We start from the raw sequence: 128,176 nt of genomic DNA, 5'->3' as shown, positions 1-128,176 counted from the left end.
CCTGCGGCTCCCGCCCGTCACCGCGGGCCGTGCAGGATCCCGTGGGCAGGGACTCGTACCAGACACTGAGCGCTGCCGCGCCCAGCTCGCTCCTGATGCTGCTCAGCCACAGCACCTCCTGGTGCAAGAGGAACCACGCTCTCTGTGCAGGAGAACACTGGTGGGGGAGCAGGAGCGACAGAAGTGCTCACGCTTCCGAAAAGTCCCTCAGAGGTGCAAGTGGCCGTAGCGTAAGGTAAATGTGATAACTGAAGGTGTATTTGTAACATTAGTAATGTTTATTATAGCTTTTAAGGAAGTAGCAGTAGGTATGACAATACAGTAGGGCAGATGGCAGTGCAAGCCAGCTGCTCAAAAAAGTACCCCGTGTCCCCAGATGTCCCTGAGGTTAGTGTTGGTGACAGACACTACCTGCGATTCCAGGTTTGACACCTTTTGCATCTTCTGATTTAATTAATGATTTAGAATCATAGGCTGGATTGGACTGGAAGGCATCTTTCAAGCTCATCTGGTCAAACCACCCTGCAGGGAGCAGGGACATCTGCAACTAGAGCAGGTTGCTCAGGGCCCCATCCAACCTCACCTGGAATGTTTCCAGGGATGGAGCATCTACCATCTCTCTGGGCACCCTGGGCCAGTGTCTCACCACCCTCAGCATAAACAGTTTCTTCTTTCTATCCAGTCTGTATCTCCCCTCTCTTAGTTTAAACCCATCACCCCTTGACCTGTGGCAACAAACCCTGCTGAAAAGACTGTACTCATCTTCTTGTAGGCCCCCTTTAAGTACTGGAAGGCTGTATCGTTGGAGCCTTCTCTTCTCCAGGCTGAACAACCCCAACTTTCTCAGCCTGGCCTCACACCAGAGTTGTTACAGCCCTTGGATCATTTTTGTGGCCTCCTCTGGACTTACATGCAAGTTGAATTGGATCACAATGATTATTGTGATGTCTGCACTTAAGGAAGCATGTGCGAGTACCTAAAGGTTCTTGAAGATCAGGTGGGTATAGTGCAGGTACATGAGCATGGCAGCACTGAGCACTGGACTTAGGTTTGTTTTATGTTGGCTCCTTTGCTTTGCCTTGTGCCAAAGACTCACTCTTAACTTGCACTTCCCCCCACCCCCTCACCTTTTAAATATGTTAATTTGCCTTCAGTCAAAAGATGTTGTTGCTGAATCCTTTAGAAGTGAAAGCCAATCTAAACATTCAAGTGTGGTATATATTCAAGCACTTTGTCTGGGATGATCTTCAAAAGTGTGAAACAGCTGCAGCAGCGAATCTTGAGCATCTCCTGTGGTCTAGAGCTTTAGAAACCCATCATGGTTGTGTTTTCGGTGTCAGCAGTTGCCCTGCTCTTGGTGGCTTTCCTTTCTCCTTTGTCAGCTTTGTGAGGGAGCAAACTTGAAGCAGAAGGAGAAGATAAGTGGAGGCTGAAATGAATATTTAAGCACTTGTAGATTTATTTCGCTGACAAATAAAATCACCGCCGATTTCTGCAGGAGGAGCATTTGCCAGATTCTTGCCAAATACTCCAAAAAAGGAGCTGGAGAATGTTAAACACAAACACCACAACGTTTCATGGGAGTTTATTCTGTTTCAGTTCTGACTCATCCCTAGAATGATCCATCTGCTTCACTGTGTGTATGTAGGGGGAAGAAAAACTCTGACAAAGGTCTCAGAGCTACCTACAAAATACAATGTCCTGTTCAATTACTAGTTAAAGCATCTGAGTATCTTAAGCCCTTAGGCAATTTTGAGAGTTGTGCTGGAAAAAGATGTTTGCAGTCAAATCTTGTTCACTTTTTGTTAAACATACTGTATTTTTAAAAGAGTGTGGGATGAGAAAGAAACAGTAGGTATGGACAGAAGAAGAAGTAGGAATGATTTTCTTTTTCTAGATGGACAGGATTGTTGGTTTTGAATCCTCAGGATTTGTTAGGATATCACTTTTTCCTTTCTGTATGTCACATCTTTGACTAACGGACCTGAAAATTAAAGATGAGCACTTCAGCACATTTGTTGAATGCTCTGCTTCCTGAGGCGACTGTTCAGAGAGCTGAGGGCTCCCATCTCGATTTTCTTCCTGCCCCTACTCCTCGTCCTCCAAAGGCAGCAGTGAGTACAAAAACAGGAAGGGGGAATGATAAACTGTGGGACTAGAGTGAGCACCAGGTTAGCAATGCCAGAAGGGAACACCTTTCTGAGGGCAGCCTTGCTTCTGCTGAAACAAACAGGAGGTGAACTGCCTTTAAATGCTTCTGAAAATGGAGTTCTCTCTCTTGTCAAATTTTTCTGTGAGCTCTTTCTAAATTTTTTTTGATGTGATACAGTAGAAAGATTGTCCATTGTATTGACTGAGCACTGGTACTAGTGATTTAGCAAATGCCTACATAGTATATATGGACTGAATTATCTAAAGGGCATCTTAGCATATCCTTTGTATGCAAAAGAAAGGCATGATGGTGGTGGGGGCTTCTTGGAAACTGAGCAAAGGATGGGCTACTGTGTGTTTTGCTTCTGTATGTGAAAGCTGCTGCTTTTGCCTTCAAACCTATTTTTTTTTTTTTGTCCCTTATATCATTCCCCAGATATTGTGCAAATTGATGGAGTGATGTATTTTTTTTTCATCCCCCCATGGAACTGCTAGAGTAATAGAACTCTATTATATGGCAAGGTTTAAGAGAGGATATGAAAGCCTGCTACCACTTTACTGCCTTTCCAGAGCCGCAGAGCCTGTCCCGAGGGTTTGAGGGGGACTCTCCTGGTTCATCAGGTGGTGCACGTGCTCCATTCGCGGCGGTGCCGGGTGGTCGATGCGGAGGCGCTTTGGATTCTTCCCTGTGGCACTGATGTTTCTGTCTTCAACAGCAGCATAATGCCAAGAACCAGCCGTGTCCTTTGGCTCTCACATTCAAATGAGTAAACCCATAAATCAAGAGCGGAGTGGTTAAAGAGTCCACTGTGGAAGTTGGAGGGTGTCTTGTGAATGCTGAGTACAGTGTCAGCCTTGGTCAGGGATCTGAGGAGACTGAGATGGGACTAACACAGTTTTATTTTTTTTTTTCCTGTTTTCTAGCTTCACATTTCAGCTGAAAAAAAAAACAAACTCTTGAGTACAAAACTTTAAAACTTTTGGAAAAGGTTGTTTGGGTGAGAAGAAACTGTACTATGGCAATTCTTTCATAAAGGTTTATGTCATCCAAGAGTCCTGTTCCAGGCTTGTTTGCTGTGAGTGTGGTAGTTTTATGTTCCCCTCTCCAAGCAAAGAGGAGCCACATGATGGGATATGGGCACTTGTGTCTCTAAGCCTTCAGAGCTGATGATGGAGTAATGAGCAGTGAGATCCCAAGGGTAGAACATGAGAAAGGAGGGTATTTGACCAAAAGATGTGGAAATAAAACCACTCAACATATGTCCCCATTGTCCTTTGATGTTGTTGTGGTCCTGTGCAAAGTATTTCCCTGAGATCTCCACAGTGATACAGGCAGAGGTTATTTTAGAAGCATCATGGTACAAATTAGGGTGAAGTATCATGCTTGACTGTGGTTTCACGTGTATTAAAATACTGTCCTAAATAAGAAACATTTTATAACAAAATTAAATGGAAAAAGTGGGAATTACGGTAGATGTATGGGTGCTTATGGATTAGGAGCGGTATATCCTCTGGGTTTGTAAAAAGTAGTTCTGTTTCTAGCAAAAGAAAGATATATTTACATGAAGATCAATGATCTAACAGTTACCAACTGCTTACAAGGGAATTTAATAAAATAGCTGCCACTAAAAACAGAGATTTGGGTTGCTTCACTGAGAATTCACACCACTTGAACGTAAATAACTGTATCGTACTTCGTGCAGAAATGTGAGTAATGATTTGTGCCGTGTCCTTATCAGCTGTGGAGAAGACCGAGTAGGTTGCAGGTAAATCCAACATTTTCCTGTCCAGCCCCAGATGGCTGTCTCCTGGCCAGGAAACTGAGACAGGCTGCCTTTTCTTCTCAAGTTGTGGAGATGAAAAAAAATCCCCAAAGCCAGTCCTCATCCCACAGCGGCCAGTGGAAGATGTGCTGTGGAAAAGGATTACATCATTGTTACTTTTTGCTTTCTTTTTTCTTTTCATTGTTTTCTCCACAGAAAATATCCATTGTTTCTGAGCAGAGCTTTTTCTCTTGGTCATCATTTTGTTGCTGTTGTTTTAAAGGACTTAAGATAAAATATGGGAAAAAGTTATCTTAGGAAAAGCTAGTCAGGTGTTCAGCCAGTGCTTTTGGGAAGTTTATCATAGAGCACGTGGAATCGTGGTAGAGCAAAACCGTCCACCAGTGAAAATACTGGCTCTACAGAACAAGTTCTTTCTGAGAAAAGTTGAGTAATGCTCAATGTAATTTTTGTTTTGCTTTGGTTTCTTGGCTTCCAAATCAGTGTTGAAAAATACCTGCCAGCCGTAGCTATTTTACTGGAAGCTTAATTCCAGATCTAATTTTACTGGAAGCCCGAAGGAGGGGAGGAGACCAGAGCTGGCAAATGGCATCTGCTGTTGAATGATGGCGATGTCAGGCATATTTAAGATAAACTAACTTGCTGTTAATTAAATAAACACACAATGCTGCTTTTGGCCCAACGTGTGAATGCACTCCACACAAGTACTAGTAGTAGCAAGCTGGCTGGTTTGCTGCTGGTCCAAAAGCCTTTGCTGGTGGTTTTGGGTGTCTTTCACCAGCACCTCTTGGCACGTCTGTAACCTTGAGCCCTCAAGCTGGTTGTGGTTGAAGTGTGTGCGTTTTTAAGTTCTTTGGCTGAAAAGTAAGTCAGTACTACTATGATAAGTAGATTTAAAGCATTAAGTTTCTTTAAATAGTGACTTTCCTTATTGGGATTCAGGTTTATTGTTTCCTGTTGTTAAAAATCACTGTTGTACCAGTATTTCTCTATCAGGGGACCTCCTGAATGTTCCTCTGCATTCCAGCACTTCCAGATGGGTCTGCTAACACTTCCAGTGTCCAAGTTTTCTCTTAAGGAGGAGAGGAAGGAAAAGGACAGGGAGGAAGGCAATTTTTTTTGGTGAATCAACCCAAAGTACAGGCTGTGTGGGGAAGTATTTAATTTCTCCAACATTCTTGGCTTCCTTCTGTGGCGGGAGCATCACAGATGTTCAGGCACAAAGAGGCAGCTGCTTGTGAGACAGGTGAATTACAGCCGATGGCTTTGTATCAACTGAAAATCCCCATTGATTTGTCCTTGTGTCCAAGAGGATTGATTTGAGAGAAATCATCTCTGCTTCTGATATTTGAGGGAACCCCTCTGATGTGAGGACAGGCTGAGAGCTCAGGTTCTTCAGCCTGGAGAAGAGAAGGCTCTGGGTAGACCTTATTGCTGCCTTTCAGTACTTAAAGAGGGTCTAGAAGAAAGACAGGGACAATCTTTTTAGCAGAGCCTGTTGAGACAGGAGAAGGGGTGACGGTTTTAAATTGAAAGAGGGGGCATTTAGACCGGATAGAAGGAAGAAATTTTTTATACTGAGGGTGGCGAGACAATGGCCCAGGTTGCCCAGAGATGTGGCAGATGCTATGTCCCTGGAACTATTCAAGGTGAAGTTGGACAGGGCTCTGAGCAACCTGCTCTAGTTGCAGATGTCCCTGCTCACTGCAGAAGGCTTGGTCTAGATGACCTTGAAAGGTCCCTTTGAACTCAAACCATTCTGTGATTCTTGTCTTCTCTCTGCAATTAACTCTCCTCACTGCATTCATGTTGTGGGTAGAACACTGGGTGGAAGATCAACCCCCCATTTCAGACCCCAAATCTTTCAGATAACTTTCATCCCCAGTTTCTGTAGCGTGTGTGCCTTCTCGTTCTGTTACCCATCACAAAAGCACGTGGGCAGTTTTAACTGCAGTACTGATACTTGCAAAATACTTCTGAAATTAGGTGATAAAGGATTGATGTTTCAGATGTGCTTTGTGTGAAGTGTTCACAGGGCAGAAGGGTTGTGGCAGGAGCAGTTAACTTTGTGTTTTAATAGTTTAGGCAAATATGTTTGGGAACGATGCAGTGGGAAACTATTTTCATGTTGTTCTCAGGGGAAAAAACAAGTCATCCAGTGTGCGGTGGGCAGGACAGTGACGGTGCTGGGCACAACTCAGTTTTGTAGCTTGCTATAAGAATGAAGAAGGGTTAATAGGTTACACAGGGAAAGGGGCTCTCTCCTCTCTCACCTGCTTTTCCTTTAGGGTGGGGGGAAAATCCCAAACTCATGTTTTTTCTCAATTTCCCTGAGAATAAACCTGAAAGTTATTTATAAACCGCAGGGTTTATCTGATTTCTCTGGCTAGGCAAATCAGCAGAATCTGCTTGGGGAAGGAGCCAGGGAGAGTATCGCTGTCTTTCTTTTAAACTTCAGGTAGAATCTTAAAATTAGAGGTTGCTGCAAGTCCCCTCCAGCATGTTTCATATAATTTGATATTTATACACTGAAAGCTTGTCTAGACTCTTACCAGTTGTTTATTATATACAGTGTCAATCACTGCCTGTCTCTCCTTGTCAGCTTCTATATGCAATATTCATCCTGATCTAGCTGCATCTCCCTTTTCCCCATAAAACTCCTCCCAAAAGGCTTTTACCCCCTTTTTCCATAAAACTGCTTGTGCCAGGAGTCTGGCAATGTCCTGGGCAGCACCCATCTTGTCGGTGAGCACGGTATGTTCTGCCAGTGCTACAGGCTTGCTGCATAGACCTCAGCTGACTGGATCTGCTTCTGTAAAACCATCTTTCAAGCTGAGGGTGATTCATTGCGTTGAGGGGCTGAAGGATGATCTGTTTTAATCTGGAATCTGCTGCGATTATGTTTCGTTGTGTGTTTCCTGGTGTATAAAATGGGAATTGTGGTACCCTCCATCTTCTGTAAGCCAGTCCTGGTGCCTGAAATGAGCAGCATTTTATACGGACTGGATGACAGTAGTGATTGTGTTTATCATGAAGCCTTTTTTGGGTTTTCTGCTGGATTCAACAGAAGTGAAATGAGTTTTAATAAGGAATACAAATTGCCTTTGGTTTGACCTTGTGCTAGTATTTGTTTATCTTCTATTTTTTATTTCATTGATAGGCTTTTTGGAGGAGACTCGTCTTGTTCCGTGTTTACACAGTGTCCAGCACAGTGGGATTCTTTCCCATGCTACTCCTACATACTACAGATATTTAAGTAAGAATGAAATTATGTGTAGCTCGCTCTCCTCTCCTACACAAACTGCTTTAAGCTCTGCCTTTCTCTTGTCTCATCTGAACCTCTTTGAATTACTCTGTGAATTGTGCCTAGAATTTTTCTGAACCTGCTGTCTGTTTGGTAACAAGAAGCATCAATTGCTTAGGTACTGGTAAATTCTGTATATTAAACAGAGACAGAAGCTGTTGTCAGTGTTCGGAGGACTTCAAGGAAATTTCAACAACAAATACTTTTCCCCTTTTCTAAACACTGAAATATTTACTCGTCTTAATCTTGCAGAGACATCCTTCACAGAATTTGTGTTTAAAAAAGAGGCGGATCTGAAATCTGTAAACAAGGGATTAGAAAGTCAAATTCCAAGTTGGAATGTTTGATAATAAATTATATTTATTTATTCTCTGTGTTCACACTTGTTTACAATAGTCACAGCATTTGGGTTTTTCTTTATCTGTTTCTACTTCTGGAAGTCCTTCATACATTTAAGTTTCACATTTGAGTTATTCCCCAACAAATTTTTGCTTCCTGTTTTCAGTCTCTTTTCCTCTGCTGTAATCTGAAACACTTTCTTTTGAGTACAAGACTTAAGCAGACACTGGAGTTCTCATTTCTGCTGGTGTTTGTGAGTGCAGCCTTCACAGCATTGAAGGGCTGAACGCCTGCACACCGGTCTCAGTCGCCCTCCTGGGAACTGTGTGAACGTTGGTCCCTCTGGGTCAGAGTGCTGCAAAGTGTGACGTGCTGTCCTTCACATCTGCATGGAGGCTTCTGAAGGAGCTGGTGTCATGTCAGGTACCACTGACCTCCCTAGCAGCACTTTTTGCTTTGCCATCTGCTGTACTGAAATGAAATTTCTTATTACCACTGCTTTTGAATTGTACGAGATGCTGGTTTTCATGAGTGGCTCAAAGTAAAACCTGATAGTGAGAAGTATATATGTGTTTATTTTTTAAAGGAAGCATCTTCCTTCCCTTACTTATAAACTGAACACATGCACACAGAAGAGGAAGATTTTATTTGTTTTTTTGGGGGACTGGAAGCCTACCAAAGCAGTTATAATTGGCTTTATTGACTTTTTTTTTCCCCTCTGATTGGAAACAACACTTTTTTTGTGAAAATTACACTGCCTTTCTCTTCCTGACCCATGGAGGAGCAGATTTCTCTGTCACTGGATGTGTTTTCCCTGTCCTTTGCTGCCTCGCTCTGTCAACAGTTTTCCTGATCCATTACTCCTTGGTGCTGCTATGCTGTGTGTTTGATGGCCCTGGTTCCAACTGTGTGGTACTGGTAGTTCATGGTAACCATTCTTGTTTATATGAGGGACAGGATGCTTGGAGCATAAATCCATGATTTTGACTGGCCTGATATTATGTTTTTCCAGTGCAGGCTGATAAATGTGTCATTGTGACCTGGACAAACATCTATGTGCATCTTCATCTGGAGTCACAGCTCATGAAACTGAACTCATAGGCTTAAAAGAAAAAAAAAAAGGATATATATATATAAAGGAATGAGGAGATGGTAATGGATCTAACAAGAGGGCTTTTCAGGGAAGGCATCCTCCCAGTCTTGTAAAAGGTCTTGGCCAGAACTGCCTTGTGTTTCTAGAGTAAAAGGGAGAAGAGCCAGGATGCCCTTGTGACTCCTGCCAAGGATGCACAAACCTCCCTCTGTTCCAGACCATCCTTTTTAAGAGGAGTACACTGCAAGAAAATGCTTTTAAGTTGGTAAGAGGCAGACTGTAGAGTTAAGATTGGTGGTTTTTTTCTCCTCGCTTGGATTTTTATGTTACTGAATTATAATAACATTCATTTTTAAAAATGCTTTTGCAGCCTGTGGTCATTTTTCTTCACTGAATTCCATGCTTGTGGACTAGATATAAATGCAATATTGCCATTAATGATATGGGTGGTGTATACGCTGTATACGCTGGTTTTGCACATCAAAAATAATTAACCATCATTTCAGAGGTCTGATACTTCTTTAGCAATTGACCAGCACAGGAACTTGCTCCCTCTAGGTACTGAAGGATGCCCTGTTGTAAAAGAAGCTCAAGCGCATGTTAAACAACTGCAGAAGGACATTTATTTATTTTAAATTTGATAACTCATATGAATGTTTTCCCAAGGGGAGTGCCACTTCAGGGAGCGTGCTGATTGTCTAGTAAGAGTTAAACCAGAAATCCTCTGAAAAGGATATGGAGCATATAGGATGTGATGTTGAGTGGGGATGTTGAAAAGTGAGTGTGAGTCTTCAAAGTTTTGGGATATGAATTTGTTGTAAAGTTTTGGATGAAGCAGAAAGCTGAAGTAATCCTTGATCGGGTGAATAAAAGTACAGAAATGGCTGTTTATGTAGTCTAGGCCATACTTCTTTAATTTAGAAGTTTGAGAAATTGAAGGTGATTCTCTGTATTTCTTACTCTTTCCTTTGCTGAACAAACACTTAAGAAGCTATTAAATAGATGAATATGCTGTATTACTCTGTTCTCTGAATTTTATAACCTCTGGTACTTCGAGACATACATTCTCAGTGAATCGAGGCTTGTGCTTCTCTGAGCATTTGGGATACAGGAAATATTGAACTGCCCAGTTTCTGTGGTGTGGCTTTTTTGTTGCAAAGTTAGTAGTATTTTCCTCCCTTTCCTTTTGTTCACCAAACCCCATTACTGCTGGCAGCAAACACTTCTTGATTGTGCCTGGAATCCAAATGCTACCACTGCAGTTCCTGAATGGGCTCATACCCCAGCTTTTGAGGTAGCTTCAGGAATTTGAGAAGACGTTTAACTTGCAATTTCAATTTATCATTGTCTGTGCAGAGCTTTTATTCTCTCCTCTGCCTTCCTGTTACATGTTTACTTTTCACAACTTGAGCACCTCTGGCTCTGCAGTTGTTTGTTAAGGAAGGGGAGGAGTTGGTTTTGGTTTGGCTTTTTTTTCTGAAACACAAATTATTTTTAAAAGTGTAAAATGTGCTGAAAAATACTTTTATGCCTTACATGCAATTGTACCTGTACACAGGGCGAACTAGTGCTCTTTGCAGATTCACAGCTTACTATATCAGCTCTGAAATAATTGCTTTTTCCAATAAAAGTCCTTTCTTCTTGCATGAAAAGGTTTTGCCCCTGACATGTCAGCAATGATAACCAATTTGGTCATTATACTAATAGTAATTGTTAACTATATAATATCATTCTTTTTGGTGATTATTTATAAAGCACATTGGATAAACTTTGCTATCATGATACCACCTACCTCATAGGTATAATTTTTTAAGATGCAATGTTAAAGTGCATTTTACTTAGTTTGCTAAAATTGACTTTTTTAGAATCACAAGATGGTTTGGGTTGGAAGGGACCTTCAAGATCATCTAGTTCCAAGCCCCCTGCCATGGGCAGGAGCACCTCCCACTAGCCCAGCTTGCTTGAAGCCCCATCCAGCTTGGTCTTGAACACCTCCAGTGATGGAGCATCCACAGCTTCCCTGGGCAACCTGTTACAGTGTCTCACCCCTCTCATAGTGAAGGACTTCTTCCTAATTTCTTGTCTAAATCTACCCTTTTCCACTTGGAAGCCGTTACCCCTCATCCTATCACTACAAAGCCTTTGTGAGCATGGTTTCCTGCTTGCATTGTAATTCAACTGCTTTTAACTGAGGCTCCCCAACTTGTTGCTCACTTTCACAAAGACTTGGAATTTTACAAAATGAACAGGACTTGATACTTTTCCCCCCAAAGAATTTCTACTACAAGCTTTTTTCCTTGGTGGTAATCCATCTTTTTCTTAAAAAATATATCTGGGCTTAGACAATGAAAAAAGCAGCAAATTCTTCTTGATCTTTTTGTCCAAGCACTAATTATATAATCCAATTACTAATTATATAATTATATATAAAAACATCAGACTTCAACTGCAGTATATTGCCATTTTAAAGGATAAACCTAGTGTGCTGTTTTGTTTGTGTTTTGTTTTTTGTTTTTTTTTTAAATTCCATTTTAAAGAAGTTGTAAGCGAAGGGATCTGACAAGAATACAATTCTGTGAGAACATCACTCCTAGGATAGCCAAATCTCTAAAGCTTTAAGCTTTCCTTTGATCCAAGGGATTAGTGGAGATTTCCATTTTTGCATGGCAGATTTTGGGGCTATAGAGAATGCACAGAGGAACCATATTTTCAGGGGAGAAGAGTCACATAGGAGCTGTATTGTTCTGAACGCTGCTCCATGTGTGTGCTCCCCTCTGCACTGCTTTGCACAAACTGTTTCACCTAGGTTTGAATGCTCATCTCGAACTCAGAGAGAGAGGTGGCTCAAGAAGATAAAAGATCTGATGACCCAGGCTGTCATCTGCAAACCGAGCAAAGTGGTGAAGCAGCTTTATTAATGCCAAGGATGTGGCAGTTTATAGAGGTCAGCGCTAGTCAAACATCCAGGTGGCATTAGAAGGGAACGTGTCTTGTGTCACAAGGTTGGATCAGAAGCTCTCTCATGAAGTCAATGATTTTCTTCACCTTTAGTGGAACATTTAAAGTATTTTAGGCTAATATAATACAATTCTCTGCAAGAAGAATCATTAAGTCCTAGTGGAATTACTCTCTTACCCACTTTATATATTCTGCAAAAATCATTCTCTTGTAACACAGACTTTTATAGAAAAAGTCCACCATGTAACACCCTATCCTTTAGTAAATGTGGTTGGTCTCTGATCACGTACCTGTGAGGATGCTTCTAGGAGAACAGTTTGATTGTGATGAAAGGTATGGTGAGAAAGGCTGCAGAGACAAGAAGGGTTTTTTTTGGTGTAAGAAGTAAACTCAGATATAAAATAAGAGATAAGACATTAGTGGCATTTAGAGGAAGACACATGTTTTGTAAACCAACAGCATCTGTATGTAAGAAAAAGACTGATCTGTATCAGCCATTCACACTACTGAAGTTGGTATTTATGGTATAAATACTGTAATGTGCTTGTAGCATCTCTTCTGATGATGATCATGAGCGATGCAGGAGTCACACCAGAGTCAGGTTTCAGCTGTCCAGTGAGCTGTGGCTTTGGGGAAGCTTTGTCTCAGGCCAGAGATATTTTAAATTTAAAACCAAATTATAAAATGGCATCGGACAAAAGAAATGCTCAAATAAGGAGTAGCAACTGTCTCAAGGGATTATCAAAATCATCATCTGCTGATTCCATGTATCCTTCAAGAGCCTCAGAATTGGCGTGGGTGTGATCAGCTGGCTCTAAGCTGTGATCCTGGTCTGACCTCTCTTCTCCATAGGGGACTGTGTGGGAGATAAGCTGGGGTTTGGTTGGCACAGGAGGTTGGCATTTGAATTTGATTTTATTCAGTGGTACAGTTGTTCTTAATCTTTCTTGTATGTCTCAAAACCAGCATCCTTTATTATGTGTTCATGGGTGCTGTCTCAGTGAAATGAGACAATTTACTTAGACTATTTTCAGTTTTGGAGCCCTCACTCCAAGGATGTTGAGATGTTGCAGTGTGCACAGAGAAGGGCAACAAAACTGGGGGAGGGTCTAGAGCACAAGTCTTGTGAGGAGCAGCTGAGGGAACTGGGGTTGTTCAGGGGAGACCTTGCTCTCTACGACTCCATGAAAGGAGGTTGGATCAAGGTGGTGGTCAGTCCCTTCTCCCAGGGAACAAGCGATAGGACAAGAGGATACCACCTCAGGTTGTGCCAAGAGAGTTTTAAGCTGCCCAGGGCAGTGGTGGAGTCCCCGTACCTGAAGGGATTGAAAAGCCATGTAGGTGTGGTGCTGAGGGACATGGTTAGTGAGGACCTGGCAGTACCAAGTTAACAGTTGGACTTGATCTTAAAGGAATCTTCCAACCAAAACAATTTTATGATCTGTGGTTAAAACACAATTTTAAATTTTTTTTTTTTTTAAATAGTCCTCCAGGTTGAGCAGCTGCAGGTGAGAATCAAGGAGGTCCTTGATTCTTTCTCAAATTATTTCTTAATCTTTTGGAGCAGCAAAGAAGTTCAAGACTGTAACTATGTGCACTCAGAGACAAATATTTTTAGGTGCAGAGGGAAGTTGTGTGAGAACTTCCCATCAAACTCCACATTTTCTTTTGTTTTCCACAGCAAGAAAAAAAGATTGTGCTCAGCAGATAAGAGCAAAATTTAAAGCATGAGTAAAAACGAGCAAGCAAAAAATAATTTAATACCATTTTTTATGATTTCAAGTTGAACTATTCTCCTGCTGCTTTGCTAGCAGTAACTGTTTGTTCGTTTATTTTCTGCAAGGGATAAGGCTGATAATATTTATGAATGGTGTGAGCAAATATTTTTTAATTTTTTATGTAAGTTTTTTCCATACACTATATGTGAAGCTCTATAATGTGAAGCTCTATAATGTGAAGCTCTAACAGTAGAAGCCTACAATTAAGTGAAGATAATAGTGTCTGAAACATTCTGTAAAATAGTTCTTTACTGTAGGTTTCTCAGCATATTTACTTTCTGCTTGTCTCCTGCTTTGAAATCTTTAGTAGTGTAGTGAGAAGTTTTGTTTGGCATAATGAAGTCAGTCAGTGGGTAACAAGTGCTTTGTTTTTAATGGAAAAAACCTTCCAAGCAACACAGTGCTAAAAGTATCCCTCTTTGCAGGAGAGAGGAAACTGATGCTTCTGGACAACTGTGCTTTAATTAATACTTACAATATTATTAGTTGCAACCAAAGATAGTTTCTCTGTTGCAATACACGTCTTGATGTTGATTCAAAGTAGCACATTGAGTGAGGTTTAGAGAGGACTTCAGGGAGTTACTTGTTATTCTCCTTTGCCATAATCACAGATTCACAAAATGGAAGGGACCTCTGGAGAGTCTCTTGTCCAAGCTCCCTGCTGAAGCAGGGTCACCCAGAGCAGGTTGCCCAGGATCACATCCAGGCAGGTTTGGAATCTCTCCAGAGAAGGAGACTCCACAACCTCTCTGGGCAGCCTGTCCTAGGGCTCTGGCACCCTCACAGGAAAGAAGTTTTTCCTCCTGTTCATATGGAACCTCCTGGGTTCCAGTTTGCACCTATTGTCCTTTGTCCCGTCATTGGGCACCACTGAAAAGCATCTGGCCCCGTCATCTTCACCCCCACCCTGTAGATCTTGAGAAGCATTGAGAAGATCCCCTCTCAGTCTCTTCCAGGCTAAGCAGTCCCAGGTCTCTCAGCCTTTCCTCGACAGAGAGATGCTGCATTCCCTTCATCAACTGTGTCTGATGCTCACCCAGCCTATTAAATATACTAACAATACTTTAATGTCATGTTTGAAAATAGCATGGCAAGCATAACTTTAATAGGGTACAGCTATTTCTTTGCTTGGTGTGACACATCTGGAATTTTACTGTGATTTTGTGGCTTTTTCTTAACCTGAACCATCAGAACACAGTGCAGCAGAGGCTGCTGGCTGTTGATTGGAATCAAGAAGAAATTAGTAATTCTGAAGGCTTGGGTTGTTTCTGTTAAAAAATGAAGTTTCCCAGGTTTACTGAAAATTCATCTCGAGCCACGGTGAGACCCCCGGCCCAGGGGGTTTGATGTGCGCATATTGCAAGGGCTATGGGCTCTTCCTCCCCCACCCCTTCTTTCTTAATCTGCAAGCATTTCTTCATGTCTGCTTGGAAGGAAGCTTAAGAATAACAGAAAATCCTACTTGCTCTAATTTAGAAGTGCTGTACAATATTATTATTTGAGAGGGGGAAGTCTCATTTGGGTTAATGTTAGTCAAGGTCACTGGAGGTTTAAGTTAAAGGCAATATATAAGTAGAGCTTTTATAATCATGGAAGCATTTGCAACCATTATGAAAATGATTTTAAAAATCAGTGTTTGGGTAATTAACAGAAGAGTGGTTTTAAAGCTTGTCTTATAACAACTCTGTAAAGCAGTTTTGATGTTAAGAGGATGAGAGATGTTTTCTCACCTAGAAACCAGCTGGCAGAAGCTCTAGCACAGAGCGTTGTCAAACCTCTCTGAGGTGGGAGAGCCTGGCAGCAGGGGAGGAGGAGATAAGAATGGGCCTCTTCAGCAATCTTGTGTCTGAAATACAAAGGCGTGTATTTGTGCCTTCTAAATATCTTGTCTGGCTTTATAGGAGATACATATACACACACACGTACACCTTAGTAACATTTTGCTGTCCTAGGGAGGGTGTAGAGGAGGACACAGATGTGTCTGCCAAGATGGCTGAGATACACTGCAGGAGCAGAGGTGTTGCAGCCCATGATGTGCAGCGTGGTTGTCTCTAGTGTAGTCTGTTGCTCAGTTGCTCATTCATAGCTTGTACTAGATTTGACAGATTTGCCTTGGGGAGGTGGAATATACAATTTTTTTTCTCTGAGTCAAGTGTAGAGCTGAAGATGGCTAGGCTTTTACCTCTAGCAAGCAGAACTTCTTATGAAACATCTAATGAACTTCGGTAAAATGTCTAAGGAGAAAGAAAAGCTTATCTAGAGTTTTACATCAGGGTTTTTCTAGGCTAAAAAGCCAGCTCAAAATACTCCTTGAAACCAGGAAATTAAATTAACTTTTACTTACTGAGAGATAAGTGAAAGGTGCGTGGACTAGGTGTGTGGGACCAACAGAAGATGATCCAAGGAGGAAGAATATATTGCTGTCAGTCTAGGGAAATGGGAGGAAACATTTAAGAGTCAGGATTGTTTTTCAGTCCTCCTTGTTCTGTTATTTTGATTTAGCCTCCTTGTACAAAATATGATGCCTATTTACAGGGAAGTCATCTATTGACAGGGCAACTCATGGAATGGAAAGCTTAGCATTGAGTTGAAGACTTAATGAAGGGATGTTAGCAAGGAGCTGTCTGGTAGCATAAGCTGACTGCATTATAGTTGAGGAATACAAATTCTTTCCCCTTATGAAATGCATCTGAATGTGCATATGGAGTCTCACACACTGAGAATGAAAAATTAATCTGGGTAAATGAGATACCCTGGTCTGTAGAAAGTGGGGAACAGAAACTGCAGCTCATGGGTCTACTAATAGCGCGCAGCGAGAAGGCGCTCACAGTTTTTTCATCAGAGGTTACATAAGAGACACATAATATGCAAGAACTGTCTTGCATATGATTATGCCACATCATGACAGCTCTTACAAGTGTTTTCTAAGGGCTAAAACTTGCTGTGAAATGGTGCTATGCCTTCAAGAGTGTTTTTTAGAAATTGTGAGAGAGCTGCTGAGTTATGGTGTATCAGGAGAAGCCTTCTGATAGTAAGACCAGTTGACTGTCCATGTGTATAAACAAATTATGTGTGTGAGGATGGTTGTGAGATATGATCCTGATAACCAAATAAAAATTTTTAGTGTCTGTTGGATGTTGTCTTGCTATACAAACCAGTATCAATGAATCTTTTTGTTTTGATTTAGTGTTGGGGTTTGGTTTTGGTTTGCTGTTTCTGTTGGGTTTTTTTGGTCTTTTTTTTTTTTTTTTTCAATTCAGCATGCAGAACTTCCTATGGTAAGTAATGAAATGAAGGCAAGAAATAAAACATTACGGTGCTGACATACATTTACATGTTATTTTCTGTCTTGTTTTCACAGTGTTTTCTGAATCCCAGCGATACGTTTTCATTGAGCTGTCTACAGTACAACCCTGGTCACAGTGACACATTATTCCCTCTAATCTCTGTTACCTTGTGCTTGTCAAGATAAGTTTATTCTACTTTCAGGCAGCTTAATTGTCGGGCTTTTCTCTGGCCCTTTGGGATTTTTGCAGTTTTCTCTTGTCTTGATTAATTTGCACAGTTTAGTTTCACCCATCATGTGTCATTCTTCCCTGGCCACTCTTTTATGGAGCTGTGGTTTAGCCCATTGCTGTGCTGGATGAAGGATGCTGGTGTGAGGGTTTGTTTTTTTTCCAGTACTGAAGTTGATTATTACGTGACTGGAGGGGAATTAATGAGGACGTAACGAAGGCAGGCAGGTTGTAGGACCACTCAGCTCTCCTGAATTAGGCTCTTGCTCTGGAGTGTTTATGAAGGAGTTGTTTCCTTGTGTTGACATTCAGTGAAGCCTTCTCAGGGCAAACTTGCCCTTGTGAAGATCACCTCTTCTTCTTTTCCCTCTTCTTCTTTTCCCTCTTCTTCTTTTCCCTCTTCTTCTTTTCCCTGTGGCAGAGCAGGTGATTTTCTAAGGTTCCTTCCAAGCTACTTTCCAGCGTTCTGGTACAAAGTCCCTCCAAGATGCTGTCATTGGCATCTTGGATTCAAATAACAGTGAATTTTTCTTTATGCAAAGAAACTGAGCACAATTACTTCTGTAACTGAAGCCAGGTTAAATTTTTTTTTGATTTAACATGTTTAGTTGTTTTCAAACACCACCTTTAATTCTGATTCCAAACAACTTGTAAGGCTGATCGATCTGTAATTTCCATGGTCAATCCAGAGCGTTGTCCCATTCCTCCCCCTAGCTGGCTCGGATGGAAAACAGAACATTTTTCCCTGGTAAATGCTGGGTAAATGAAAACTGGGGAGCAGGGAAATGTCACAGGCGTGCTCCGCACCTTAAGCACCGCCTGTAATATGCCCATTAGGCACCAGATGCGCAGTGGGTGAGGAGCCATCGGGGAAATATATTTATTTTATGTCTTCAGTCTGATTTGCTAAAATAAACAGAATATCATCCTGCTGGAAGTGAGGTTGCTGCCTGCAGTCTGCTGGCTTGCTTTGGAGTGCCTTGTTTGGATTCCCAGATGGGCCATCCCACGTCATTGGTATTCTGCGATGCTGCGTGGCTGCAGGCAGGGAGTGAAGTCCTTGGGGTGCGGGGGGACGGCCAGCCTGGGCTGCCTTTCACTCACAAACCACCAAGGAAAGCTGAGTGCCACAGTGAAAATACAAACCCCATGGGCTTCGTCAGGTAAAAATTGGATTACCTGCTCCCCTCCTTCCCAAAAAGTCGTCTGGGCTCTGAAATACCAAGCCTGGTTGTTAACAGATCTCGTATTTGTGTGTCACGTCCTTCTCTGAACCTGTACTTTTATATAAAATCAGATTCTTTTTTTTTTCCCCCTTAATGAGGCACTTAAGCAGCATTAAATGAAGATTAATGTTCCATTACACTTTTATCAGTTACATTATAGGCTGGAATGTGCTGATCATGTACAGAATGATTTTCTGTGTCAAATAGCAAAAATCAAACTTTTTTTTTAACCAGTATATCTACAGAAACGCTTGTTTGCGTCAGGGAACTCCCTTGTTTCATTGAGTCTCTCATTGGGGATCTGTGCACACCAGGGAAGCGGGTTGCCCAGAATGAAGATGTGAAGCCATAGGTAAGCCCAGCTTTAAACTGTGGGGCTGCGTGAGCATCCACATCAATCCTTCTGTCACATTTTAGCTTACCATTATTATTATCATTTGTCCTTTGAATTCAGAGGCCTGTATAAGATCTTTCTGTTGCTGAAAAAGAGAGGAGAAACCAGTCTGACAGGGTTACAGCTTCCGTTCCAGCTGGTACCGTCTGTGCTGCCGGCTGGCAAACGCCTGAGGAATCACTGTTCTGTTCCTGATTTTGCATCTTGGCTGTATTTAAAGTTTGATGTCTGGTGCTTGCTCAGAAACTCTCTTTTTGGGATGCTTGGAGGGAGTTGTTGGCGTTTGTAAGAGCATCTCTGTGACAAGGAAAGGCTGGGAACCCTGGGGCTGTTTAGCCTGGAGGAGCCTGAGAGGGGATCTTCTCAATTCTTCTCAGGATCTAAGGGGTGGGGGTCAAGAGGATGGGGTCAGACTCTTTTCAGTGATGCCCAGTGGCAATACAAGGGGCAATGAGCACAAACTGGAACACAGGAGGTTCCATATGAATGTGAGGAAAAACTTCTTTCCAGTGAGGGTGCCAGAGCCCTGGGACAGTCTGCCCAGAGAGGCTGTGGAGTCTCTTTCTCTGGAGAGATTCCAGACCCGCTTGGACACAATCCTGGGCAACCTGCTCTGGGTGACCCTGCCTTAGTAGAGGGCTTGAACGTTATGATCTCCACAGGTCCCTTCCAACCCCTACCATACTGGGATTCTGTGATTTTTGTAATGAGATCCAAGTGGCTGCTTTTCATGCCTTCAGTATAGAGCCCGAAGGTGATGAAGTCTTCTCTAGCCATTTTTTTTTTTTTCTGCTTTGTTTCTTCATCGGGTAGCTGTTGATGGCTGTACCATGCCTGGCATGGACTGACTTAGCCCTGCAAATGTCAGCAATGTGATTTACATTAGCTGATGACCTTGGAGAAAACCAACTTTCTATGTTTAATTCCTTCATCCTTTTACTTTCTTTCACCAAACTGGGCTATCAGGATAAGAGAGTTGCTAAGTAACTTCTTCCTTTTCTCCTTTATTGCCATGGGAATTTCTCTCCGTCCCTGGTGTTTCTGGGGACTTGAGACACTCTTTTACATCCTGGCAAGTGGTTGATAATTCCCATAATCTCCCTGTGAGAAGGCAGGATGGCAGTGGTAACACGAAGATGATTCTGCCTAATTCCATCTCAAAACTGCTTCTCCCTCTGCTGGGTTTCCTCGTGAGCTTGTACGGCAGGTTTTGAGCCGAGCTCTCCTCGCTCCAGCTGCAGTTCAAGCCCTTTGGTCTCTGCACCGCAGCGCTGGGGGGTCTCGCTCTATTGGAGACCCTTATGTGGCAGTGCCGTATATGGAGCAGCCTCAGGTTTTACCACACAGCAAAATAACACCATGAGGGAGCCTTACATTAGGGCAAGATGTTTATCAGAAAGGAAAGTGAAATGACTGCCAGGCTGAATGTCCTGGTTTTATTATATTTGGGTTTAGGCTTTGCAGCACATTTGGTAAACCTGAGCACTTAGACTCTGCTTCTCTTTTAGCAATGAAAAGGAGGGTGGAGGGAGGAAGACATGGCAAGTTTTAATTTCAGTATATTTTAAAACTTGTCCCTGTTCCAAATGAGTGATGGTCACTAAGAGGATTCTCCATGTTGGTGCTGGTACTTTATCAGAGTGCTGTGAAGGCCTTTGCACACCAAACGGTTCTTCTCTCCCCATCCTTCTGCACAAAGCCTTGACAAACCATAAATACCATCTCTGTCCTTGCTTTTTTTAGCTTCAAGCTCTTGCATTGATGTTCTGGATTTAGTCTTTGGAGTTTCAAAGATCTGAGCTTCACCTTGATGAAGTACAGTTTATTTATGAGTGCTGACATATGTATTAAATGATTCACTGTAGATGACAAAACAGTAGCTGTTCCTCGTGTAATTTTTTAATTATAACAAATGAGATGGAAGAGAAGGAAGGTTAAGAGAGAAGGATCCTCTTACTAGCTCCTGGGGTTAATGCTTTTCCACTGTCTCTATCCCAATGACATTTTTTGCAGTGGGATGTAGTCACCTTTAAATAGTCTGTTTGAAATATAATTGGTAAGTGCTTAGCTACTGTGTCATAATTCAGTTGCACAGGATTTGCATGTAACACGGGGATGGAAAAATCCAGTAATACTGACTGAAGGATTGATGGTGTTTGTGTGCATGTCTCTGGAAGCTGATTTTCGTGAGACTGTTTATCAGTTGTCTGGCAACATATGATTTACAGGTGCTGTAAGTGACACCAGCACTTACAGTTATGTTGTATTAAGTTAAATGCTGTCTTGTGGAACTGGACTCAGTTACAGGATTTTTTGTATGAATTGTATTGAACCAGCTTCCAGTTACAGGCTCTTTTCTCAGCCCTGACCATCCACATTCGTGGGCTCAGGAGAGGTGCACAGTCTGTGCAGGACCTTGTACAGCACTGGTTTGTACTGGTGGCTATGTAGCTGCACTATTAAAAAGCTGGTTTTGTGTGATGCAATCACATTGTTTAGAGTAAAAAGAAAGAGGGTTTTTTTTATTGTGTATTCTTTTAGCACTGCAAAAGCCAAGATTAAAGAGCTGGATGGGACTTGTGTGTGTTATTTAAAAATTTTCTTGGTACTGTCTTACTATTGAGGGAAGAAAAAAGGAAAGAAAAAACCTTATGACAGACAACATTAAAAAAATGTGCAACAGTTTTTTGCCTGAGGGAGGATTGTGGCAGACCGAGCCAGGTGGGCTGTATGTCTGTGACCACGTCTCCTGCAAAGGGCTGAGCAGTTGTGGTCTGCTTGAGCTTTCGTGGGATTTGTGGAAACTGTGGTAAGCTGTCTGTCTCTCCTGCCAGCTCAAGGAGTTTTTCCATAGTTGTCTAAAGCCAATTTTTGCATTTCAAGTCAGTGGCTGGTTTAGTGTCAGCTCCGCCACCCAGCAGGAGAACTTACTGAGGTGTTTCACTCTGCCCTGCTTTGCTCTGGTGGGAATGGGTTTGTGTCTTTTAAGCTTCTGGCAAACTCTTACATTTTATTTTTTTTTAGTGTTAGCTTTTGGAGAAGAACTGCAGTTTGCAATAGCTTGACTCTCCCATTTTTATTTTTACTACTTTTTAATTAATATCAAGTTCAATGTTTTTCTGAATTTAGTCTCAGTATTGCTTTCCTAACATAAGAAAAGCATATCAAGGAGAGCCTTCCTGCTGTTGAAATTATGAAACTTACTTTTTTTTTTTTTTCTTTCTAATTTTAATAAGAAATCCTTCTCACCCTTGAAGCTCAAAGGAGGAAGGCTATAAGGATATTGTAGAATTTACTCTTAGGAGAGCAGCTGCTATTTTCATGTGCAAAAAGCTAAATGTGGGAGTAAAGAGGCCAGTGAGGAGCTTAGCATTGTACAGCTGTTGGTTGGCTGCTTTTTAGCTTCAGATGCAGCTGCGTTGAAATTTCACTGTCGCAGAGAATTGTGGACACTGGCTGGTGAAATGTTCCTGCTGGACCTGACCTGGCTGGGGATGGTGAACATTCAGAGCATCTTCAGGTGGACATGATTCAAGCCAACAAGTTATTGTAGTTAGTCCTTGCGGGATGTGAGGACGGAAATAACAAAATAAAGAAGGATAAAGGATACAAATTAAGTTTAGCCAATACTGCTTCTCAAAATCATAAATATGATAGAGCTAAATGCTTTGAGACGTTTCCCTGAGGAAGATGATACAACCATAGGACAGCCTTGTAGAGAGGTTATCAAACCCCCTCAAATAATACTATGCTGTTGAGTATAAATGCTGTTGAGTATAAACACTGTTGAAATGCAACAGTTTTGATGTAGTTTCTGTATAAATATCCACAGTAAATACAAATATTTTAAGTTTGAAGGCTGCTGAGATGGCTTTAGCAATTCTTTGTGGCTATGTGTGTAGTGTAGAGAGGTACCTGTTGTTCCTTGGCCCCTTATGCTAGTGACAGTATATAATAACTAAGGCTTTGAAGGTCTTAGTGCAGTGGACATTGAATTGGAAAAGGAGCAATATGTGAGCATTTGAATAATACAGTAATTGTAAGGAGAATTCATTCTGGGCAGAAGGAGAAGGAGTTAAAATAGCTCCTGTAGATGCTCCTGGAGGGCCAGCTTATTTAATCCTCATGAGAAAGGAAACCTGCTCAAAGTGTAGCAGAAGAAATCAGAAAATACTTTTGAATCAGGATTGTCCTTCTGATCTCCAGATGACGTGAACAATGCAGTGAGTGAATTTTTTCCACGTCTGTGGATGTTGTCCCCTGCCCTTTGCTATGAATGGGGTGCCCAGCGTGGACCAGTGGAGAGCTAGCCTAGGTGATGCCTTCACATCCTCGGAGCCATTACCTGCTCAGGCCCTCCCCAAAACCAGCCAAACAGTGCATGTACTCACCACCCTTCTTGCTTTTCTAAGTCTTCTCAATCTTTTGTAATCCATATTTCTTTTTTCTTCAGGGGACCTATATTATTTTGTTCCAATCTTGCAAAACGAACAGTGTTGTATTAACTTTTCTTCCCATCAGTTTTCTCTTCCTGGGTGAGCATCTGCAGAGCTTCAGTGGTTTTGGATGTCTGCCTTGGCATATTTTGTCATGGGTTTTCCAGAAGAGTGATAATCCTGTAGCCATTTGTATTGTTCTGGCAGCACAATTCTTAAAAAAATTCCTATTACGCTTCAATTCCTACTGATTGTATTCAATGGTATTTGGAACCTTTTTCAATTATTTATGACACATTTCTTCTCTGCTTCTACAGTTGAGCAGAATGTACTTTTTATCCCTTGCTTTGTACGAGTTTCTCTCCTTGCTGTGGCTCCTGTGAGGCTGTAATGTTTTCAGCTGCTTTTTCCCCTTCTCCTTCTATTCATGCGTCATTTTGGCAAAAAAATCACAGTGAGAGCTCAACTGTGTGGCCAGGTGGCTGTGAGGGGGTGTGGGAGAACTCTTCATTTCCCATTTTTGTTCAGGATTATTTCTTCCAGCTTGTTTGTGCTCAGTTATACACCTTTCACAACTGGAGGACTCCAAGCCAGCTGTTCATCTCCCTGACCTTTAGGCACTTTGTGATCCCACAGCTAGACTGATGTGTGACCCCCTGGTCCTCCCTAGCTGAGTTGGGTTCCATATGCTGTGTGGAGAGAGTTGGAAGAGGATTGAAAATATTTTTGAATGGCTAGAATCAAAGAATCGTTTTGACTGGAAAGGTCTTTAAGATCATTGAGTCCAACTGTTAACCCAGCACTGCCAGGGCACCACTAAACCATGACCCTCAGCACCACACCTACATGGCTTTTAAATCTCCCCCAGACAGGGACTCTACCACTGCCCTGGGCAGCCTGGTCCAAGCCTTGACAAACCTTTCAGGGAGGAGATGTTTCCTAGTGTCCAACCTAAACTTGCCTTGGCACAACTTGGGCCTGTTTCCTCTTGTCCTATCACTTCTTCTTTGGGAGAAGAGACCAACCGAGCATTGCTCCAACCTCCTTTCAAGGAGTTGTTGAGAGTGAGAAGGTCTCCCTTAAGCCTCCTTTTCTCCAGGCTAAACAAACTCAGTTCCCTCAGCTCCTCACAAGACTTGTGCTCTAGACCCTTGAGACTTGTTCTCTAGACTCCCAGGCCTTGAGTCAGTTCCAGTTTCAGTTTTTGACAGTGAACAGCACTGATGAATTTATAATTTTCACTGTTCCTCCAGAGATGTGAAGACACGTGCACTCTTTGGAAAGACAAAATGCTACTCAGTGCCTTCTGGAATCACAGAGTCCATGCTGTGTGTGCGTTTTTGTATGCACTGGTGCTGCAGTAAAGATCTGCTAACCTGCAGAGTCACAACACTTGATCTGCAAAAAGGGGTTTCAGACTAGCCTTGAACTGGGTGAATCCAAATGTTCCCATCCTGCCTGGGGGCATTTTGGGACAGCAGCTGGGTAAGTCACTCCTGAGGCTTGACTGAATCTACTACAAATAGTTTTGGATTGAGCCACTTGCAAAGAGAAGTCAGGCCACAGACTGACACGACCTTCATGTCCCAGGTGGGATGGCAGAAGTTCTGTTAGCTCCACTGGGGACAAGCATCCCTTAAAGAGGGGACAGGACAGGCAGCTGGGAGCAGTAACCTCTGCAGACATGGACCATGAGTGGGAGCTCTCTCTCAGCTGGGTGACTTTGTTGCTGAAGCAGATAACAAATGCTCTGATGGTGGTTCTGTGCTGCTCAGGCCTAGAGATGATGATACCCAGCTGATGTTCAGCAGTGAGCAGCTGGTGGGTAACAGCACCCAAACTGGAACAGACCTTTCCCAAAGGATACTGTGTCCTTGACCTAACTGCCCTTTGCTTCAGGTCTGCAGGAGTTTTGCTGAGCTGGGATTCCTGGTTGAGGTGTAAATGTTCTCAGAGTGGCTCGTGAACCTCTTTTGGTAGCAGAAATTGCTTTGTAATTATTATGTTGCATGGTGCTCGGTTCAAATAAATTCCAGTGGTATCCAGAAGTTTACATCATGAAGTAGAAAGTTGTTTGATGTGTTTTCCTGTAAAATTTCTAAAGGGTGGATCAGAGCACAAGAGTACAGGTATGTCAGATGCCAAGTCAGAGCCAGCTGCCTATACACAGAAAATTAACATAGTCACTTTGGAGGGAATGTGACATTAGACCCAAGTATGATGCCTGAATAAGATGTAAATAGTTTAAAGAAGATTGAAGGTGGTTTCTATGTGTTTAATCCTGATAAGGTCTGTTGCTGCCTCAACAGCTTCTTGCTGTAATGTGGGGAAGTCAGCAGGAGAGATCTGCAGCATTCTCTGCTCCTGTGCTGCTGCTGAAGCTCTGGGCTTGCTGGTTGTATTTGAATTACAACTGTATTAATATGAACTGAAAATATTTCAGTTGATTTTTGGCTAGTCTGCTGATCATTTATTTATGTTGTAGGCTGGAATATGGTGAACTTACTTTTTGAGTATCCAGGCTTGGTTATGGACATATCCATTCATCATCTCACCACTGAAAGGAAAACTCTCCTTTACTTGCTTTGTTATCATTAATGGAGAATATGGCGATAAAACTTATGATGTTCTAAGACTTTTTAAAGTAAAAGCAAAAAAGGAAAAGCCCATACCCAAAGCTGTGACTTGGGTAAGTTCCTAAATCTGTGTTGAGGGAACAGAGTAAAGAAATGTTTGTTACATGGGGATGTCCAGAGGCGATGGTGCCTGGTGGGTGCTGGGTTGGGGAGATGTGGTCCAAGAAGGGGACACTGGTCATAGCCCAGCTCTTCTCTCTCATTTTTTTTTTTTCCCCCAGCCTGTGGTGTTTTTTCAGCTGTCTGTTCCTGGCTGGGGGTTTCTGGAGTTCTTCTGCTCCTGAGCACAGTCTGCTTTCTCAGCTGCCCTCCAGCTGGGGTTTCTAGGAGATAACCTGTGTGTGAGGGTCTGATATCAGACAGGATATCCCATAGGGCTCTCAGATCAAAGCACATCAACACAGACATTTGGGTACTGTGGCCTTTAGCACCAAAAAAAATGCTATTTTCTCCTCCGTGACTTGGGAATATCCCTGCTAAGCAGGAGGGAGGAGTCAGTACCATGATTTTGGGAATGTGGGTTGCAGGGTGCATCTATTTCGTGCCTACTTGTGCCATTTACATAGGACTATGGTTAGGAAATGGCTTGAATGCGTGAAAAAAAATCCACAGTAGAAATGGTGAACCCTATACAGTTGTTCACAACAGCCAAGAGTGAAAGTGCTGCTTTGTTAGCTTTTATCATTAATTTTAACTGATGATTTTTATCTAGATTGTAGCTGTGGTTTCAGCTGTAGAGGAGGCAGCTGTGCTGGGAGTGGGTGCCTCTACTGGGATCCCTCCTCACCAGCCTGGACAAGCCACCTCCCCTGGCTTTGAGAAGCATCTCTCTACTTACTCTGTCATTTAAGTGCTTGTCCCTGACCCCAAACCATGACACTGTTATCGGATTGGTGAAGAAAAATGTCTTCTTTCTCTAGCTCATCTCCAAAAAAAGGCCCCTTTAAAACGTTTCATGCTTTAATTGCACAGAAGCAGCAGAGGTGCATATGGCAAATGTTTTCTTGCTGACACATTAGCAGCAGGTTCCCGGCATCTCACCCCTTTGGCTTCTGCATAGCTGAGTTGTTTTGTTTTAATTTTAACCTAAGTGGTACACAAAGTAGCTCCTGCCACAGCAATTTGGATGAAAAACACCTCGGAAGCAACCCAGGCTCTGTATTGCAGCAGAGACATCCAGCAGCCCCCCTCCAGCTTGCAGCTGCTTCCCTTTTCCTCTGCAGTGATGGATTTGGCCAAACTTGCTGCTTTGCCAAACTTATTGGGGAGCAAGGAAAGGTGTCCAGGGGAAAGCTGGAAGGACACAGTGTCGCTGGAGAGCATATGTTCAAGGAAGGCTAGAGGAACTGAAAGTAGTTCCCCAAGGTGAGGTGGGATGGTCCCGTGCTGTATGTTTGGAGGTGATAATTTCAGGATATAGATTTAATTGTTGCTGTGTTTGCAGTTGTCATTCATTGTTGCAGCAGGAGATGGAGGAGCTGGTGGGCTCTGTCATCTCATTTGTGTACATTTGTAAGGATTTTCTAGGGAACTCTCCATCACCTGATTGGGGAGCTTTTTTTATTGTGGAGTGTTCAGATAGATCGGTGGGTGTAAAGGGGGAAGAGACCCTGGAAATGCACAATTGCAGATAATTGCATTAGGAATCCCTCCGCTTAAAAAAAAAAAAAAAAAAAACAAACCACAAGTCCACAGGAACTATTTTTTTCACTTTGATATTTCTGTGCAGCATGGTTGCAAAGTTGCTGTTGTCCATTAATACCAAGATTTGTTTGATTTACTTGAAAAGGTGCTCCAGCACTGATAGATGTTTGCCCAGCTTCTGGAAAGACTTCACATGAACTGTGTGTTGCTGTGTACCTCAGGTTTTAAATAGTCAATGCTTCCATCCAACATCTGTTGTCTTCTTGACTGGTTAACATACTGAGACATTTGCAACTGTCTAGGAGACCCTGCATTTTCCATGGCACTCAGGATAACCCCTGGAGGTCAGCTGGTTGGTTTGGAAGTTGGACTAGCAGTTTTTTATCCAGCTTTGTGTGGTTTTGGCCATAGGTGCACTGGTTATTTGTAGGTGTGGGCTGCAGTTGAAGTACATGTGGGGATTAAATGGACTTGGTCACAGGAGACTAAATCATCAGCTCTTTTCCCTCAATGCCATCATTTCATCTTGGATAGACCAGTCTTGTTCCAGTGCATCCTGCTCCCCAGTCCTTCTCCCCATGATGGGGCAGTTCGCTACCTTCTCACTGCAGCTGTGAGTGGTAGGTCAGCCACGCTCCTCTTCACAGACAGCTGGCACAGCACTGATGCTTTGGGTGTGCTTTCAGTCTTAGGTCTCAAAGGAGTTTTGCTGTAACAGGAGATCACAGAATCATAGAATAATTTGGGTTGGAAGGGACCTTAAGATTATCTAGATCCAACTCCCCTGCCATGGGCAGGGGAACCTTGCACTAGACCAGGTTGCTGCACCCCAGTGTCAGAGAGGAAGAATTCATCTCTGCTCTTTCAGCATCACTTTGCACTGCTGACACCACCTTGGGTGCATGGTACTGAGGTTGAATGGGCTGAAGAGCAGGGACAGATTCCCCTGTGTGTACCCCAGCTCTCAGGGAGGCTGCCAGTCCCTTTCCTGGGGAACATAGCTGTGCTGGATTTGTGATACAATGATGCAAGAGATGCTGTTACTGAGTTTTGAAAGATGTTAACCATTGCCACAGCAAGTGAAGTGCTTGCATCTCTTACAGCTGGAGACATCTAGCAGACCCATCTCTGTGTGATTATTTCCACCATCATGTTGCCACAGGAGAGACTGAGAAGTAGTCTGGGAAGGAAGTAAAAGTGTGGAAGAACGAAGAATAAAGTTTAGCCATCCAAGTCTAAAAGTCCAAGTCTAATACTACTGATCTGTGATATTAGATACTTGATGCTTTTACTGTTGAAATAAAGAAGCATGTGCTTCACATTTTTAGGAGAGGCTTGTTGAGCCACTGCTTTTCTGGGAAAGGAGCAGTCCTGAAGAGTGCAGCTCCATGCCACGGTTGCTGTTTACATCTGTAGATGTGTCCCCCATCACTGGTTGGAAGAGGGCAGGGAGAATTCAGGAGGACAAAGCTGCTTTTTCAGTGTGGTGATAACCTCTCAAGGTTTTTCTCCGAAGCAAATGGTTTTGTTGATGGTGCAGTTACAGCTACTACATGGTTTTATTTTAGACTAATTCTAAATAATGAGATTGATTAAGAGTAATAGTTGCATCTTTAAATTCTTTTTGGTAAGGCAAAGCAAGGGGAGTGAGTTCTCAAAGGGGAGATGATGCTCAAACTTGTACTTAGACACGTACAAAACATAGTATAAATGACTGTTCCTCTACCTCGGGGCCTTTTAATGTACCTTGCTCAGTAAACCAGATCTTGCTCTTAAATTATGAAATAAAATTAAACATGGGAGCTTATTGCTCAATTTCTTTATACTTTACGGGTGCTTGGGCACCCCACCCATTACAGTAGGTGCTGGAGATTATGCTTAGGTATACAGGAAAGTCATGGGTGAAGGAGAATTGAACCTGGCTTTTCTGTTGTCCTGCCTAGTATCTCCCATCACAGCACCGTGCCTGGTTGGGCTGTGATCACCAGCACTTCATTTCCAAAATCCCTTTGAAAATAAATCACAAAACAACCTTTCTTCCATGAAATTTGGGGTTTAGGAAGTGAACTCAAACCACCTAAAGCCAGTGGAAAGGGTCTTGTTGCTTTTAATCAGATCCCTTGTTCTGATTTGTGTTTGTCTTTCATTCTTCTAATGCTGACTGTGACCCAAAAGAGAAGTACTGGGCAACAGACTGAGATACTGTAGTGGCCAACCAGCCCTGAAGCTGTTTCTGAAAAATGTTTGATAGCAAACCCACATGTGAACATTTTGTGTGTATCTTGCGGAAATCTCTCTCTGAGTAATTCCTCATAGAGAAGCAGGAAATATTTAAGGTGTTCTCAGCTTTTTGTCATGTTATCGTATTTTTAATGAAAAGTCCTGTTTTTTTTTTCTGCAGAAAAGTATGTAGAATAAATGTCCTGAATCTTTGGAAATTCTGGTTAAGTAGCACTACCTACAGTGGTAGGGAGAAGCTGTGGCACAGCTGCTGGTCTCACTACCCTCAGAGTGAAGAACTTTTTCCTAATTTCTCATCTAAATCTACCCTCTTACAGTTGGAAGCCTTTACTCCTTGTCCTATTGCTACAAGCCCTTGTCAAAAGTCCCTCCTCATCTTTTTTTATAGGCCCCCTTTGGATACTGGAAAGCCACAAGAAGGTCTTCTGGAAGCCTTCTTTTCCCCAGGCTGAACAACCCCAACTCTGTCAGCCTGTCCTCATAGGTAAGGTTTTCCCGCCCTTGGATCATCTTTGTGGCCTCCTCTGGACCTGCTCCAACAGGTCCTCGTCCTTCTTGTGTTGGGGGCTCCAGAGCTGGACCCAGCACTGCAGGTGGGGTCTCACCAGAGTGGAGTAGAGGGGCAGAATCTATTCTATTTGGAAATCACTTGGTGGTTTAATACATCCAAACCCATCTACTAAATCAGCAGAAATGCTGGTTGCAAACAAAAGAAAATAAAAGGCTAATTTTGCTGATTTTTTTTTTTTTTTTTTTTTAAAAAGAGGAAAAAAAAATTAAAAAAAGGTGAGATAAGCTTCAGTGGGACAGAGTCTGTCCTGTAGTAGAACAAATAACCTGATGATATGAATTAGTAGTGTTAATTTCAACCAGACCCTCCCTGCTGGGAAGAGCTAGGTAGGCAAGCTTCTGTGGTTTCTGTTGGCTCTCTTTAGCTGTCAGATTGTAACATTCTTGTTTACTCTTCCAAAAGTGAATGCTTCACATGCAATTTCTGCTGAGTGCAGCTTCCCAGGGGAGGATACATGCAAATGGCAGTTCCATCACCTGGCTGGGTACCTGGGCTGGTTAGTTTGTTGGTGGTGTTTTTGGGGCAGGCTCAGTAGAATGCTGTCAGGCCGTGGCGTGCTTTCCCAGCGCTGCCTTGTGCAGTATGGATTTTGCAGGACCTCGCTCGTTCCTCTCCCTTCGCCCAGCCCGCCGAGCAGCGTGTTGCCAGGGGGGTGCTGAAAGGTGGGAGTGAACACAGAAATTTTGCATCCCAGAGAGAAACATTTCATAGAAAGGGAGAAAATGCTTAATCTCATGGCTATTAACAGCAACAGGCAGAGAGGAGTGTGTTCTACCTGTGGGTTCAAAGGAACAGAGCATCGCCACCCGCTTTGACTTTCCCCCCTTCTGCCACTGCAAGGTGTTACTCAATACACCACTGCAGTGGTCCATTCAGACTATGTAGAAGGAAGAAACTTTTTACACTGAGGGTGGTGAGACCCTTGTCTCAGGTTGCCCAGAGAGTTGGTAGATGTCCCATCCCTGGAACCATTCCAGGTGAGGTTGGATAGGGCTCTGCGCAACCTGCTCTAGTTGATGTCCCTGTTCACTGTGGAGGGGAGGGGTTGGACTAGATGACCTTGAAAGGTCCCTCCCAACCCAAACCATTCTGTGATTCTATGATTCTCCACCAGAATGTTTGCACTCTTTCTGCTGTGATCTTGACCTGTTAAATTAACAGGTCAGTGGGCTAATTTTAGGCCATTGGTGCACTTCAAAGGCAAAAGCTTCATCCTTTTGGCTCAAAAATGGCTTTTGAGTTAGAAAAAAAACCACAACAACAACAACAAAAAGCCCTCAACAACTCAAGCCCCATTTTTTTTGGCAGAGGTGGTGGACGGTAGCTGAGGGAGAGAGGTATCCCATGTGCTAACTTCCAGCAACCCTCAGGGAGGGCACATTCAGGAGACATTGCTGCTGTCTTCTTTTGGGGGAAAAAAAACCAAATCAAATGTAAATCAAACAGGCCTATTTCCTATATGAAATATAATTAATAGCACTAAATTAAATCCTTGGGTTCTACCTGGACTAGGTTGTATTACAGGCAAGCCAGTGTGGTGGTTTTCCTTTGTAGCTTAGGATTTTTTGATGGATGCACTGAAGCTCGTTGTGTCTATCTCATGTCCTTTTTGCAACTTTAACCTGATTCCCTGTGTGGTCAACACAAAGGAAACTTTTAGATGTATCTGCAGCCTGAACAAGATGAAAGATTGGTTGTCTCTGTGCAATAAAGGTGGAACCAAATACACTTGTGGTAGTAGAAGAATGAACATATGTTTGTTGTAAAACATTGGAAATCCTCCATTCGCTCTCAGGTGTTTGGTTTTCAGCTGTGGAAGCAAAATGTGTTTTGTCAGTGATGTAGCCTTGGATGTGAACAGCAGAAAGAAGAGGTGAGGGGATGATGAGTGGATTAATGGAGTGTTGAAAGAGCTTGGAAGAGAAAAAGCACAACATAAACATGCCTCAGAAAACAAAACAAAAACTAAAACCAAAGGCGGGGGGATGGGGGGAAATTGCTTAAGGTTTCCAAAGGCAATTTCTACTCTTAAGAATCGAGCCCCCATCTTTTTACCTGGGAAGAGATGTGGAGTACCATCTGAGAATGTCTGTAGTCTGCTCTTGACCTGCACGTAAGAAGTTAATCTTAAACCTGCCGCATTTAATTTGGGGGAGGTGTAGACACTTTTGATCTGCCTGAGAGATTTTTCTCACTAGCATTTTACAAATTGGAGCTTGTAAATTGCTTCTGAAATCTTGATAATTAATGATGGTAGGTGGTGAACACGAGCTGCAAATGGTTTGAGGTTTTCTGATCCTTCTTATTTTTGGCTTCTAAAAATCTGTATGCCCCCAAAATGCTCAGGAAGACAAAAGGGATAATTATATTTGTGCAAAAGTGGTGGAGGAGGTGGAACAGATGCATTATTCTGCTGCCATTCGAAGCACTGCATTTCACAGCCTCAAACCCCTCTGCAGGCATCCAGCTGAATTCAGGACCAGCACCTCATTTCTGAGTGGTACCCAAAACTCATCACCATGGGCTTTGATACTTGTACAAGAGAGGTTTCCCCAAAGCTGGAGAACATCACTGTGTTGTGTATCTCATTTTTTTTCTCTTGGAAAATTAATGCTGCTTTTCTCTCACTCTATTTTGTGGTTGTTGTTTTCTTTTTTAAATCCTCTGCTAATTCTGGGTGGTGTTAGTTACCCCTGTCTCAGTGTCAACTGTCTCGCTGTACTATGTTTATGGTAGTCAAAAAAATGTGCCTGGAAATGCGTGGATTTATCTTGGAGGTCATTTTGGAGTAGCTTTTTCAGCCCACTTTGTTGCCACCAGGAGAAATTGTCTTCATAATCCAAGTACTGGTTGCGTAGTTTCTCAGGTACTGCTGTGATTGCTGTTCTTTAATGTAAAAAGGTAAAACTTTCAGTTCTGGTATTGCTGTTTGTTTCCTTGAATCACAGCATGACTTTGAACGTGACCGTGTTTTTAGTGAGGTGGGCGTGTGTTGCCGAGATGCTGCAGGAGGGATTTGACTGTGGATATTTTTTTCCTTCCCTCCTCCAGAGAGCTTTATCCTGCATTCATGTTCTGCATCTCTCTGCTCCTGATGGCTTCTCCAGCTCACTGGTCCTGGGTGATGGGACCATCACACTCTTGGGTACTAATCAGCAATTAAGTATTTTGCAATTTGTTTTGCTGCATGTTGACTGTGTGTAAGGCTTTACAAAAAAAAGTACTCTCCCAAAAACCAACCCACTGCTTTGTTTATTGCTAAGCAGCTGTTTCCTTTTTCTAAGTGGTCCCTGCTGAGAGACAGGAAAAGAGGAAAAATAGTTGACTAAGGTAAAGGTGTAGTTCATTCAAGAGGTACCTCTGCGAGCAGAGTTCAGTTGTTCTGTGACAGAGGTGCTGGGTCTGCAGCGTGCAGTGGTGTCCCCAGGGAAAACAGCCTGTTAGTGGTCCCACCTACACATCTCTGTCTTTTCTGGAGTTGTGTTGGGTCTCTCCTGCCTCTTTGCCCCATAGCTGGCCACATTCTTTTCAATGGGATAATATAATATTATATTTTCAGTCAGAAATCCAAGCTACTGTTTCCAGGCTCTGCTTACCTTAAGGCTCCTGTTTTTATCTAAGATTTGAAATGGTTGAAAAGCTTGATCATTTTTACCCCCTCATTTGTTTCAGTTGATATATTAAAAGCTATTGCCTTTAAGCAAATTTGCATCCTGTAAGATGCAAGAAAATTAGTGTTCTGCATTTAATTTCTAGTCAAGCTAGCAGGTCCATATCTCACTCTGCTATTTCTTCTCCATCTTCTGCACCACTGTGTGTCTTGACCCACCTTCTGAACAAGCACAGTGGGGCTGTTGCTTGAAATCCTTACAGATCCTTGTTACCCGTCCCAACAGGGAGACCAAGACCTGTTACCTTGACACAGGCTGTCATGATCTTTGGATACATGGGAAGATACAGTATAGATGTGATGCTGGGGGATATGATTTAGTGGTGCCCTGCCAGTTCTGTGTGAACAGTTGGACTTAATGATTTTAAAGGTCTCTTCCAATCAAAGCAGTTCTATGATTCTGTGATTTTAAGATGAATTGTCAGCTGCGACCCTCACTGAGCTGGGAAAACACAAGGATGACTAATACAACTTACATATAATGAGCATGTAGGTATTTATGATGGGTGGCAGTACAATTAGGATGCCCTGCTCTGGATGTTGACTGCTTGGATGTGTGCAGAGAGATCTTGAGAGCAATTTGGTTCTTAGCAGGACTATCGCTTTATCTATACATCTGACAAGCAGATGGATTGGAATGATTTGAAGTGTAGCCTTGGTGATGGCTTGAGGAGGCAGAAAGCTTCCCTAGCTTAGTACTGACTTTTGCGGCAAAACATGGGGTTTCTTTTTTTTTTTTTTTTTTTTAAAAAAAAAGGGTATGTAAGCATATGGGGTTAATACAATAGCTCCAGGGGGATCTGCTCGCTCCCACTAACAGCTTGAATGTCTGGTTTAAAATCCTGCGTTTCTGAGTGAGTAGCTGTGACTAAGGGAGGAGAAAGGAATGATTAGAAATTTATGTTCAAGTGTGTGTATAAAGGAGGATGGAAAAAAGCGTTTGAAGATGAAGAAAAAAAATATATGCTGAAATATATACTGAAGATAAAGAAAAGGAAATGCTCCTACAGGTGTGACTGGGAGGGCTGGCTGCGTAGAACAGGGACTGAGCACGTACCGTGGAATGCTTTGAGTGGAACGCCCTCCTTCTGTGGAGAAAAGCTCTTTCTGTGCAGAGCGAGATGGAAGGTGCAAGCTGATCTGCAAGCAGATGTGAGAGGTGGTTCTGCCTGCAGAGACCTTCCCTTTGCACGGTAAAAGCTGCCTGTCAGGGAACCTGCAGCTGCAGTAGCAGAAGCAGAATTGCTCTTGACCCAGCTGGCCACATCCTCGTTTCTGTGACTTTGGGCATGGGCAGGGAACTCCCTCTGAGAGCGGCTGCAGAGGCCCCATGACCATGTCCTGATGTGTGACAGTGCTGCCTTGGCAGGGGCAGGCATGCTGAGCACACAGGGAAATAAAACTCCAAAGATTTTAATTTTTTTTTTTGGGTGTTACACATTTCTAGTGGGATAGATACTGCTTATCCTAGGTAAGAGTGCTCATCTGCTGCTGGAGATAAAAATCTTGCTGTTAGTATGGAGTAAAATGAGCTACATCCTTTTGAAGTAAATACCTAAAAGTAATGCATTTAGAAATTTTATGTGTCATCTTCTGCTATAGCTAAACTAAACAACTTGGGAAAAAAGGGGTGGTTTGCATTTTCCTTTAGCTCTTCTCTTCCAAATGGTTTGGTTGGTGGAAAGGCAAACCAAGTCATTCACCCAGCTTTGAAATTGGTTTTGTTTGAGTGTGGCGCCGTTTAGTCATTAAACAGTTAATGTTTTAAATTTTTTTTTTCATAAGATATTGCAGCTATAAATTAGCTTTTTTCTTCCCTCTTTTGTTTTATGTGACATCTGGATTGTTCAGGGAGCGTTATTCCGTCTGAAGATGGGGATAGTTGCCTTTTTGAGCAGTGGAGGTTTAATGGATCTAGTAGAATAATGAATATAGAAAAAAGATAATACAGCTGGCTATCCTCTTTCACATCTATTAACAGAAGGTCTTTAATTGATTGGGGGGGGTTATTTTATCTGAAGGCTTGCAATTAGCAGCTTTTAATCACTAAAACACTTTGTAAGAAATCTGGATTGATAGGTAGATGGGCAAAAGGAACAGGAGGAGCAGACATTGCTAGTTTCTTATCTCCCTTCAAAAAACACATGTTCTGTGGGAATAGCTGGGTGGGTGGGAAACATCTGTGAGTGTATTGCTTTCTTCAAGCCACAGATTAAAGAATGAGGCTGGAAGAGACTTTAAGTTCAACTGCAGGATTGACTTACCTATATCATATTCTACCTATATCTCATCATTCTCTACCTATATCAGATATTTATTGAGTATGGTTTTAAATACCTAAGATGATGGAGACAGTCTGTGCTTTTGTACTCCACAAATCACATTATTTGTTTTCTTGAATGTCCACATGTAGAGGTTACATTTTGTCAATATATGTAGTGAAATTCTTTACTCTCTTTTGTCGTCTTTAGGTAGAACTGACTTGACAACCACGTGGGAAGGTGGATTATTTTTTTAAAAAATGAGCATGCGTCTCTAGACATGATTTGTGGTTCAGTCCAGCTGGAGCTGTCTGAATGAAGCTATGGGCTGTGCCTCTGCCAAGCATGTTTCTACTGTTCAAAACGAAGAGGAAACTCAGAAGGGGAAAAATTATCAGAACGGAGATGTGTTTGGTGGTAAGTGTCACAGGAAATTTAACCTTTCTCCCAATATCCTGAATGTTCTGGAAGGTATAAATAGGAGCCTTAACCTTTCATGAACTGTAAAGGAAAATGGATGTTAAAATAAATGACATAGTGCAGTTGGCTCCTCCAAGGGACAGTACCCTGACAGCTGAAACAGAGGTTAGGGTGACATCCTTACTGGAAAACTAACTCTTTAAGTGATGTACAGTACTGCACTGTCTCTAACGCTGCACATACTGGAATAATTTAAAGGCAATGAATTACAAAGCCCCCTCGTTTATATATGTTTGTTAGATGTCATGAACTACCAAAATAGTTGAGTCATTTCTTAAATGTAAAGTCCCTTCAGAAAGAAAAATAATTCCTCAGTACTGTTGTCTTGTAAAGCAGTAAAATGTTATTTCTGAAATCCTGTAGCAGACAGGGTTTGAAGGTACAATGAAATCAGAAATAAACCTCCTGTGAGGGATTCAGTGGTATTGGAAAGCTCTGAAAGGGAATGAAAATGATTCACTGTGTGGGAAGATTGGTCTGTGGTCCAGGTCTTGTCACAGCCACTAGTGCATCAGGAAAGGTAAAGTGATCTGAGATAAAATGCATAGTCCGCTTCATGATTTTTTTTTTTCCCCTCAGATATTGTTATTATGCACTAAGTGTGTTTTAGATAATGTTCTGAATGATAATTCAGTTTTTTAAATGTTAGGAATTATCTGGAAGACTGTTCAGGAATGAAATTTCTAGCTCTGCCCAGATATCTATCTGAAACTTGAGGCAGCCATGAATCAGCTAACTCAGTACTGTTATTCTTAAAATAGGTGCATTGCTACTGAGTACACCAAGCTTCTCTTCTCTGATGGTTTTTATAGCAATTGTTAGTGTAGCAGTGGCAATGACGCATCTAGCAGCAAAAAAACCTCTCCTTTTAATTTCAAAAGCAGTGATAGTTCACTTTTTCAACCTTTCTGGGGTCTAGCTTGCTCCCAACAGTGGATTCCAAATTAAGAATACTTAGACAAATAACCTGAAGAGAAAGTTGCTCAACAGACTTCAGGCTGAAATAATGGGCTATTTTTCTGTGTGCTCCTTTGCTAACCTGAGAGGTGCTGATTTTGGAATTGTGAGTTCAGTATGTTGCTTTTATTTAAAACAGGCTTCAAGTGCTGTCATGAAAAGAAAGCTCCCTTAGTTTCTCAAAGGAATTTGAGCTTGCATTTTAGCTGATACTTAGGGAGCAATTCTTGGCAATGTGTCACAGCTTTTGTTGTTTGTTTAATTGCATCCTATGGGCCCAAGATCGTAACTGTAATGTCAAGAAACTTAAGGTAACATCTGGAGACAGAGGATCAAGAAGACCAAAGGGATTTTAAAGGGCTCCCATCTTACTGAGCTGGACTGGTGTCAGCAGTGTTATTCAGCTATTCTGGGATCTGTTTGAGGGCTGTTAGTCATTCAGTGTTTTACAGAAGCCTATCAATACTGCCTGCTGTAACCATTTTCTGGCATGTATTTTAGTGTAGGTGTGCGCAGTTTCTAATTGCTAAGGATCCAGTTCAATGACTGGTCTTATTTTAGCGAAGAGTTGGAGTCTGTGATTTAAACAGTTTCTTGAATGGTAACCAAAATGAGCACAGGAATCATGTTTTTCCTTTTCTGACCTTTGCTGCTGTAGGACAGCCTCCAGGTCAAGAATTGGACATGTGAGAGAGGTGAGCTGGAGTGTTCCTGGCTCTATTGCTGCCTTTTTGGGACCTATAGGATGCTTAGATACCCATAAGCAGGAAGTTGAATGCTTCACATGCCCGGTGCCATGCATAGTTCCTGAACACAATTTTTCAATATAAAATAGAGAGGCAAGAAAAATACAACTTAACATCACATTTATTGTCCTACTTAGCAGCCTTCTGGACTTGTCAAATACCTAGAGCTCTTTGTAGGACCCTGAAAGACTCCTATGAAGGGGGACTACTGCCCCCTTCTTCCATACTGGAAATAGTAGTGGAAATTCCATTGGTTGTTAGGAGTTACATCCGAAAGATCAGAGTATTCTGTCCACTTAGTTTTCTATTATCAATTTTCGTGTTGTTGGTCCCAAATTAATTCCGTGTAACATTCTGCAGTTATTCCTTACGTTGTCGAGGAGGAAGCTGGTGCTGTATCAGAGGGCTGTCATCACCATCTGCCTGCAAGGAGAGTGTAGTTGTGCTAGATCTGAACAGAGGATCTCTGCTGGGATGACAGATCTTGGCAGAATAAGTTCTCAGATACAGGAGGATCCACAGAGTCAGCAAAGGTTAAGCACTGTCAGTACTTAGATCATGTAGATTGCCTGCTCAGTTCCAGGTGCCGAGAACTGTTGAATCATAGAATCACAGGACGGTTTGGGTTGGAAGGGACCTTCAAGATCATCTAGTTCCCACCTCCCTGCCATAAGCAGGCACACATCTCACTAGACCTGGTTGCTGAAAGCCCCTTCCAGCCTGACCTTGAACACTCCCAGTGATGGAACACCCACAACTTCCCTGGGTATTCTGTTCCAATGTTTCCTTCCTCCTTTCTGGAAAGGGACAGAAGTGTCTCATTCAGCCAGTGGCCAAGAGCAGAATGACTCTGTAGCCTGTAGAGATTGAAAATTATCTGCAGAATGACTACACAGAGTGGCAGGGAAATTGCATGGTACACGAGGAACAGGAAGGTAACAGAAAGGGAATTACAGACAGTTTGTAAGAGAAGTGGTTTTGGGGAAGGAGGCAGCAAAGTAAGAAACGGAGACCAGAAGTGGGGTTGGAAGGTCGCTGATGTAGCAATAGCATCAATAACATCATGAGAATATTAGCATGCATATATTGTGATGTTCATAGATGATGAAGACTTGTAATGTTTGCATCTGGGGACTAACCTGACACAAAGTGCTTGTACAGAAGTAGCAGGTATGAGCTTCATAGTTGTAGTAGTGCAGATTGCCTCAGATGTCTCACGAGTGGAGGAAACCCTGAAGGAATTGGAACAGCAATGACAGAATTAAAGGAAAATACCTCAGTGCTGGTGCTGCCTTCCCTGGGCAGTTGGCATGATCCAAAAGACGTGGCTTACAGTTCATTGCCCCTCACTGTTTGCTGAGCACCTGAGATGAACAAGATACTCTTCTTTCTTCCTTGAACATCGTCCCCAGACAAGTTGCAGGCAGAAAGAGTCAGTAGTAAGTATTGTACTTTCCATTTGCTTTGGCATTAAGTAGATCATTTTGAATGAGGAATGAAAATACTTTCATATGGTTCTAGCCAGTTTTGCTCTTACCTGTGCCTTAGGCTGCTGGTGATTTTTGCCACTTAGGGGTTTTTGTGATGTGTGGTTGTGACCGTCAGCCACGTAGCTGAAACCCTTCGCTTCCCCACATACCATTTGTTTCCAGGAATAAGTGCACTGGTAACAAGACAGTTCTTCACTCAGTTTTTGTGTGAGCTGTGTCTTTAGGAGCTTTCCCACTGCTATAATCGCAGCTCCACTAGTAGCAAGTGAAACTCCCGAGGTGTGAGCTAGATGGTGTTTGATACCATTGCACTTGTTTTCCAGCTAGGCAGTAAGAACTCTCTGTGGTGATACAGAATCATCGAATCATTTGGATTGGAAAAGACCTTTAAAATCATCAAGTCTAACCCAGCACTGGCAGGTCACCACTAAACCATGTCCCTCAGCACCACATCTTTTTAAATTCTTCCAGGGATGTGGACTCCCTGGGAAAAAAAATAGACCCTGTGGCTACTCAATACCATCTCTGCTGTCCAGGTTGAATAATGGTGGAAGTTTCAAAGGACAGATAAGAAGGGGGTTAGTCATAGCCTGGGGTTATAAGATTGCCTCTTGGAACTGATGGAAAAGACCTGTAACTATAATGATAGTGTTTGCTGGGAGGAGGAGAGCAGACCAGTATTATAGTTAAACATGGACTTTTGCTGTGAAAGGGGTCTGCTACACATGTAGTGGAGGCAGGGAAAGATCCTTAGTTGTCTGAACTCAGGAAAACACTGAGGTGGTCTCAGAGCTATGGAAATGGTGGTGTCTCCAAGCTTCTCATTTGGGGTAAGCTCATGATACAGGACTTCATGAGTAGAGGAAGGATGGAAAGGACAATAATTCCTGGACAGCTCTTTGCCCTTTGTGTCTTGGATAACAAATCTCTGTTCACATTACAGAAGTTGTCAGAACAGCATCATTATTGCATAGCTGTCCTTGGTTTCCTTTGCTAAGAAGCCATTCAGGAGTTAGGAGCATTGCTGTGGTGGCATCTTTGGCTTTTTGTTGTCACTCCACTTGCATGCCACAAGCCTTACACTTGTTTTGCAGCCTTCCCTCCAAGTCCTCAGAAGGTGGCCTGTCTAGAAGACCACTATTGTTTTCCAGAGCTTTCTTTTGGGGTTGTAATGTTTGTCTTGGGATTTCTTCATCCTTCTTTAGAAGAAAAGGATACAATTTCCAGGTATACAGTGTTTGGGTTGGTTTTGTTTTGGGTTTTTTTTTTTTTTTGGTTTTTTGTTTTTCTAATCAGTAGGTTTTGGTTGGCTGTAGATGTCACTTTGAACCCAGAGACTATTTTCTGAACTGCTCAGAGTGGTGCAGTTCTGCTTCTGCTCTTCCTCAGAGCCTCTAGATGCTTTTTTCCTTCTTGCCCTGGTGGGGTTGGTTGAAGTCAAGTCTATTGACTGTTGGAGAGATCATCACTTCTGTGAAGTTTTTGGTTTAGGTGGGTGTTTTTAATTTTTATACTTTTACAAGTCACTGCAGGTTAAGATTGTGGATTGTGCTCCAGCACCTTGTTTCCTCCCCAGATTTAAATTTTTTTTTTTTTTTTCCAATGGAGCAGACACATTGAGCCACGTGTTTACTGTAAATTTGAAATTCCAGTGTTTAAAACTGAGAAACCCACCAATGAAACCTATGAGTTCTATAAGAAAAAATTCCAATTAACTGAAAACAAAACATAAAGATTTCCATCTTATCCCAAACTGTAGCAGGCATACTGCATTTTGCTGTAATATATATTTAAAAAATTGAGTTAGCAGGCCTGTTAAAGGAGATGTTCTAGAGAAGATTGAATATAATATGATTATTATGTCTTGTTGGTCTCTAATAACTTTAGAATCCCTCTAATAAGGATAGGAATAATAAATCTTCATTTATTCATCATTCGTCTTCAAAGCTGATTTCCAGGGCAATACATAAGAACTATAATAATGTAAATACCAATGAAAAACAAGATGCTATGATAGAGCCATAAGCATTGTTGATTCCAGCATAAGTTTTAATAATGTAACATCTCTTGTAGATTCATTTTATTTGTGCCTTTTTAAAAAAATCTTGGGGTGTTCATCTGGGGAGGACATCATTGTCATAATTCCTTGTGTAAGAAAATAACTGGTAATTTCTTGTGGGGAAGAAAGGTTTTAAAATGTGTTTATTAATCTGAGAAGCTAATCCAGATCTTCATATAAAGCCCTGTGTGCTTTGCAAAAGTGAGAGTAAACATGGAAGGTGAGAATCTTCTGGCAAATTGAGAATATCTGTGCTGCAATTTCCAGGTAGGATTTCTGTTACAAGCAGCAGCTCCAATTGGTAAACCAATCTAAATAAAGCTGAACACAAAGCACAGTAGTTTATAAACAGACTTATCTGAGGACAGCTGGGAGAGTGCAAGAAAATGAAATCTTGAGCATTGAGGTATCGTAATGAGATTGAAAAAATGATGAATGCACATAGTATTTGACTACATTACAGCTTCTGAAGCATCTTTACAACTTTCCTGGTTTGCAGGAGAGACCCTTGTTTCAGAGAGGGACAGCATGGAGAAGAGGTGTGAGGGACCTAATGTCAGATCACTTGCAGCTGTTCACGCCCTTCTCTCTGCTCTGCTCTTCCTCTCTTGTGTTTCTCAACAGTTCTCTCCTGTGTTAATATTTCTTCCCAAATCTTTTGAAAATGCCGTGGTTCAAAAGCCAAGCAGGGAAGTTAGAGTCAAGTATTGACCCATCCTGTATGGTGGCAGTCAGTCTGCAGTGTCAGGAGAGCAACAGCCCATCTCACAGGGAGGACTCCCCCCTTCTGTCACCATCGAGGAGCTCAGCTTAGCCACCCGAAACCAGCACGCTGCTCTGCAGGGCCCGTAACTGATCTGGAAGGAGGTAGCTTGATCTGGCTTCTTGTTTCACCAATGCTACAATTCAAAACCCAAATCTTTATAATGAGTTTTCTCATGTTAGTTTTTTCTTCCTAGATGTTTTATGGGTTTGTCTCACTTCTGCTAACCCCTGCCTTGTGACGGTCAGCTATTTCCTTCCTCATCCCCGTGGGTATCTCAGTCCTCTGCCCAGGACAGCAGAGCTCTGACTTGTGTGCATTTGGATTAAGTGCCAAGAGATACTAAAGTAACTGAAACTTTAACAACATGCCAGCTGTATACAGGAAGAGAGTAGCAAAGGGGGTTGGGGACTTACCTTTCCTGAATATACATTATCTTCTCTAAAAATATTGCACCCAGACCTTTTTAGGGATTACTCAGTTTTGAAGGCTTTTTCCTTGGTTGGCAGGCCTAGAAGTATCATCTTAGTCAAAGCTTCAGGGTCAGATTGTTGCCTAGAACACTTTAAATGTCTCTGAGCCTGACAAACTGTTCATACATTCATAATTAATATCAGATCAACTTCCTAAAACTGCCTTGTTCTTGTGCACAAAATTCTGCAGATCTTCTAGCCTTCTGAAGATATGAAGTTGGGGAGTTTTTAGATAAATTATAAAGGGAGGATAATATATTAGAAGTGTTTTCAGTGCATAACTGTTACCTTGTGTTACCTCTACCTTTCTTCAACCATCATAAACAAATGCTGAAGCTGCGAATGAGTTGCTTTTTCTGGCCACACTATCTTTCAGCGTGGCCATCCTCACTGAACTGGAACTGTCTGGAAAGAGGAAAGAGCTTAAGGAATGTGATCTGTCAGGTTGGCATCAATAGATGCCATGGTCAGAAGGTCTTGCAGCACTAGGCTTCACACAAACTCACGGCTCACTCTGCCTGGCAGTGTTCATTTTATTGACCCTGTTGGTCAGCTGCTCAGATACTAATTGCTCCAGCTCACTTGGCTGCCCTGATATGCTTCTGCAATGTCAGACCTTGCTCGTTTTAAGGCCAATGGTGGTTATGCATAAGGGGGCCAGCACCATGCAGTGTCCTAATACCTTACTGGATATTTTGAGACAATAAGCTTTTTAAAAGACATTTTCAAACACAAACATCTCTGGTACGACCAAAGGCACTTGTTCCATGTGCTGCTTTATCTGAGCTCCATGGAAGTGAGTGACACGTGGGTACTGTGAAATCCTGTTCTCAGGCTGCAAAACTTTGAATATGGCAGTGAGTTTCAAAAGAGGGGTTTTTCATTGCTGAAATTCTAATTCTTCTGAAAGGGTAATTTTCACATTCATGATTTCAGCAGCTCATGTTATAAAGTAGATTTTGCTTCAGTACTTGAAAACTTAAACACAGAGGAGTGCATTCCAGCATAGGGTTGAAGTGTATGAGCATCTTTCAGAATTATACTGGACTCTCTTTTTCCTCACTTCTTTTATTCCGTTGTAATGATATTTCTTTATTTTAACATCATCTTTGTTTTGATCCGCTCTGTTCCAACCCAATTTGGTGATAGCCTGCTTCTTCTCTAAGTACATACAGGTCAGTCCTAGATACATGCTTCAGGAAGTGAGAGAGAAAAATAGAACCAGAAAACACTTTGGTTTTATTTTCATGTGGAAAATGTAATAAAATAGCATTTGCTATCTAGGTTAAAGAAGTATTTGCGTAACTCTGAGAACACCTGTGGAAAGTCAATAATTTACTATTCTATTCCTATAAGGAAGCAACAGGTTTTAACTAATAAAAAAAAAATCCAAACAAAACCAAACCCCACCCTCAGGTTTTGTCTAGTCATGTATTCATGATCAATGTGTGCAAAGAAGGTGTTTTCCACATGAATTAAAATTCTGTATTTTCACCTTTTGTGAATAAATGTATCTTCTCTTCGTAGCACTTTTGGAACAGTTGCTGCTTTTGCAGTACAAGGAAGAAGCTGTTCTGGGTAAAACAAGCTCTTCATCCTACTCCAGCAAGTAAAAATACAGGGAGATAAATAAAGAATATAAAAAGAGCCTTTTGTAGAAGCTGTAACAGGCCAGCATCTCTTCAAGAGCAGGAACAGGTTTGCCTCATGAGGGGAATGAGCTGGGAGCTGAGGGTGACCCCAACACCTGCAGTGCCCCCACTGTTGGGGTGCAGCCCCACGGGCCTGAACACGGGCCATGGGTGCGTGCTGGTGGCAGGGTCTGTCAGCAGTCCCAGGCATGGCAGTGAACCAGGGCCAGAGTCCATCCAGGGAGTGCAGTGAGGAGCAGCCGGAGGCCAGGCTGGAGACAGGGACGGGGTCAGGCTAAGGCTTGCCTGGCACCTTTGTTCTGGAGAGAAGATAGCTGCACCATGGGCTGAGGTCCCACCGGGAGAGTGGAGCAGAGGCAGGCTTAGAGACAGGCAGACCTGCTCTGCCAAGGACTGAAGGTTCAGGCCTCAGCTGAAACAGAGTTCCTGGACCCATGGGCAGAGGGTACAAGTAAGGGTTTTGTGAGGCTGGTCACGGCCTCTTAGGGCCCTCGGGGCTCTGACAGCATCTCTTTATTAATTGTGAGCTTTACGTAATGATTGTGATTGAACTAGCTCTCCCTTCTCCTACTTCTGTTTTAACTTGCAAGTGGAGAAATGCTGGTCTGGTGGTCTTTAGGGATTAGAACCGAGTCGGTGGAAAGGTTCCTGTAGGCTCCAGGAAGATAGCTTGACACTTCTAACAAAATTAATTTTCAGCATCTAGTTTCAGTGATCCAGCAGTGGAGAAAACTAGTTCAAAAATCATGGTAGAGTAGCTTCTTAAATACCTGGTTGTTGGAAAATTGCCTAGTTGTGAATGATTTCAGGTCAGTAGAGCAACAGTGGCTGAAGATGTTCCTCGGTAAGGCACAGTGATCCCTGTGGAACCCATCACTAGTAATAGTGGTGGGGTTCTCATTCAGGGAGAGTTAAAGAGCTTGTCCCCACCCTGCAATGCTATATCTTTCATGATGAATAAATTCTATTTTGATAGCACTCCAGAGTCTATTTGGACTGGGCCAGTGATTGCCTGAGTGTTGGTAAAGACATATCATACTTCCCCCTCACTTTCTCCATATCTCATGCGGCAGTTGCAGCCTCTTTCATGCCATTGACCTCATGGCTGAAGAAGCTTTTTGCTCATTTTAAGTCAAAATACAAAGAAAGGAGAAGAAAATACTGGTCTCAGAAGCTGATCACATCCACCACTGGTGAGCAAGCCTCTGCAAGGGAGCAGATTCACCGAGCAGAAGCACAGAAACAAACAGCTTCTCTTTACATGCTGGAGGAGTGTTCTCACCCAGGTTTTGCATTGCTACGCCCTCAGCTCCATCACAGTCCAATCTAGTGGCTGACTTGCCAGATCAAGCCTTCCTGTGCTTAGTCATGACCACTCCTGGCAGGAAGCAAAAAACAAGCAATAAGGAAAAACGGTGTGTATTTGGAGTTCAGTCTTCTGTTATTTCAGCTCTTTCCTTTGAAAACAATCAGACTCTGAATGAGATTACTTGCCCAAATGGATAGCACATCTTTGGCATATAAATGTTGCTGAGGTTTTCCTACCTGTAAGCAGGGAAAAAGTGACTAAATTTAACAAAATAATTTTTTTTCCTGCTTTTTGAGATTGTGTCAGATAACTGAGCTGATGTAGCAGAGTGTGGCTCTTAGCTTAAAAAATAATCCTTGTAACTTCAACTGTGCTTGATATCTAGCCAGAAGATGCAAAGTGCCCTTCTTCTTTGCAGCCCTTTTAATGTATAGTTTGACGTCAAACATTCAACTTCAGCATTTAACTTGTTGGTTGAAAAGCTGCATGTGAGCCAGCAGCATGCACTTGCAGCCCAGAAGCCAGTGGCAACTTGGGCTGTATCCAAAGCAGTGTGACCAGCAAGCCAAGGAAGTGAGTCTGCCCCTCTGCTCTGGTGGGACTCCGGAGCAGCTGCAGGTCTGGCTCCAGCTCTGGAGTCCTCAGCACAGGAGAGCCAGGGACCTGTTGGAGCAGGGCCAGAGGAAGCCACAAAAATTATCTGGGGGCTGGAACCCATCTGGTGTGAGGCCAGGCTGAGAGAGTTGGGGTTGTTCAGCCTGGAGAAGAGAAGGCTCCAGGGAGACCTTATTGTGACCTTTCAGTACTTAAACAGGCCTATAAGAAAGATGGGAACAGTCTTTTTAAACAAAGGGTGATGATTTTCAACTAAAAGAGGGGAGACTCAGACTAGATAGAAGGAAGAAATGTTTTACACTGAGACCCTGGCCCAGGTTGCCAAGAGAGGTAGTAGATGCCCCATCCCTGGAAACATTCCAGGTTTGGACAATTGCAGAGGTTGGACGGGGCTCTGAGCAACCTGCTCTAGTTGCAGATGTTCCTGCTCACTTTGGGGGGGGGGGTCAGTGTTGGACTGGATGAGCTTTAAAGTCCCTTCTATCCCAAATCATTCTATGCGTCTATGAACTTGGCTTTGCAATAGTTGAAAATGTGTGTGGATAATTTTGCATTGGAAAACTGAAGAAAGAGGAAATGGCTCTTTATTTTTTGTGAAACCATAATTTTGTAAATTTTTTCTCTTGTGTAGGAATGAATTTGAAATTGCTTGACACCTGAAAGAGTATTGGACTTAAAGAAGAACAGATGTCCATAAATTAACTAGATAGATTTCAGAATCTAAAGTTGTCTTCTGGTGGTTAATGTCATGCAATGTTTACAGTCCTTTGTCATGATATTAGATGAGGGAATTATTCTACAAAGTCTGTCTACTTAGTGTATTTATACAGCACTTCTCTGGTGCAGCTGTTTATCTGCTTTACGGCGGTGCCTGGGTTTCCAGCCTGGAGTCTGCTGGCTTTGGCATGATCCACACGCAGTCAGGCTCAGCACCTTGAGAGAGGATTTATGCTATAGGGAGAGAAGGTGAACCAACTATCTCTCTGTGGGGAAACTGTGGAGAAACAGCTATCCCCATTTTAGGGGAAAAAATTAATCACAGGCAGGTCATAACTTCCCTGCTTCTAAGTTTAATGGAATATTTCACCTTTTACAGTCTGCAGTTGGTATCACAGCACTGAAAGGAGATGGATCAGGGGATGGGGGGACTCCGAGGGCACCCCTGGATTTGTGCACGCAGTTGATATGTGGAAAGAGTTAACATAGTTTTATTTTGGGGAATGACTCTCCCCACAAGCTGCTTAGCTCCATGAGGAGTGTAGTCCGAGTTGAACCAAACGAGGCGCATGGGGCGTGCGTTGGGGTGCTATAAATAGGGCTGTGCATCCGCCCTTGGTATTGGCTAGAAAGAAGCCAGGATGTATTTTCTGGCAGCCTTGATGCTGGAGGAAATCCGTTTATTTTATGGTACAAACAAACTTTTGGTTTTTTAACTTGGTCTTTTAAAGACACAATCCTGTGCGTTCATTGCCTACCTGTAGGTGCAGTGTGACTTTTGTTGTTTTCCAAGTGTATTATTTGGCCACAAAACAAAAAAAACCCAAACAAACAAAATGATAAGCAAAACTTCCAAAGACTGAGGAAATCCTCAGTCTGAGGGGTAATTCTGCAGTTCCCCAGGTTAACCCTGTGAAGTTGCGTGCATGCTTATTCATTTCAGCGACATAAGGCTGTAATGTTATAGTGGGCATACATACTGGTAACATACATATTAAATATAAAGAAAAGACACCTGGCCAGTAAGTATTTGTGCACCCTTGTGTACGCAGCCAAAGATTGCTTTCCAGGTTAGCTGCTTTGCAACTTTGGTTTCTAAAAAGCTGCCAAAATGCTTTGCTGTCCTGTGCTTGGACTACACTGAAACATCTGTTTGCTAATGTTGAAGTTGTTTTACTGTTAGGTACTTCATCAAAACACTGAGACATTGTGGGTGTTTTAAATAAATCCTATAACTCAGTGGTCACATGTCATCCTCAGCCAAGGACAAGACTGGCAATGCTCTGTTTGAGCTTGCATAACAAAAAACATAGGGAGAAACCTGGAAATCATAAAGTTGCTGCCTCATGGGCTTATAAAAAACAAAGCCTGTCTTCTGCTGATTGGGAGTAATCATGCCCTGCTACATGCCTTTTCTTCTTATCTGTATGGGGAGGGCTCTGGCAAAAAGGATCAGGCTTAGGGTGCTATTAAATGATGTGTTTCCTTTCTGCTCTTGTAATGGGGGTGCTGCAAGGGGCTGCTCAGGCGACGGGCGTGGAACACTTCGTGTTTCCCCTTGCTGGGAAATAGCATGAAGTCGCCTTTGTTTCAGGGTTTATGGTTTGGGGAATGATCTTGGTCTATTCAAAGGGAAAAAAGGGCATGTAGGTTGGTGGTTTTTTTTTTCATGGAAGTCTCCTAAATTGTGTTAATGATTTGCATTTATTAAAATTGCATACATTTTATCCCCTGTATTTTGTCATCAAGTATATATCAAATTTCGAAATGTAGGAACTTGTGTGCATCTTGAGATATTTTAGGCTGAAATTCCTTGTCTAATATAAGTGCTCTAAGCACACATTTCTTAGTATGAACTTTTTTTTTTCTCTATTGTGTGAAGCGTTCTTTTCTCACACATTGATATTTTGCTTCCTTTTAAAAAATACTGCCCAGAGAGAAGAGGAGGAGGCATGGAAAATCACTGTTTTTTTAAAAAAATTATATTCCTTTTCTAGGCAGTAATCTTTGCACTTCCAGCATATCCTAAATGTGCATGTTCATGTATTATTTGCACGGATTGCTTTGATGTGGCTGCAAGACAGCAGGCAATGAACATGGACAAGTACTTCTAGTCTCATAAACAGGTTATGTTCCTCATGGCAGCAGGGACAAGGGAGGAGATCATTAGTGGTAAAGACAGCGTGGAAAAGCACCAGCCACGTGTTGCAGAGAGCGAGGAGTTAATTTGCAGCTTGCATGTATGGAGAGGTGGAGATGTTAAACCAGACATCTCCTGTGACTGAATGGGGCTTTGAACCAGGCAGCTGGTCGCTGCCCAGTGTCACTCTGATCCTGGGAGTTTCTTAGGGTGTTCCCATCCTTACTGTTGATTGCTGGAATGATACAAGTCTCCCTTGGCACCCTGTGGGTGGTAGGTATTTGCTTTCAGGGATTTAGATAAAGTTTTTGCAACATAGATGCTGCTGGGGGAAGTAGGCATCTTTCAGAGATAACAAATTAACTCTTAACGTTGTAACCAGAGTAAAAAATTAATCTTTCCAATAGGTTAATTTTGTAGCTCCTCGGGTGGGCTGTAAGTAAAGTAATGTAATTAACTTTTGTATCTTTTGCATCTGGAAATGTGTGCTGTGTTTTATAAATCAAGTTTTCATTAGTTCCACACCCTCCTCTCCTGGTTCACAGAAAGAGTAGCAATGAGGAGACATTTGTGCTCATCATGAATCTCCAGTGCATTATTAGTCCTGGATAATTCTCCTGTCCCTTTCATAGTGCAATTAATAGAAATGAAATAGCTGTGGATTTACAAATGTTCTTTGAGGTACGTGAGCAGTGAAAATTTGATAGAAAATATAGAGGAAATATACTGTGCTAGAAAGGCTGTGAAAATCCATTTCAAGCCATGTGTTGCGGGGCAACAATCTCATTTAATAGTTGACTGATTGAGACTAGCATTACTTGTTAAGTAAAGAGGAATCAGCTTTTTTATTGACAAGGAAACTGAAGAGTTGCTGTAATAGGAAATGTGTAATTGTGGGGATGTGGAGCAGTAATGACTCTTATTTTCCAGGGAACTCTTGGGTGGCTCATTTCAGGAGAGGGTTTTGGGGTCTGAAGCAATTGATCAATATGTTAGCATGGCTGGAAGGAGCAGGATCTCTGTTGCTGTACAAGGGATGCTTGTTGTAATGGTCGAGCATTTTTTCTGGAATCTGGGTAGTCTCTGACAGATGCTATGCTAAAATGATGAACTTTTTGTGTTGGAGTACATAGAGGGCTCCTGGCTGGGGAGAAGTCAGGAGAGACTGAGAGTTTCATTAACAGTATTGAAAACTGAAAAGAATTAAACATTTAGTGGCTGGTGGGTTGGGTTTTTTTTTTCACTTTCTAAGGGAGAATTTCAAAAAGGAGCAATAGAGTTGAATTAGCTTTCCTGACCTGGCTGCACTGTGGTGTCTAGGGTGGCTGAGGTGACAACTTTTGGGTTGGCATAAAGATAAGTTTCCAGTATGTGGCATGGAGAGGCAAGGGGAAAGCACCCACCTCTCCTCTGCAGCCAAGAAGGTCTTGCCATCCCTGCCTACAAGCTGGCGAGGTTTTCAACACCTAGTTGGATCACAGAAGTTTTAGCCTCTCCTGTGTTGCTATTTGTTACATTTTCAAGTTTGCTCCCCAGCCTTTTCTCTCATTTCTTCCTTCCACAACAAAGAGATTTATGGCCATGAAGCCAATTCTTCAAGCTTTGGTTTTGCAGTTTCTGAGTATCAAAAAGTGTCTTCTTCAGGGCAGTGTCACACAATTTTGTTTCAGAATAAGTTTGTGGTGTTTAAATATAGCAAGTGATTGGAAATGTTGAACTTGCTTCTCCTTGCAGGGCTGGCCCTGTGTTGATCCCCTGTTGTGGTGTGAGGCTGTGGGGCAGAACACTGCAACCTCGATCCAAAAGCCTACCTGGTGGCTTCAGGCAAACAACAATATTTTCAAGGTTTTCCTCCTGTCTCTTCCTTTAATTGATCTCTCTGCTGCTTGTTTCCTCTTCTGCTTTCATTTCTCAATTTGATCTTTTTAGTGGGCTGGATAATTGCATTTACTGAGTATCCTTCCTGCCAAGCACCATGGCTGTAATCTCCCCCACCTGAGAAATGGTTTCCTTTGAACAACCTGGCATCTGGCTCAAAGTTATGTGTTAATTAAATTAAAAAAAAAATTAAAAAACAAAGGGTGTCTGTGTATATATATATATGTTACAGAGTTTCAGCAAGCAAAAATCTGCATAGCTGAAAGATAGTTATGAGAACACAGCACCAGCACTGATTTTTGGCTTAATTACAGGCAAGTGCACAAAAATCCTTAATTATACTATGACATGGCTATTTTTTCAATACCATCTTATGCATTGAGTTTCCTCAGATCTTAAATATGTATGCATGTCTGGAAGATATGGAGGTTGTATCCTTTAGAGCCTAAAGCACAAGTCTTGTGAGGAGCAGCTGAGGGAGCTGCAGTTGTTTAGCCTGCAGAAAAAGAGGCTCAGGGTAGACCTTCTCACCCTGTACAACTGCCTGAAAGGAGGTTGGAGTGAGGTTAAGGTCTGTCTCTTCTCCCAGATAACAAGTGATAGGACAAGAGGAAACAGCTTCAAGTTACACCAGGGGAGGTTTAGGTTGGACCTTAGGAAAAAATGTCTTCCCCAAAGGGTTGTCAAGACCTGGACCAGCCTGCCCAGGGCAGTGGTGGAGTCCCCATCCCTGGGGGGGATCGAAAAGCCATGTAGATGTGGTGCTGAGGGACATGGTTTAGTGGTGCCCTGGCAGTGCTGGGTTAATGGTTGGATTGATGATCTTAAAGGTCTCTTCCAGCCAAAACAATTCTATGATTAAGAGACTACAAGCAAGGCAGAGATTGTTTGTTCAGTGGTAACTGTATTTTAGGCTGTTGATGTTGTATTTTTAAGTCTTTTTCTGAGGTAATGAAATGGCTTCTGAGTTTTTGGTACGTTTTCCCATGTTTGAGCCAGCTGCTGGCAATGTGTACCTGGCTGGAGGGATTCATTGGTGGAGGTGGCCAGAGGGTCCCTGACCTTCTTGTCAGAAAACTGTGATGGAGCAGAGCAGCAGCAGAGTGTTGCCTTCCTTCGTGGAATCCAGGGAGGGTTTGACATTTCTGATTTTCCCCCTACCACATGTAGGCAAATCTGTGAGCCCCCTTGTGTTCCAAAGAAGTGTTTTTCAAGTGATTTTGTGTGCTGGATGTTTTCCACTTGTTCATGCATCTTCTCATACTTCTCTTCACATAGAGAGATTTAACCCTAAGGAGAATGGAGGAAGTCTGAGCAGGACTGTCCAAATGTAGAGCAGCCTTGGGAACTTTCTGGCCACGAAGGAAACCAAGTAGTAAAAGGAACAAAATAGTGACCTTTTTGATTCAGCTGCACATCTCCTGCATACAGCAGTGTGTCTTTGCAAGTCAGGTATTTAATTTTCATGTTTGAAAATTAAACTTATAGAAACAAGGGAGCTAAATTATGGCTTTGTAATCATCTGCCACTTTATTAGATCAAGGGGAAAAGAAATGAGAAAACCCAAGGTACCTAAAGTGAGGCACTCGATGAGCAGCACCTTCTCCCCCAGGCAGAAGTCAGGCTGGGCCTTCGTGGCAGAGACGCCCAAAGGATCGAGAGCTGCAAGCGGTTTGCAGCACTCCGAACTTCTGACAGCATTCATGAAGGATGAGTTAATATGGCAATATGAGTTTTTCTGCTTCCACAGGAGCACAGATCAAGATGATGTCCATTAAAGTTAATGGAGCTGCACTCCTGTCAAACCTGTCGGCCTGAGGGGGAGGCTGTTGAAAGCCGTCATGATTTGGGCCTGGGAGGGAGTGGTCTGATAAAATAGAAGGGAATTTGCTAAAATTCTTCAAGGAGGCATAACCCTGGAGGGAGTTAATGTTTCATAAAACGCTACATGTGACATGGGACTGCAGTAGGAACTGTTTATAGCTTAGAAAAGAGCTACCTCTATCTTGCCTAGCTTTAGGGCAAGTGTCCCTCCAGTACTGCAGAAGTCCTGCACACAGGGTCTGCATTTTATTGTAGTGAATGTCTCGGTCTCCTTTTTTCCTCAAAAAACCCAACCCTAGCAGTCCCATCTACCTTGTGCAGAAGCAGTAGTTAGCATTCCATGGGCACATGTTAGGATTGAATAGGAAGAAATAAAAATACTTGAGGGTGGTCTTTCTGGATGTGCTATGATCTGTGTAATATATTCAGATTTTTAAATGGCTTTCCTGCCAAATTATTTATTTGGCAGAATTGATGTGTGCTTTGTGCACCTGTTCTCTGTTTAATATCTGGTGGTGTCCACTGCCTCAGCTTCCAGCACTGGCTGTGGTTTGGATTGGATCAAGGTAAGGTGACTTCATTTGGGAAATCTGAGTGAGCATTTTCAGACAGTCCTTTGAGAAGAATGGGTTGGCTTATTTCCTAAGCTGGGTTGTTTGTTTTTTTTTTTTTTTCCTATTTAGTTTATATGAGGAAAAACCAACATGATCACTAGGATCTAGAACTGCCCATGAGCTGACAGTGTTGAGGGTTGAGGTTGATGACAGAGGAAACCAATGGGCTGCTCACCCAGTGCTGGTTGATCTCTGATGACATTTCTCCCACATCCCAGTGGATTGGGAACCCATCCCCACAGCTGCAAATCTCAGCAATTAAGTCAGAATTAAAACAACCATGTAGAATCAAAAGAACCATGTAGATTCTGCTTTCCATCAGTACTTGAGGCTGGAGCTAAGAATATAACTGAGATATATCCTCCATTACCTAGTATTTACTCAAGAAATATTAGTTTACAGAATTTTTGCAACTTTTTTCTCTGTTGACTTTTTCTTTTTGATCTTTGACATACCTTCTGCTCGTGTCCAGGCAGCTGATACCCACATACTGTAACAGAGCTGGAGTAATCTGAGTAGCCCATCTTATCCCACTTGTGCTCCAAACCAGGATGGACTTTAACCTCTGGTACACAAGCCTGATGACTCTTTAAAGACCTGTTATGATGGAGACTGCAGCCACCCAGTCTTATTCTACTCCTTGGCTGTCCTTGCAGTTAATGATTTTTCCTGATGTCTAGCCTGGCTCTTTCTAAAGCTAAGCCCAGATCTGGTTGTGTCCTACCAGTGTAGCTGTGGACCTCAGAGTATTCCTCCTTTGCCATGGCACTGTAGATGATGTTTTGCGTGTTTTGTGTTTTGCATCTGAGTGGCTTACCTGCTGTTATGTTTCAGCTAAATTGCATCAAAATATCTTATGACTTTTAACAAGTATTTTTAGAAAGAGCAGTTCAGTCTTTTATCTAAATATAGTGTTTAGCTTTCAAGACTTGGAGACAGGAGAGCACGTGAATCTTTGATCCATGGCGTTCCTCGTGATTACAGCAGTAGAAGTATTTTCTGCACCTTGTAGAAATAAGTTTGGTACAGAAAAATTTGTTAGGGAAAAAGTTCATATTTTAGAGAACAGATGTGTTTTATTATGGGTAAAGGATAAATCTTGATGTGTCCTTTGGTAGAAAGGGAAGAGATAGTAAAGAAAAATAGGAAGCACAGGAAAATGAAGGTGTGGTTAGAAGCTTTCTTCTTGGTGGTGTGACTGAAGTTCCACTTATCTTCTGTCTGATACTTGATATGTCACTAAAAATAGGGAAGAGAGGCTCACCCATCATCCCTGTTGATGACAGCAAAGCCAAATCTGTTTGTCCTTAGATGGCTGAAATGGGAAAGCAACGTAAATCAGCATTTTATATTTTTATTAAAATTTTTTTTTAAGACTTGAGATTTAACAGGAGACTTCTCCAAAAGACACAGTGAGTGCAGATATATTTGATGGAGTTACACTATTTTTATGGTTTGGTTTTTTTTTTTTTTTTTTCCTCAACTGAGCCAGAAATAGTGTCATTACCTATATAGCTGCAGTAACGGCACTTACAGTGATGTCTGGAAGTGCTGCAAAAGTTTTTCTCATAGGAACAACCACAATTCCCTCTCCCAGTAATTGTTTCAATATTATAACTTGATATGCTCATTTATCACTGAAATCATTATTAATGAGTGCTGACTTTCTTTGTCACATTGCCATGGTAACTGGGTGACATGTTTCAGTAGAATTATCTGTTTCCAGATGGAGATCTTCATTCATAAGATTTGCCTACTGAGAATTTTCTGCAGCATATTCAACTTTAAAATTCTTCCTCCCTTTCCCTTCCAAAGAGTTCCATGCTAAAGGCGTTACTGCTTTCTGGTTTATATCCTGTGATGGATTTTGTGGTGGGTGTTACGCTCAACAGTATTTCTGTCTTTTATTTGTGGTTCATCTGTGTTGTTTTTATTTCAATTCAGTGAGGCTGCTTTTCTTCAACTTGGTATTTGCTATGGCAGTCCTGTAAACCCATTCCTCCCTCATTTGAGTTGTTGGAAATCTTCTTTTTATATACTACACCCACAATGGAAATTGGTACTTGATTTTTAATTGTGAAAGGAGCATAAAGGTGTATTTCTCTTTATATATGATATACCACACTCTGAGTGGTTGTATCCTAAAATTTTTATCGTATTCACTACTCAAATTTTAGTTTTGTACAGGAAAAAAGCATAAAGATATTTCACTTTTGGTTTGATGTAAAAATGTTTAGGAAAAAGGGTATTGCTCTTTAGCAAAAGTAAATATGTATAGAAGATTGTGTAATTTCTTTTATCCTGAACTTCTTATAGGTTTAAAGGTCTTTTTAACTCTCAGACTTAATTAGGTCCTTCTTGATCTCAATCAACATTTCAGGATTTCTCTCTGGGTTTGTTTCTGATCACTCAGACCAAAATATCTCAAAATGCTGTGTTTAATTTATTAGAAATCAGAAGGTAAAAATCAAAAGGTGAATTTAGCATTATTTGCTTCTTAATTCCAGATGCATGCTTACCTTGTCAAGCAAAACCTGGTTAACAGTTTTTTTTGCAAATATCTAAAAGGTGTGACCTTTAGGGAAGACCTCAAAGGCCCATTCCTTCAACCTGACCTTAATCCAGTTTTCATATTCACTTAAAGCCATTCATGACCATAGATCTATTCATGAGACTATTCCTGTTCAAAAGCTAAAGTCAGGATGAAGGTGCTGGAAAAGCAAAAGAATGAATGTTAATCAACAGACAGACCTTGAAGTATGTCATGGGGTCTGAGTTTGTGGTTTCTGAACACCTTATCTTACATATATAAATCTGTTGTATCTCTAGAAGATAAATATTATCTTCACTCGTAAAAAAAGCCTATATGTAGTTGTGTGCTCCCAATAATTACATAAAATAGTGCAAGACCTGTTTTCTGCAAATAATTATTTCATTGCTATATTTAGTACATTGAGATAATGAATGTTGTCTTATCTGTGAAGAGTGTGGTGTTACACATCAGAGTTGTTTCTTCTGCAGTACCAACTGCTCCAATACCAACTAGCAGTGTACTCCCTAGCTAAGCTGCTCACTACCACTTTATCCTCCTTTGCACCCTTTGGTTGCCCGTTTAGGTGACTGCTCATTACGTCAATGGGCTTGGTTGCCAAGTGCTAAATATTGACCAGTCCTCAGGAATTGTCCTGCATTTCTCATGTCAGGTCTCTGCTTGAACAGACTTGTGATGGGCCCATAATAATGAGATTTTACAGCTTAGCTACATCCAGGGAAGAAAAATGGGAGTTCAACATGAATGTGAAGGGTAAGATTTGTGTCATTGAGTACTATAAATTAAGGAATCATAGAATGATTTGGGTTGGAAGGAACCTTAAAGATCATCTAGTCCAACCCTCTGCTCTGGGCAGAGACAGCTTCAACTAGACCAAGTTTCTCAGAGACCCATCCAACCTGGCCTTGAACACTTTCAGGGGTGGGACATCCACAGCCCCTCTAGGTGACCTGTTCCAACATCTTATCACCCTCACACTGAAGACTTTCTTTTGAGTTCTTCCCTGTGAATTTTTCTTTCTGTTTGAAATTATCTCTTGTCCTATCACTACATTCCCTGACCAAGAGTCCCTCCTCATCTTTCTTATAGGCCCCCTTTAAGTACTGGAAGGCAGCTCTAAGGTCCCTCAATACTAGAGGGAGACCTGTGAACAAAATTTAATGTTACTCCTCAGATAGCAGGAAGGTTGCAGGTATAAACATCAACATTTTAGCTGTGATTCAGGTATTGTATTTAAACAAAGTAGCTCAATGGCTATTGAAATTAGTTAGAGGTAGAGTTTTTCTTCAATGTGTTGGCTAGTTCAGAAAGTGAATGTTTCCAGGTATGCCTCAGAAGCTACAGGGCTTGTAGGCAGCTGGATGCTCCTTTTTCTTTCTGTGGCAGCATAATTACTCAGGGTTTTTTTTTTCCCCCCCTTTGAAAGTGAAATCATATCTATTTATAGCTACCTCCAGCAAGTGACTTATCAATATGAGCTGATGTTGCCAATATATTGTATTTGTGGTCCCTATTTTAAGGAAAATACTTTGCCTTTGATAGGAATTTATGAGAGCTTGTGAGTAATAGTATTGCTTTGAACTTACCATCTCTGAGCATTTCTAATAAGATCCACATCCTCTCTGTGTGGATCTTATTAGAAACAGTTGTTCATGGCTCAGTCCTCTCTTCTGCTCCCATTAACTGAAGTGGGGTTGATTGCTCACTTTCCACAGGCCAGCGCTGTCTTCGCCTGTTTGTCTGACATCAGTAAATGTGCTGCTTGCTCAAAACACCGTGGGTTTGATGGAATCACTAGCTGCCTGGCACTCCTGCCTGCTAATCATTTATTTAGGCACTGAAGCCTGACTGTTGGCCACACTGCTTCTCCCTTAATGTTCTTCATCCCCAAGAGTCTCTTGGCCTTTAAGGCAGGTTGTTTGCTTTAGGTTGTGTCAAATTTACTTTGTTTTTTTGAGATACAAGTTGAGTTTTCCCATGCTCAAACACATACCATCTAAGAGAGCCTTGATATTAATATTGATATTAATTTTGTAAGACACTTTCTATTAAAAGAGTAATTCTGTTAACATCTATGGACCAGGTGTCTTCTACTTTGACCTCATGAATTTCTTTTATCTATAATCTCCTAAGCAGAAGGTGGATTTCTCTGAATTAAGACTTAGTAGTTGGCATGGTATATTCAGCCTGTGCTGAAAATGCAATGAAGAATGACTGGTTTATTTTTGGAAACTTTCTTGCTGCTGCAGGTCTCGGACATAAATTGTCCAGGTGTTTGGACCTCTCCTGCAGTCGGTAGAGGGAAGAGTAATGGCAACTGTGCTATACTGTATAGATAATGGAATAGTTGTTGTATTTGTAAGTAAAGTATTGGGGGGAAACACATCTACTAATAATGCTGTAAGTATCTGTGGAAATCACACAAGAAATCTGTGCAGAGTTCTTTGCCACCCTTTCAGGCCTCCTTGATGCATCTGGCAATCAGTGCAGCATTTGAGGGATCTGTGCCCATGTACGAAGTGAATTTAAAATTGTTTTTGAGAACTTTTGTTGATGATGATCTCTAAAAAGACTCATGTGGAGCTGAACCTGGAAAGGAAGCATAGCTTAGAAATACATAAAACCACAAAAAGTTGGAACATGCTGCTTGGGCAGCTCAAGTATTCCTTAAATGTCCCATGTCCACATTGCTGTCCTTACCCTCGCTGGATGGCTTGACTTTGTCTACAGGTTCTCTGATTTCTGTTAGCTTTATAAATCCTACACAGTTCAGGGAGATCTCGGCAGAAGTGAGTAGCGAGAGATCTAAAGAAAACATTGGACCAGTACTGGGTCACCTGACTAACAGGGATGAAAAAAAGCAGAGGCATTCAATGCATTTTTTGCTTCAGTCGTTAATACTGAGTCAGAGAACCATGACTGCAGGAACAATGACTTTCCATTTGTGGATACTAAAGTTGTAAGGAACCATCTGTGTAAGCCAAATGTTCACAAGTCCGTAGGGCCTGATGGGAGTCACTCCAGAGTCCCAAAAGAGCTGTCGGATGTTACAGCACGACCCCTCTCAATCATCAGCCAAAGGTCTGGGAAGTCTGGGGAGGTCCCTGCTGACTGGAAGCTGGCCAATTCTATTCTGATCTACAAAAAGGGTGTGAGGGAAGACCCAGGGAGCTACAGACCTGTGAGCCTGACCTCAGCACCCAGAAAGATTATGGAGAAGATGTTACTGGGTACTACTGAAAGACATTTAAAGAGCAATGTGATCATCAGGGGCAGTCAACAGGGGTTTGCAAAGGGAAAGTTCTTTCTAACTAAATTGATATCCTTCTAGGAAAAGGTCACCCACCCAGTGGATGAAGAGAAGGTAGTGGATGTAGTTTTTCTGGATTTTAGGGGGCTTTTGATACTGTCCCTTGCATCATGCTTCTGGACAAATTGTCCAGCTGTGGGATGAGTGGGTTCGTGGTGTGCTGGGTGAAGAAGCAGCTGGAAAGCAGAGCTCAGAAGGTTGTAGTGATTTGGGCTACATCTGGCTGGTGACTAGTCAACCAGTGGTGTTTCTCAGGGCTCAATTGTCAGGCCAATGCTGTTCAATGCATTTATCAACAGTCTGCATGCAGGAGTTGAAGGTACCATTAGGATGTTTGATGATGATACCACACTGAGAGGTGCTGTTTACTCCTGAGGGACAGCAGGCCTTACAGAGGGATCTGGATAGATTGGAGCATTGGGCAGTGATAAATGGGATTGTTTAACATGCCAAAGAGCTGGATTCTGCATCTAGGATGGAGTAATGTGGGTCAACAGCAGCTCAACAGGAGCCAGCAGTGTGCCCTGGTACCAAGAGGACAAACCCCATCCTGGGGCTCATCACAGACTGCACGACCAGCTGGTTCAAGAGAGGGGATTGTCCCTCTGGATTCAGCATTGCTGTGGCCTCACCCGGAGCACTGTGTGCAGTGCTGGGCCCTACCATTTAAGAAGGATGTGAAGGTACTTGAATGCATCTAGAGGAGGGCAACAGAGCTGGTGACAGGACTGGAAGGTATGTCTTATGAGGAGAAGCTGAGGAATCTGGGCTTGTCTAGTTTGGAGGAAAGGAGGCTGAGGAGCGACCTGGTTGATCTCTACAGTTAACTGAGGAGGGGGCATGAAGGAGGAGGTGCTGAGCTCGTCTCCCTGGGATCCAGGGACAGGATATGTGGGAATGGTTCAAAGCTGTGCCAGGAAAGGTTCAGTCTGGACATTTGGAAGAATTTCTTTACCAAGAGGGTGGGCAAAACCTGAAATAGGCTTCCCAGAGAAGTGGTTGATGCTCAAAGCCTGTCAGTGTTTGAGGCATTTGGACAGTGCCCTTAACAACATGGTTTAAGTTTTGATCAGCCCTGAATTGTTCAGGCAATTGGACTAGACGATCCTTGAGGGTCCTTCCAAGTGAAATAGTCTAGTCTGTTCACCTGATAAAAGCAGCACAAGTTTGTAAGTTGTGATGGAGTAATAATTACAAGAGTGTTGTCATGATAGTGATGATAAATATTGGGAAGCCAGGTAATGGCAAGTCCTCAGCTCAGACACCCAGGTGGGACACCTGGCAACACTCCTACAGTCTGTTAAAGAACTACAGAATTAAGTTTATAGCAGACCCCCTTCTTCCTGTCTTGCCTCCATCCTATCCAACTCTCATATATGAATCTGATTATACCGATTATCAGTTGTGGGCTCATCAGTGCTCTGGTCCAATTGCTACAAGACTTGATGTCTTCTCAGGAAGCATCCCCTACATACAGTCTGCACAGGATGATGTGCTGCCCGGGTGGGTGTATGAGCACAGTTAAGCTCTTGGAATAAGCAGGAAGCACATTTCGGAGGCTATTTTAGCCACTGGACGTCAGGACCTCAGTACCTTGCTGAGGTGTTACAAGGCTGGGGTGAACATGCCTCTGTCTTTTCGTTAACGTGGACTAGCTGTGGGTTGTGCAGACTTCCTTTGTGCTTTTCTCTCGTTCTCGTCTGTTTTCCTGTCCACATCCGTACTTGCCACCGTGGGAGTTTGGTGCTTTTTCTACGTGTGGGTTTTACTGCAGTGAGAAGAATGTGAGTTAGATACTGCAGTCAATCAAGCACTTCTAATTCCCAGGCTTTACTGTGTTCAGCCTTTTCAGCTTTATGAATTGTCACCTCCAGACTAGCTAAATTACATTTAAAAAAAGGAAAAAAAAAATCAGTTGTTGTTCACTTGTACCCATCTAATAATACTGTACAAAATTCTTCCATCTGAGACACTGCATCTAAGATGCTGATATTTGATAAATTCACAGTTTTATTTAAACCCTGTCATTAAAAAAACTATAGATACAGACTAAGCCATATGCAAAAGGCATGTTATATGTTTTTTTTAAGGATCATTTTAGGCTTGTTTAACTTATACACTCTGTGATTAACAGCTTCCTTCTAAATAATTTTGATCATTTGTTTTTAAACAATACAGTAACCTAGAAAAATCAATTTGTCTTTTGTTTTTACCTTAGCAGGCGAGATAACTTTCTCGAAAAAACAAAGAAATAGAATAAAGTTTTTGCAGTTTCTTTTTAATTTTGCCCAGGTTTTGCTTTTTTTTTTTTTCCCCAGTCTGTACAGTGTCTCATTTGATTTTTTAGTAACATTTTCCACTTTCATGGGATAAAGTTTCTCTTCTACATTATACATCTGTGCTAGAGGAGTGTGGATGCAAATTCCAAGTGTTTTGCCAATAGATTCACATGCTACAAAGCTAACCAGAGCAAAAAGCAGCTGAGAAAGGGCAGTGTTAGTACTGCAAGCACTGGATTCACTGGCTAGAGAGAAGAATCACTTTTCCCAATATCACATCTTTTCTTTCCAAAGAAAGAAAAATTCCTTTATTCAAGCTTTGGGTGAGGCTCTTTCCTTTACTGTGCGATAGCATGTGCATGTTAGATAATGTTTCAGTATTGGCACAGGAGCTAGGAATTGTTTATTTGAAGAGCTGAAGCACCCAGATGATAAATATGAAGGGCAAACCAGGAATCTTACTTTTCTTATTATTTATTTTCACACTGGATTTCTGTCTGGAGAACATTCCTGTGCAGGAAAAATAGTCATAGAAGGGAGAGTGGGGAGAGAACTGGTCAGCATGGTGCCTTTTCTCCAGAAATCCTTGTATGACTGTGTTCTGTACCTTTCATTTAGATCAGTTAAAGCAGGGCAGGAAAAAAAAATAAATTTTAAAATGCAGTGATTTGTGGTGTGGGCTTTTCCCCCCCCAGCTTTTAACTTTAATCTTAAAGGGTGTCCATCAGCATTGCTTTTTAAAAGAGGTTTTCTTAAAGCAAGGAGCATCCATGAGCAGACTGCTCTCTGTAGTAACTACTGTGCATCGGTTGTTTGCCCACTGGAGGAAGCAAGAGGGAAAGAACTTGTGTTAAACGTATTGAACAGAAAACTAGGGATGTGGGAGAGAGTACATACTAACCATCCCCTGCTCCTGGTGCTGTGGCTATACTAGATCAGAGAGCTACTGAACAATTTCTGGAAGACAGAACTGCAAATTCTTACTGAAGCTTCAGTGAGGAAAATCTTCCTTGGTATCAGACACATTTAAGCCTTTAAAACTATATACATGTAATTTTTAGTTGCTTTGCTTAATTAGGGTCTTTTCTAGTCAGGTATTTTGGTTTTAGTTTGTTTTTTTTTTCCCCAGCTGCTGAACTACACTGGTTCAATTTTTTTTTCTTTTTTTTTTTTTTTTGTTTTCTTGGTGCTCAGATGAGTATAGGATCAAACCAGTGGAAGAGGTCAAATACATGAAAAATGGGGGAGAAGATGATCAGAAAATAGCAGCCAGGAACCAAGAAAACTTGGTAAGGATTGAACTTATCGCTTGTCTAATGAAATAACGTGGCTCTGCTTTTGTAATGAAATATGCAACGTGCAGCACATTCAAACTACAGCTTACGCGCGGCAAGAGGATTTGCTTCAAAATGTCAAAACTCCCTGCAAAGCTCATATAGGAGGTGCAAGATATGACTTTTTTTTTCCTGCTTGTCTTTCTGAATTAGGCTCTACTTGATCTTGGAGCAAGCAATTCCACAATTACATTTGCCGGCCTCCTTTGCAGACCCAAATATATGTGTTTTGAAATGTATGTGTCCATATTGCAGACAAGGTGGGAGTAAAAGAGCAGCCCACTGCCATTAAGAAAATGACCTACTTTGCTAGACATTATTTGCTCTGTGCTTCCTGGTTTTACATATTTTAAAATTCACTGGGAAGACAGTTCAGAATAGAAAAAGCAATATATTAATAGTACAGCAGTCACAAGAATCACTTTGTTTCTTTTTGCCTGGCTTGAGCACCTTGATGGCTCATCCTTCCACTTACAGGAAGGAAATAGCAGGTAAACTCCTAGTACTACTTGAAACAACTAGGATGCTCTTAAAGTGGCTTAAAAATTACGGTTGAGTCACTTCTGGCATTTCTGAGAAGTAATTTTTTCTTTTTTAAAGCTGAAGGAGTGTCAGTTTTGTAATTGGCTGCCTGGCGCTTTGCCCAGTTCTAACTTTTTGAAGACATCTCACAATTATCATAGTTGGGCGCGAAATTTCACATCTAGTTCCACTCATTCATTGCAGCTTTTCTTCACATAGGATTGATTGTTTTTTCCTCTCCATCAGTAAGACCAAAGAGGAAACTTCATCATCATATTTCAGTGGAGCCATAACCATTATCACCAGCGTAGGATTTACCCTTTGCCATCGTTGGGCATCTGTACAAAAATCCACTGTCTGGGATTTTGTTTCTTTTCCTGAAGGTGTAAGTGAGCTTCAGGCAACCTGGAAAATTAATATTCCCTTTTCCAGACGCACGTACCTGCACTGTGTGATGACACCTGCATTCCTGGAGTAAATAGCAGAGTTTATTTTGCTGTCCTAACCTTGTTGCTTGAACAGCAGTTGAACAGCACACAACACAATTTCTGGTTTGGTCTCCAAATCGAGTCCTTGCTGCCTGCCATATTCCATTGCTGATGCTCCAGTGGACAGTGCAACTTCAGCTGGCAGCAGGATTTGGGTTTTTTTAGTGCCTCAGAAACATTGCTGAGAATATCACCTTTTCTAGCAGCATCCACAGTGCATTCAGCTTTCTCGCCAATGTAAGCACATTTGTTTGGAACTGGAGAAGCATGACTGCAAGAATTTTTTGCTCATTTTAGATACCCCAGTGTTCTGTTGGTAAACAGAGAAAAAGAAAAATGGAACACAATTTTTTTTTGTAAGAAATTGAAAAGGTCTAGCAGGTTATACTTGAAACTAGCCTTCAGCTGTAGTCAAATTAGAATATTTGCAGAAGGTAACATGCCACTTGAGCGACAATAAGAAATTGGTCAGGAAAGCTTAGGTCTGCTGAGGTGACAGTCACTGAAGTCATATTCCAAACTACACAGAGATTTTTTGCACTTTCCTGAGTGCCTGCTTTCTTGTAGCACCTAAGTGTGAGGCTGATTAAATTCAGGAAGAGACATTTCTACAGCACAGTGCTTATTATTTTATCATTGATGGATCATGTTTGATGGGGGCAGTGGATTTGTTGGAAAATATAACTTAATATGGGGTTGGAGCGCTGGTATAGCTCTGTTCTGTCATATCTATCGGGAGGGAAAAAAAGACAGTAATGCAAGAAAGTCTTCAGTCAGACAGGATGTATATACTTTAAAACAAAAACCATCTTGCACACCAGAAAGGCTTTATTTTCCTTTTCCTCATCTTCCTATAAGGAGATTACATTGTCTGTAATGTATGCAGCTTTTTAATCCTGGGAATTGTCAAGTCCTCATCACTCGTGGGTTTTTTAAAGGGGTTTCACTGTTCGAGTTCTCCTCAGTAAACATGTTTTAGCTCACCACTTAGAAGGTGGGTTAAGCTGCCCATCACTCAGGCTTTAGTTTTCTTAACATGTGAAAAGTTGGCAAGCACTTACATAATCCTGTCTTCTCATCAGCCATTTCCAGGCAACAGAAATTTTAGGAACAAGAAAAGGCGGTGGGAGAATCAACTAGCCCTTTTTCCTCTTCTCTTATTTCTTAATCCCACATTTCTTCATTGTCACAGGACTGCTAATTCACATCTTCTGCAGAATTGCCACCCAGATGAGATGTATATAACCTGAATGTCATTATAGTTTGTTCCCTGGGAACTGCTTTGGTGTGGCTTATCTTATCTTCTGATACTTGTGCTGGAATTATGTTATTCAGATGCCATCAAATTTTTCAGTCCCATTACCATCACTGTTATGTTTTTAAGGTATTTTGAAGTCTCACTTAAAAAAAAAAAAAAAATCTCTGCTCAAGTGAAAATAAAACTGCTTCCCTTATAATTTAGGTACTTTGATGTGGTGCCATCTCTGCCTTTGGTGTTTTGGTATTTCTGAGTCAAGGGAAAAAATAATGGTCATGTAAGTAGATAAAGAGAGTATGAGGACATGGCAGACACCAGGCCGATTGTCATTTTGTACTGGGGTCCCATGGTCAGCGTCTGAGGACTTTATTGTGTAAAGAGAGAGTTGGAGATGGGCTGGTACACGTGTGGGTACCCCTGGGAGAGACAAGGCTTGGTGAGTGAATTATCTTTTTAGCTTCAGCATGAGGCTTAGGCAGCATTCAAAACTTGACCGAGGCTGACGTTGTAAAGCAGAAATACTCCTAAGATGTGTTGACAATGGGAATGGCTGTGCCAGGTGAAACAGAAGATGCTCCCTCTGAAATTTTCTGGCAGAATCAAAGGCCTCCTTGAATGAAAATGTAGGCTCTTAACAGGAGAGGTGTGTGGTAAAGAAGCCGAGCTTGTTTCAGACTGTCACAGTCAGTTACTGTTTTCCAGCAGTTCCCTTGTATCCATTGGCTTGATTCACTTCTTTATCCAGGTTGTTTCTCTGGGCTCTTCACTTGCTGCTGGGATCTCTCTGGTCCTGGTTTCATTCCTGGTACCTCACCTCCCAGCATCTTCCTGCCAAGGCATCTCCACCCTCAAAATGAAGGCAGACATCTTGAATTTGGTAGGGAAAATCTTGAGCTGACAGTCACACATCCTCGTAGCCTGCAGAGAGGAATTGGATGTAGCAGAATTAGGTGCTGGGGACACAGGGTTGTGCTGCATGCTGGCACTCTGATCCACGTGCTTTAATAGCTTCTCAGACAGGACGGGCGTGTTTGGAGTCAGATCTGTAAAGAACTAGTGAATAGATGAAAGAAAGTAATTTCTACTAAACACATTTTTTAATTGCAAGTGATGGGCTATATACGTAAGAAAACATGGAAACTGTGCTGATTTTCCAATGTGATATGATTGTGCATAGAAGGTTATGAATGTATTGTTACTCCCAGAGCTGAAGAAGCAGCAGCGGTGGTGGGCTGTGCATTTGGAAGCATAAGAGCTGGCTGCACTGGTTTACTGGGGTCCTGGGCTGATGTGGCTGGGATGGCAGGTGACTGGTTTTGGCCACAGTGAGCCAGGCGCTGGCTCAGGCACAGCCAAGACGATGCTCTCTGCGTGCACAGCTTGGTGCCTATGTGCCAGATGAAGTGATGAACCCTCATGTGTTAATACTATACCTCAACCTCCCATGGATCCACAGTGGCTCTGCAAAAAACCCCGTGGAGCAGAGGTGAGCTCTCCTGTGTTTCACAGAATCACAGACTGGTAGGGTTTGGAAAGGACCTCTGGAGATCATCTAGTCCAACCATGTGCTAAAGTAGGATTGTGTCCAGCCAGGTTTGGATTCTTTCCAGAAAAAGAGACTCCACAACCTCCCTGGGCAGCCTGTCCCAGGGCTCTGGCACCTTCACAGGAAAGAAATTTTTCCTCCTGTTCAGATGGAACCTCCTGTGTTCCAGTTTGTGCCTGTTGCCCCTTGTCCTAACACTGGGCACCACTGAAAAGAGTCTGGCTCCATCCTCTTCACCTCCTTATATATTGAGAAGCATTGAGAAGATCCCCCCCTCCGTGTTCTCCTCTCCAGACTGAGCAGCCCCAGGGTTCTCAGCCTTTCCTCATCACAGAGATGCTCCAGTCCCCTCAGCATCCTTCTAGCCTCTGCTGGACTCTCTCCAGTATTTCCTTGTCTCTTGAGCGGGGAAACCCAGAATTGGACACAGTACTCCAGATGTGGCTTCCCTAGGGCAGAATAGAGGGGGAGAACCTCCCTCAACCTGCAGCCTACACTCTTCTTCATGCACCCCAGGAACCCTCTAGTCTTCTTGGCCCTGAGGGCACATTGCTGGCTCGTGGTGAGCTTGTCCACTAGCACGCCCAGGTTCTTCTCTGTGGAGCTGCCTTCCAGCAGGAAAACCCCTCATCTGTACTGGTGTTATTTCCCCAAGTGCAGGACCCTACATTTGCCCTTATTGAACTTTTGTGTTCCTTCCTGTTCCCTTGTCTTTTGGGGGGTGGGCTGTGGGTTGTTTAAGGGTTTTATGATGAGTCTTCTTCAAAACAGAGTTTTACCAACTTTTAAGTTTACCACATAGCAGATCTGGATGGTGGGAGTTTGGCCCTAAATATTAGCAAAGGCTAATCATGGCCAATATCATCACATACCTGGTTTTGTTACTTTGGAGAGCTAAAATGCTACAACTCAGGAAGTGTGAATCTTTTCAAAGGCTAAATCTATTCTAAACCATAGTCTGCTACCAGCAGGTATGACCAGAATAAGTAACATGTTTTCCTATTCCTCTGGATCTATTAATTTGTTTGGAAAGGGCTCTGCTTTACCTCTGAACCATCACATTAACTACACTAAGTACAGTCATAATGGCCTATTTAACATTCGTAATAGGACAAATTTAATTGTCTTCATTTCCATACCCTCGCTGCACTACTAATGGCTTTTCACTGTAAAATTTTAATGGCAGAAAAGGTAAAATAAGAAGGTGTGTGGTGTGTGTAGGTTAGCATTGATTTGGCAGACTTGACGAGCTGCATCAGTTTTCCTCTGAGATAGTCTGTAAATAGTACAGATACCTCTGAAAATATCAAATAGCTAAAGCTACTTTTTTTTTTTTGCTTTAGGTGGTAAACTTGATATTTATTGCAGTTCAGGTTTTGGATGTTTTTGTAATTTCGACTGATAGAAATCTTTTCCTGGTCTGCATTGGCATAAAAGGCTACTTATTGGGATTTTTGTGCTTTATTATATAAACCCTCAAAACAATTGGGCATAATCCTCTGTTTTGTCCCGAAGCTCCATAGTGAAATTACATGTTAGAGCTTTTTTCCTGCTGGAGCTGGAAGAAAATTGCCTCTCTCTGTTATAAAAAATTATATATAAAAAATTGCCTCTCTTGCTATCTCTCACTCCACCTTTAATAACATGAACAATATTTCAATTTTTTTTCTCAATAAGTATAAATTTCCACTTCACTTACCTGCAAATGTAATTTTTATCAGCCTTGTGCTCACTGTTATTTCCTAACTATGGCTGGAGCTTCTCAGCCCCGCTGCTGTTCTGCATTTGTCATTCAGCTCCGCAATACAAGTGTTGCAAACCCTCAGTCTCCGTGGATCTGTATTCAACACCAGGCACCTTTTTCTGCAGTGATATGTTAAAAGTAGACAGTAGTATCTGATAAATGAAGTGTTTGAAATTAAAAGCTTAGCAGAAAATGAGTGAAACAACTGTAATAGTAACTATGTAAAATGTAATATGTGAAAGGGAACGTACCTCTTCAAATATTTATATTATATACACTATGCAAAATAAGTATTCTAGATACATCAGTCATAGAACTGTAGACTTGTTCTAGTTGGAAGAGACCTTTAAGATCATTGAGTCCAAACATTAATCCAGCACTGGCAAGTCCACCACTCAGCCATGTCCCTCAGCACCACATCTACATGACTTTTCAATCCCTCCAAGGATGGGGGCTCCACCACTGCCCTGGGCAGCCTGGGCCAGGGCTTGACATTCCTTTCAGGGAAGAAATTTTTCCTCATGTCCAACCTAAACCTCCCATGGAGCAACTTGAGGCCGTTTTGTCTGGTCCTATCACTTGTTCCTTGTTAGAACAACCTCTGCCCTATAAGCATTTTGTGATGTGTACTGCAAATATTGACCTATGTCTGAATTCCAGATAGATTTAGGAAATTAACTTTTTAACTCTTTGCCAAGCTGCCCAATCCAGGTGCTGAAATAGATGAGAAAAAAAAAAAAAAAAAGCCATCACTTGCTGGGGTTAATTTTTTTTTTTTTGTGGTGTTCTCCTTTCTACATATGCAAAATACCACAAGTGCAAATTTAAGCATGGGAAAACAATTAATTTGATACTTCAAAGTGTTTAAAGTCACTGCTGCTTACTATTGATACATAAGCTCTGAATCACTGTGTTTTAAATGCATAAATCTATTTATCACAGCACTGTTGTAGTACATTGGTGAAGAGCTTTGTAAAAATTAAAATTAGTATCATATTAATGTATGCCATAGTACTGAGATTTCAGGCTGTCATTTTATCTACTTGAGGTTAGGAAGGCTTTGCAGAGTGATCTGGACAGGCTGGATCCATGGGGCAAGGCCAGTGGGATGAGGTTCAACAGGGCCAAGTGCCGGGTCCTGCACTGGGGTCACAACAACCCCCTGCAGTGCTCCAGGCTGGGGGAAGAGTGGTTGGAAACTGCCTGGCAGAAAAGGACCTGGGGGGTGTTGGTTGGCAGATGGCTCAATAGGAGCCAGGGTGTACCCAGGCAGCCAAGAAGGCCACCAGTAATCCTGGCTTGTATCAGCACAAGTGTGGCCAGCAGGACTAGGGCAGAGATCATCCTGCTGAGCTAGGCACTAGTGAGGCTGCACCTCAGATAGTGGGTTCAGTTCTGTGTCCCTCACTCCCAGAAGGACATTGAGGGGCTTCAGTGTGTCGAAAGAAGGGCAACGAATCTGGTGAAGGGCCTGGAGCACATCTTGTGTGGAGCCTTTGAGGGACCTGGGATTGTTTAGCCTGGAGAGGAGTCGTCTCAGGGGAGACTTCCTCCCTTTCTACAACTCCCTGAAAGGAGATTGTAGCGAGGTGGGTTTCGGTCTCTTCTCCCAAGGAGCAAGTGATAGGACAAGAGGAGATGTCCTCAGAGTTGCACCAGGGGAGGGTTAGGTTGGACATGAAAAAAATGTCTTCCCCAAAGGGGTTGTCAAGCCCTGGACCAGGCTGCCCAGGGCACTGGTGGAGTCCCTGTACCTGGGAGGATTGAAAAGCCGTGTCGATGTGGTGCTGAGGGACATGATTTAGTGGTGACCTGGCAGTGCTGGGTTAATGGTTGAACTCATTGATCTTAAGGGTCTCTTCCAACTGAACTGATTCTATGATTTGCTAATTATTTATTTTAAACCATTTTCCAATGTGTTTTGAAACACGTGATTTCAGTATAACAGGAAAGAAACCAGAAATGCCTGAGACCAGCAGTCCTCAAGGCCTTAGAAAGAAATTTGCTGGGGTTTTGTCTACCCTGAAGGGCATTGGTGTGTTAAAATCTGTGTTAACCCCTCATTTGCTTTTGGTGCTCTATGCAGCATCATCTGGGCAACCTTGTCCCACCACTGGCATGGTGTCAGCTTCAGGTATGAGCACTGGGATGATTGCATCGTGTTTGTTCTTTATCCACTGTCAAGGATGGATTTCTAGATATTTTTCTATAGATAAAGGAGAGGCTGTTAATGTCTCTGCCTCTTTCCACCCTATTTTCCCCTCTCCTGTTTTTGAGACCTAAAACCTCAGCCTAAAGAAACACTTGAAGATGTTGATGGCTCTTGTGTTGGAAACTAGGTATGGAGAAAAGGACAAGAACACACTGAAAAATACAGCCTGGGTCATTCTGTGATGGGAAAAAGAAATCAAGATGCCCTTTTCATTTGGTTTCTGGGTCATGAGAATAGCAACAGGACAAAGTGAGTGTTGCCAGATGTGCACAGAGACTGGATAGTGCACAGGGGCTGATGTGCTGCCAGCCCACTGCATCTCCCTGTTCCTGAGAGCTGGAAAAGAGCACGGAGAAGTTGAGGGCTACAAAGCAAGGCTACTCCCCCACACGTTTTCCCACAAGGAGAGGCATCCAGTTTGCCTCCATGCTGCGTCAGCCAAATGCTGGGGCCCTGAGGGAGGTCTCTGAAAACAGGTCCCACAGGCTCCTCGCAGACTGGCGCAGAGATTCTCCCCATCCCAACTGCTCCTCAAGAAACAGACCACACAATAAAAGCAAGGCTACAAAACGCAGCTACAGAGTCAGTAAATGAAAGCTGGGGATTAAACTTTGAAAGGAACTAAATGAAGGAGTGACAAGTATAATATCCAGCTCCTTTCTGGCGGAGGTGGCAAGGTTCATGTTAGGATAAAGGAGGCAGCATCCAATGCCCTGTGGGCAGGCTGGGCGCCTGTGAACCTCCCTGTCAAGGACAGAGGAGTCAGTTCCTCCAGGCAGAGCCGCCCGTGGCAGTGCTGGGACAGGCTGGGCAAAGTGAATTATGAGCTCCATGCAGCGAAGAGGAATTTTGCTTTTCATAGGTGATATCTAAAAGATTCCCCTAGGAATTTCTGGTGGACAACAATGTCTGGGGGACAACAAGTTCATCATGAGCAAGCAATGTGCCCTCATGACCAAGAAGGCAAATAATTTCCTGGAGTGTGTGAAGAAGAGTGTGGTCAGCAGATCAAAGGAGGTGGTTCTTCCCTCTGTCCTGGTGAAGCCACCTCTGGAGTATTGTGTCCAGTTCTGGGCTCCCCAGTTCAAGAGAGACAAGGAGCTACTGGAGAAAGTCCAGTGGAGGCTGTGAAGGTGCTGAGGGAACTGGAGCATTCCTCTGATGAGCAATGGCTGAAAGAGCTGGGGCTGTTCAGCCTGGAGAAGATAAGACTGAGAAGGGGATCTTCTCAATGGTTCCCAGTATGTAAAGTGTGAGGGTCAAGAGGATGGGGCCAGATTCTTTCCAGTAGTGCCCGGTGACAGGACAAGGGGCAACGGGCACAAACTGGAATGCCAGATGTTCCACCTGAACATGAGAAGAAAATTCCTAGCTGTGAGGGTGCTGGAGCCCTGGAACAGGCTGCCCAGAGAGACTGTGGAATCTCTTTCTCTGGAGAGATTCCAAACTGTCCTGGACATGATCATGTGCAGCAGGTGATCCTGCTTTAGCAGGGGGGTCGGATGAGGTGATCTCCAGACCACTAGGTCTCTTCCAAACCCCACCGTGCTGTGATTCTATGATGTAGTTGTTTATCAGATGTATTTTCTTCCAGCCTTCATTGATAGGGTCTGGATTGATGCATTTTACGCTGCACATACTCCCAGGTTCCCTTTGCTAGGGAAATTAAAATTATAAAATTATCCTTTGGGTTATATTTTTTTCAAAGTCTGAGTGTTTTTTTTTCCAGAGTTGCTCTATTGCTATCAATACTAAGTAATTACAACATTTCAATTTTCATAAGCCAGCCTCTCCAGTGTGTTTGGAAGAAATGCATTTGCAGCTGAAATAGAAGTGCATGGAAAGGATATTGTCACTAGAGCAAGTTATTTAACATGCCACACAATTAGCTGATTTCCATATTGCCCATTTCATTTCAAATTTGCAGTGATATTCTTCAAAGAATGGATTCTCATAATGAATTTATGACAGTTTTAGCTCATTCCACTTTTGGGTCACTGCATATTATATAGACATCAAAGTAAATGATCGCCCTGAGTATTAATATTCTTTTTCTTCTGAATCCTATTAAAAATAGCTTTCGTGGAAGAAGTATTAATTTTTCCTCTGGTATTTAATTTTTTGAAATCTACAAAATAAGTGGGTAATGCTATAATTTATTTTTTTTTTTAGTACATCAGAAAATAACATGCAAACTAATTGTGCTCCAGATACACTTCTTCAGGCTGGTCCTTGTTGCTGTCTTTACCTTTTGTTGAGTAAATCTTCATAGTGTTCTTAAAAGAGGCAGAAAGATACAATTTATCAGGCTGTAGATGGATGTGATTTTAAAGTAGAAAGCTTAAAAAAAAAATTATATTTCTTTCTAAGCAAATTAAAATAAGTTTCCAGAAGTAAATGGTAGTTGCAGCCTTGCTAATGGTTGCTAGGAGAAAAAAATAATAGTGCAGGTCTAATGCCTGAGAGCACTGGGCTCTCAAATCCTCTCATTCTCATCATCCTTCTGCTTGAAGTTTTTGAGGCCACAAGCTTTGTGTTTGTTTTGGACACATAATTTCCAATGCTGCTCTCCAGGAGGAGGTGTAGAAATATATACTGTCCCTAGAATAGTTCTTTGTACACTTTGTGGTAAATCTGGCTGTGTTGCAGTGCTGCCAACATCAGCCATCTGAAGATGAGTCAGTTGGCCAAAATATATAGATTATATATAATTTTATTTTTTTTTAAATTTAAAAACATTATACATAAAGCTCTGGAAGTTTTTGATTTAAGTGTTTCTTTCATGGTTGTGAGGACTGGAACTGTTTTTCCTCCCCCTGTCTTTTTAGAGCTGCAATTCTTTTTTTATTCTTTTTATTTTTTTTTTAGGAGTTTAAGCATCTCAAAACTTGAGGAACAGAAGCTTTAAGAAAGATGAGCAATAAGATTTTTGAAAGCTGTCAGTAATAGAAGCTCTCTATATCCTCTGTTTTGGTACTTGCTTTTTAATGATTGCCTAGTAGGTGTTAATTCTGCTGGTGTGGAACAGAGGATGAGGCAGGATACAGGCTGCAGTGAACACACAGAAATGCCTAAAATCATCAAAATTTGCTCATGGAGAATAAAGCTGGCAAACCCAGGCAGCTGTGCTGACTGCTAGCCCAAGAGGTCTGGGATGGGAGTACCACTGATTGCTGGTGAGCTGTGGTCTCCTGTCCTCCTGCCTTTTGAGAGTGACAAGGTAGAAATTCATCCTTTCATCCATTCAGATTTAGTTATAGATGCTATTATATTGCTCAAACTTTGTTTTCAGGTCTGTTTTAGGACTCCTTCAATTGAGTGGTTGGAGAGAAAACATAGGGCCCAGGATTTACATATTTGGTGAGATACTAGTTTCATACTATTAAAGTACACAGAGGTAAGCAAATTTATCTGTAGATAGTTCATTATATATTTAACCATGCAGCCTTAATGATCTTTCAGCTTTAGTTTAAATACAATATTGCACACAGAAAATAAAGTTTAAAGGTGCTGAGAGATGGAATGTGCCATTTTAGACCCCAGACCAATACTGAATTTATTAATTTTGATTTATTAAATCTTAATCAGTGCCCTTGGAGGTTTGGGATTATTCACTGTTGGTTTCAGGCAAATCCTTCTTATGGTCAGTGTGATTCTGATGTATCTTGTTTATACTGTGGCTGTTTTTTTCAGGGAAAAAAGTGTTTTTGTTATCTTCCCTAGCTAAAGTCTTTAAAGACTCGTTAAAAAAAGTGAACTTGAAGCCAGTCAAATGGAATGTTATCTAGTGTACATAAAAGATCTCCAGCTCCCAGTTTTTGGGATTTAATCCTCTGCAGTGGCTGGGGTCCTGTGACAGACTCTTCCTTCTTTCCTACCTTTATTCTGTGTTCCTTTGACCAACACTTGGATCCCCTGATCTGTTGCAGAGCAGTTCATCTTTAAAGTGATTTCTTGTAGCTGGGAGCTCAGCTTGCTCTCACTGAGTTACAGTGGCTTTTTACAGATTTGGAGATGAACTTTAATGGTGAGGACTGACCATTATGAGAGGATGGGATTCGTTCATGTTTTTAGGGAAGAGAATGCTGCTACTGTCTTCTGAGGTTGGTGACAGCTGGTTTGGTCTCAAACAGAGCAAAACAGATAACACTGGATAGCTCCAGTGCAAAGTAGACCTCAACATCTGTGGTTGGATGTCTCTTGTATGGAATGCAATGTATGTTCTTGAGTGAATGGCAAGAAAGATGGCATCTTCTGCAGCCGGCAGAGCTACTAAGCTGAGTAGGGTCCAAAGCCCCAAAGAGGAATCTTTCTGTTAGTGGCCACTAAAAGCAAGTGTGAGTGAAATGACCATCCTAGAAAGAGGTTGAAAACGTAAAGAAGAAAGGTGAAAGGTGAGCAGAAAAGAGGAGAAGGATCAGAAATGAATACTACAAGGAGAGGTGAGAAGAGATTCAGAGGGCTCTCTGCAGCCCTGAACTTAACTTGCCATGTAGTTGAGGAGAGGTATCCTTCTTGTAAGCAGTAGGGCACCCTATGGGGCACCTTAATGAGACACCTCTTGAAGCTTATCAGTATGTAAAGGGTGAGTGTCATGATGACAGGGACAGATTCTTTTCAGTGGTGCCAAGTGACAGGACAAGGGGCAATGGGCACCAACTGGAGTCCAGGGGGTTCTGTGTGAACAGGAGGAAAAAATCCTTTCCTATGAGGGTAATGGAGCCCTGGGACAGGCTGCCCAGAGAGGTTGTGGAGTCTCCTCTGAAGAGATTTCACACCTGCCTGGATGTGATCCTGGGCAACCTGCTCTAGGTAGCCCTCCTGGAGGAGAGAGGTTGGACTAGACAATCTCTACAGGTCCCTTCCAAGCCAAACTTTTCTGTGATTACTGACGTATAGGAAGACACTTGGATTTTGTTCAGCAGAGCTAGCATACCACCAGCCAGGCCAACATTTTACTCGGTGTTAAATCCAGATAGCAGGAGGTGAGGGCGCTCATCAGCTCTAAAAAGTGGGGCCTCTCTGGTGTAGGTGGGAGCTTATTCTTAACATTTCTTTCTAGGTGTTTTGTGAGGAGTCTGGTGATTTTTTGTGATCCCTCCCAGTTTAACACCACAGGGGGGGTTGCCATGGCCAGACACAGTGTTGGCCTGCAGGAGATGGGTCAGGTCCTATGCCCCAGCCTTTCCTCTGTACCTCTGTGTGGTCTTACTTGCCGCACTGGTGCGGAGGTTTCAAGAGGCAGGTCTGTGCTTTTGTCATGAACAGCACGTGTTAGCAGCACGTTACATAATCTAGATTAGTCATTATTTGAAAAACTGTGTTTTCTAACGTCTTTTTTCAGATGAGCATTTCCAGTTTGGAATGTGCTGCTTTTCTCTTCAAAGCCCTGTTGCTCCTCTGTGACAGGGTTATAAAATCAGCAATCCATTCTGCACCGTTACTGCTTTGAAACACTTGCATTTTGTCTCCTGTTTTACATACATAAAGCATTTTTTTTTTCCCACTATCCAATCCCTGCGAGGCTTTCTTCATCACCTAAATTGTTTTTACTGGGATTTTGTCCCCTGGTCATCTTGTTTTTTTATTAAGAAATATAAAATACTTTTAGAAGCAATGTACAGTAGAAGATAGAAGAGTGAGGGGTACTTGCAGGAATAGAAGTTGTAGCAGGAGAGCACTAATTATTCAACTGATCTTTGAAAATACAGTATCTGTTGTACTGAATGAGTATGAAATGTTATTTCCCTGTTTCAGAAATCACTACTTTTTTTAGGTTTTCAACCTGTTAGGTAATTTTATGCTCACATTGTTATTGAGCAGGAATGTTTTCTACCACTGCAGCAGTTGTTTTGTGTCTGCTTGCTTGGTATTTGGATTGTGCATCATCACAATACGGGAACAATGGAGGTAAATATTGAAAACCAGCTATAGAGAAAATGATGGTATTTTGTACAAAATTTTTTAAGTGGACATTTTTAAATGTGGTTTTTTTGTTTTGTTTTTTTTCCCCAGTTCTTTCAGGTAAATGAGAGCTCTCAGCAGGGGCTGGGCTACCAGGCATTTTCTCAGCTTAGGTTTGCTGGGACAGTGCTGCAATGAAGGCCACGTGTGGGCAGAAGACATCCCGATTTAATGATGTCTTCTCTAGAGAAAGTGAAAGAGAACAGGAGATGGCTGTTAGAGCTCATTAGCTGTATTAATAGGCTCGTTGAGCTCTTTAGCCTTAATTACTGCATGCTTAGGGTGACAGGCTTGGCAAATCTAGGTCTCCCCAAGACCTTGTGTGAACTCAGAAGGTAGTCCCCCATTTGCTCTGCTGGTGCTGCCCAGTTTAGGACCATTGAGAAGGTAACAGTGTTCCTCAGAGTACTTTAGTCCACCTTGCCAAGGGGATTTGCTGGTGCTAGGACAGCCACTGTGGAGGTCACCAGGGCTGTGTGAAGCTATGGGATGATCCATGGGGAGGAGGTGAGTGAACCAAGAGGAGGTGACTTATTCCTAGTGGTGGCTGAAAGTGAGGTCATGTAACCTACAAAGAGAGATAATGGAGACAGATGACATTCTTGGTGTTCTTGAAACGTTGCTCCTGTTCTAAACCTGGCCCCACCAGCCTCAAAATAGAAACTGGATGTGTGATAGACTTGGGAAGGGGAGGGATAAAAGTGTTGTGTTTTCAGGATACAGTATTTTTTATATTAAGTGTAATTGGAGGACTTTTTTTTTTTTTTCTAAATGAGTATTTTCAATTAATTATTTATTCGTGTGAGGTGCCTGGAGCATCAATTAGGCACTTGCCAAGCAGAGCCAACAAACAATTTTTAGTGTTACAGAGTTGGAGGTGGCAGCTTATGCTCCTGGTGTTGGGCCTGCATGAACATTTGGGGTTCGCATCGCCTCTGTGGCAGTGAACTCCATCTCCAGCAAGCAGTGGGGCACTGCTGATGCTTTCAGCATCACTGCCACCTCCAGCTAAGCCGACGTGAAATTCGCTATCACAGAATTGTTTTGGTTGAAGAGACTTTTAAGATCATCAAGTCTAGCCATTAACCCACCACTGCCCAGTCCATCACTAAACCATGTCTCCCAGCACCACATCTACACATCTTTTAAATCTCTCCAGGGATGGGGACTCCTGGGTTTGACAACCTTTTTGGGGAAGAAATTTTTCCTGATGTCCAACCTAAACCTCCCCTAGTGCAACTTGTGGCCTCCGTCCTTGGAAAGATGATGGAACAGCTTATTCTGGAGGTCATCTCCAAGCACATGGAGGAAAAGTAAGTTATCAGGGATAGTCAGTATGGATTCAGCATGCTTAACTAGTCTGATAGCCTTCTATGATGGTGTGACTAGCTGGGTAGATGAAAGGAGAGCAGTGGATGTTGTCTATCTTTACTTCAGCTCAGAAAGCGTGGGTTAGATGAGTGGACTGTGAGAAGGATTGAGAACTGATGAAACAGTAGAGCTCAGAGAGGTGTGGTCAGTGGTGCAGAGTCCAGTTGCAGGCCTGTTGCTAGTGGTATACCTCAGGGGTCCGTACTGGGTCCAGTCCTGTTCAACATCTTCATCACTGACCTGGATGAAGGGACAGAGTGTACTCTCCCCAGGTTTGCTGATGGTAGGAAACCTGGAGACGTGGCTGATGCACCCGAAGGCTGTGTTGCCATTCATTGAGACCTGGACAGGCTGGAGGATTTGGTGGAGAGGAACCTAATGAAATTCACCAAGGACAAGTGTAGAGTCTTGCACCTGGGGAGGAATAACCCCATGCAGCAGTACAGGTCAGGGGTTGACCTGCTGGAAAGCAGCTGCTACAGAGAAGGACCTGGGAGTCCTGGGGGACAACAAGCTGCCCATGAGCCAGCAGTATGTCCTCATGGCCAAGAAGGCCAGTGGTATTCTGGGGTGCATTAAGAAGAGTGTGGCCAGCAGATCAACTCTGTCCTCTGCCCTGGTGAGGCCGCATCTGGAGTATTATGTCCAGTTCTGGGCTCCTCAGTTCAAGGAAGACAAGGAACTACTGGAGAGAATCCAGGGGATGCTACGAGGGTGCTGAGAGGACTGGAGCATCTCTGTGATAAGCAAAGGCTGAGAGATCTGGGACCATTTAGCTTGGAGAAAAGAAGACTGAGAAGGGATCTTCTCAATGCTTCTCAATATCTAAAGGGCAAGGGTCAAGCAGATAGAGCCAGACCCTTTTCAGTGGTGCCCAGTGACAGGACAAGAGACAGCAGGTGCAAACTGGAACCCGGGAGGTTCCATCTGAACATGAGGAATACTTCTTTCCTGTGAGGGTGCCAGAGCCCCAGAGCCCTGGAACAGGCTGCCCAGAGAGCTTGTGGAGTGTCCTTCTCAGGAGAGATTCCAAATGTGCCTGAACACAATCCTGGGCTGCCTGTTCCAGGTGACCCTGCTTTAGGCAAGGGGTTGGATGAGGTATCTCCAGAGGTCACTTCTAACCTATACCATTCTGTGATTTCCTCTTGTCCTAGCACTTGTTACTTGGGAGACTGACCCCCCCCTCATCCCAGTCCCCTTTCAGGGAGCTGAGAGTGAGAAGGTCTCCCCTGAGCCTCCTGTTCTCCAGGCTGAACAACCCCAGTTTACTCAGCTGTTTCTTACAACACTTGTGCTCTAGGCTCTTCCCCAGCTTCACTGCCCTTCTCTGGACATTCCAGCCCCTCAATGTTCTTCTTGGCTTGAGGGGCCCAAAACTGAACCCAGTGTTCAAGGTACAGTGCCAAGGGCAGAAGTAGTCCACATACATCAGATATCTGCCTCCAGTTGAGCTACAAATACTTCAGCAACCTGGAATGGTGAAACAATGACTGTATTCATCCATCTCTACTACGTATCCTTAAGCCAGGGGCAGAAGGTGCTCAACCTCCTTTTTTTTTTTCCACTGTAATTTAGCTTTTTGGCTTCAGTTGTTCTCCTTTGCTTTTGTGGATAGCTGGGAACAGCTGCTCTGCAGGCAGCTGAGAGACTCAAGTGCGTGTGTTGGAAGGGGTTTCTGCATTTCGGCTGGTGGAAAGAGGAGAAGGACATTGGATTGGGAGAAGGAGAATCAATTTAGGATTATAATGTTCAAGGGTTCAGTTTGGTTGGTTTTTTTTTTTTTTTCCAGTAAAAAGGAAAACAAAGTCAGGGAGGAAAAGTATGAAAATAAATTTATTCTTGGAAAAGCAATCACTTTGATATTATGAGAACGCTGGGCAGATCAGTCAGGCTCTTGTGCATGCCAAGGATTGTGCAGTTTGGAATTACATGTAGGTACCTTATAAAATTAATCTTCTGTATACATGAATAATTTTTCATGTGAAGTGTACACAGATAACGAACTAATACTGAACTAAGCTAATACGCAACTTGCCAAACAATCTCACATTTGTTCTCACCAGGAAGAAAACCTTTTTTTGGGGGGTTTAGATGGTTTGCTGCTTGTTGCTGCAAGCAGTGGTGCTGGAGTTGAGAGGCAGCTCTCGGGTGCTCAGCTTTCATCTCCCACTCTGGGTGCTCGCGAGCTGCGCCGGCTGTGGACCTCCACCTGCTGCTTTATCTCCTCTGCAGTCTTGTCATGGGATGCCATCAAAGGCAGACAGCCTGAAAGAAAATAAACAAGCTGCTGGAGAGTCAGTGCATGGGAACACAAACCCGATGCTTTTTAATAAGGTAATGATATTATAATTGTGTATGTGTGTATATATATATTTAAATGTAGTTTGTATTACAGCAGCACCTGACAGCAGTTGGGAGTCAGAAGTGGCTGCCCTGCCTGCAAACTCAGCAAAAAGGGGCTCATATATTACCAGTTCTTTCCAAAAATTTCATCCGAACTAGCACTTTTATTCCAAAATCCATGTACTTCCACAGGAGCAACCTGGAGCTAAGTTTCCAAACCCCAAAGTATACAGCAGAGCACGGTCTGTCCTCCTCCCCCTGTATTGGGATGTTGGACTCCACGGTGTAAGGGGATGATTAGGATGGGAGTAGGAGTGAGCACACCACCAAGCTGCCCTTTTCTCTTGGTTTTCTTTTGCCTTTAGTCATTTAGAGAAATGAAGCTGCTGTGAGTGAGGGAGAAGGGACAGATTTGACTATCAGGCATGGTGGAAGGCAGGGGATGATTTCAGGGTTGGAGAGGTGCTGGTTGTGCATACTTCTGGTGGTGGAACACTGTGGGTTTGCAACATCATCCTCTCTTTTTTAGACTTGGAGAGCACGTTGCCTCAGCAAGCACACCTGAGCCAAACATAGCCGATCCTCAGCCCTTTCAGGTGACTGGTGGGGCTCTGAAATAACTGGCTTCATAAGTCTCTAAGAGTGAGTCAAGGTCAAAACGTGCTTTATTTTTCATAAGGGCTTGGCTGGATGCACAAGTTTAGCAGCTTATATATTTGTGGGATTTGTTGCTTCTGGAGATCTCCGGGCTCTCTAAGTCACCCCGTCCTGCCCAGCTTTTCCGAAGATTAACATCCGCATGGGAAGGCTGCTCTGAAGCAGTGTTTACACTCCTTTCCTTCCGAGGGAAAACATCGGCAGCGGAACAGGACTCGGGCAGCACTGTGGAGGCAGTGGCGGCAGATGCAAGGAGACGGTGGCACGTCCTTCCAAAGTACAGCTTGTTCTTAGGAGGCTGGATATTGAGTTTTCTGCATCCTCTGTGGGTATTTATTTTTCCCATTAAAAAAAAAAAAAAAAAAGAGGCAAGCAGAAATCTTTTACTGAGCTACTGGCATGGCTCAGCCTCACAGCGAGTGAACCCTGCCCAGGCTGGCCACCGGCCAAGCCTTTGCTAGCCACAGCCTGCGCACCATGTAGCTCCTCTAAGAACAGCCCCGATGCTCTTTCAAAAAAGTCCTCCCCCCAAAAAAAAAGGTTTTAGCAATGCGTTGTCTTCATCCCTGTTGTAAAGAGGTGGGGTTTGGAGGGGATTTTCATCCTCTGGCGGCGGTGTCCGTTGTTGCGCCTCTGCCTGCAGGGAGCGATCGCTAATGCTGAGAAATATTTTCGGACTTAATGCAGTGAGTCAGGGCTTAGCCATAAATTGGTCATGGGATAGAAAAGATACAGATTGTCTGTTACCCAGCGTCTCGTTTCAGTGATTTTCAGAAACATGAACCATTTCTCATCTGATGTTAATTAGCCTCATAAGTCTTTCAGAGATGATCTGAGGCAAGGATTAATTATAAAAGTTTCTCGGTGTTAGAACATGTTTCTTTAGTTAAAGTTTGGCATGCTTTCATTTTATGATTAGCATGAAAGAATTCTCCTCTACTTAAAATCCCTAAATGCAGCATTTTATCTTGCTATGTAAATAACCATATTTATGAGTTTATCTAAACAAATCTAAGTGTTAAATGGGAAAAACACATAAAAGGCCCAAGCGCTGCCAGTCAATACAAAGGCTTATTGAGTGGACTCGAATATTCCTCATGGGCTTTGTTGTGTTTTGGAAGCTGTTCTTCTGGCTGTACTTGAATTCTCACTTAAATAATACACACCATACATTATTTTCCTATTTTCATTTGGAAAAATAAGTGTCCTGATGTTCTTCTCCTTTTGTCTCCATAGACAGGGGCTTTCCCAGGGCCAGCTTAGTGGAGCCTTGATGGAGTTAGGGATCCAGTAGTTCCATGTTAAACCACCTCCTTTGGTTTTATTTCCTTAAAATTGCCTGTAAAATTGTGAGGGTGTGAAAATAGCCAGTTCACATTAACCTCATCAGTTCACCTTTCAGAAAACCTAAATAAAAATGGTCAAATGTGTGTGTGGAAGGCTTGGTTTGACTTGATGGTACACATTCAAAAAAAGATAGGTGAGATGACACATCTTTTCTGTCTTCTGTGCTCTTATTTTACTGGGGGTTAATTTTAGCAGATTCTTGTGGTGTAATATCAGAACGTTCCTGGTTAAGGATTCCTGCCCTAATTTGGAAAACTTGGCCAAGTTTTTGTTTCATTCAATTTTTTACTTCATAAAACTGTCTTTATGATTAAGTCACATAGCCAAATAGTGATGTCATTTTTTTTTCTATGTACTTCTGTGAATTCTTTAAAACAGGAAAGATTCAAATCTAGTTCCTAGAACTGCCATGTTTGAAGTTGGTTTTGGTGTTTTGTTTGTTTTGGGTTTTTTTCTAGAAAAGCATTGCATTAGCCTGTCCTTAAGCTCAGGTAACGTAATAGAAAATGGTTGGGGAGTTTTTCTTGTAATAAATTTAGACTTAGATTCTTATCACATGTTAATGTTTTTAATAATCTGACACTGCAGATCTCCCTGGTTTTATAACCTGTACTTATGACTCCTGAATTATGTATGCTGACGATACTATGTGAATGTAAGTTATTCAATTGATTTTATGATGGTGGCACAAAGCATAAACTCGAGTTCACTTAAGGAAATAAAAGTGATGCAAACCCAAAGCACTAAAATAATAACAAAGTATTTTGTGTCACGTTGGGTGATGAACCATGGAGGGATTTGTAGTTCAGCTTTCCATTGAAACTCTTTTGTGAAGTGGTGCTTCAGCGTCACTCGCCCTCCAGTCCTCCGTGTCCCCAGACTTGGCTCAGTTGCCCGTAGGACAAAATGTATTGGATCCACTTTGAGTTTACAAATGGTGACAGATTAATTTGGAAAGACAGATTACGAACATGCATCATGGCCACAGTCTGAATCCTATAAAAGTGATGTATGGCTGGTGCAGAATGATAAAAATACGTATCAAGGGAACAGTTTAATTAACTATTCTTGATTATAGTAGTACATTATGTGAATTTAATAGCTTGTCTTCAAAAGGAGAATGTGAAATCGTGTAATACTTTGGTATATATTGCTGGCAAACTGTGAACTGCCAGAGGTTCTTCGTAGTTAATTGAGTTTAGAGGAACTGGAGTGGGAGATACCAAATAATTATTCTGCTCTTTCTTCAAGCTCATTGCCTTTTGTGAATAAAGAAGTTGTCAGGAACAAAGTCATGGGAGTGGACTAAGAATAGGGAAGGCACATTGGGATGGCAGAGCAAGGCCTGCAGTTGAATACCACCATCAAAATGTTGGCAGTGAAACAGTTAACAGCATTGCCATTCAAACTTCCAAGTTAATGGTCGATTTGTATGTCATCATGGTTGTTGAGGTCATTGTAGGTATGGAGAACAGGAAGATTATTGGTCACACTTCTGTCATATTCTGGGTTGAGCAGCTCTGTTTCATGAAGTGTTTCCTTAATAGTCATGCTTCGTGGAGCTCTAGTTGTTCTTTTTGAGACTTTTTCTTGGTGTGTGTAGCTGGAGCAGGTCGTGTATTCTGCAGCCCATTACATGTTTGATGCTTGTCTTTTTTCCAAGACCATGATGTTGATGACTTGTGTCCAGCAAGCTCCTAGATCCTGCTCAGCAGAATTACTGTATGAGATGCTGTTTTGATGTTGTGTAGATTCAGTTGGTTATTCCTGCCTAAGTGTAGTACTTGAGCCCTGTTCAAGGCAGGAGGATTGGACAGAGCAATCTCCAGAGGTCTCTTCCAACCCCCACCATTCTGTGATTCTGTTTTGCTTCAGATTTTTTCCTAATCCATGATGAAGAATTAGGTTTTGCTTCTAATCTTTTCCTAATCCAAGATGAAGAATTAGAGTTTGTTCCTAATTTTTTTTTTTATTTGTTAAGTTTGTACACAGGATCTTACCTTAACTAGAATTAGTGAAAGTCTGGGTCCTGAATTAAACAGCCAAGAGCTACAGGTTCTTTGGGAGATACTCGTTCCTCCTAGTACCCTTCTGGGAGCAGAGCTTACTGCAAGAGGTAGGCACACTGTAATGAATAGGACTGGTTGTGGCTGAAGATATTGTACCCTACAGTAAGTAAATATAAAGCCCAAACTTCTTAAGGGTGTGTCTGTGTCAACACATTTTTCTTGGAGATATATGTATTGCACAAGCTGCCGTTGCAGTTACACCTAATTAAAAGACACCATTGTTCTGTATATTATGAGTGCTTTGAAAAAAATTAACAAAATCCATTAATACTGTGGTCGGTGAACTCATCTGGAATTGCCTGATGATACTGTAATTTATACAGAGTGGAAAAAATCAATAAGTTTAATCCAAGGTAAAACTGCCTTGCTTTCTAAAGGGAGAAGGCTGCCTGGGTTGCTGAGGACTGGAAATCATTGCCTCATGCAAATTGAATAACATCCAGCAGTTGTGTGGCTGAACCTTCCAGACTGATTTGACTCACAGGGACTGAGTATCTAAATGAAGTGTATTTGTCATGCTGCAGTCCTACAGGATTAAGAGCACTTGGTTTCATTTGATCTGATGCATTCCAACAATATTAAATAAGTCCATTTTTATTGTCCTTTGCACCTTGTATTTTCCTGGCTGTGCAAGTCCAGCATCTTACTTTTTGGAAACTGAGTGGTGACATGCCAAAATATTTCTGGCCAGTATTTCTAGCTTTTGGTGGGGCTTGAAGAATTCTTGGCTGGCTTTTACAGTAGACTGATATCTTAGACCAAATATAACAAGAGGCAGAGTACAGCATGTAGAATTAAATCATGTTACTTGTTGTTACATTATTTTTCTTTTATTCACTGTATTCTGGGTTTTGTGATAAATAGTCATTCTAAAATGTTTTAATCAATACTTGGATGTTAAATAATTCTAAACAAAACATCTGAAAGATCCTTCTGTCTGTCAGGAAGATAATTACACTGTGAAATTTGTTTTCATAATTCATTTGTGAAGACCAGTTTATTGAATGTTTGGGATGTAGGATTTACTCCTGATAGATTTGTGGTTTCTCCTCTGGAACCTTCTCTGCAGCTGTGGCAGTGGACACTTTATAATCATGCAAAGACACAAGTTGCAGTTTCAAGTCTTTGCAAAGGTACCTCATGGGTAGGAGAAAAGGATGTTGTGTGAATACAAAGCCATACATCAACGACAGCAGGGACATCTGTGTTGCTGCTCACAGTAGCATTCATATGTAAGTAAGCAAAGGCTGACATGGTAAGAGGGGGAACAGAGGACAAGTGCTGTGTAGCTTTCCAAAGAGGTGAGCTTTACAATGGAAACCAGGAGAGCAGGAAATTTTCCCCGGCCATGCCATCTCCTTGGTGCTTTGGCACTTGTTGGGCTGCACAGCTATTTGAGACAGCGTGAATGAACCATGGGGAAAGACCTAAAGTTTTCTTTTCAGACAGATCAGTGAGTTAACAGGGCTCCTTACAGGTCCAGACAGTCCTAATCTCAGCAGAAGGAGCATACCAAAAATACATGGCTGGGACCCTTTTAGTGGCAGACCTCAGTCAAATAGCCACAAATTGAGTGTGGAACTGCACTCCTAATGGAAAGGGACCTACCAAGGGGTAAACAGGTACCTTTCAATATTGACAAATATTCTCAACATATATTGCTTTATTGATGTTGACCAGAGTTTCTGATCAGTCCATGAGAGCATATGCTGAATGTCTGTGGAGGCAGCTTTGCAGCTTCTCAGGGTCTTTTGTGGGGGAATCTGGGAAGCCAAAATCTGCTCTCCTAGCAAGCTCACAACAGCGTGGCTAATATTAACTGTAAGTGATTTTAAGCTCCAGGAATTTGGGGCTTAAACAAAATTCAGAATTTGATGATTAGGAGAAGACCACCTAATCATCTAAGTGTTTGTCTTCCCAGATGAGGCTGGACAACCCCCTGAGCATTCTCTGCACCCACTGGCTGGTTAGCGAGTTGCTTAACATGCCCTTTCAGAAGTGGGTGGACAGAGGAAATAGCTGTCCACCATCTCAGTCTGATGGTGTCACCACAGACGGCTCACCTGGTGCCATCAGCAGCAGGAAAGTCCATAGCTGGGCTGGAGAAGAGAGACTGTGGGCCTAGGAGCTTGCAGGTCTGAGGCAAGCTCACCTGTAAGCAGTGCACAGCAAGGCCGTCGTGTTCTCTGAGGCAAAGGAGTAAGCCCTATACATAGTAACAGAAAGGCTTTCATGGTCCTAGGACATTAATAGGGTGGTGCAGTGTTACTATCAGCTTATTTATAGCTGCACGTTTAGGGTGATGTGTGACTGCCCGTGTTTCATGTGGAACAAGCAGAGGAGTCCTGGCTGAAGGGAGCGTATTTCCTTCTGCTCATTACACTCAGTTGCTATCGCTATTGGTTTAAATGAGATTTAAACATCGTAAAATGTGCCCCCATCTTGTGGTCCTCTATCTGCTGTTTGTCCTTCCTTCCTCTGATGAAGATTATTTTATCAGTTTTGCCTATTTGTGGCACAGGCTCCCTGAGCTGGCCTCCATGCAGTAGTGTGGCCACCCTGTGGCTGGTGGTTTGGCCATCTTCCCCTTTGCCTTTCCTTCCCTGCGTGCCTCACCCAGCTGTCCCAGACGTACGCAGCAGTATCACAGGGTCCTGCCAGCATAAAGCTATTCGTTGTCACAGTGATGTTTAGTGGCTGCAAAATTGGCCTTCAGCACATCTGATCTTCTGCAGGAAGAGTTGTGCAGACCATGATTTGGGAGAGCAGCATTATGGGCATATGCACTGTTGACCTAAGGGGATTTAGATAACTCCTTGAGATGAAATGGGCCCTTAAGTGCTTTGGATCCAGGAGCAAAGTTGAGGTTGACACCAGGAAAATCATTAACTAATTTAAGCACATGATTTTTTAGGGATGTCCCATCACACCCCAGAGTCTCAATGACATGGGAGGCTGTGCTTTTTGTGAAGAGTCAAGGAATATGAGAAGTTCTGAATTTCAGTGGTAGGGTAAAAAGTGATCATGACACACAGTTCATGCCTCAGTTTGTTTCTAAGCTGCTTTTGCAATCCTTCAGGTTGATAAGCTTTGACTGAGGGCTGTCAGATTTGTTAAGCACCAAGTACCATGTTTCCTGTTATCTTTGTAAAACTTGTATTATCTATGTATTGATATTCCTGATAGAGTTTATAAACCTGCTTGAAGGTCAAGTGTGCATCTTGCCGGGTCTCTGGTCTGTTTTTAACAGTTTACAAAATGTGGGCTAGAGAAAGGCCAAGGAAAGAATATATGTATCATGGGTCTGTGCTATGGGTTGTTTGAAAGATGAAAGTTTTGACAGAACAAATGACACAACATGGTCTTCAGTTGAACATAGGTATGGATCTGCTCTGATCACCATGTCTCTGCTGCTCTTTGTTTTGCCAGACAGATGAACGACTGAGAAATATTAATCACAGCTTACTGACTTAGATTTCAGAATAGATTTTGTTAATGTTATTAGCAGCAATCAGGGAAGATTTTTGGCCTGTTGCAGCTGCTGTGCTTTTGTATGGCTCACATTGTTATAAAAAGGCAGAGGGATTATGGGGCTTTGGTGACTTAAACAATCTATTTTTGCTATTAGGATCATTGATGTGGTATATGATTTGAATTAAAGTTCTCATTATCACATTAAGATTCAAGAAGGAGTTAATTAAGTGTAGGGAAGTAATTGCATGCTAATACTACAACACTGCAGTGAAAAATGAGGCAGTATTTCCATATTAAACTCTAGTTTTCTCCTTGTTGTAAAGTACCATTTCTATGAATGTGCGTATACTTCTAGAGTATACTTCTGACTCAGGCAGGAACCTTTTGTGTTCAGCAGTGCTGCACCTCTTGGTAGGAACAGTCTGGTCCATCATTTTCTGAGCGTTCCTGTGATGGGACAACCCTGTTAAATTTCAGAGGTGCTTCTCATTGCACTCACCTGACTTGAAAAGAAAATGGACTGTGTGTTAGAAGTTGGCGTCTGTAAATGACTGGAAATGAGCTTGTAGATTTGAAAGCTAGTTTTGATTAGAAATAGCAAAAGTGAAATGATTTAAGTACGCTTGTTTAACTTGTTTGTGATTTTTGTTAATTCTAGGAAGACCTGTTGGACTGTGAGTTGTGGAACAGAGTATTTTACTTTCTGATAATTCTGTTAGCATCAAGTAATTGTTTTGTTAAATAATCCAAGCGTTGAGGCAGGAAGATAGATCATGCCCACCAGCTTTTTGGCTTGAGAAAGATCTTGAGTACTGTCCTACAAATTTTATGTACCCATTAGAGAAGTTGAGCTCTGCTTGTTTCTCCTTCAGCATTCTTTTACCTTGGGTTTTTTTGAGATATGAATGCACAGTTTACAGATGTCCCCTATATATGTGGCAATAAAAGATAATGCTATTTCAGCAGCAAGCCGTGATTCACAGTAAGAAAATGAGTACATTCACAGAGGACTTGCAGAAGTTGGAGAGATTTGAACTGTTGTTTTTGAGGGAGCTGGGCTCTCTCATCCCCAAATACGTGATCTGACCTGCTTTTCAAAATAAATGTGCCTTTCTTTTTCAGGGCAACCTCAACAGTAAAAATAGTTGGTAGAGCCACACGCATCTTCCATCCGTTTGCTTACGAGTCTCAGACAGGGCTGCTGCAGGCAGAGAAAGGGGGTCTCTGAGTCTGGGAGGTTAACCTCGCCAGTTTGAGGTACCACATCAAAACCAGGAGCTTTGCTCTTAAATCTGGCAATACGTATGATACATCCTGACTTTAGCAGGCTTTAAATACCGTGACTGAAACTGGAAACGTGCTCTGTAGGAAAGATACAGACAGATGGGAAAGAGCCCAGAGGGGAGTGACGAGAAAAGGAGGCTTAGCAAACGTAAGCTGTGATGGAAGATGGAAGGAATTGATTTGTTTAGCCTAAAAATACAGGAGACACAAGTCACCCGATATATAAAAGGTTGCTTTGAGAGGCATGACAATCGTTTTTTCTCCGTGACCACTGAGGATGCAAGAAGACATCAGGGAAGGACTTAAGCTGGGTAGCAGGATAAACATTTGAACTTTTAAGGTAGTGGCAGAATGAAAGAGAGGCTGTTGAGAAAACCTGCAGGATAGGAGTTTGGAGAACAAGTTAGACAGAAATCTCTTGAAATGGTTTGGATACATGCCCTCAGGTGAAGCAATTAGGTGATATTTTGAAATATTTTCCTTTTGTGGTGGTTGATACCAGGTGAAGCCTTCAGGAGATTAATCTTGTAGAGTTCCACAATGCTATTCCACATTCTTATCAAGGAGCCATTGAAATGTTGTGGGTGAGTGAAGGATCCATCCCTGGCCCAACTGGCTTTGCACTGCATACAAGACTTCCTTTTTGATGGCCAGTCCCTCCCAAGAAAGCAGACACCATATCCCAACACTGGCCCATCTCATGGCCGTGCCACTGCTGGGACTGATGCACAGCAGCCACCCTCAGCTGCCACTGACACATCCCTGGAGACCTACTGCATTCTGGAAGAAGAGGGAAAAGCTCCTTTTGAGTCATCTTCCGTGTCCTCTCCCACCTATGAGGTGTAGTTTTGGGAAGAGGTGATGCAGAAAGTGAGATGATGGATGCATTAGCCAGGACAGACTAGAGCGTGTTGGGCAGAGGGAATCTCATGAAGGTGCCAAGTGTAGGGTCCTGCACCTGGGGAGGAACAAGCCCCTGCACCAGTACAGGTGAGGGGTTGAACTGCTGGAAAGCAGCTCCCAAGGAGAAGGACCTGGGAGTCATGGTGGACAAGTTCACCATGACACAGAAATGCGATCTTGTGGCCAGGAAGGCCAGTGTGGTCCTGGTGTGCATAAACAGTAATGTGGTCAGCAGGTTGAAGCAAGTTCTCCTCCCACTCTACTCTGCCCTAGTGGGACCACATCTGGAATATTGAGTCCAGTTGTGGGCTCTCCTGTGCAAGGGAGACAAGGAGCTACTGGAGAGAGTCCAGCAGAGACTACAAGGATGCTGAGGGGACTGGGGCATCTCCGTGACAAGGAAAGGCTGAGAGCCCTGGGGCTGTTCAGCCTGGAGGAGAGAAGACTGAGAGGGGATCTTCTCAATGCTTCCCAAGATCTAAAAGGCAGGTGTCAAGAGGATGGGGCCAGACTCTTTTCAGTGGTGCCCAGTGACAGGACAAAGGGCAACAGGCACAAACTGGAACCCGGGAGGTTCTATCTGAACAGGAAGAAAAAATTCTTTTCCTGTGAGGGTGCCAGAGCCCTGGCACAGGCTGCCCAGAGAGGCTGTGGAGTCTCCTTCTCTGGAGAGATCCCAAACCCTCCTGGACAGTATCTGGGCAACCTGCTCTGGGTGACCCTGCTTTAGCAGGGGGGTTGGCTGAGAAGATCTCCAGAGGTCCCTTCCACCTCTCATCATTCTGTGATTAAAATCTGACAATAAAGGCTATAATAGGCATACAGTCATTTTGGGACACTTAAATATTTGACAACTTAGATGTTGGGCATGAATATTTCCAGGCCTGTAGCTGGATTTTAAGCTAGTTCTTCACCTAATATTGGCTTAGATATCTTCCTCTATTCTTCAGCATCTTGAGCATCAAAGCTATTTTTATGTATCCTTGATGGAATATATTTACTTATTGCTGCCTCATTGCCTGTTTTTGCTAACACTGAGGAGATAAATAATTATATCTCTTTTTCTCTTTTTCCAGGGAAACTTAGAGGAGATAAACACTTAAGAATCTAGCCTCCATTACTGATTTAAACAGCTTATGAAATTTTAAAACTGTTTATTATTGCCTTTCATTCTGATGTGTATGATACCTAGTCTCAGTATTACTCTCAGATAAATTTGTTCAGAGAATCCAGACAAAATTCATGGTTTTACATCTGAGGACTGGAAACTCAGTAAGTGAGCAGAGTGCTGGATTCTTTGTGAAATAATAATCGTTCTTTCTACTATTCAAAAGTAACAGCTAACCAAAACACTGAAAAGTTGGGGCAAAATAAATAAATCAGATTTAAGGCTCCTCCTGCAGCTGTAACGCTTCTCATGTGTGTCATAGTACATATGTTGTATTTAGCAATATTCAAACTGTTATGTCCTCTAAAATATTCATTTTTCCCAGACTTGCTGAAGTGTGCCACATAGAGACAACCATAAGTTCATTCTCTCGAGTCTTAAATCTTACCCCTTGTGCAAATTTGAGAATTAATGCAAATAAAACAGACATTGAGCGGAACAAAATGCAGACTTCGAAAATACGTTCCATCGGTGATATTTACATAACTGCAGTCTACCAAAAATCTAAAAATTGGAGCATTGGACAGTGCTGGGAGAATAAGAGGTTCCTGCAGGAAGCTCATGCTGGGATGGAACAGGCATGAGTAGGTTTTTTTTCCCCTTCATCTGATGCAGAGCTCCGCAGGGGGGAAGTGCAGTTAGCCAGCAGTGTCCATCCAGCTACATGGGCACACCACGTATAATCTTCCACATGTTCAGAGGTGTTTCCCATGATGCCACCCTGTGGGAACTGAAAAGTGGGGATAATGGGTGCAAGAATGCCTGCATGGTAGTGGGACACACAGAGTCATAGGATGGCTTGGACTGGAAGGGACCTTTCAAGATCATATAGTTCTAACTCCCCTGCCATGGGCAGGGACACCTCCCACTAGACCATGCTGTGCAAGGCCCTATCCAACCTGATCTTGAACACCCCTAGTGTTGGAGCATCTACAACTTCCATGGGCAACCTGGGCCAGTGTTTTCATAGTGAAGATCTTCTTCCTAATTTCTAATGTAACTCTACCCTCTTCCAGTTAGAACCCATTACCCTTTGCCTTATGACTATAAGGCCTTATCAAAAGTCCCTCCCCAGCTTTCCCGTAGGCTCCCTTCAGATACTGGAAGGCAGCAAGAAGGTCTCCCCAGGGCCTTCTCCCCTCCAGGCTGAACAACGCTTTCAGCCTGTTCTCACAGCAGAGGTTCCTCTGTCCTCGGATCATTTTTTCTGGCTGCCTCTGGCCCTGCTCCAACAGGTCCACTTCCTTCTTGTGCTGAGGGCTCCAGAGCTGGACCCAGCACTGCAGGTGGGATCTCAAGAGAGCAGAGTGGAGGGGCAGAACCGCCTCCCTCAGTGTGGTGCCCACACTTCGTTTGATGTAGCCCAGGATACGGTTGGCTTTCTGGGCTGCACTCATGTTGAGCTTTTAATCACCCAGCACCCCCAAGTCTTTCTCCTCTGGACTGCTCTTGTTCCATATCACATCCGGCATACATGGAGGCAGTTGTTGTATTCATGCCATTGCTTTATGCATGAGACTTACGGCTGTAGGCTGTGAATGCCCAAAATCTTCCTGTGCAAATATATCCGGGTTGATGAGTAGCACTATTCTCAGTTTTCTGTCATCTTGCTTCTTAGAGTTACCTTGGTCAAAATTTCTTACTCATGGGGGGTTTGAACTACATGATCTTTAAAGTCCTTTCCAACCTAAACCATTATATGTTACAATTCTATGATCTTGTTCTATTTACATTTGGTTTAATGGTGTCTTTTTGTTTGTACCATATCTTCTAATTAGGTCCAGATTTCTTTTTCTCTTCCTTGTAAACAACAAATCTAGAGGGATTTTTTTTCTTTCACTGCTTTCCTTTGTTTTTCCATCCTTTGTAAATCTCAGGTTTGAACAAGAGAGCAAAATGTTTTTTACATGTATCCTGAAAAATTCCTTGTTAAGACTGGGTTAATGGGACACTCTCCTTGTCCTGACATCCAGGAGGATCTCAATGCAGTTTGTGGAATGGTTTAGATGTAGTAAGAAGTGTGAAATAAACGTAGACTACTCAAACTTGCAATCTGCAGACAAAAGCCATCAACCAGTACAACTGCAGACTCTACAAGAGGAGACACCATCAACATACTGCTGGTTTGCAGATGGAAGGAACCAAGTGTTAATTTTGATGCCTTCTCAGCGTGGCTGTTTGGTGGTCACCACTTTTTCAATGACCCCAGCCTAAAATGTAACCCAAAATGTGGTATTAAGGCAGTGAGACAGTCTATGCTCACATGAGGAGACATCAGTCTTGGTTGGTTTTGTCAGTGCAGGAAGATCTCAGGAGGCTTCACTTTCATGTGCCTGACATGGATGCATCTTTCAAGGGAACTGATTTTACAAAGGGTGGGTGTAGAGAATGTTCCAAAAACAGGCTGAAAAAGATCAGTTTTGCCTTTAGAAAACCAGCTTCAGCAATCAGTACAACTGCCGAAATTTTAGACCCAGCTATTTAAAAAGCTACAAAACAGGACTCATTCTCTAGACAAATTCCCTTGGATATGTTTGAAGGGCATAAAACTCTTCAAAACCATCCCAATGAAACCTCTGCAAAAATTGTAATAGCAGTAACCTGTTTGCCATTCCAGCAAAGTGCCTTCCTGAAGGAAAAACCAATGGCTACGTGCCCTGCTGTGGACGGGCTGCGTCATACACCAAGTTATGCTCAAGCCTGTCTACAACATTTATTCCCAGCTAGAAATGTTTTACAGACTAAACGTCATACTGTTGTTTCATGCTTCATGCCAGCTCTTTCCATGTTATTACACTTGGTGGAAAACTGCCTTCAAGAGACATGCATGAAAAATTGAGAGCATGAGTAATGTATATATATATATTTGCTATAAATAACAGGAGTTTTGTAAAAGCTTCTTTTAATGAGAGAGAGAATAATTTTTGACACAGCCTAAATAAGCAGAAAGTTAATTTTTGAGCCAGGTTTTGTTACCCTGGGTGGCTGTACAATCCAGAAGAGTGACCTACCTGCAAAAGAGCAGGGTTAGTTGTGCTTTTTTGTTGCCCTAAACCCTCTGAAGTTTTCTCAAAAGTCAGTCTTTGTAAGGTACCAGTAATGCAGTTTTGAAGTTTTATCCATCTATTTTTTATTTGCTAGATAAAACTTTCAGCTGCTCTGATGTACCAAAGCCATTAAAGATCTGGTGTGTTAATGAGAGTTGGATAGCAGGTCTCCTTTCTGCCTGTAGCATTTTTTTTTTTTTTCAGTATTTCTGGATATCTTTTGATGTAAGCAAATGTTCTTTATGCTCTAAAGCAATCCCTTGTTGCCTTATTTCCTGCTGTATATAAACTGTGAGGGACAGTTTTCAGCCCCTTTCCAAAGTTGTTTGTAGAGAGGATGTTCCTCAAGTTCATTTTGCAGATTGCTCCCTGCTGGGAGTCTTGCAGACGTGTCCCTTCCTCTGCTCGTGCTCCCGTTCTCTGCGAAATGCTGAGTTTTATTACATGGATAAGTAAGACCCCTGGTGAAGGAGCAAGATAATTTCCTGTTTGAAACGAAACTTCATGCAGCGCTGTGGGTACTGGATACAGATGTTTGGCTTTATTTAGGTCTGTGGTGTTCATTTTCTAGTCCTGGCTGACCTTTCAGAGTATCATGGAGGCTGAAGAAACCAGAAAACCCTGATGTTTAGGGCTGCATAAACCTTGTATTTCAGAACAGAGGCATTTTCTAGCGATTACACTCCTCATTTTCTGTCAGGGCCACCTTGAAGCTTAGCAGTCTATCTGCAGCAAAGAACTTTAAGAGAGAAACATACATTTTTATTTTTCTGGACCTTGGTGTCACAAGCTGTATAGAAAAGAGAGGATTCAAGTGTGTGGGGTGATACAACTGCAGAGCTGTGAAAGGGAACAGGATGGCATGGGGCAGGTAGGAGTTTCCCTGGAGGATACGTTTGTTGTACTTATTTATCATTTATGCTCCTTATTTGTAGTTTTATCTGTTTACCTGCCTTAATTTCCTGTTTTCATGCCAGCTGCTCCCACATCTACATTTCAGTTCATCTACAGCCTTCCTGGTGTTTGGTTACTTGATGGAATTAATTGGAATTACTGTAACCAATTAGTCCAGACTTTCTAATACTGACTGGGAGGGAGGAGGAGTTGAAAAGCTGATGGGAACATTTGAAGCTGCAGCTATTAGATTTAGTAAATATTAATGCCCTTTGGAAAGCATTTAGTGGTGGGAATTGCCCTTCTTTTTTTTTCCCCCCTGCTCTTTAGTGATGTTCTCCATCAAAGCTCAAAGCATCTTTGGCTGAGGGTGAACTATATTTAGATGCTGCAGAAGTCCTTTCCAGAGGGACCTTTTGCCTTCCTCTTTATTTTTTTTCTTCTTTTTTTTTCCAACTTTACACTTGTGGTAGGATTTTTCAGATTTTTTGAGATCCTGCCACCTGAGTGTAATGGGCATGTCAAATGTTCTTCTAATACTCCTTCTCCCCTCCGTGCTCAGTTTTTAACATCTCAAAGGGGTTTAAGAAAAGCAACTCCAAATTTGTTACTGCACCAGTTTTAGCCAAATATGCAAACAGCTGATCCAAGGAAAAAAAGACAGACCTGTTGACAGCCTGAACAGAACCTCAGATTAGGTGCCCTTGGAGAGGCAGCTCAGTATCAGAGACCCAGTGGGCAAGAACTGAAATGGGGCCAAACCTGCAGATAGAGCAAGTCTGTTGCCCTGCCTCCAGCCAGTGCCACGCTGCTTTGCTTGGCCCCTTTGGAGCGGCAAATTAGGCTCTGTTTAAGCCACTCTCAGAGTCCATAGCATGTGCTCAGCCAGTACCCATTTTCTTTCTTCTTGGTCTCCCAATTCACCTGATTCCTTTTTAGTCCATATTGCTCCATAGCATCATTTCTTTCCTCTGTCTTGCACTTGCCTTGAATTTCTACAGTGGCTTCTTCAGTGGGTTATGCAAGTCTGGTGAAGATCTCCACGTAGGTTGTATTTATTTTGTACAGCCACAACAAGCACTTCTCTTTCATGTTTTGAAGGCCTGGCTGAAAGCCACCTTGCACTCAGGTGAAAGGCTCTTGCTGACTTAAAGCCAGGCCTTGCTGAGCACGATGCATAGGTGTGTGCATGCCTGCCTGTATGGCTGGCAAATAAACACTAAAAGCAGCACTATCTAATTTCTCACATTGCAGCACATGGGTGCCTTTCTGGTGTGCTGTATAAAGCTGCTCAGGATTTGTATATTTCTTTTTTTACCCATTTTTATCCCATTTTGAGTAACCTTTATTTTTTGTGCTTTCCAAATCCTGCTCTTCTACATTGTGTTTCAGGAGCTGGGGTTGCTACAGCAAAATTTCCCAGTAAGAGCTGGGGAGGAGGAGTGACCTCTGCCAAGCAGCTTGTTTCAGGGTGAGCTCTGCCCTCTGGAACAAAGATGAGAAGACCACAGACCTCTGATGAGAGCACAGGATTTTTCTCTGCGAAACCTGGGTTATATTCTCAGTGTCAGTGCAGACTCACTGCATGATGTTTGCTGAGTCTGGGTTTGCAGAAACTGCTTTTTTTTTTTTTCCCCAGAATAAATGATAGGCAGTTTATCTGCTTCTGCCTTCCCTTTGCATGCCTGAATGGCCACAATTTGGGCCTGGAGTCTTCAGGCTTCAGTCTCTCCCATTGTTGTTTCGGAATAAAACTCAACAAAGCTACTCAATTTTTTTTTTTTTTTTTTCCCCAGTGACTGATACATTAAGAAAGATATTTTATCAAAGAATCACAGACTAGTGGAGGTTGTAAGGGACCTCTGGAGGACCTCTAGTCCAACACCTCTGCTCAGGCAGGGACACCTAGAGCTGGCTGCCCAGGACTTAGTCCAAAAAGATTTTAGAAATCTCCAAGGTTGAAGATATTTATAGGGGTAAAGCATCATGGGCAAATCCTGCATGCTTAGTTGAGGAAATTTGGGGCAGATGCAGCAATAATACTTAGTAAAATATTCCAGTGAAGACTGAGATTTTATTATGAAACATGACTTCAGGCTTTGTTTGAATCCACAAATAACAGCCATATTTTCAAGTCCTCGTTCTGAAGACCAAGGTGCTCCAGGCAGCAGGACACCAGCACTTGGTCAAACAGACAAACTGAACATTGTTGTTGCCTCAGGTGCCTCACTTACAAGGTGCTTCTTAAAACTGAGCTCCTGTGGTGGATCACAAACAACATTTTCCAGGGCAAGATGGGGGTCAATAGTGGAGTGATGCCAGCACCCATTGACTTGTGTGGCAGCTGTGTGATAGAAACGTATGTGACTGCATCCACAGTCATGGCCACCTGGGAGGTGTGATGGAGAGATCAGGGGAGTTTGTTCCAATATTGCCTGTTCTCAAGACTGTCGCTAGTAGAAGGTTGCTTTTAAGAAAGACTTGCTTTGGAAAGATAGAGAAGGTCCTTGTGATGGCAATGTCTTTCTTAGGTGTCTTCTCACCATGAGCATCTATGTCTCTCTCCATGTGTGTGCCAAGAAGCTTGAATTCATTACTAACCAGTCCGGTGCTCAGTGTGTGCAAAGAGAGCTCTCCTCCAGCCTGGTTTCCAAAGCTCAGCCTCCATCATCCAGTGCTTCCATGATTTTCAACATCCCTCATACCACACATAGGATCCGAAGAGGAGGAGAATGGACTCTCTGTGTCAGCACTGTCCAACATACATGATCCATACCATGCCCTGCCTCATCACTGAGTGTGCACCAGAGCCCTTTCTGGACAGCACAACATAGATGCACATACATTCTGGCAGGGATAACGTGATTCCTCTGATAAAATTGCATCCAAGAATAATCTTCTTTGACCAGCATCTGAGATTTTTCAATGCTTGGTTTGCCTCTTCATTATGAAGTTACCCTAAATAACATTTTCAGGTGGTTTTGCTTCTGGGCAGACAGAGAAAGAAGAAAGAGGCTCCATCCCTGCCAAATGACAGTACAGAAAATAAATGCTCACAGATGTATAAAGTGAGGAAACAAAATTTCATAGGTCAGTAATTCACCCTTGTTCACCCTGATGCATCAAGACAGTCCACGTTTAATATTATTACCTGAGGCTGGTCCTTGTAACTGAGGGAAGTAAAAAGTGCTGGGCTGGCATATTGAGATTTTACATCTTGTCTTTCATGCCATTTTGAACTGCTGCATTTAGTTTCCTTCTTTTCAAATACAATTATTCAAAAGAGTAGTTTATGGTCTAAAAAGAAAATAAATACTTCATTTTTCCCCTAAATGATTTTAGTGATGAATTACATGGCTTCTGAAAGCAGTTTGAAAGGCAGTGTGGGCTCCTTTGGGAAAAAGTGTCATCTTGTTATAGGCGAGGAATATTATTTTATAAATATTTGAATAGCTGTAAACTACCACTATTGAGTAAAACATCATCACTATCTGGAGAGACCTTTGGTGTTTCTGTCAGCTTCAATATATTTTAGCAGCAAATCTACAGAGACCAACTCATCTTAAAACTGATACTAATTTGAGGGAATGTGCCACTTTCAAACATCGGTACCTCCAGGATAATTACAAGTTGGATACTTAAGCCTCCTCTAAATAAAAAAAAAAAAAAAAAAGCCTTGAAATTAAGAACCCAATTTTACTTACACTGTTTAACTGTTTTATGGGGGTTTCCCCCCATTTGGTTGTATATTTGTTTAATTATTGTAACTTTAAAGGAAAACCAATTAAAGACCAGAATGTGACTGGAAGTTAATAAAAATTAGCCATTATATCAGGTAGTAGAATTGCTGCTATCATCTTTAATTGATTTCTTCCTGGCCAATTTAGTAAATTGAAAAATGTATAAAATAAGAGATAGTCTCTTCATAAAATATTTTGGCATTCAGGGAAGCATCTCTTAAAACCCAGCCCTTCTCTAGTAAGCCGTGAGTGTTAAGAGAGTTGAGAAGAAAGACTGTTAGCGGCTTACCTGAGTCCATCTGTGGCAGTTTTATGAAGAAAAGCAAAATACTTGAGATGAAGTTCACGTGTCTCTAGGAATAGGTCTGTAAGAGGGGAAGCATCAAGGGAAATGTTGACAGATATTTAATTACACTGGCGGTAGTGGCTGTTGCTGTGTTAATGGCATCTGGCAGCAGAGTCACCACCATCTGTTAATGCCCTGAAATTTTGACTGTGGTGCATCCTTTATGGAGGAATTAACAGTAATTAACAAATCTATCAAATGAAATCACCTTGATTGGATGACACCTTTACCTTGATAATGATTAATTGCAAAATAATGGGGAGTAAAATAGCCACTATTTGCTGTTTTGCTATAGACTAGGTGATGCCTTTATCAGGGTACAGCATCCTCAGGGGTTTATTTGAAGCTTGTGATACAAGACATCATTTAGTGCATCTCCATTAAATAATCCTTATAAGCAGAACTAGATTAAAAATGAACTTCTGCATCTTAATTTCTATTTGCAGCAGATTAGGACTCTCAAATGACTTATGGTTCTGCTGATGCTAACTTATTTAATGTTAAATAAGGGAAAAAATAAGGTTAGACTGAACCCTTCAACCAAAGACATGTCAGCCTGGAAGAGCGATCTGACTACGTTAAAGCATTTTGGGCTTCTTTACAAGCTCCGTATTAGAATCCAAACTATTAATTTCTGATTAATCAGTTTGTCTTCAAAGTGATGGGAAAAATATTCTACTTGTTTGTATTTGGAATGGTTATTTTTTAATATCTATTTTTATCAAAGCAAATATTCGGTCAGTGTAATGAAATATCACTGCTGTAAGTAAGAGCTATAAACAAAGCAACGAGCCAGTTTGAGGCCTGGTTGGGTTTTATTTTTTCTTAACTCTTTTTCTGTTCATCCCTGCTGAGCAGCAGATGGAGAAGGTGGCATACTCTGATTAAATAGAAGAATTGTAAGTAATATATAATTCAGGTGTGTAAACTATCAGGAGCAATAGGATGGAAAGAGTAAATTTTGGGATCTGGAAGTCAAATAAACTGGAATTTTATTTCCGTCTTGCTTTGTGAGTTGATATTCTGAATATTGCTCTGGGACCCACAGAGAGAAAGCAACATATATTTTACTTCCATATCTCTGTTTATTCCTAAGTGACAGAAGTTGTTTTAGTCTGGGATTTGTGCTGATTCCAGCTACTGATAGATCTGCAGTGAGACCAAAGCACAAGTGGGGGTGTGGAAAGCCAGGTTTGCCCTGATGTGATTTATCACCACTCCTGACTCAGGAGCTGTAAATCAGAGCTTCCCTTCCCATTTAATTGAGGCAGTGGATTTGCAGCAGGTTTTTTGTTGGGGAAAGGCCCAACAAAAGGTGTTTCACTTTCACCCAGCGTCACTCTGCAGGGTGAGGGTCTGTGGAGACAGAAGGTAGCTGCAAATTCACTTTCTGTAGCAGTAGGTGGGAAGGTTTTATGACTGCAGAATGTGCTTACTGATGGACCATCCAGATGTGCCATCCCAGCTGTGTAGTGTGGACCAGTCCCTGTTTCTGCTTCTGCATTGTGGCAAACAAGCTGGTGGAAAAGATCTGAGTATAAAGGCTCACCTGGTGCATGAGGTTGGGATTTACAGAATCACAGACAGGCAGGAGTTGGACAGGACCTCTGGAGATCACCTCAGCCAACCCCGCTTCTAAAGCAGGGTCACCCAGACCAAGTTACCTGGGATTGTGTCCAGGTGGGTTTGGAATCTCTTCTGAGAAGGGGACTCCACAACCTCTCTGTGCAGCCTCTTCCCTTCCACTCTCATAGGAAAGAGGTTTTTTCCTTCTGGGAAGGTGCATTCTTCTGGGTCCTGGTCTGTGCCCATTGTACCTTGTCCTGTCACTGGGCACCACTGGAAAGAGTCTGGCCCCGTCTTCCCTCTTGACCCCTACCCATTAGATCTTGAGAAGCATTGAGAAGATCTCCTTTCAGTCTTCTCTTCTGAAGGCTAAACAGCCCCAGAGCTCTCAGCCTTTCCTCAACAGAGAGATGCTCCAGTCCCCTCAGCATCTTCCTAGCCTCCACTGGAGTCTCTCCAGTGGTTCCCTGTCTCCATTGAACTGGAGAGACCAGAACTGGACATAATACTACAGAAATGGCCTTACTAGGGCAGATCAGAGGGGGAGGAGAACCTCCCACAACTTGCTGCCCACACTCTTTTTCATGAAACCCAGGACTCCATTTGCCTTCTTGGCCACAAGGGCACATTGCTGGCTCATGGTTAACACCAATTTCTGGCTTTGGTGTCTTCTCCATGAGACCTGTCACTCTCTTTTTATTCTGCTTTTAAGTCTGCTTGACAGTTCTATGAGTCATACATCAACTCATGTGTGACCATGTGCATACATGTTCCCTGCACACGCAACGTGCATGTACATAGTCAACCCCACTTAACACTGCTTAAAACTAGAAGATAATTTGAAAGCAAGTGGTTTTGTCTTCTGTGCTGCTGCTTTGACTTGACATGAGATCATGGGCAAGCAGCAGCTGGCAGGATGTAAATGATCCAGGAGGTTTGTTAAGGCCTGGATAAAAGGCTTTTTTCTCTCTCACTGTTCTTTTCACTTAAGACACCATTTTCTCTTTAGGAGGATTAGAAGATATGCATTAAATGGTGTTAAATATGCTGAGGCCGTTGCTGCTTCCAGCCCTTGTAGAATTATTCATTAAAATATTAACCACTAGACAGCCTTCTTGGTATTTTTTTCAATTCAGTGATTTAGTAGCCCTCTTAAAAATAATGTTGTGTGATTCAGACACTTAAAGACTAAATAAAACAAAACAAACCCACCAAAATTACCCACAAAAGCCTAATTCTTGAGTTTACATTTCTTAAATTGTCATGGGCATGATGTGCCTAAGAAATTCAGGCAGATGGGTGGAGCCAGTGAGCTGTGAGATGTGACTCAGCTCTCTCCCATCTGCTCCAGCACTGGGAAGATCTGGAAGGGGCCGTATCCTTCTCCGGGTTTTTGCAGACAATAGATAATGTGTGTGTGCTGGGCTGTAGTTTACAGAAGCTTTTGGCACGAGGACAAGATGTTACCTTGAAACGCTGCCTCTCAACTAAACTCTTTTCCTTCTCCACCCCTTTTTGAAGACGTTTTTAATGGCTCTGACTCTCCACAGAGGATGCAGTAGCATTCTTCTGTAGAAACATATTCTGGTTTGCTTCCTTGGGCCCCTTGTGTCCAATTTTCTAGCTGAGCAGGTCAAGTCTGCTGTTGCTGCTCTTCTCACTGGCACATTTAATCTGTGCTTTCTCCCACATGCAATTTTCCACGTGAAGCTAACGTTTCTCACTCTGCTCTGAGCAAACCTACAGGTCTGGGGTGACTCTGGGGCTCTGCCTTGCTCCACTGAAGGTGCTGAGGGTGTTGTTACTGATACAGCTGGAGGAGCTGAGCCCCAGCTGTCCATCTGGTTCTCCACGGACCGCTGGAGATTTATCAGCCAGCGCGGTGTTTGATTGCTGCGCGTCCCTGATGGATTTCACCCAGTGACCCAGAGACAATCCCCCAGGCCACCAAGCCTGTGACATTTAAAAATTGCCCACATGAGGTCATTGCATCAATTGCATTGCCCTTAATTTTGTTTTTGATGAGCTTTTCTCATTTGGTTGTACAGGTAGAAGAGCCTGAACCCAGCAGAGTGTGACACTGATGACAAATGCATGTTGTGCTTTGTGTGCTTAATAAGTACTGATGGTATCTCTGTTTTATGTTTTCTGTGTGTTTCAGGAAAAAAGTGCCAGTTCAAATGTAAGACTTAAATCCAATAAAGAGGTCCCAGGATTAGTACATCAACCCAGAGCAAAGTAAGTTCAAATTTATTTTTTTTTAAGTCGTAATAAAAATAAACACAGGATTAATTTCTCAGTTTCACAATTATTGCCTGGTGAAAACCAGTCAGTAGTTCCAGCAGCCCTAAAACCATACTCAATTTAAAAAAAATGAGTAAGGTCACTTGTGTCCTGAGAACAACGTCCCAGCTGGGCAGTGCCTGTGCTGGCAGCATCCTCTCCTGTGCACGGCTAAGATGTGGGACTTAAAAATGCATGAGGTGGGTCTTGCTGTGCCTTACAGGAGTACCATGCTGTGTTATTGCACAGCTTTCTCTGTAACTTACACAGGAACAAAATTATCTGTGCACTAGTGTTGCTAAATACCATCAGTTAAGTTCCCAGGGAAGTTTTTGGTAGCTCTCAGCTTAGGTTAGCAGCCTGGGATTAGGAATGGGGAAGCTTTTCCATTTAAAATGGTCGGTTTTTAAAATCAGGGATGTTTTGTAGCTGAGAGTTTCTTCATCCTTCGCTCGCTGCTCTGTGCCCATCCCCTGGCTGAAATCAGTCAGTGTTATATATGCCACAAAATATTTAACTCCTGTGACAGAGCCAGAGCTGGTTATTGATATTAGTAACTAATTTATCTACATCACTGCTACATTTTAATTACTAATTGGATTGAAAATAACGGGTGACTTGGAGCTGTCTATCGGGTTCTTAACGAAGCAGTGACAAAGCTTTGCTGTTGGATTTTGCACAGCAGTGGAAATGCTGTTCTTTATGCCATGCCTCCGGGGCACTTATTAACTTAAACTTGCTGCATACCAAGTGTGGCGTACACGGTTTCAAGTCTGGAAACTTCAGTTATTTCCTAATGAACTGACAGTATAATTCAGCCTCCTTTCAAAAGGAAAAATGGAGTGCTTCAGATCTAATTGCAAAGAAATTCACAGTAGCGAGGTGGAGGTGAAATCACCCTTTAGCAAAGTTGTACTTCATTATTGTGGCTCAGTCCTTCCCAGCAAGGTCAGAGATGTGTCTAAGATGCTCTCACAGGAGACTAATCAACCTGGGCTAAAAAAGGGCTGTTTCTTTTGATGGGTCATCTCTTCTGGTGCATCCAAGGCAGAGGAACTGCATGGGGTCAGGGTATCCATTCTCTCATCAAAGTCTGATTTTTAAAAGTCCCCTCAGAAATTAGGACAGACCTTTCACCAAAAAAAACTAAAGACATTGTATTGGGAAAGGTAAATGTTTCTATCACAGTCCTTAAAAAATAAGTCCTTAAAAAACTTCTCAGAGAGTTATGGAATGTAACATTAGGCTGCTGAGTAAAACCTCCACTGTTGGCTCAAGCCTCTGCTGTTCACCCAACCTACCACTGGATTTCTGTTTATGAAGTGGCTACATGTGTTTGAGTTGCTAATCACCAAGTCAGCAAATACCTGTGATCATGTGCAGTTGTGTTTTTTTTAAGGTTTATAATCTGAAAACCGTGACATTCTGACTGCAGGGAGTGGCATTGGGTGGAAAAGGACTGTTCAGCTAAAATAGAAGAAAGGAACAGATAAATTGCTAGATGCATATTGTAGAACTGTTCTTGTAGAACAGGTGTTATTTCAAGACCAAACAAGGATTATGTACCAAATTATATGCTCATTTACAGTGGAGAAAGTTTTAATATGTCAGCTGTAAAAGTAAGATAAATCCCTCTCTTTTGTAAGAGGTTTTATATTTTTATGTCTAAAGCCCTGGACTTTAAAAATAGCATACATAGGGAGCCAGCAGTAAATTTATGGGGGCCTTTGACAGAGACCAAGGAACTGGTCCTTCCTCTTTACACTGGATCCTAGTACCTGCCATACCTTCATGGGACTTCATCCCTCCCCCAGCCTCTCAGGCACTTGTACTGTGTTTGCTCATTCTGAAAACTCACTCTGCTGACAACTCTAACCAGAGTATGCCCCTTCAGGTACACTCAGATATGTTCATAACTCGTGGAGGAATGGCAGCCTGAAACATAAAATGAAAGAAGTAGTATTTCATACCATTTTTATCCTGCTAAATCACAGAATCACAGGATGGTTTGGGTTGGAAGGGACCTTAAAAAATCACCTAGTTCCATGCCCCTACCATGGGCAGTGGTGCCTTCCACTAGATCTGGTTGCTGAGAGACCCATTCAGGCCCTGCTAAAAAGACAGTTCCCATCTTTCTTGTAGCCCCTCCATTTAAGTACTGAAAGGTGTCCCTGGAGCCTTGTCTTCCCCAGGCTGAACAACCCAAACTCTCTCAGCCTGGCCTCACAGCAGAGCGTTTTCAGCCTCCAGTCATTTTTGTGGCCTCCTCTGGCCCCATTCCAGCAGGTCCCTGTCTCTCCTGTGCTTCTGGGCACAACTGGCTTCTGGGCTGTGAGGGCACATTGCTGGGTTGTGTCTAATTTATCACCTGTATGCCAGAGTTGTCCTCCACAAGCCTGCTCTGAATCCCATCACCCCCCAGTCTACGTTGATGCTGGGGATAAAGATCCCATATTTTGGCAAAATGTGTTTCATTGGCCTGCCATAAAACATCTAAAAATGCATTCTCATGCCTTCTGATATGCTTTTTGACTCTTCCAGCCATTCATTACCTCTGTCAGTTCCTCACCCTGCCGGGGATTTCACAATTTTACACGGCTCCTCAAAAATACACAGTGTCAGCATGTGTGTGTGTGTTGCATCTCTAAATCATAGGGCAATTTTACTGCCCAGCCAAACTTTGCTGAAGATGATGGCCTGCAAGGGCTTTAGGACCTCCTGTGAGACTTGCCGTATGTATGGCAAAGACAGTAATCCATTTTTTTCCCTCTTCATTTAGTTTCCTTATAAATAATGGTTGGGGCTAGTCCCTACACTGTCATCCCATTTTATTAGAAACTGGGTCTCTGGTGTTGCAAAGGCAAGAAGGTCTTTCTAGTGCTTACTGCACAGAAAGGGCTGTGCTGCCCTAAAGCCCCTCTCCAAGACACCTGAATATGCAGGTGACAGGGTCAGCTTCCCCCAACAAACTTCCTTACCCCATCTCAGCTGGAGGTGGGAACCTGAGGGGCAGGTTCTCCCTGTCTAATCTCCCACAGCCACTGAAAGGTGAATTGTGTCCTCTCCTGAATTACCAGCTTTAGGTTTTAATGACTCTTCTGAACTGAGCCTTCATTTATGCCCAGCATAAGCAAGTCATTGTATGCGTTCATCCTGATAGCAAGTGTGAATGCTGAGCTGTGTAGGGAAGTGCAGTGTGTTGTTGGGCACTTGGGAAAAGTATTAACTCTTTACAGCTGAGAAGATCATACTGAGGAATAGGGAACTGGGGTGAGAATTCAGCAAGCCAGACCAGCTTTTACAGTTGGAGAAAATGTCTGAGAGACGTCTTCTAACCATCTGGCATTGCTGTTGACACTGGCACCAATCTCCTATCTTGCCTTTTTCTCATCTTTCTGTGTCTTACATTGAGTCACTGGCATTTGTCTCCAGCCTCTTACGGGCCTGGGTGCTCCTCCCTGCTATTAGTCTGGAGGATGCTCCAACTTCACTTTCCCAGAGGGATATCCTTATTTCAGGCAGGAGGCTCTTGCCACTCCCTAGCATAAATAAAGCAGCCACATCACAAATGCCACCTGCCACGCATCCTCATCTTTGTCTCCTTGTCCTTTCCTTTGTGTCTGACCTTCCTGTATTTTTAGCTTGCAGGTCCCACTTGGGGAAGGGCCCGATGTCTTGTGCCACCACCAGCATTTTGCAGACAACAAATAATAGTATTTTCCAGCTTTCTTCACTAATGCAAAATTGTATCAGTAAACCCTGAGCCTCTTGGTTCTGTAGAATTAATTGGAGTGAATATTCTGCTGGGTCTGTGGAGGGAGCAGTAAGGACCACCCATCTGGGAGGGAAGGACCAGCCAGTGCTTGTAGATGATCCTGGGTGTGGAGTGCAGGGCCTAGCTGGAGCAGAGCAGGCAGATCTTCTGGCACGAGGCTTTAACCTCCCATTGTAGGCATCTCATTTTGTGGTGATGAGGTTGGCAGTCTTGAAAAACATTCTGTCTCGACACAGAGGGGGCTCTCAGTGGCCCAAGGAAAGGTAGTGGCTATTAAGTTTCTGCAGTCTGCATGGAAAAGAGAATAGTCTCCTCTGGATGCATGTGGGCCCTAGTTACCATCCCAGGTGTAGCATGCTACAGAACTAAATGCAGTAATTTTTCTGTGGATAAGCCAAAAAAAAAAATAATTGCCGTTGTAGATGAAAGTGTAAAGTGATTTATATTTCACAGTGGTGAAAGCTGACAGCAGAGTCCCTCAGCAGCCCTGGGCTGCAGCATCAGTGCGTTAAAATGGAAGGGACCCTGTTGGTACTGACGCTCTCCCTTTGCCTTTCAGCATGCACATCTCTGAAAGCCAACAAGAATTCTTCAGAATGCTTGATGAAAAAATCGAAAAGGTAAGAGACAAAGAAGAAAACCTCAGGGGGTGGGTAGGCAGTTTTCCTGGCTCGGTGGGGAAGACAACCAGACGCTGCCTGTTGCAGCAGTTCATGTTCTCCAGTACTTAAAGGGACTCTGGTCCAAGATTTCCCCTTACCACTCATTGGTTAGATAGTTCAAGTGCAAAGCTGACCAAAAAGGTAAAGAAGTTGCAGGAGGCACTGAAAAGACAGCTTTGTTTTGTGGAATCATCACCAGGCTAGAATGATTGGCAGATTAACACAAACATTCAGGATATGCATGGACTACTGGATAAAGCAGAAGAGCAAAGTGAGACTTTATGCTCTTCATGACTAGATTTTTCGTTTAATCTCTGTGGGAGCCAACTGGAATCTTAATGCCAGTAGTGTCTGAGAGACCCTTCTTATTTCTTGCTGAATCTCTTCAAATTAGCTGCTGACTCCAAGTGTTATGAATAGTGTGGCTGTATGTATGGATAACTAGAGGAACGCCGAGTAAAATAATGATGCTGGAGGTGTTTTGAAGAAGTGGGTGAATAGTAGCTCATTATTTTGATAGCAGCTTTCATGTGTTTCACAATTCTTTTAAATGAGTATCCCAGCATCTGTGTGAGATAGTAGTGAATGATTGTACCACAATGTAGATGGGAAACTGAGACCTTAGGACTTAAATGGGCTGTTTGGATCAAGTCAGATCTCAGCCTTTGCTTATAACTTGAGCTGATGTTCACTCACCAATATACTCTGGGCCCCTCGCTACAAGAAGGACATTGGGGTGCTGGGGCATGTCCAAAGAAGGGCAATGAAGCTGGTGAAGGGTCTAGAGCACAAGTCTTGTGAAGAGCAGCTGAGGGAACTGGGGCTCTTTAGCCTGGAAGAAAGGAGGCTTAGGGGAGACCTCTTGACAACTCCCTGGAAGGAGATTGGAGTGAGGTGCGGGTCAGTCTCTTCTCCCAGGGAACAAGATAGGCCAAGAGGAAATGGCCTGGAGTTGCACCAGAGAAGGGGCAGGGTAGACAGGAGGAAAAACGTCTCTCTCAAAAGGGTTGTCAAGGCCTGGTCCAGGCTGCCCAGGGCAATGGTGGAGTCCCCATCCCTGGAGGGCATTCAAAGCCATGTAGATGTGGTGCTGAGGGACATTATTTAGTAGTGCCCTGGCAGTGCTGGGTTAACAGCTGGACTCAATGATCTTTTCCAACCTGAACGATTCCGATTCTTTACACTTCGTATGTTGGAGTGGTATATTTTATTTAATACTTGATATTATCTTACTTCATACTTGATATTAAATATTCCCCAATTGGAAAAAAAAAATTGTCCTTCCAGTTGTAGTGTTGATTTGCAGAGTAGGAGGCAAAGTTTTATTTGGATGACTCTGAATTTCTGCCATTTTTGGCACCACTCCTGGTCTTAGGAGTTGCATGCTACAGCAGGTGAATCTCCTATTTGTCCCAAGCAACAAATCTGTTACACTAGTCTAAAAAAAAAAAAAAATGTTTCTTGAAAGCAAGAAGTTAGATAAAGGGGAAGAGCAGAAGTGGGGAGGAGTTTGTAGATTCCTGAGGAGTATTTCTTTACCAGTATTTCACAATTTACATTAACCTATATGCATTTAGAAGTAGAATTTCCACATATCTATAATATAGCTACATCTCCTTTGAATAAGTGCATTCACCCTATGAATATTTAGATGCTTTTCCTGGACATCATCACCTTCTGTAATGTCAAACAGAATCTCTGGTGAAATCGGTTTTCCAAAGATCTATCTTGTCTACATGCCAGACCATCTGATGGCTCTATCTCTTTAGGAATTGAGGTTAGTTTTTGGTTTTGAGATTTGTTTCAGAACAGTAATACCACTCGTTCACCAGCTGCCGCATTGTGAAGCAGCTGACCGTGTCTCTCCACTGTTTGGACCATGCTCTCAGATGCTTGCAGGTGTTCTACAGGGCTCTTGTACAAATTTATCTTCTAGATCAGGAGATTGCCTCTTCAGAGGAAATACACAGTTTTATCTGCAAAGAGAGAAAGACGGCTGCAATGCATTTCAAGCTGCCGACATTTGATGGGGTTGGCAGGACTTAATGTGGAGCTGAAATTGGGATTTGCTTTCTCTGGGGACCTTCCATGCCTGAGGAAATAGTCTTCCTAAAAGAAGTTTTGGGGATTTTAATTAATAATTAATACATTCTTTTTCTAGGTGTCTGGCCACAAGTGCCAAAAATACTGGAAAATACGAAGGGTTTTGTGTGATCCCTGAATAGCATTTTGAATCCCTTCTCCAGGGAAATGGAAGACAGCAGTTGAACAATTAAAAGAACAGTATCATTGAGCAGCTCACTAGTTACAGCTGAAATAGTTTGCAGAAGGCCAGGGAGGGGGGGTTGCTTATGGTTGACAAGGTCCCAAAACGTGTTGTAATGTTCACATGGTAACTGTGGCCATGAGTAGCGTTGTATTTGTAATGGAGACACCCTGTCCCTCACTGACTCCACGGGCTACGTCCACAGAAACTCCACACTCAGAACCAAAACATCCCTCAACTTCTGCTGAAATCCTGAGGGGTGTTAGGTCACCTAATACAAATGAGTAACAACTCTTAATATGTGTGCTGCAAATTAGAGAGGAAAATTAAATGAGCGTTTTGGACTCGGCAGAACGATTAAATGGACAGGAACGTCAGCTAAAATAAAATTTCTGCAATCAAAGCGTAAAATGAAAAGAACACAGACTGATGGTTTAGCAACTGAAAATATGAAGTGTTTATGAACCCTGGAGATCAAAAAAAGCCTTAATGAAATGGTCTGGAGAATTTCTTTGAAAGTCTAGTTCCTGTCGGTACCCAGCACGCACCCACATTCCTGGCTGCCTCTACGAAGCTGAAACTGCCTGCTGCAAATGCCACCCAAAGGTAAAAACCAGAATGTCAACCCCAATGGATGGAGCTTCTGTCTACCAAAACTGAGTGTCAAAACACTGTGAGGCATTCAGAGGGAGACATCTGTTCCTGTCTCTTGTGTGAGTGTCTGGCCTTGCTCCGACAGCTAGAGCTGAACTTGCATGTATGGAGCTGCATGTGATTATGGTAATTCAATTCATAGGGTTTGTTGGAAGGCAGAAATGTAGGAACATGGGCTCAGCGCTGAATGCTGAGGTAGGGCTGACTGGGAATGTAAAAGTCAAGCCTCACATGTAGGGTTATGTGTTGGTTCTGCTAAAGTCAATCCAGTCATTTCAGAGGCATCAGAATTTGAGCTAAAAACCCACCCAAATCCAATGAGAAGCCAAAGTTATAAAGTAATGTGGGAGGCTGGGAGTAGCTGGGTGAATTTAAGCAGCTGACAGCACACGATACAGTAGTTATGTGTCATACATATGACTGACCATGGAGCACTTGTGATGGTGTTTCCATGGTGTAGCAACATGCATCCAGACAAATAGAAACCAGACAGTAAAAGGTTAACTAATCCCAGTGCAGGAGGATGGTTTTCAGATAATAGGATGCTGGTGTAGTGGCAGAGGATGGGCACAGCTTCAGCTTCACCAAGGCTGGGTGTACACCACACCAGGAGAGAAGAGGAACAAGAAAGACCAAGGCACCTATGAGGAACATGGAGCCTGAGAGCTGTGGGGAAAGCTGGCTCAGAAATGCTCTCAACATCTGCCAGCAGCTGCAACAAGTCCTCTTGGGGTTTCACACTTGCTAAAGCTACTGTGAGTTGAGTCATGGGCTTTGCTTTTGGGAGCAAAAAGGCACATGCATAAGAAGAGCTTGGGAAGAAAAGGGAGCAGAGACAGGCAGCACACCTACTGACAGCATTATCACCATTTTTTGAAAAGTGTGCTTGCCTAAAGTCATATAAATATATTCCAACACAAGATGAGCAAAAGGTAATAGCAGCAAATAACCACAAGGAGAGAGCTCCCCTAGAGTAGATGAGAAAGGCATGGGTCAGAGGTGCAAGTGATTTGCCTGAGCTGAGAAATCAAGGCAGAAATCCGACTTCAGAAACCTGAGAAGGAAACCAAGAGTGACTGACACATCCCTCCAAAGCAGCAGCCGCTGGAGAAATCCAAGATCTGTTGTGTGACACCCAGAAGAAGAGAAATGGACCTCACCAGCCGAGCTGGGACAGGAAGAGTCACTGCATCTGTCATGGTGTGACAGATCTGGTTTTTAAGTACCATATTTTCACTCAGGGACATGGTTTAGCAGTGGACTTAGTAGAGCTAGATTAATGGTTATAGGCAGTCTTGAACATCTTTTCCAACCTAAGCAATTCTATGATTCTACAAAAACTTTTCCAGTCTCTTTTTTTTTCCTTACCCTACATCTAAATTTTATTTGGACCCTGATTGTGCAGGACCACACTGTGCTGGTTTTGGCAAACTTCACCTTACCCCATATGAAGAAATCTCATTAATTGAACAGGATGGCTCAGGGCAGAGAGTTAATGTTGGGCACAGGCTCAAGTTCACAGATTTGAGGTGGCCTTGTCCCACCAAGGCTTCCATGAAAATATGAAATAAAAGCAAAATTATAAGCTGTGATGTATAAAATGTTGGAATGTGGGAAATTTACCCCATTTTAGTACTTGCTAGTGAAAACATTTTGATGATGGCTATCATGGAAAATGGTCTGAAAAATGACTGCTGTCTGAATCCTGTGTACAGAGTAGTAACACAATCATCAGAAATTATCTACTTCAAGGAGATATTACTGCTGTAGGCTGTGCCACAGTGTGCAGGCAGCTGTCTCGCTGTAGGAAAAACTACCAAGGGTGAGGTGTAATTTAACAGTTGACAAGCAATTTCTAGGATTATGTCTAGGGATTGTACCCTCAGGAGAGAAGTATCTCTGGCTTTGTGGCTTAAATTAAAAAAACAAACAGCTCAGGTAAGCTGTACCAGCGGAAATCGTCACTGGTCCCATCATCATATGTTGTTTCCTACATCCCTACAGTGGTTTATAAAAAATAATCACACTGCAAACATACTCACAGGAAAAAATGAGATTAAAAATGTCATAGCATGTGAAAATGTCTTGCTACGAACTCCCGTGCAGCCAGTGGATAACTCAAGCTCGGGGCATCGCGCTTCTGCTGCTGCAGGAGCTGTCACTCTGGGTTCAAGAGATACCTTGCACACGAGCGCTGATGTTGGGGTGGGCTTGCAGAGGTCTCTCCACCGATCCACACACCTGGCCGCTGGGAGCTGAGCTGGATCCTGCCCCTGTGGGGTTGGAGGCCATGGCAGAGGTGCCCGGCAGCAACTCGCTCCATCCCCTCATTAGTAAAACTGAGCGTGCAGCACGGGGGGAGGACACAATGCAGCTCCTTGTGTCGGGCTTAGAGCACTGCTAGAGATAGGGGGGCGGTTGCTAACCAAAACGTATGCAAGGGCAGAATGATTAGGCTAAAACTCATTAGCAAAGTGGATTGCTCTTAATGACTGTCTTGGTTTTTCTCTAACAAAGTAAGGAACGGACAAAAATTAGCACAGTATACAATTATTTAGTTCTGCCTCCCGGCATTTTCTTCCCATCCCTTCTGCAAGCACTGTAAACAAAACCAGCTGGATGAAAAGGGTTCCCACCGCGGAGCCAGGCGAGCGTTTCCCAGCGCCGGCCACCTCCTCTCAAAGGCCCCACTGTGTCCCACGGGCTCTTTCAGCCACCGCAGAAGAAAGGGCTGCTTGGTGCAGCTCATTTCCCTCTCCCGGGCCGGCCGACCTCCTCTCCCTCCTCTCCTCGCCAGGCGCGGGGCGAGCTGCCGCTGCCAAGCCGCAGAGCCACGGCGGGAGGAGCGTCCCAGACCCGGCCGCACAAAAGGCCATTGAGCCGGGAAGGCTTCTGCATTTGGGGCGTCTGGGGGGCTTGCCTGGGGGACAGGTCTTTGCCTGTCACCCGCAACAATGGCAAAAAGGGCTTTTCCTGGGTTTATGTTTTTTTCTTTTTTCCTCTAAAAGGTGGTAGGGGCATCAGGATGGACGTGGTTTCTAGCTGCAGCGAAGGGAGAGAGCAAGGGAATGAGCCCTTCTGGTTTGGGTACAAGCAGAAGGAAGGGAGTGTAAGCTTGTTTTTAGCTACTTCCAATTCACACACTTGTGTTAAAGCTGCTTCGTGGTTATCTACAAAAGTTGAAAGTTGGATTTTGAAACTGCAGGGGAGGAAGACACGATTTCTTGGGAATTACCTGGGTTTGAATGCTCTCATTCCCGTCCTCATCTTCCTCCATGTAGTTCATTTACACTCTCAATCACAGAATCCCAGCATGGTGGGGATTGGAAGGGACCTCTGGAGATCATCTCAGCCAACCCCACCGCTATAGCCTCTCCAGAGGAGACTCCACAACCTCTCTGGGCAGCCTGTTCCAGGGCTCTGGCACCCTCACAAGAATGAATTTTTTTTCCTCCTGTTCAGATGGAACCCCCTGTGTTCCAGTCTGTGCCCATTGCCCCTTGTCCTGTCACTGGGAACCACTGAAAAGAGTCTGGTCCCATCCTCTTGACCCTTAGATCTTGAGAAGCATTGAGGAGATCCCCTCTCAGTCTCCTCTTCTCCAGGCTGAAATATCCCCTCTCATGCTCCTCTTCTCCAGGCTGAACAGCCCCAGGGCTCTCAGCATTTCCTCAACAGAGAGATGCTCCAGTCCCTTCAGCATCTTCACAGCCTCCACTGGACTTTCTCCAGTAGTTCCCTGTCTCCCTTGAACTGGGGAGCCCATAACCAGACTCAATAGTCCAGATGTGTCCTGAATAGGGCAGAGCAGATGGGGAGGAGAACCACCATCCCAGGATCTCATTTGCCATCTTGGCTATAAGGGACTTAGCTGGCTCATGGTGAACTTTTTCACCAGGACTCCCAGGTGCTTCTCTGTGAGCTGCTTTCCAGCAAGTGAGCCCCTACTGGTGCAGGGGTTTGCTCAAGGGCAGGACCCTGCACTTGCCCTTATTGAACTTTGTTGAAGTTCCCCTTCTGGCCAGCTCCTCCAGCCTGTCCAGATCTCACTGAATGGCAGCACAGCTCTGGTGTGCCAGGCACTCCTCCCAGCTTTTTATCATCAGGAAACATGAGGAGGGTACACTCCATTCTTTCATCCACATCGTTGATGAATCATTACAATTTAATTAGTAGCCCCTGCTATCAAGGGCGAATAAAAGATGGCTCATATATTCTGTTATTAGCCACATGCTTTGTGCCTGTTGACCCTCAGGATGTGGGAGTCTGCTACCCTGGGCATCAGAGGACAGGGTTTGGCCAGCAGTCCTGCACCCTCATTTTCCAGCCACAATGCTGCTTTATTTGAGAGGCTTGTCACCTTCTCTCCTACCCCCCTTCCCTTCCTGACAAAAATCTGCTCCCTCCAAAAAAAAACCACCATCACTTCAGTCTCCACTCAGGTACTACCAGAGCTCCTCTACCCACATCATGGAGCTCACTGACTGCTGCTTCACATTACAGAATCATAGAATGGTTTGGATTGGAAGTGGGTTTTAAAGGCCGCCTACTCCAATCACCCTGCAGTGAGCAGGGACATCTGCAACTAGAGCAGGTTGCTCAGAGCCCCATCCAACCTCACCTGGAACGTTTCCAGGGATGGGGCATCTACCACCTCTTTGGCAACTTGTGTCAGTGTCTGTCTACACTCAGTGTAAAAAAATTTCTTCCTTCTATCTAGCCTAAATCTCCCCACTTCAGTTAAAAACCATCATCCCTTGTACCGTCAGAACAGGCCCTGCTAGAAAGTCTGTCCCCATCTTCCTAATGGGACCCAATAAAGTAGATAGACCTCAATGAAGCAGAGGGATTCCAGCCCTTGGATCATTGTTGTGGCCTCCTCTGGCCCATCTCCAACAGGTCCCTGTCTCTCCTGTGCTGAGGACTCCAGAGCTGGACCCAGCACTGCAGGGGGATCTCACCAGAGCAGAGCAGAGGGGCAGAATCCCCTCCCTCGACAAGCTGGCCACAAGGTCAGTATTTTGGTGTGGTTTCTGCAGAAGACCCTCTCAGCTTTGCAGGCTGTTAGCTCACCGTTTCGAGTGAGGTTTCACCTGGCCCCAGTGGGATAATTCCCCATCTCTAGCACAGCAGGCCTCTCGCTGATCACAGATATGGCCACTCGAGGTATCATCTCCTCTACCATGTATCAAACATGCTCTGAAACAACCAAAGGGTGAGAAAATCACATTTTAAAATATTTTGCTGGATTGAGGCCACGGTGTTTAGCAGGACCAAAGAAGCCATCGTTCTCTGCTGGTGGGGAGATAGATAGGAAACTGTCCTGCCTTTCTGCCCAGGGAGCACCAGGCAGAAACCCCTGTGTGCTGGACAGTGCAGCAGGGAGGGAAGCTTTGTTCTTTCTCTGATCTTCCTGAGGAACACTGACCTTGTAGTTACTGATAAAAATGTAATTAGGAAATAAGCTTTAGACAAAAGCTTTTGTTTAAAAATCAAAGGAATTGTAACTTCTTTGTTTCCTTGTACCATGGTTTCTCCCCTTCCTGCTCTTTTTAAGAGGCTGTGTTTGCTTAAGGAGACCTCACTTACCACAAGCCCTCCTTCCAGAAGATGCTAAAGCACCTGCTTAACATGAGCTGCCCCAAGGCTTAAATGCTGTTTCCCATGTGCTTAAAGACTGACATGTGCTTAACCCACTGAATGGGGCCAGGGTGCTTCAGAACTTGTTGGGCTGAACACCACAGGCTCCATTTTCATGCTGGAATTCAATGCTGAGCGTGTTGGTGTGACTCTCTGCAGCACAGCCCGTGGGCAGTGGCTGTAGGACAGCCAGGGTGGGTGCAGGAGTATGAGCAAAACGGGGTGTCTGCTGTCACAACCCATCCTCACCCTGGGCAGAGCAAGCTAAAGCTGCCAGAGCAGGGTGGTCCCGCAGGTTGTATCACATCCCACCAATGAGAGGGTGGGCACGGCCCTTCCTTCTCCTGAGGAGAGAAAGGCAACATCCTCTGCACCCACCACAGAACCCGTCTACCGCTGGGCATGACCACGGTTGGGGCATTCAGTGAGCTGCCTGGGTCAGGGTTGCAGGTCCATGGCGGGTGGAAGAGCTGTGTGTTTGCTGCAGGATGGCGAGGGAGGTGTTCCTGGCATTTCAGGCAGTTCTCACCCTTCTCCTCCTCCTCCTCCTCCTCCTCCTCTCCCTTTTGGCCATGCTGCTGCTGCCCACATGAGCTTGTGGGAGGGACAAGGCTGGTGGGAAACTTGGGATGCTGGTGGCTCCCTGCCTGATGGTGACCACGGGCCACGGCCTTGAAGGCCACCTCTGAGACACTGATGTGTCTCCATCCCCACCAGCTTGAAGCTGGAAATAGAGCATCTGGCAGCAGTAGCCTGGCTCTCGGCAGCCTTCAGGCAGTGGGTGAGAGTGGCGTTTCCCCACTGTGGCAAAGACTTCTCCAGCATGTTGCTTTTTAAGTGGTTTTTTTGGCATCCTTTTGAAAAGAAATGCACTTTGTGGCAACAAAGCACACTTAGAAGCAGAGGAACGGTGGGAGATAATGGGAGGAAAAAACCACAAGACAACTTTCTTCTGTATTTTGGGTGTGTTTGAGCATTAATAGCACTGATGGCCACTAGTGTGGTGTGTAGTGAAGAATGATAGGCCATGGGGCTCCCTCTTGAGCAGGAGGCTGAGGAACCAGGTCAGTGAGTCTCCTGGAAATGGCCTGCACCTCAGTCATCATTTGCTATTGGTGACTTCCACAGGACTGAAGCACATTGGGTAAAGCCTTCATTGCCACCAGCTTAGTCTCGTGGTTTTTGTCTAAATGCATTGTGGTCCCTGACATAAAGAAAACCTATGGATTCTGGTTTTGCTGCTAAGTATTTTGGAATTCCTTCTTTCTGAGTCAAATATTTTCCTTTAAAAAAACATGGGTTTCTGTTCCTGTCTTTCTGGGTCAGTGATTGCTGAACTGAAACAAGGGCTGATTAGTCTCTTAGGGGAGTTTTCTAACATACTGAGAAATCTCTTTTACTAATAGTATTGGGCCACAGAGAGCTGTTAAAGTGTCACACATTCCTGGGTGTGGACCCTGCAGCAATGCAAGCTCTGCAGTCCCAGAATCATCAGTGGGATTTTAGCTGGAGAAACATTTTGGAGCCTCTGATCCCAGTGTGTACCCCAGCCATGCATCCCAAATAAACTGATGGCTGCATTAAGAAATGGCTCTCCCTTTTCTTTTTTTTTTTTTTTTTTTTCAGTTTTCTCTCCCCATTCCCTCCCCTTTCTGGACAGAACAGTGACCAGTTTTGATCTGTAGGACAGCTGGTTACCCCTGCTGTGAGTGAGCAGAGCTTCACCTGTTTCACCACTGCTGAGTTGGTCTCTTCTGCTTCGAGCTTCTTCTGTTGAGCTTTTACACTTTAATATAGCAGGTCTGAGAGTCTCATGTTTTGCCTTTTTTTTTTCTTCTTCTTTGCCAGTCCTGTGCTTGGCTGATGGGATTTTCCACGCAAGCAAAGGATGATACACTAGGCACATGGGAACAATGGGAAATAGTCCAGAGGTTGAGATTTTTCATAGAGTCACAAAGTGGTTTGGGTTGGAAAGGACCTTTCAAGGTCATCTAGTCCAACCCCCTGCAGTGAGCAGGGACATCTGCAACTAGAGCAGGTTGCTCAGAGCCCCATCCAACCTCACCTGGAATGTTGCCAGGAATGGGGCACCTACCACCTCTCTGGGCAACCTGGGCCAGGGTCTCACCACCCTGAGTGTAAAAAATTTCTTCCTTCTATCCAGTCTGAATCTCCCATCTTTGAGTTTACAAACTATCAGCCCTTGTCCTGTCACAACAGCCCCTACTACTTTCAGTACTACATGAGGCACTTGTTTTACACAGGGTGTCATGGGTGGCTCGAGTGTTGAAGAGCTCAGCTCCAGCTGTGTCAGTGTAGAGAAACAAGGACAGTGGCTCCTGTCGGGTCCTCTTCTTGCTGCTTTGCATCAAACAACTAGTGAGGGACAGGACATATCTTCTCCAGACCTTCCCAAGGGTAACATCTAGATGGCTGCTTCTCCAAGTCTTGTGTTGGGGATGGGGCAGACCATGTAACGACTGGTCTGTGAGAAGTCCATGGCTTGTGCACCTTAGCCTGTTTTCCCCTGTTGCACAAGTGTAATTCCAATACCAATGATGTCTTTTGCTCTGACGTCGCACTCCTGCTGAGGCTGTCAGATGAGGGATTCTTGTTCCCAGCAGCTGATTTGCGTTGCTCAGAGGAGGATGTGCTTTGTTGCTGTTGCTGCAGAGATTGTTTTTGCAACAGATCTGCAGGGTTGTGTCCATCAAGGTGCATCTTTACATAAAATAGTTTTGTAAGTCAGTTTATTGGACTCCCCCCGGAATTCAATACAGGGGATGAAATTTATGAGATTAACAGAGACAGAAAGGGAAGGGTCTTCTGTCCTGGTTTCATGCAGACCGTCTAGAAATGGTTGGAGGAGTTGTGCAAACTCTACTCCCTATTTTTAAGGTTTTTACTGAGCTCTGAACTTAAACCTGAGAACTGATAAGTGCTATTGGTAAGTGCTCCCTTGATTTATGTCATTCCTGTCTCCAAGTGGTCGTTTACAAACTGTCTGGCTCTTCTCCTTGCAGGGTCGTGATTACTGTTCAGAAGAGGAGGATGTCACATAGTGCCAATTCTGCCCCTCGCTCCAGGAATATTACTACTGTGTAAATAGATTACAACCCAGTCGAGACCTTTTGGAAGTCTTCTAGAGCGAACAGCACTACATAACAGAAGAAGATCATTTCCACATTATATGCTCCATTCAGTTACAGTGTTTCTTAATGACCAGATGAGGAATATTGCTAAGAACTCGTAAGGAACTGTTTTTGTTGCTGCTAGTTAAAACTTGTTGCAACTTCTCACTTTTTTCTGTGTCCAGATATGCAGCAAATCCTTAAAGTTAATCCAAAAGACGTTGTTGATTTTACCAAGGCTCCTGGCCTGTTTTCTATGGGATGAGGTAGTGTCATACAAAGCTTCCATAAGTGAACATTCGAGCATCTAAGACACACCCTTAAGCTGTCTGTCAGTCCGTGTTCAGGCCGGAGTGCTTATTAATGCTGGTGATTTCAAGCTTTGGAGATGGGATGTTTTTTTGCCATGGCAGGCCTTGTTTCTCTGCTGAGAAGAAGCTGGGAAACTATTATCCATTAAAAGCATGTTATCACTGAAATACTGGAAGTGATGCAGGAGCAGGAATTTGTATTTTAAGAGGAAAAAGAGTTTCATTTAATAGGTATCTTAATCAAGGACTAAGCTTGCAGTATTGGCTTTGCTGAGCACGAATGGGAGTGTGATCACAATCATTTTGAATCTCTTTTTTTCTAAGAAAATAAACATTTTACTGTTTTTATGTATTCTTGTCTTTTACCATTCCTACAACATGATGTTTTCAGAGTCTGGTGACAAGGAAGGCAAAACCAGCCTTGCGCATTGGTGAGTCTGGAGCTAAACCTCTTACAGCAGCTCAGTACCAACTGGAGGTGTCTGTTGTGTGTCCTGTAGAGTTTATTTTTCCATATTATATGGAGAGGATGTTATCTTCTCAAAAGCAGATGTAATATTTTTAACAAATGCTGTCATGAGTAAAAAAAAAACAACCAAACAAAAAAAAACCTAAGGAAAAAAAAATGACACTTTTTGTATTTATTATTTCAAAGGAGGTTGTTACCTGTGCTGATATTTCTTCCTGCTTTGACACTATACAAGGGCCAGGTTTGCACTGCATCCCATGGAGAAACTTTGTCAGGCCATAGGTTTCTGTACTGCACTGATTTTGTTGCTCTGATGTGTGTGCAATAGGCCATGACATTGCATTAATAGTGTCTTCTGCTGATGTGGCTGACATTTGAGTGGGGCACTCAGCCCAAAGCCCTTCAATATTGGCCGTTTTTTACTGGATCTTCTGAAAATCAGATCCCTTTAAAGGGTATCAAGTTCCTCAACAATTATCTATGACTTCTGAAAATCTCTAAAATTTTAGGGGATTTATTGACTAAAAAGATTTCATCCAATATTCTCTCCCAGTGTGGCTGGACAGCCTGTGTTGGAAGATTTTGTTCTCTGTCAGTGCTGTGCCATACCTCCAGTATGTCTTAAAAAAGTGCAACTTCCTCATGCTTCCTTCCCTGTGCTGGGTTGTCCTTCAGCTTTCAGGCAGTGGATGGGGCTGTGGGGCAGAGAGACCTGGGAGTCACTCTTATTCCTGCAGGACTGGATGAGAGCAGCTCCAGTGAGAGCAGCTTTCCCAGCAGCGTTTGTGAGGCTGCAGTATCAAGCTGACATCTTCAGGTGGAAGCTATTTCAGAACACTGCAAACTGCTCAGTCCCCTGGTCTGCTGTCAGATTCAGGTTGAGTTGAGTGGTTGCTGTGTTGCAGGGCTGGGGCAGCTCGAGCACTACCCAGCTTCAGTAGCTTTCCCTGTCAGAGCTCAGTGGCGAGGTCCTCTCTAGCAGGTTTCACCATGTGCATCTTAATCCTGTTAACACTCAAAAATTTCCAGCAACTGCTGATTTTCCTAAATCCTCACTGCATTGTGGCAGCTGCCTTGACCACACAGCTGTTCCCGAGCATCCTGACCTCCCTGGAGGTGAGGTTTCACCTCCTTCCTCCTATCACATCATCCTTCTTAGGGCTGTTGGCGTCAGTGCTATGGAGCCATTTGATCTGCTCAGAGTTCTTCAAGGCACTAACTGTCCTCCTGTGCATGATTTTTTCTGTAATTTATGTCAGCTTTCAAGCAGGTAGCCACACCAAGGAGAGTCAAGGGACTGTGCATTTCAATTATTTAAACATTTTAATTAGTAAAGAGTCCTGGGGCTTGATCCTGCTAATCCTTCTCTCCAAAGTGCTTCATAAAGCTTCTGCAAGTCGTACAAGAGTGATGGAACTGGGTCCAGCCTTTTGAAACAGGTCTCGTTTTGTAGACACCAAACGTCTCGGGTGTGTGTAAGTGTCCCCAGACAAACCCTGTGGCACAGACACATCGGGGTCTTGTGCTCCACCAACCTCTTTTGCATGGAGTTTCTTTTCAGTCACCTATTAGTTTCAATATTTTTTTCCTTGCTGCTGGCACCAGAGGCATGGAGTTTGGTGGAAGCTTTGTGGGAGAGGAAAAGCCATTCCCATCTTACCTGTGCACTGAATGTGACCAGCAGCAAATGCTTCAGCCAACTGTATGAATTGTAACCTGACTGATGGACCTTTAGATGACAATGTTTGTGAATGCGTGGGTGGACTCTCCTCCTGCTGCTTGTGGCAACATGAGGATGGGCAGGAGGTTTGGAGCGTGCTAATGGTTGTCTTTGGAGTTGACCTGCTCCAGGACTGCCCCAGGCTGCTTGTGGGATCGGGGATGAAGGTGACAGACTTTGATTTGCTCTACTCTTCTACAATAAACATGAAGAGAATTGAAGTTCTTTTAGGGGGATAGGAGGGGTTGCCTATTCACATACAGCCAGCAAATCTTTGGTTATGCCATGTCCTGCAACCATGACAGTGTCAGGTAGAACCCAGGAGCATCATGATGATTTTCAGCTGACTCAGCTTCTTGGCCAGGCAGGGAGCTTCTCTCAAACTCTTTGGGATATAGAAAAGCAAAGAGCAGCACTGGTCACCTATTAAAGGAGCTGTGCTTAGAGAAACAAGAACAGAGCAGAAACCTGTTTCTAGTCTTGAATGTCTGAAGTCTGTGAAATACCAGGTGGTTTCTGAGCACTTAAGGCTTTGGGTTGACATCCTTCTTACTGCACCTCAGCCACCAAGACCTGTCGACTTTGCTGGCTGAAGCAGGATAACCATCTTCTCAAGCCCTGAGCAGCAACTTGCTGCAAAAACCATATCCAGGGCAAGTGCAGGGACCTGACTGGAGCCAAGCAGCATTTGGGAAATGGACAGGAATGTCCCAAACTTGTAAATAGTTTCACAGGCCACAAGTAGACCCACAAGGTCGATCAGATGAATGATGCTTTTTAATCTGCATTCTTTCTTCCACCTTTGCAAAGTCCTTGCAGATTTTGTTAAATATATGTGATGGCTGGAGATCTGTAACAATATAAGCAGATTACTGTAGCTTAGCCTCTCCTTGGACCCAAACCTTGTTACTTTACTCCACTCAAATATCTTCAGCAGGGTGGAAAAGATGAGGGTGGGAAGAGCAGGAAAACTGCTTGTGTCTGATATGCTTTGCTTAGTTGTAAATGCTTTTTTCAATGTTTCTTTTAGAAGAAAAGCCAAGAAAATGATGTGGGGCCAAACTTCTCTTTAGGAGGCTGACAGACTATTTTTAATAAGCTCCAAGTCACGGTCTGGGATCTTGGAGAAAATTGTGGTGAAGCAGTTTTGCAACCAAACTTCTTCCCTTGATGTCGTTTTTCTTTCCTCTAAAGCCCTTCAGGCTGGACCAGTTGTCCTCCTCAGATCCTGCCCCAAGTGTTAGCCCTGGACAAGAGTGAGGAGAGGAACCAGGGAGCCAGAAGAGATGCCCAGAAGGGTAGTGGCCATCTGGGGATGGTCACTATCCTTGCACGATGGCTGGTGCGTGTAGAAGCCTCTCAAATACCAGCCCAAGGAACCTGTATCCCTCCAAGCACTGCCTGGATGGATGCTCCATCCTGAGCGGGCACAAAGCCAATGCACAGGACCAGGACCAAACTGCTACATCATCATCGTCATTCACCTGATGGGCAGGGCTTGCTTGGGGCTGGCGAGGTCAAACATTGGTGCTCTTGGGGCAATTTGGGCACAGTTTGATGCAATGCTTGTAGAATGTGTTCAACCTGAAGAGGGGCTCCTGGGGGAGGAGCTGGAGCACATCCAAAGAAAGTCAACAAACCTGATGAAAGGTCTAGAGCCCAAGTCTTGTGAGGAGCAGCTGAGGGAACTGGGGATGTTTAGTCTGGAGACAAGGAGGCTCAGGGGAGACCTTCTTGCTCCCTACAAACCCCGGAAGGGAAGTTGGGGCAAGGTGGGGGTTGGTCTTTTCTCCCAAGGAACAAGTGATAGGACAAGAGGAAAAAAGCCTCAGGTTGCCCCAGGAGAGGTTTAGGTTGGATGTTAGGAAAAAACATCTTCCCCGAAAGGGTTGTCAAGCCCTGGCCGAGGTTGCACGGAGCAGTGGTGGTGTCCCCATCCCTGGAGGGACTGAAAAGCCATGTAGATGTGGTGCTGAGGGGCATGGTTCAGTGGTGACCTGGCAGTGCTGGGTTAATGGCTGGACTCGATCTTAAAGACACCTTCCAACCAAACCAATTCAAACCAATTCTGTGATTCTATGAAAAAACCCCACTTATTTATTGTCTGTCTGATGCTAGTTTTTGCCTCTATCACCATCAAAGACCCAACCTGTCCTGTTTGGGGAAAAACGGGCAATACCCCCTTGCAGGGTCAAGGCTTGCATGGCTAGATGGACTTGCTGAGCTACTGCAAGATTTTCCATGCTGGTAACATTTATTAAGCTCTGTAGGAACCACTAGAGAGTGCAGATTGACAAAGTCTGGGCTTCTCTAAAAAAAAAAAATTTTTCAGAGATTTCATCTTTACCATGAAGAATTGGGAAGAGTATTAGAAGCTCTCTGGGCTTTTGCTGGTGTGGCTGGTGATTTTTAGGATGTTTTGGACTCGCTGGGAATGTTCAGCAAAAGCCCTTTCCTCTGATTATTCCTCCAAATCTCTTTCTAGACTTAATCTTTTTCAAAAACACGCCTGGACTGACTGGAGCAGGACCCATTTTGACTTCCTATGAAGGACTCATGCCTGCAGGTGTTTTATTTGCCTGGTGCTGTTGGGAGGCACAGAGACATTATGGTATCATGGGTGATGAGCAGCCTGGAAACCCTACGGGCAGATGGAGATGAAGGACATGCAAATAGACATAACAGAGAAACCAGTCTGCAGACCTTGGCCAGAATGCCCTTGAAGAGGCTCATCAAAGCAGCCAGTTAATTAGCTGACTACAAATACTGCTGTTTCCTGGCTCCTGTGAACCTTCCTCTGATACTGGACTTTAGCCCCAAAAGTACACCATTAAAAACTCAACATTAATTTCTTCCTTTGCTCTCAGTCAGAGGTTAGTTGGTTGTTGTTGGGTTTTTTTATTAAGTCTCTCATTTGGGACCCAGAAGCCCAGCTTTGTGTCTTCACCTGCCATGAGTACTTTGTGGCCGTGGATGGGCCAGTCAGAACCCGGGTGGACTTCCTGCACCTTGCCGTCCCTTCGTGCACAGCAGGAGCTGCAGAGCTTTCCAAAGCCTGGCTGCAGGGGCGAACTCTTCAGCCCGACATCACCCTCATCCCGTCCTCCTCATAAGCACTTGGATGGACTCTGACCTCCTCTGCACCTGGTGGGGCTGTGCACGGTGCTGCCACAAGACACGGTGGCCGTGGCTGTAAGAGAAAGGAAGAAATATTTTACGTTTTTTTTGCTTTTTCATTGCTGTCCAAGAGCCCAGCTGATGACTGGCACTGTCCACGGCACATAACATGCACTTTAAAATCCAAGTTACGAGACAAGAATGAAGGGGTAGATGAAGGACCAGAGAGACATGGTTAAGCTCCAAAGACATTGCCATCATACAGAAATTAGACTGAACATCAATATTCACTTCTCAGCTATTTCAGTTTTATCAAGTCTATAAAACAATAATTACCTGCCACTTTGATTTTGGAGCTGGCGATGACTCAGCTCCAGACCGACTTGGCTGACACAGCAGACCTTCAGTTTGGGAGAGTCTTCCAGCTGGGTGATGTCTGCATCCACTGAGGAACAAATTTTAAAAGCTGTAAACAAAAGGGAGTGGTTTCTGGTCGCTGTGGGTGCTTCTGCCCTGCCAGCAGCTTTGGTTGGTGTTGCTGCTCTGCAGGTGACAGCCCGTGACACCACGTAGCCTTCGTGTCCAACATGCGTGTTTTCTACTCACATTTTACAGCACGTCTTGCCACGTTGGCCATCTCCTCTTTATTTTCTGACTTGAGAGCAACCTTGAGCTCTGATGGCTCATTGGGTGCCTTCATGTCCCCAGCGTAGGTGAATCACGCTGAACCTCCAGGTCACTCCTGCCTGTGGGGAGCAGTGGTGCAGCTCATCCCCCATTCCCTGCCACCTGCTGTCGCTGATGAAGAGCACCAGACTCCACAAAACCAGATACCCCACCTAATTACCTTTGTATGCTTGATTTTTCTAATCAAACAAAGGCAAAACAACATTTTCCAAAGGCAACAGTGCCTCTAAAGCTGCATGACTGCCAGCATACATCCAGCAACAGCTACCCCCATGACAAGCAGAGAGACTTTGACAGGCTGGAGGAGTGGGCCCATGCAAAGCTCATGAAGTTCCACAAGGCCAAGTGCCAGGTCCTGCACCTGCCCCACTATCAGTACAAACCAGGGATCATTGGACTGAGAGCAGCCCTGCAGCAAAGGACTTGGAGGTGCTGGTAGATGGAAAGCTGGACATGACCCAGCAGTGTGGTCTCACAGCCCAGAAGCCAGTGGGCATCCTGGGCTACATCCCAAAGCAGTGTGGCCAGCAGGGTGAGGGAGGTGATTCTGCCCCTCTGCTCTGGTGAGACCCCCCTGCAGTGCTGGGTCCAGCTCTGGAGTCCTCAGCACAGGAGAGACAGGGACCTTCTGGAACAGGGCCAGAGCAGGCCAGCAAAAGTGGCCATTTTTTATTAAAGTGTATTTTTTTAAAAGGTTTGCCTGCATTTTCAAAGCTGACACTATTTGGGCACATCATTCTTTGGCAGCAGGGCCAGGGCCGTGCAGAGGATCCCACCCATGACTTTCACACTAATCATGGACAAGCTGGTTGGATGAAGAAGCCAGTTCTGGGGTGGGGTGAGCTCCAGGCTTCAGTCCCTGTCTTTACCCCAGGAATGCTGCCTACTGCTGATTTGTCCACTGGCTATCACACAGCAAAAGAATCATAGCATGGGTTGGGCTGGAAGAGACTTTAAAGGTCATCTAGTTCCAAACCCCCCCCACCCTCCACAAGACCTGTTTGTGCAAGGCCCCATCCAACCTGGTCTTGAACCCCTCCAGTGATGGAGCATCCACAGCTTCTCTGGGCAACCTGGGCCAGTGTCTTGCCACCCTCAGAGTGAGGAACCTCTTTCTAATTTCTCATCTAAATCGACTCTCTTCCAGTTTGAAACCATTATCCCTCCTATGTCAAAAACCTTGTCAAAAGTCCCTCCTCAGCTTTCTGTAGGCCTCCTTCAGGTAATGGAAGGCCACAAGGTCTCCTCAGAGCCATCTCTTCTCCAGGCTAAACACCCCCACCTCTCAGCTTTTTTCCCTCCCGGCAGAGGGGTTCCAGCCCCCAGATCATTTGTGTGGCCTCCTCTGGACCCAGTCCAAGAGGTCCCAGAAGCAGCACGTGATTCCTTCCCTCCCAGGATGACTCACTTCCTCCCTGAGCTCTGCCATCCTCGACGCTTTCTGCCGAAATCCCCAGCCCTGAGCTGTCACGTCAGGCTGTGAGCAGCAGCAGCCTCCCCCCCGGGTCCCTTAGCAGGAGGAGCTGCCCTGAACAGGGCTTCGCCCAGCGAGGGGTGCGGGGCTGAAGTGCAGAGCTGGAGCAAGCAGCATCCTCCATGGCTGCAGACCTTCCTTCCACCCCCCAAGGCCTTCAAGGGGTGAGCTGAATAGAAAACTTGCTCCTTCTGTATATATGTGCATATATATATATACATTTTAAAAAAATTAATTCTGAGACAAAAAGTTCTTGAGTGTGATTGCTGAGAGAAACTAGAAAGCTACGTGTGGGAACTGAGTGATATTCTGGGGGTTTTGGCATTCTGCTTTTGTGTCTATTAATAATCCCTGGAGTGAGTCATACGGAGATGCATTTATTCACTGAGTCGGAGAGAGCTGCTACCCAAAATAGCAGCTCTGTAATTTTTTATGATGCTGTAATGCCAGTGCGGCGAAGACTGACATCATTTAACGGAGATGCTCTCTGCCTGGCAATCAGATAACCCATGTCAAGCCCCAAAATAAACGTGGAGAGACACGTGCTGGGTTACATAAAACAGCCATGAGGGACGGCCTGTGTCGGAAATGCCTTTTTGCCCTTTCCTCCACATCTTTTGCCTTTTTTTCCCCCCCTTATGCCTTTCTAGGCCTTCTTTGCTAATTTTCTCAGACCCTCATGAGAGGAGGGTTGGGCCAGAGGAGGGCCGGGGAAACGGCTTTAGCTGTGGAGGGGAGGATCACCCCCGGCGCTGAGGACCAACATTTACCCCACTGCCACCCCACCGCCCAAGGGCTCCACAGACAAATCCCAAAAGGCACCGAATTCAGTGCAGCCAGCTCGGAACT

At 43.3% G+C, this 128,176-nt stretch overlaps 1 protein-coding gene across 1 annotated transcript; it reads left to right on the top strand.

Moving 5' to 3' along the window:
- The first annotated feature begins 44,282 nt into the window (after positions 1-44,282).
- LOC103779164 (chromosome unknown open reading frame, human C1orf21) lies at positions 44,283-120,212 on the top strand. The gene is made up of 6 exons (XM_008946784.1): positions 44,283-44,288; positions 47,649-47,651; positions 63,053-63,147; positions 103,300-103,376; positions 107,756-107,816; positions 119,442-120,212. Exons 3-6 carry the CDS (start codon positions 63,091-63,093, stop codon positions 119,478-119,480), a joined length of 234 nt encoding a protein of 77 aa, XP_008945032.1. The 5' UTR covers positions 44,283-44,288; positions 47,649-47,651; positions 63,053-63,090; the 3' UTR covers positions 119,481-120,212.
- The last annotated feature ends 7,964 nt before the right edge of the window (positions 120,213-128,176 follow it).

The sequence above is a fragment of the Merops nubicus genome, unplaced genomic scaffold (assembly GCF_000691845.1).
Source record: "Merops nubicus isolate BGI_N331 unplaced genomic scaffold, ASM69184v1 scaffold3789, whole genome shotgun sequence".
NCBI classification, from domain to species: Eukaryota; Metazoa; Chordata; class Aves; order Coraciiformes; family Meropidae; genus Merops; species Merops nubicus.
Note: the sequence above shows the minus strand (reverse complement) of the source record. Positions and strands in the feature narration are given on the sequence as shown.

Coding starts and splice junctions, on each gene's coding strand:
- LOC103779164 (XM_008946784.1), top strand. CDS start 63,091: ATGAAAAATGGGGGAGAAGATGATCAGAAAATAGCAGCCAGGAACCAA. Junction 63,148..103,299: donor CCAGGAACCAAGAAAACTTG/GTAAGGATTGAA, acceptor TGTGTGTTTCAG/GAAAAAAGTGCCAGTTCAAA. Junction 103,377..107,755: donor GTACATCAACCCAGAGCAAA/GTAAGTTCAAAT, acceptor TTTGCCTTTCAG/CATGCACATCTCTGAAAGCC.